The sequence below is a fragment of the Tripterygium wilfordii genome, chromosome 9, assembly GCF_013401445.1.
Source record: "Tripterygium wilfordii isolate XIE 37 chromosome 9, ASM1340144v1, whole genome shotgun sequence".
In the NCBI taxonomy this organism is placed as follows: domain Eukaryota; kingdom Viridiplantae; phylum Streptophyta; class Magnoliopsida; order Celastrales; family Celastraceae; genus Tripterygium; species Tripterygium wilfordii.
Window position 1 is genome coordinate 10,205,760 of NC_052240.1, and position 144,179 is coordinate 10,349,938.

The 144,179-nt window shown below is 36.9% G+C and overlaps 8 protein-coding genes and 2 long non-coding RNA genes across 16 annotated transcripts; 5 read left to right on the top strand and 5 right to left on the bottom strand.

The window, feature by feature from the left end:
* The first annotated feature begins 4,335 nt into the window (after positions 1-4,335).
* On the top strand, positions 4,336-14,461 carry LOC120006451. 2 transcript variants are annotated; one of them, XR_005469987.1, is made up of 4 exons: positions 4,336-4,350; positions 4,407-4,411; positions 13,484-13,540; positions 14,116-14,461. It is a non-coding gene; the product is annotated as an uncharacterized LOC120006451 (long non-coding RNA). The 2 variants fall into 2 exon arrangements; XR_005469988.1 differs by lacking the exons at positions 4,336-4,350; positions 4,407-4,411 and adding an exon at positions 13,040-13,381.
* Positions 14,462-15,178: 717 nt separating this feature from the next.
* Positions 15,179-17,085, bottom strand: LOC120006010. Its single transcript, XM_038855887.1, has 4 exons — positions 16,834-17,085; positions 16,026-16,728; positions 15,364-15,854; positions 15,179-15,274 (listed from the first exon to the last, which is right to left on the bottom strand). Exons 1-4 carry the CDS (start codon positions 17,083-17,085, stop codon positions 15,179-15,181), a joined length of 1,542 nt encoding a protein of 513 aa, XP_038711815.1.
* Positions 17,086-31,974: 14,889 nt separating this feature from the next.
* On the top strand, positions 31,975-35,531 carry LOC120006011. Its single transcript, XM_038855889.1, has 5 exons — positions 31,975-32,983; positions 33,239-34,128; positions 34,222-34,416; positions 34,465-34,614; positions 34,770-35,531. The coding sequence occupies exons 1-5, from the start codon at positions 31,975-31,977 to the stop codon at positions 35,529-35,531; spliced, it is 3,006 nt and encodes a 1,001-aa protein (XP_038711817.1).
* A 21,310-nt stretch (positions 35,532-56,841) lies between these two features.
* On the bottom strand, positions 56,842-58,029 carry LOC120006528. The gene is made up of 2 exons (XR_005470029.1): positions 57,661-58,029; positions 56,842-57,566 (listed from the first exon to the last, which is right to left on the bottom strand). It is a non-coding gene; the product is annotated as an uncharacterized LOC120006528 (long non-coding RNA).
* Positions 58,030-72,980: 14,951 nt separating this feature from the next.
* On the top strand, positions 72,981-80,012 carry LOC120004953 (protein FAM133-like). Its single transcript, XM_038854336.1, has 5 exons — positions 72,981-73,278; positions 75,508-75,609; positions 78,608-78,749; positions 78,849-78,895; positions 79,503-80,012. Exons 1-5 carry the CDS (start codon positions 73,192-73,194, stop codon positions 79,722-79,724), a joined length of 600 nt encoding a protein of 199 aa, XP_038710264.1. The 5' UTR covers positions 72,981-73,191; the 3' UTR covers positions 79,725-80,012.
* Positions 80,013-80,278: 266 nt separating this feature from the next.
* On the bottom strand, positions 80,279-86,777 carry LOC120004952 (mitogen-activated protein kinase homolog MMK1). The gene is made up of 6 exons (XM_038854335.1): positions 86,438-86,777; positions 85,960-86,089; positions 84,811-84,948; positions 82,132-82,464; positions 81,422-81,602; positions 80,279-80,734 (listed from the first exon to the last, which is right to left on the bottom strand). The coding sequence occupies exons 1-6, from the start codon at positions 86,659-86,661 to the stop codon at positions 80,559-80,561; spliced, it is 1,182 nt and encodes a 393-aa protein (XP_038710263.1). The 5' UTR covers positions 86,662-86,777; the 3' UTR covers positions 80,279-80,558.
* A 3,520-nt stretch (positions 86,778-90,297) lies between these two features.
* LOC120006012 lies at positions 90,298-92,618 on the bottom strand. Its single transcript, XM_038855890.1, has 5 exons — positions 92,382-92,618; positions 91,457-91,513; positions 91,172-91,315; positions 90,441-90,491; positions 90,298-90,324 (listed from the first exon to the last, which is right to left on the bottom strand). The coding sequence occupies exons 1-5, from the start codon at positions 92,616-92,618 to the stop codon at positions 90,298-90,300; spliced, it is 516 nt and encodes a 171-aa protein (XP_038711818.1).
* Positions 92,619-98,555: 5,937 nt separating this feature from the next.
* Positions 98,556-102,284, bottom strand: LOC120005150 (60S ribosomal protein L5). The gene is made up of 9 exons (XM_038854632.1): positions 102,151-102,284; positions 101,228-101,297; positions 101,049-101,140; positions 100,358-100,484; positions 100,095-100,174; positions 99,876-99,992; positions 99,373-99,507; positions 99,078-99,247; positions 98,556-98,910 (listed from the first exon to the last, which is right to left on the bottom strand). Exons 1-9 carry the CDS (start codon positions 102,151-102,153, stop codon positions 98,808-98,810), a joined length of 897 nt encoding a protein of 298 aa, XP_038710560.1. The 5' UTR covers positions 102,154-102,284; the 3' UTR covers positions 98,556-98,807.
* A 22,903-nt stretch (positions 102,285-125,187) lies between these two features.
* On the top strand, positions 125,188-126,929 carry LOC120004932 (E3 ubiquitin-protein ligase SINA-like 10). 6 transcript variants are annotated; one of them, XM_038854293.1, is made up of 3 exons: positions 125,188-125,447; positions 125,603-125,896; positions 126,109-126,929. In XM_038854293.1, exons 2-3 carry the CDS (start codon positions 125,603-125,605, stop codon positions 126,802-126,804), a joined length of 990 nt encoding a protein of 329 aa, XP_038710221.1. In that variant the 5' UTR covers positions 125,188-125,447; the 3' UTR covers positions 126,805-126,929. The 6 variants fall into 6 exon arrangements, with proteins under 6 accessions (XP_038710221.1, XP_038710220.1, XP_038710216.1 ...); XM_038854292.1 differs by having other exon boundaries at positions 125,188-125,443; XM_038854288.1 differs by having other exon boundaries at positions 125,190-125,447; positions 125,549-125,896.
* A 7,175-nt stretch (positions 126,930-134,104) lies between these two features.
* On the top strand, positions 134,105-135,688 carry LOC120006013 (E3 ubiquitin-protein ligase SINA-like 10). Its single transcript, XM_038855891.1, has 3 exons — positions 134,105-134,161; positions 134,251-134,628; positions 135,005-135,688. The coding sequence occupies exons 1-3, from the start codon at positions 134,105-134,107 to the stop codon at positions 135,686-135,688; spliced, it is 1,119 nt and encodes a 372-aa protein (XP_038711819.1).
* The last annotated feature ends 8,491 nt before the right edge of the window (positions 135,689-144,179 follow it).

Below are 144,179 nucleotides of genomic sequence, written 5' to 3' on the forward strand. Positions count from 1 at the left end.
TTCATGCCACTGGTGTTGGAAGAAAGCCATTTAACAGATTTGTCTGATTTTGCTTCCTTCTAATTTTTTCACATTTTTTTTGTTTTAATTTCTTTCTTTCTTTTTTATTGTTTTACTGATTGTGTATTCGGTGATATATTGGGTTAAAACAATAATACTCTAGGAAATTATGGTTTGAATGTTACAGGATTGAGTTCTTGTAAAAATTATCATGGAACCTTTTCTTCTTTTGTTTTTTCCTTTCCTTTCCTTTCCTAACCTTTGTTTATTGGCCTTTCATTATTAATCTGTTTTTTCCTATCTTGAGAGAGGTTGTATTGATACTTCAAAGAAGAATTTCTCAGATTTATGGAAGAAAGAACGTACATATACAAGACAACCTGACAAAGATTTATAGAACAAGCTTCAACATCAACTCAATCCTAGTCTCTACACCAGATCGGACATACATACATATATACATACACACATACATATATATATATATGTATGTATATATGCATGATGATCATTATATTCCAATTCGGAATACCTTTATTCAAAACAAGCATAAACATACATGGTATGTATGATAATCATATTCCAATTAGGAATACCTTTATTCAAAACAAGCAAAAACATATATGGCAGGCATATATAGATGATCAACCGCGGCATCGCTGTGATGCGCTGCAACCTCTGTTATATTCATTGGCTGCCTCAACAGAAACTTTTCCACCACTACCTGCATCTCCTGATTTTATAGATTCTACTGCAAAGGCAATGTGGCTAAGCATTGCCATGCTAACAATAAGCACCAAAACAAATATGCAGCAGCATTTGTTCAAGTTGAAAGAGCTTGCCATATCTTTAATTAGATGACAGATTACTTATGAGACTCGCTTTTCTTCTTCTTATTCCTTTTTTTGTGGTGATTGTTGATTGTGAATGTTTTCTCTTAAAAGCTACTTGTGAAATTTATAGTGAAAATTTGGTGTAAAATGTAGGGTTTTTCTCCTTTTGAGGAGTCAAATATGGATATGGTTGATTTGCTATCTCTGAGTTCCCTTGAATTGGATAAAAATTCACCTTTGCTTTTGGATGTAGTTTGACCTTTTCAAGTACATTTAGACCAAAAGAATGGCATTGTTGAAATCCTTAGCCAAGTAGTTATACCACTTCTCTCGGTCCCAATGTCAAAAAGAATCCTTAGCCAAACAGTCGACTACCAAAAAGAATGTTGGAAATGAGAAGTGGCATGTGTTGGACCAAAGGTCCTACATTTTGATTTTGATGATTTGTATCATGTCATGCTATTTGATTCAATGCATTATGTGATGAATTTGATTGCAAAATGATTGAACTTGAAACTTGCACAAAATCGGTTTTCATTGTAAGTGTCCAAAACTAGTCAAGAACTTAATGATTTTTCTTATATCAAATGAACTCTGATTAAGCTAAAATTTTGTAGAGACATTATTAACATCATAATGAACATTTTTCACGCAGATATGATTAAGAAATTTTGACGTTTGTCTGCTCAAAATTGTTGCCCAAATATCTGTCCAAAATTACTGCGCAATGTTATTATCCGATTGATTTATGTGACTCATTATGTGATGATATAACATTTGTTTGAACTGAAACTTTACATATCTATTCATACATATGTGATATTATGTTTCATGACAAAGTATTAATTATTTGACCATGACTAACCTATGTTTCAAGCATGAAGCTCAAACAAGCTTATAAGTATTTTTTAGAATATTTCAGGTTAAGTCTAAGTATTCCAATGAATATGTGAGCTATCCGGCAATCCAATAATGGTATTGAAAGACCTAGGGCTTACTAAGAAATTCCTAAGTACCCTTGACAATCCACCAGAAATTGATTGAAGTAAATTTTGAAAGTGCCAAGTTGGCAAGTGAGGTGAGGTGGTCAATGAGGAAGGAGAGTTTAATGGAAATAATTATTCATCAAGGATCGAGCTCAAAGTCTGAACTTGAATAAGGAAGTCTCCTTAAGTGCATAGCCGTGAAAAACAAGAGGAGCTTATTATGATTTGAAGGGGTTGGTTCACTGGTGTTGAGGCGTGGATCAAGACCTTCAACCGTGGCCAGGGCCTCCGTGGCTCTAACCCTTACCTTGTGCGAGGGGGGTGATGAGAATCGAACCCCTTACCTCTTTAAGGGGGAGAGAGCCACTACCATTACACCCCTCGCACAAGGTAAGGGTTAGAGCCACGGAGGCCCTGGCCACGGTTGAAGGTCCTGATCCACGGATCGCCTCAACAACTAGTAAGATATTTCCATACTTATTCAATCGAGACTTTGGAGCTGATTCTTCTGCAAATATGGAAGGAATAATATTTGAAGAGTTATAGCTTGTTTCCATAAGCATCAAAGGTCGTTTCTTCAAAGAGAAATGTCACGCCCTCTCTCCTAAGGTATACCGAAGTGTACCTATTCCCATAAGAACGTGACCGACAGGGGACCCCATCCCCCAAACCAAGCCTTAATCCAATATATAAACCTAATAAAGTATATAAAATGAAAACAACTCCTGAAACATATAAGGAAACAGTCTCTCCAAAATACCATACATACACCCACCAAAACCATCGGAGTATCTATACAACAGCGGAAATAAGAAGACATATCTACCCGAGATCAAACTGAGTAAATACGTAACATATACAAAATACAATACCCAAAGTCCTCACACTCGGCTAAAGAAACAGCTTGAGACTACACACCAGCTCATGCGTCCCGCCGCTGACCATCGTCTCCTATTTCCAACTCACCTGAAAGGGAAACAAGAAGAGGGGTGAGCCAAGAACCTCAGTAGGGCATAGAAAGGGAACACTGATATCCAGAAATAAGAAATCAAGGAATATGATGCATAATATGAAGTACAATAAATATGTAACTATCAGTAATTCAACCAAGTAACATGATAGCCGATAAGGCTATACAGCACCGTAACCACAAACACCAGTCTCTGGAAATCCATAATCCACCCCTAGACCCACCCTAATATCTGTAGGGTGTCTCCCAATCCAGGTCCACACCGAAACTGGATGAGGATCGGATATCCCGATAGCATAACCTACACCAGAGAGCATCCCCTGTGATGCACCTCACCTCAGACGGTCTACAGGTACGTACCCGATTTATTTTATAATCCATAATAATCCAATATATTGGCTCCTATATGGGCCCCACAGTCTACATCAACTACCTCCAATCACCTCACTCTTTAAAGCATACTAATAATGATAATCAATAGAGAATACGTATAAAACATACAAACAGGTCGTATTTCCACTCCCGGAAACCGATAAAATCATAATATAATAAGAGTCCGTGAAACCGAAACCCTAGAACCACACACGGAAGACACGGAAACCCCTACTTGAAAATCAGGATGCAAATACCAAGCACGCATCCCTGATTAACCCCTGACTCTGAAAGTCAACCCGCTCCGAATCTAAAACACGATATACGTAAATACAGTTAAAATACGTTCTGTCAACTATGGTCAACGGTCAAAGTCAACGTTCAACAGTCAAATTGGGTCAAACCAAGTCAAACCGGGTCAAATGGGTTAAACAGGGTCAAACCGGGTCAACTCGGCCATACCCATTCAACACCACTGTCAGCAATCCAGCCACTTGCCAAATCTTACATCAAATTGAAGAGCTCGATGAGATGAACTCATAGGTACCTGAAACAAGCCAAACCGTTGTCGAAATCGGCCGGATGGACCAAAGGAAGTTCATGGTGGCCGGAACTTCAATCCCAGATTTCTCGCAAACCGGAGCTCCGTTCAACTTGATTCAAGTTGGGTTATGCTCATCTCGTCTATACGCTCCTTTTGGTACCAACCACGACCACCAACGTCGTCGGAATCACGAAATCACCGTTGAACCGTGATATAGAGAGAGAAATAGGAGAGAGAAAGTCGTGTGAGAGTGAGGGTATATTTGCAATTTTTTAATTATTTTAATTTTTCTTTTATACAATCTTTTATTTTCAAAAACACCCATCTTTCAAAAACACCCCCTAATGAAATGTTCCAATTGACTTCAAAAATTCATAATAAATCCAATTTAAATCTGATTTAAATGATTCTCACGCCAAAAGTTTTCTTTTTAAATCCCTCATTTATTAAAAATATTTTCATAGTTTTATCTTGATTTACTTTTTATTCTCCTCAAATCCCGATTCACGATTACCGAGGTTCACTCCACCTCGATCAACGTGTCAAAATACTATGAACAGTGTATAATCGGGTCAGGATATTACAAGAAAAGTCAAGTAATTTCCATGTTTACATTGATTCTTTCTTATTTGATCAAAGAGTTGAGTTTAGAATTGAAGTGAAGAATCCGATTTCCTTTTTGAGAAGATTTGAAGCTGGAGTCAAGGTGATAGGTCTAGGCCCATCACCAAGGTTTATATAAAGAAGAATAAATCAAAACAGGAAGCTGAGGCACGTGGCTGAGAAGGACTGGTCCAGCTGCTCTTGTTATTGGTGTTTTCCTTTTAGTAGTACTTTCTGTTAGTTAGGGTTTTGTGCGTAGCCAAGTTCTTGTATTTAAAGGGCAGGGTTTTGTGAGTGAGGAAAATTTTTGGTTAAAAAGGGTTTTGGGAGGTCTAGCTCTTCAAAAGCAAGTGGTTCTTGTTATCTTCTCTATATTCACTTAGATTTCTATTATTTCCATCAATATATCAGTAACTATTACCATAGTAGAACATTTGTTGGGTATCTGGGCAATATTTATGTGGTTGTTTTGTGAAAACACTTATTCTTACCCTAACAAAGGTATCGAAGCCATTACGATATGACAATGGCACGTTCCAAATTAGAAGAGCAAACAGAGGCGGTGGAGCAAGATGTGAGTTCACTCAAGGGGGTGTTACCCGATTGCAAGATGATATGGCTGAACTGAAAGCGTGCGTGTTTGCAATGTGCGAGCTCTTGCAAGGGAGGGAAGAACCTGAGAAAGGAAAAAGCAATGTCATTGTACATTGAAAGTCCGAGGGATGTTGCAGGGCAACAATGTCATTGTACTGGTGGATAGCGAGGCTTCGCACAATTTTATTTTATCAGAGGTAATCGATTTGTTATCCATTCTTGTTGATTGTAGTAAGAATTTTGCAGTACAGGTTGGTAATGGAGTTTGTGTAAAAGGGGGAGGTCTGTGCCGTGATGTGAAATTGGAGGTGCAAGGTATGTCTTTACGGGCGAATTTTCATGTCATTGATATGGGCAGTGCTAATATAATGTTGGGTATAGCATGGTTGCAGACCTTGGGTGAAATTGCTTCAAATTATCAACTCCTAACAATGAGTTTTTTTTGGAATGGAAAGACAATTAAGTGGCAAGGAGATCCAGCTTTGTCAAAGATAGTGGTTTCACTAAAATCAGTGTTGAAGTTGTTAAAACAGGAAGATATGGGGTTCATGATAGAGTTTGGCAGCTGCTAGTTGTTTGAAATGGGATCTCTGGCGCACCAAAAGTGTGTTGTTGGACAGTTTGCAAATATGCCAATAGAGCAGTCCCTACTCTTGAGTGAATTGTTGGGGGAATTCGTATCAGTTTTTACTCTGAAAGAAGGTTTACCAGTATCCAGGGTTCATGATCATGTGATTCGTTTGCGTGAAAGGGCTTCACCACCGAACATATGACCTTATCAATATCCATACTATCAAAAAACTAAGATTGAGCACCTGGTGAAGGAAATGCTTGCTGCTAGAATCATCAAAACCCAGCATAAGTCCCCATTCTAGCCCTGTTTTGCTTGTTAAAAAAAAGATGGTGGGTGGCGCATGTGTGTCGATTATCACGCTTTAAACAAGCTAATTGCCTACTTGAGCCAAACTCTTTCCCCTCGAGCCCAAGCAAAATCGGTCTACGAGTGGGAACTCATGGCTATTGTCTTGGCCACTCACAACTGGAGACATTATATACTCGGTAGAAGGTTTGTCATTCGAACGGATCAAAGTAGTTTAAAGAATCTCTTGGATCAAAGATTGGTTCATGAAGGCCAATAGAAGTGGATAACTAAGCTTATTGGTTTTAATTTTGAAATACAATATAGGCCAGGGCTAGAGAACAAGGCTGTTGATGCTCTCTCTTTGAGGGAGGAGATTCCCAAAACAATTGTTCCTGGACTAGATCAACCATTTTGTCTATTTACAGCACTGTCAGTTGTTAAGAATGATGTGTTTAATGAGTTGCAGGAGGAGGTCTTACAAGATGCATATCTTAGGGAGATAATTCAGGCTCTTTTGGTATCTCCTGATAGCCAGCCACCATATTGTTTGCGTGCGGGCTGCCTTCTATACCAGGATCATCTTGTGGTCCTATTAAAGTCCCATCGCATATCCACTTTCCTTTATGAATTTCACTCCTCTCCCCGCGGGAGGCATTCTGGTTATTTTCGAACATTAAAGAGGATTTCTCAAGTTCTGTTTTGGAAGGATATGTGTGCAGATGTGAAGAAGTTTGTAACCCAATGTGAGATATGTCAACGCCATAAATATTCTACATTGAAGCCTCAAGGTCTTCTTCAACCTCTTCCCATACCCACATCTTCATGGGAGGACATTACAATGGATTTTTTGGGTGGATTTCCTAAGGTGAAAAAAGTAGATATAGTGTTGGTGGTGGCGGACCGCTTGATGAAATATGCTCATTTTCTGTTATTGGGGCACCCATATTCAACTCATGAGATGGCTGCCCTATTTATTGCTGAAGTTGTGTGTCTCCACTGGTTTCCTTATTCTATAGTCACAAATCGTGGTTGTGTGTTTATAAGCCATTTTTGGTCAAAATTGTTTAAAGTTGCAGGAAAAAAATTAAAGATGTCCACCTCGTATCACCCACAAACGGATGGTAAATCCGAGGAGGTCAATCGATGTTTGGAAGAATATTTACGGCGCTTTGCAAGCAACCAGCCTAATCAGTGGCCAAAATGGATCCTATGAGCTGAATATTGGTACAACACCATGATCGATACTTTTTATCACAAGAAAAACTTGCAACTTAATACCGACGAGTTTATCCCACTCGCAAGTGTATGTGTCGAAAGACAGTAAAACGGTGAATGGGTCGAATCCACGAATACTGTATTAATTACTAACTAACTACTAGCAATAGTGTAAAATAAATTTCAGATGCTTCTAATATTAACTAGCAATGAAATTAGATTAAATATCAATGGATGAAAACTAGCTTGGGTTTGGCTTGTCAACGACCTCCACCTGTGCACATAGATTAATACGGAATCACACAATTTAAAAGTTTAACAATGTCAATTGAAAGGCCTTGGTCCAGCTGTAGTTAATTAGATTTCCCTAAATAACGATCTTGACTTTGGTCCAGTTGCAAGATCTTTTCTTATCAAAGGAGTCTTGGTTGGTCTATCCAAAGAATTTCCTAAGACAAGCATAAGCACTAGGAAATCGACAATTGCACAATCTAGAGTAATGGTCTATTACCCAATCAATTATGTCCTATATTCTCAAAACTTGGATCTTACGCAAGTTCTTGTTACTTTGTCAAACACCGGGTCATGTTAGCCGAATGTGTTCGTTCAACTAACAATTCCTAGGATTATGATGTTGATCAGGCATGCATAACAATAGGAAATAAATAATCAATCCAGAGAATAAATTAAACTTAGTCTGATTGTCAATCAAATCTGTGCATAAGGTTTATAGTAGAAGAATTACCAAACCCTAGCTAGAAAAGAGTTTAGTTACACATAATTATAATAAAAACCATAAAAATACTCATTAACAATGTTCAAATCAACGGAGGACGTGAGATTTGTCAAAGGATTTGGATTGCCAAGCTTGATGTGCCTCCTTCTTCTTGTCGTCTCTCTCTGTTCAGTTTTCAATCTTCAGCCGTGCAACAAAAAGTCTCCCTTTTTCTCCAGCATAACATTGCTTATATATTTTTTTAACAAACCCTAAGATGGCCCAGCTGTATTTGCCACATCAGCAACTTAAAACGTGAAAGATTGATTCCTGTGTTCTGCGGCTGCAACAGGTTGCAAAATAGGTTACAAATTATGTCCAGTGACAACTTTATTCTCCAGCAGTACTTGTTCATAAAAATACCAATATGGATAGTATTTTTCACTAAACAACATAGAAAAATAACAACTTTAAGCCCAGAAAAATAAGTGTATTTTACACCTATCACACCACCTTTCATAGTTTAGCAGGTATGACTCCATTCCAAGCTCTTTATGGTCGTTCTCCCCCCACTCTATTCAAGTATACTAGTGATGCTTCACTTGTCGAGGAGGTGAATGTGCTTATGAATGATCGAAATGCGATATTAGAGCAGCTTAAAGAAAATCTGCAAGTTGCACAATGTCGTATGAAACAATTTGCTGACAGGAAGCTCCGTGAAGTGATTTTTCTGCCTGGTGATGAAGTTTTTCTCAAACTCCAGCCTTACAAGTCTAAATCTCTGGCTAAGCGACCCAACCAAAAGTCCACGGTTCTATGGCCCTTTTCGTGTAACTCACAAGGTAGGGGAGGTGGCATACAAACTAGTTTTGCCACCTGGAGCAGCTATCCGCCCTGTTTTTCATGTCTCCCAACTTATGAAATCTCAAACCCCTGGTGTAACGCCCCGACCCGGAATACGTTACTTTCGGTATTATACAAATTGAACTACCAGAGGTTCAATCATCAAATCACCAAAAAAAACACAATTCGACCGCCCGCACCTCCCCATAATACGGAGGATGCAACCTGGAGTAACACGCAACAATTTCACAAACATATTCACAACCTAGGCAGGGCCTCTGGCCATCTAACAAGGACATCCCAATTTAAATTCTCAATTCTAAGCAGGGCCTCAAGCCACCTAGCAATCATAGCATCAAGAAAATTCTCACATCTAAGTAGGGCCTCAGGCCACCTAACAGTCACACATAATTTCTCCACACAACAACATATATAGTCAATATCTAGCACAAATAGCAATTCTGAAACATAAGAATCGTCAGGACTCGAAGTCCACAAACCCGGTTCGGGAGTCCCGATCACACGGAGTACCCTCCCTACCGTCCATCCCGTCATCGAACAGGGACATCACACAATGTCTCGACAAGGTAACATAATTACGAAATTAATAACATATATCAAGTTTAGAACTATTTAATCCTATCACCCTCTAGGGGTCCATCCATGTCACGCACCCTCCTCCTGATCCGCGACCCTGGTACCGGCACTAGACTCACCTGCGAGGAGGGAATAGGAGAAAGAAAAAAAAATGAGCGAAAGGCCTAGTAGGGAATAATAAGGAGTAATTGAATAATTAAGGCTGAAATATTAAATAAAGGCACAAATGCAACAATATGATAGGTAACATCATGTACATCAACCACAAGTAGATAACTACACCATATGAGATCCTAACTTGGCCCACCGGCATCCCTACACATATTGGGACCCTGAACAGCCCAACGGCATCATCACACGGTGTTCAAGCACATATGAAATCCTGATCCGGCCCACCGGCATTCCCGTAGTCATAGGAACCCTGAACGGCCCAACGGCATTCCACATTCACATGAATCACAACTAGGAGATGTACGGTCCATACCCGACATCTTCCATGCAATTACAATGCATGTCCAACATGGTTATGCAATAGATAACCTACAACCTATACATACACATATACTACTACATGATGCATGTTCAAGAGTAATTCATGCTCAATGGAAGATTGAACAAGCGGGGTATGCAATATAATTCAAATCATATAATAAATAAATCACAAAGTGGGGTTATTCTCCCTTAGGCACAATTAAGGCGAGAATGCATCATAATGAGCAATGGAGAAAAATAAATGTTCCCAATAGGAATACATATTTCAAGAGAATAACAAAGGATGAAATTTCCTTACCTCGCACTCCAAAAATTAGCTATGTAAATCAATACTCAACCTTGACCTTTCCTGGCCTCAACCAACCTATTATTCGGTAAACCCATCCTCCAATCAATATAAAAACAACTTCAATTGCACATATCCAATACAAATTAATTCAATAAATCAAGAACTCCTTACCATTTCTTACCCAAAACTTCCCAAATTCTTGAACTTCACCTACTCAAGCTTACTACTCCAATCGACAATAGGATCTAGCAATACAACCATAAACAAGTCTAAATCAACCTATTATATCACTAATTTCATCTAGTTTAGAGAATTTCCCCCAAATCCACAAAACCCATAAACCCTAGAATCCCAAATCCCCCAAATCTTTAGATACTAACCTTTAGGTTTAAGAAACTTACCAAGGTTGTAGAAACAGGTAGAGAGAAGGGATTTAAGCTTCCTTTAGGCCTCAAATGATGTAGGAACCCATGGGTTTGAGTTTGGGTTCAAACCTTGAAAGATTAGAACAAAGAGAGAAATTTAAGAATGTGTAAGCTAGAGAGAGAAGTTAGGAATCCAACTTGAAACAACTTGAAAGAGAGTAATCTTACCTTGATTGATGATCTTAGATTGATGGGAGGGAGGAAATTTGAGAGAAAATGGGGTTTAGGGTTTGTTTAGGTCGGGTATTTTGAAAGAAATCACGAAATGGGTGTTTTTAAACGAATCTCGGGTTGCAGATTTTAGGAAGTGTCCGGACACCTATAGAGGTGTCCGGACACTTATGCCCAAAAACCTCTCTGTTCAGTTTTCTTCTGCATCTGTCCGGACGGTTTTTAAAACTGTCCGAACGGTTACCCCTGTAATCCAAAAATTTCAGTTTTAAACCCCTCGTACACTCCCCAAATCACTCGGTATTAATTTCTAATGATTTTATACATATCTTTATACTCAACACATGATGATTCTACTTATTTTCTAAAGAAAAAGAAGTTTGGGGTATTACATCCTCTCCCCCTTAAATAAATTTCGTCCTCAAAATTTAAAACGTACCTAGGCTTGTGAATAAATGTGGATATTTCTCCTTCATCTTCGACTCAAGCTCCCAAGTCGCCTCTTCTGTGTCGTGATGTATCCACAAGACCTTTACCAACGGTATGGTACTTGATCGTGTGACCTTGTCCTTTCGATCTAAAATCCTCATCGGTTGAAGAGTGTAGCTTCTATCTTCCTCCACTTCTAATGTAGTCCAATCTAAAACATGGGATGAATCTGGCTCATATTTTCGTAACATGGAAACATGGAACACATTATGAACTTTAGCCAATTTTGGTGGAAGCGCTAAACGATAAGCTACCGGTCCAACTAGCTCAAGAATTTCAAAAGGACCCACAAAACGTGGTGCCAACTTTCCTTGCTTGCTATACCTTTGAATGCCACGTCGTGGACTAACCTTCAAAAATACCTTGTCCCCAACCGCAAATTCCGATGGCCTTCTCCTCTTATCCGCATAGGAATTTTGCCTACTTTGAGCCGTGATCAACCTTTTCCTAATCTTTTCAATTCCTTCTCTCACCTCCTTCACCATTTCGGGTCCCGATACTACTTTCTCTCCAACCTCTGCCCAACACAATGGTGACCTACAAGGCCTTCCATAAAGTGCTTCAAATGGTGCCATCTCGATGCTACTCTGGAATGAGTTGTTGTACACAAACTCTGCCAAATGTAGGTACTTCTCCCAATTACCACCAAAATCTACCACACAAGCACGCAACATATCCTCTAAAATCTGGATTGTCCTCTCACTTTGTCCATCACTCTGCGGGTGATATGGCGTAGTGAAATCCAGCTGTGTCCCTGAGGCCTCCTGTAAACTACCCCAAAATCTCCCCGTGAATCGCGGGTCTCGATCAGACACAATGGATAGTGGCACTCCGTGGAGTCGCACTATCTCCTGCACGTACAATGTACTCAATGAATCCAAAGTGTCCGTCTTGTTCACCGGTAAGAAGTGAGCTGATTTGGTCAATTTATCAACTATCACCCAAACGGTATCCTTTTGCTTAGGTGTCATCGACAACGCCGTCACAAAGTCCATAGTGATCATCTCCCATTTCCATTGTGCCACCGGTAGAGGTTGTAACAAACCTGCCGGCCTTTGGTGTTCCGCCTTCACTTGTTGACATGTCTAACATCTTGCCATAAATCTAGCTACATCAGCCTTCATGCCTCTCCACCAAAAGTTTCTGCTCAAGTCTTGGTACATCTTCGTGCCTCTGGGATGCATAGCGAATTGAGAATGGTGTGCTTCTTTCAAGATCTCCTCTTGTAACTCCTTGTCATCGGGTACTATCAATCTCCCCGTAAACCTCACACCTCCATCATCACCCCGAACCCATCCGGAGTCCTCCTCAAATGTATCAAAAATCGGGTCCCCATTTTGTGCATCCATCACCGTTTTAATCAACATTGGTCTAGAAGTCATACTACCCAAATACACCCTTTCCTCTACAGTTTGCAACTCCAAACCAAATTGACTTATTGTCTCTACAATTCCCCACTCATGTATAAACAAACTAGCAACTCTATGCTTTCTACTCAATGCATCCGCAACCACATTTGCCTTACCCGGGTGATAATGTAAACTAAAGTCATAGTCCTCTAAATACTCCATCCACCTCCTTTGTCGCAAATTCAACTCTCTTTGGGTGAATAGATACTTAAGACTCTTATGATCCGAAAATACCTCAAATTTTTCCCCATAAAGATAATACCTCCATTGCTTCAGGGCAAATACAATTGCTGCCAACTTCAAATCATGGACCGGATAGTTTTTCTCATGTATCTTCAACAATCTAGAACCATACTCCACTACCCTATCTCTTTGCATCAACACACAACCCACCCCACTCCGGAAGCATCACAATACACTTGGTAACCTACACTCCTCTTGTGAAAACCAAAAAAAAAAAAAAAAAAAAAGTGAAGTGTCCGGACACCCAAACAAGTGTCCGGACACCTCGAGCAGTTTTTGAGCAGATATGCAATCTGTCTCATTTTCTTCACAAAGTGTCCGGACACTTTATGAGCCGTCCGGACACTCGACGATAAATTTCAGTTTAAAACACATTGGGACAGTTCTAGGTTTAATTCTTTCACTGGTTTTGACAGAGAACGCCGAGAGAGAGAGAGAACTAGAGAGAAGAAGGATTTTGGTGTGAATCAAGGAGAAAGAAGCTTGACTTGAAGATTTTGGACTTTCTAAAGCTTGGTTTTCAAGATTTCTTCAAGATTGAGGTAAGATTTCCATGGATTTCAAGCTAGGGTTTATGGGTTTTGTGGGATTTCGTGAAATTAGAAGTTTTGGGGTAAAGGATTGTTGAGTAATCAAAGTTTATGTATATTAATGCTAGATTTGAGCTTGGATTGAAGTGTGGAGATAGGAGGAGAGGTGGTTGTCCTATGGTTTGAAGATTTGGGCAAGGTGAGTAGTTTACCTTCAAATTTTGAGATAAATGTGAGTAGTTGGTTTGGAAAATAATAAATTTGGGATGTCAATTGAATTGCAAATGCGTGTATGGTGTAGGTTATTGAACTTGGAAGATTGGTGACTAGAGTTGTGGTGAGATTTTACTCAAACGAGGTAGGGATTTTCTTAACCCTTAATCTCAAACACTATTGGTTACCCGAATTATGTATTAAAATCGTTAGTTTCCGCCTTTTGGTCAAGGGGAAACAAGCCTTGGATTGGGTGCGATTGTGAACTCAAATTTATGTGTTGTGTGTTTAATATTGAATGCATTACCCGTGGACACTCGGTCATCTATCGAGTAGTCGATATTCTTGATTACATGGTTGAATGACATTGCGCGCAATGAATTTAGTTGCATGACATTCATGTGTGATGCTGCATTTGTGCATGGTGAAAGTGGTGGGTTGGATTTTGGTATGTACGTCAACGTGCACTAGTGGTTCCGGTAATTGGCTCTAGTGGCATGATATGGAATATTTGTGCGAGCATGTGCTAGTGGTTCCGGTTAATTGGCTCTAGCAACATGGCTCGGTTGGATGTACGGAATTGCATTTGTTTGACAACATGGCATATTGTTGCATTGCGTTATTTCCTTATAATATTCTGGACCATTTTTTTTATTTATACTCCTATTCGGTATCCCTACTGAGCCTCCTGCTCACCGTTTCATTTTTTCCCCTCCTCAGGTGATATAGGTACTAGCGCTAGTGCTCCGACTACGGATCAGCAGGGAGGAGCGTGACGCGGACGGCCTAGACTTGTGGTGATTGTTGTTTATTTTGTGTGGTCTTTGATTAGTCTTAGGCTTAATGGTATATTGGGATATATACGAAATGTGTGGGATGAATGATGATTTTGGATGGTTAGGCTTGATACCTGGGTATGTATGTGTGTATGATGAGTTATGTTTGAGATGATATGGCCGGAGGCCCTGGATATTTAGTTTGGTGTTATGGGAATTGTGTGTTTTAAATTGTTGTGTTTTATGCAGGAGGCATTCTCCGATATACGGGGAGGTGCTGCCGAATTTTTGTTTAAAATTTGTGTTGGTATAATGGTGAGTTAAATGTATTGAGTCTTGGCCTTGAGTGGCGGCACGTGGGTGCACACACGTGTTGCCAATAAGTCACGTTCCTGGGACGGGGCGTGACACCTCTCCGGAACCACTAATACCGGTGGGGATGTCAACCTACCCTTTAACTCCTTAAAGGCTTTCTCACACTCATCCGACCACACAAATGGTGTACCTTTCCGCGTAAGTTGCATCATAGGTGCGGCAACACGCGAAAAGTCTTGGATAAACCTCCTATAATACCCCGCTAATCCCAAGAAGCTCCTAATCTCCGAAACATTCTTAGGTCTCTCCCAATTCAATACAGATTCAACCTTAGAGTCATCTACCGCAATGCCTTCTTGCTTAATTACATGGCCTAAGAATTTCACCTCCGTAGCCCAAATCTCACATTTACTCAACTTAGCATATAATTGATTTTCCCTCAACATTTGCAACACTAACCTCAAGTGTTCCTCATGCTCCTCTACCGTCGGAGAATAAATCAAAATATCATCAATAAACACAACCACAAATCTATCCAAAAATGGACGAAGGACCCTTTGCATCAAATCCATAAACACCGCCGGAGCATTTGTCAACCCAAAGGGCATCACTAAAAACTCATAGTGCCCATATCGTGTCCTAAATGCCGTCTTTGAAATATACTCATTTCTAATCCTCAATTGGTGGTACCCCTAATGTAAATCAATCTTAGAGAAATGCTTAGCACTTCTCAATTGATCAAACAAATCATTTATCTGTGGCCGCGGATACTTGTTCTTTACCGTAACCTTATTCAATTACCGATAATCTATACACATCCTCAACGAGCCATCTTTCTTCTTTACAAACAATACTGGTGCTCCCCATGGAGACACACTTGGTCTAATAAACCCAAGTCTTGCAACTCTTCCAACTGAGTCATTAACTCCTTCAATTCGGCCGGAGCCATTCGATATGGTGGAATCGAAATTGGCTTAACATTTGGATGCAATTCAATAGTAAAATCAATCTCCCTCTTCGGTGATAATCCGGGTAATTCATCTGGAAATACATCCATGTACTCCTCTACCACACGGGTCGGAGTAGCTACATCGCTCCTAGGTGCCGACGTAATCAAACTCGTGATCCTACAATTTTGATATGAAGGGTTGTCCATGAAGTGAGGACATGGAACACCCTTCGACCCGTGTAACTGTATCACCCTTCCTTCTGGTACATTAAGAGTGACTTTCCTTTCCCAAAAGTCCATCAATGCATGATGCTTGGTTAACCAATCTACTCCAAGGATTACATCAAAATCCTTGAAGTCTAGGACATACAAATCAGCCTTTAGAGCTACACTACCAAACCGGCACACACAATCAATAACTACAACCTCCAATGAGGTGAAATGCCCAAAAGGAGTGTCTACCGTAAACATTCACCTCATTGGAGAGATTTTCAAACTCAGTACATGAGCAAGGGATGTAGAAATGAATAATGTCGTAGCTCCTGAATCAAATAACACCTTTGCCCAACAATTTGAAATGAGAAAGGTACCTCCAATGAAGTTAGGATGCTTAGATGCTTCATGGTGTCCTAATGCATATGTTCTTCCATGAGTCAATGCTGTCTGCCGCTTAGCCCCACCCCGCCCCCTTCCTCCTGACGGAACAGTAGAAGGAAGAGCTGGAGTAGGAGCTGGTGGTGGCAAACCTGGTGCCTGTGACTGCTCTGAAGCTCTGCCACCTCGTGGGCACTCATATTTCCTATGCGCAACCATACCACACCCATAACACCTGACTCCCATGATAGGGCACTGACTCTTCTTATGGCCCTCTTTGCCGCACTTGAAACACACAATCTTACCATCCCTTGGCCCCGAACCTTTGCCTTGATCAACCTTCTGGCCCCTTAAGCCCTGAAACTCAGTCCTTGGTTTCTTCTGACTACCTCTTCCACTACCACTAATTGTTGAAGCTTTGCGACCCTTCTGCACATCCCAATATTGGCGGAAGTTGCGCTTTCCTCGCTCTAACTCTAGTGCCATATCCACCGTCTCATCATAAGTTCGCACCCTAGAAGCAATCACCATTCTGCCAATGCTCGGAAGTAGACCATCTCGGTATTTCTTAACTTTACTCTCATCATTTGGAGCATACTTCTTCCCATACTTGTACAACTCCTCATACTTCTTGGTATATTGTGACACTGTCATCTCGGGTGTCTGCACTAAATCAAGATACTGTTTGGCCTTATCCGCCTGGAAAGACCGTGGCATGAACCGTTGCGTGAATAGTAACTCAAAGGACACCCAAGTCAAATCATTCTTCCTTTGATCCAAGGAATCCCACCACTCAAAAGCTGCCCCCCCCAAATAATATGAGATCAACATCATCCTCCTATTGCCCGGTATAGCTAAAGTCTCCAATCGCCTGCTCATCTGACGCAACCACTCCCCAGCTTCAAATCCCTCCCCCTCTCCAGAAAACTCTAGGGGATTTGTCTTACGCAGCTGCTCCATCTCATATAACTCTCGTCCGGGTCTCGATACATCTCTATCCCCAATATCAACTCCTGAAATCTGCCCCTCAATGCGGTCCACCGGTGCCCTAACCATCTGAGTCTGTACTACCTAAGCTAGTGACCTCACTGTCTCCACAATGTCCCTCATGGATGCTGGTGGCTCCTCAACAGTAGGAAGGGTCACCTGCACTCCTGGGGTCTCCCGCACCTGCCCTGGTGGAACAACCATGGTCCTCGCATGTTGACCACTCCCTGTATGTGGCTCATCCTGTACAATCCCCTCCTCCCGTGCCCCTATATCCGAATCATGTACTGACTCCTGTGTACTGGAAGTACGCCTAGTAATACGTGATGTCCTACCACCCCGGCCCTTAACTCGGCCTCTCGGTCTCCCTCGCCTGCCCTCGACACTAGGGGCCTCCGCAGTACGAGAAGATTGAGTCATCCTGCGGGTATCCATCTGCACACCATAGATAATGCAATTCAACAACAAACTCCAATAAGAGTTTATGGAGAAGAATACATACCGAATCAGTGGAGGTCGTGACATGGCCTGGAGACTCACTAACATACTATTTACACTTCTCTAGACCCATACACAAATCCTATATTTCGTAACCTGGCTCCGATACCAAAATGTAACGCCCCGACCCAGAATACGTTACTTTTGGTACTATATAAATTGAACTACCAGAGGTTCAATCATCAAATCACCAAAAAAAACACAATTTGACCGCCCGCACCTCCCCATAATACAGAGGATGCCAACCTGGAGTAACACGCAACAATTTCACAAACATATTCACAACCTAGGCAGGGCCTCTGGCCATCTAACAAGGACATCCCAATTTAAATTTTCAATTCTAAGCAGGGCCTCAGGCCACCTAGCAATCATAGCATCAAGAAAATTCTCACATCTAAGCAGGGCCTCAGGCCACCTAACAGTCACACATAATTTCTCCACACAACAACATATATAGTCAATATCTAGCACAAATAGCAATTCTGAAAACATAAGAATCGTCAGGACTCGAAGTCCACAAACCCGGTTCGGGAGTCCCGATCACACGGAGTACCCTCCTACCGTCCATCCCGTCATCGAACAGGGACATCACATAATGTCTCGACAAGGTAACATAATTACGACAAATTAATAACATATATCAAGTTTAGAACTATTTAATCCTATCACCCTCCAGGGGTCCATCCATGTCACGCACCCTCCTCCTGATCCGCGACCCTGGTACCGGCACTAGACTCACCTGCGAGGAGGGAATAGGAGAAAGAAAAAAAAATGAGCGAAAGGCCCAGTAGGAAATAATAAGGAGTAATTGAATAATTAAGGCTGAAATATTAAATAAGGGCACAAATGCAACAATATGATAGCTAACATCATGTACATCAACCACAAGTAGATAACTACACCATATGAGATCCTAACTTGGCCCACCGGCATCCCTACACATATTGGGACCCCGAACAGCCCAACGGCATCATCACATGGTGTTCAAGCACATATGAAATCCTGATCCGGCCCACCGACATTCTCGTAGTCATAGGAACCCTGAACGGCATTCCACATTCACATCAATCACAACTAGGAGATGTACGGGTCCATACCCGACATCTTCCATGCAATTACAATGCATGTCCAACATGGTTATGCAATAGATAACCTACAACCTATACTTACACATATACTACTACATGATGCATGTCAAGAGTAATTCATGCTCAATGGAAGATTGAACAAGCGGGGTATGCAATATAATTCAAATCATATAATAAATAAATCACAAAGTGGGGTTATTCTCCCTTAGGCACAATTAAGGCGAGAATGCATCATAATGAGCAATGGAGAAAAATAAATGTTCCCAATAGGAATACATATTTCAAGAGAATAACAAAGGATGGAATTTCCCTACCTCGCACTCCAACAATTAGCTATGTAAATCAATACTCAACCTTGACCTTTTCCGGCCTCAACCAACCTATTATTCGGTAAACCCATCCTCCAATCAATATAAATACAACTTCAATTGCACATATCCAATACAAATTAATTCAATAAATCAAGAACTCCTTACCTTTTCTTACCCAAAACTTCCCAAAGTCTTGAACTTCACCTACTCAAGCTTACTACTCCAATCGACAATAGGATCTAGCAATACAACCATAAACAAGTCTAAATCAACCTATTATATCACTAATTTCATCTAGTTTAGAGAATTTCCCCCAAATCCACAAAACCCATAAACCCTAGAATCCCAAATCCCCCAAATCTTTAGATACTAACCTTTAGGTTTAAGAAACTTACCAAGGTTGTAGAAACAAGTAGAGAGAAGAGATTTAAGCTTCCTTTAGGCCTCAAATGATGTAGGAACCCATGGGTTTGAGTTTGGGTTCAAACCTTGAAAGATTAGAACAAAGAGAGAAATTTAAGAATGTGTAAGCTAGAGAGAGAAGTTAGGAATCCAACTTGAAACAACTTGAAAGAGAGTAATCTTACCTTGATTGGTGATCTTAGATTGATGGGAGGGAGGAAAAACCTCTCTGTTCAGTTTTCTTCTGCATCTCTCCGGACGGTTTTTAAAACTGTCCGGACGGTTACCCCTGTAATCCAAAAATTTCAGTTTTAAACCCCTCGTACACTCCCCAAATCACTCGGTATTAATTTCTAGTGATTTTATACATATCTCTATACTCAACACATGATGATTCTACTTATTTTCTAAAGAAAAAGAAGTTTGGGGTATTACACCTGGCATTCAAAGTCATCCATTGCCTCCAACCTTAAATGCTGAGTTGGAAATGTTATATGAACCATAACTTATTGTTCAGCATAGGAGGTTGGTATCTGGTCAGATTGAGGTGTTGGTCAAATGGAAGGGTCTACCAGATTGTGATAATTCCTAGGAGTTTGCTGATGATATTAGGAGAACTTTTGGTTAAGAAGGGTTTTGGGAGGTCTAGCTCCTCGAGAGCTAGTGGTTCTTGTTATCTTCTATGTATTCACTCAGATTTCTCTTATTTCCATCAATATATCAGTAACTATTAACATAGTAGAACATTTGTTTGGTATTTGGGCAATATTTCTATGGTTGTTTTGAGAAAACACTTATTCTTACCCTAACACAAGGTCGTTAAGAGGAAAATCTCATAGTGCTGAATCCACACATTGATGAAAAGAATATCAAAAGGTGTTTTCATACAAATCAAGAGGAGCTGACTTTATGTTACAAAGAAAGACACTAGGAGCTAGCTAGTTATTCTTCAAAATAAAGTGGAGCTTATTTGTTTCCTTTTGCATGGAGATCCTATAAATCAAGATTGCCGAATTTTTGGAGAAACAAAATCAAGACAAAGGAGAAGAAAAATGTGTGACTTGAAGGAGATGATTTCCTATAATAAAAAAGGCAAGTTTGTGGAGTTGATTACCAAAAATCAAGAGGAGAAATTTAAGGAATTTTTCAAACTCAAATTGCCTAATTGATGTTAGGCTTGATAAATTAAGTCATAATATGCTATTTTTCATTAGGTTGCCTCATTGGATAGTACTTTACGCTTATTGCTTAAACTTGTCACGTTTATGTCTACAAGAGGTAGGGAAAATTCTACCCTCTTTGATATATATATTTTTTAATGTCTTGTATTGAATCATTATAGAAACCTCCTAAATTCTTAAACTTCCTTGTTCCTACAATTGTGTCGAATTGTTTTCCATGGATATTTATTGAGAACCCGTGGAGACGTACCTAATTTAATTAGATTAATGCTTCTCCAAATATAGTTGGCGGATGAATCAATTATAAATCATTTGTCACTGCAAATATGATTGGCTGATGAAAAATTTAGAAATCATTAGTTACTAGTACTCCTCCCCTTTTACTTTCACAAATTGATGGCCTAGTGTGAATATAAAGAATCCTTGGCTTTGGTAGCTCAAGGGTTTTGTTGTTTGGAGTCCTGAATGGTACTAACTTTTCTATTTTTTGGCTACCTGTTACTTTAATAATCTGTTGTCTGTTATTTGGGTAAGGATTGCAATGACAAAGCAGGCCATTTTATAGTGATGAATATCAATGCATGGCATATTCTAATGTCACCGAATAGTTATTCAGGTCGAGACAGCCATGAAGGAAGTTGATGTTGTGTCGCATGTAATTTTAAAGATCCTTCATGGAAACAATGCTGTTCTGTGAAGTCCTTTTGGGACTTGGTCCATTATCATGCTGCCATTTTTTTTTTCCAACTACTTTGTTTCATTCATTGTTCTTTCCATTTTGGAAAGTTTTATAGTGTCAAGGCAAACATTGGCCTTTATTTTTTGCCTCTATGTGATCAGGGCTTATCCCACTGTTCTATATTCTTGAATAATATGAAGGGAAACCTTGCCTACTCCCTTTGATTTAGAAAATTTTGAAACATTTATTATGATTATTTATGAAATGAAACATAGATCGAACTGGGATTGACGGGGTTTGGCATTCTATTCACCTTCCTTGTAGTTATATTTTTCTTTGACAAGGGATTGCTTGCGATGGGGAATGTAAGCTTCTTATTCTTATCACTTATACTATAAACAGAAGGAACTGTTGGTATCTTGTAAAATATAATCTTTTTCTTGCTCATATCCGCCTTTTTAGTTATGTTTTTAGCTTTTGGAAAAAAGAATTCTATTTTGCCTATTGCTGATTTCACCTATTATTAATGCTTGCTTATTTTCTGTGTTATTTATCATATCCTTTTCTTCTCGGGTGTGACTCTAACTATTGGATCGAAGTCTACCATGCAATTTTTCATGAAACGTCAAAACTACGAGGTCTTTTTTGTTTCATAGCTGTGTCATTGTTCTCTGCAGCTATCTCTGCATTTTTAAATTCATCATTTTACTTGCTCTATGCTTCTTTTTGGTGTGCTATAGGGAACTATATCTTTTGGTGTCGGTTTCTTCCTTGTTGTTGTTATAGGATGACCAATTATGGGCATGATTTTTGGAATCATATGAATTTATTGTTCTCTTCAGGTTGTTTGGAATTTTAAGTTCTTGATTTCATTGTTATGTTGTAAGGTTTACTTTTGAGATTGCTGATTGAATTTTTTTGTGTAGTGGCTTCAGGCCAACACTGCTGTTTTTTTTGCAAAGAATTCCAATTCTAGGTTGGGTGTTTCAACAGCCATATATCAGATCGGTATGTTCATACTTTGCTTTATAAAACTTAAATGATCCTTATAGGTTCTATGAGCTATTGTTATGAGAAAGTCATCACTATCAGTGACTGAAATGGAGTTGTACAAGTCTGTATGGTACATTTGTGTTTAGCTCAGATAAATTGGACAATGCCATACAATATACATTAAATCTAGTGATGAATTAGTTGAGTCAAATGAATTTTGCGTGTGAATATTTGTGGATCAGTAAGAGAAATTTGGGAAGTAATGCATTTATATGTAAGTATTACTTTCCTACCAAAACAAGGAAGGGTTATACAATGATTGTGTGAGAATTTAGTTACAGCCCGAAGAAAGTTGTTCAACAGGAAAAATGTTTTATAGCACTAGAAAGTTTGATGTTGTAACGGGAGCCACAATAACAGGAAAATAATGAGGGCAGTCTTGCTTTTTGAAAAATCAAAGAATAGTTCCCATTTATCTGGGAAAAAGTGGTGAGTGCTGCCTGCGTTTATGGTATGGTTAGTGCCTTCATATCAGGCAAATCATTACTGGTTGATAGGATGAACAAACTTGTCTTGGAGTTTTCTAGTTTGATTTTCCTTGACCACTTTCACTGATTTACTATGTGTGAGTAAGTTTTGGTCATGTACTTCTGAAAGGAAATAATGACAAAATGTAGGCTAAACGGCATCCAATTGTGGACAAGTGAACTAGGGTTAAATGTTTACCTGTGAAACTTGATTGTTTTACACAATGTATATAAAGAAAGAAAGAAAGAAATGCTTGAGACCCCGATTCTACCTCCAATCCATGTTAAGTGTTGGATGTTAAGGGGGATCTACATGTGTGTTTATAATCAATGACTATCTCAAAAGCCCTATGAATTGGGGGTAAAATGGAAGTTATAAATTTGGAGCATTGGAAATTGGATACTAAAGGTAGGATACGTAATGTTATAATTAGTAGTTTCGGCCTTCTGCAAGGTGCGGATATGGAACATATATGTTGAGTTTATCATTGATCTTGTTGTCCACCTTGAATTTTATGAAAGCCATGTGTGTTTCGGTTTGCTTGAAAATATTTGTAGCTAGTGCTAGTTAACAATGAGGAGTGGCCGCCTCAGCCTCGGAAATAATGAGAACAATTAATTGTGGCATTTTGAGTTTGGAACTATGAAGTTCGGGTTTAAATCGGATTGGAAACAAAATGAGGAGTGGTCGCCTAAACCTTTCTACTTCGAGGAGCCTCGATGACGATCTCTTCGAAGAAAGTACTAGAAAAAGAAGAACTAGAACCCGAGGAAGAACTTCCTTGGGAAGAAGACTAAAAAGACATATCGGGACATATAAATAATCATCACCTCAGAAAAAAAAGTTCACTGATCCAAAATAGAAAGATTTTTGCTTCTCAGAAATCTTGCTTGGAGAGAAGTAAACTTTGCTCAGAAGTTGAGAGAAAACTCGATAAAAGGTAAGAAATGATTGTTTCCTTGAATTTATAGTAGAGCCGATCGAGTCGCGGATCAACAACGAGCAGAGATTTTGAACCGAGCCTTCGACTTTGAAATCACCTCGATCAAAACATGTATTAACTCACACCGTCACCCACCCAAAGGTGGTGGTGGGGGGTTATGATGATACCAAAAATACACTCTAATGGTATATCGATATGTGGAACAAAGATTCCGAGATCATGTGTTCTGAGTCGCCAAACAAGCTCCCACCGAACTGCCAACCAAGACATAACAGATGTGCTGAGCAGTGCACACGGCACCCAAGGGGCATCATCAGACAACCATCAATCCATAGAAAATCAAAGACACCGATCGTAGTAAACATAATGGGATCATTCCAGTAAAAATATTTATTAGGTACACGACCATTAATTCAAAACCTTCATCTTGAAAATTATTAGGAAAAGGAAAAAAAAAAAGCAAAAGCAGTAAAAACAAAACCTTAATCTTGAAAATTATGAGGAAAAGGAAAACAAAAGTAAAACCAAAACCAAAGCATGACCAATATTTATTAACGTCACTAATGCAACTACCATCATCATCGATGAGAGCTGCCCATTATGGTCAGGCTTGAGATTCCTCAGATGCCTAATAATTAAGGCTTTTAACTGCCTATTGGTGTTGGTGCCATGCCCGTGTATGGACCTTCATGCATCTTATTCTTCACATATATGGCAAGCTTCTGACCAGCCATACAATTCCCCCCCTCCTCCTGGCCTCCATCAGAAATATACCACCTTTTTCCTGGTGTTGTGAATGTTATTATGTCATTTCCAGAATACAAACCCCCGCTTATTGGTAGCGGTTTGCATTCATCGAACCCAGTCTCGTTCACTTTGTACACAACGTCAAAACTATCTCCTCCAACCGGATATTGAAAAACTACACAAAAAAAAAAAAAAAAAAAGGAAAACACAAGATTTCAGTCAAGTTTTTTAGTGAGTTAGTTTCATTTAAATCACTAAAACAACTTCTTCTTGTCTTTTTTTTTGTCAAATTGGTCATAGAATTTCACAAAACCATGAAATCATTTAATTCCATCACTTGGAATCAATATAGGGTTTCAACGGAATTTTTGAATGACCAATTTGACACAAAACTTCTTTTTGTGATTCTATTAAGAATTAATTTTTATTTTTTTGTGATATAATTTACCTAGTTTATCTCCAACCCTGAAGTCCTTGTCCTTCGCCCAAGCAAAGTAATCAACCCCTCGTTTCCACCCAGCTTCATCCCCGACAATGAATTCCTTAGCCAAGACGCTTGTTGAAACAATGGCAGCGACGAACCAAAAGACAACAGCAAAAACACGAGATGAAGCCATTAATCTGTTCTCAAAACAGAAAGCTCTTTAATTAATTGGAGTTATTGTTGGTTGATGATTCACCGCAAGGATATCTCATATTCATTTATAGGAATTGGAGTGGCAAATAGTGATAAATATAGAATACAAGGACGGCTTTCGCCAAACAAGGGATTCGACCTCTATATAATTTAAATCTGTCTCTTGGGAGAACATGTTCACAAAGCTTGGAATACATAGTAATTAAAGGTAAACTTACTATGTAATCCAAGCTTTGCGCAACATACAAAGCTATTATTAAATCGGCATTTTGAAAATGTCACTACATGATTATAAAGTATTGACAAAACAGAAACGACATTTAAGAAAGTGCTATAAAAATGCCACTAAATAAACAGTTGGTAATTAATAACGGCAATTATCGAAATTGCCGGTACGAGATCCATGGAACAGCTTTTTTATGTGTCTTTGTATACTAAAATGCCGCTATATATTATTTAAAACCAATATTCATCGATTGCCGAAATTCCACTCCTTTTTTTTTGGGTGGAAGATTCTTCCGTCATTAACTCCCAAATCCCTACAGGTGGGATTTTCAAGGTCCAGACCTCCATCACAGCTGGGGCGGTGTTATCGATGAATTATGCAATGAAGTCTGCCAGCACATGTGCCTTGATTGCCGTTCTAGGGATAAAATGAATATCATACTGTCCCAATTCTATCTCCCTTTTGGCAATTCGTCCTAACAAATATGCCTTTGTCAAAACTGTTTTAAGTGGATGTGCGGTGACGACTTGGATGGAACAAGTTTCGAAATAATGGTTCAGTTTTCGTGGGGCGATCACTGGGGCGTACAACAACTTCTCCAAGGGAGTGTATCCAAGGGAGTGTCTCTTGGAATGAGTTTGAACTCACCACAAAAGCACATTTGTCTACGTTCCACCCAACTTTGTATTCTTTCAATATATCAAACACCTCCTGCAAGTTAGAGAGATGGTATTATTCATTGTGATTTTGCGCCACCATATCTCAATATACACATCTACCATTTTTTCGATCAGGTTATTGAACATCTTCGTCATCAAACACTAGTAGGTTACTAATGTTTTTCAATCCAAATGGCATTACCTTGTAGCAATAAGTACCTCTAGGCATTATAAACAATGTCTTCTCGTGATTCCATTATTCTTTGTCTTCCTCCAAGGACATGTTGTTGTGGCCTTAGACCGTCTTGCATCCATCATGTTTTACTATGAATTTTCATAACAAAGTTATTGCATAAATACTTTTATTTGCATCAAATTCTTTTAATGCATTAAAGAGGAAAATTCTAAATTTATTCAAACCCAATATCTTACATATTTTACACCCTCGTGAAGTTCAATGGATGAGGGGTTCAGGAGTGATGTCGGGGCTTCGGCCTGGACATTGTGCGACTCCTAAGAGGATCCCGAGTCTATTGGACCGCAAGATGGTATTTTAGAAAAATTGTATTGTAAATTGTTTTGGGTACAACCTAGTTGTACTATTGTTGTTAAAGTAAATTCTTGTAATGATATAAAAATTATATCATTGGTAAATGTTTTGAACTATATTGTAAATGTGGCATATATTGAGCCAAGCTTTGTGGGCAATTGTTGGTTGTGTTGTTGTATCACATTGTTCGGGGTGGGGTGTACAACCCACCACCAGTTTAGGTGTCTGGATATCCTTGTTGTTTGGGAGTACACTTTCTTTAAATGGATCCTCCCTTGTGTGTGATTGTGACCTAACGTGTACATGTATGCACTTGGTCAATGAGTGCTTCGACTTTCGGTGTGCCTCAATTGTTGCACTTGTTGTTTTAAATATATACAAGATTCTAAATGTATATATATATGTTGTCCCCCGCATTCATTGATGCATATTGGATATTGTACCTTGTAACCATTCATCCATATGTCTTGTTGTTGTGTGTCATGTTTATATTATCTTGGCACTTTGAGCGCTGTAAATCTTTATAGGGGCCTGAATCTAGTACGATTTTTTCTGGTATTGTATTTCTATACCTCGTTGCTTATCGTTCTATTTTTATTTCCCTACTGGGCCTTTCGCTCTTGCCTTTCCTTTCTTTCTTTTCCTTTCCCCCCTCAAGTTAGGAAAATGTTCAGGATCGGCTGTCGGAGGCGTGACAGTGCGGAGCCCATGTTTACTAGATTTCTTTTCCTTAACTTTATTTAGGATTGTTAGATGTTTTAAATTGTTGAACTTTATGTATGACTCAGTCACCTTTGACTTGAATTGTTGTTTTGTTTCCGCTGCAATATTGACTATTGAGGTCTAGCATTATGATTAAGTGGGTTATTTTGTTGCTTCTACTTGATGTGGACCGTTGAGGTCTTAATTGCTATGGTAGTATTGAATTATGTTTCTGGAGGCTTAATGTCATTGGAGTCCTCTTTAGGACAATTGTTATTGTTGTGCAGGTTGGCGTCATTGTTCTATAATGTTGCGCCATGTCTGTTGAATTTGTATGTGTGTTTTTCCTATCTCATGACCCCACCGAAACAGGGCGTGACATTCTCATACTATATTCTCTGCCTGTTTGGCAGAGTGGAAGTGGAAGCGGATCCGCTTCCCACTTTCGCTATGCCAAACAGCACAGCGGAACCAGCGGATCCTATGGTTCCTGACCAGCGGCCGCTGGCGCAAAAGGAGCTTCTTTTGCCATCGAGAATTCCGCTACAACTTTTTGTTTTGTTTTATTTTTTAAAGTGTGGGTCCCACACTTTTATATAAGATATTATCATTTAATGATTTAAATATAATTATATTTTAATAAAAAAATATAAATTAATTATAATTATGTATTTATAATTATTATAAGAATAAATTTAATATTGAAATAAAATAATTAAAATTTAAAAATACAAATAAAATATTTATACTTTAAGACTTTTAATTTTAATACATAATGATAAATTAAAAAATACAATAAATATAAGTTTAATTAATTTGATTAATTAAAAAAATACTTAAAATTAATTTTAATAAGAATTATATTTATTAGATTAATTTTAATATAAAAATAAAATTAATATTATAATACTTTATTTCAACGGTTTTTCCGCTAGCGTCAGTTTTTAGTTCACCAAACACCTCGCAGCATATTTTTCACAGTATTTCCGTTAGCATTAAAATCCAGCTTTCCGTTCTGCCAAATAAAGCCTCTGATTTGTAAAAGCTCTTATATTTACCATCTCTCATCCATACCCATGAGCCATATACTATACTTGAGAGTTCCTATCTCCTAAACACTCTTTCTAAATTTGTTTGAGAGGAACCTTGTACTTAAACGTGTAACCTTTATAAGTTTGTGACAGTTTTGTGGTTTGTCTTTAAAACCGCGTGTGTAAAAGTTCGAAGGGTGAACTTGTGAAAACCTCTGAGTTTCGATGGTGAACTCCGAAACATCACCGTTTTCATAGTAGATTGAACTCCTAAGCAAAGGTGCTTAGGGAGTGGATGTAGGAGGACTTGGTGAAGTCGTCGGACCACTATAAATCACTGTTTGCATCTTTCTTCCCATTACTTTTATAGCTTTCCTTATTGCTTTGATTATTTGATTTTTAATCTGCTCTAATCTATCTAGACTATACATGATTGATATTATTGTTCAACATCTTGATCTCTGTTCATATATATTGATTGCATGTTATGTACTGACTTCGAATATTATACTCTTCATTCACTACCAGAATATTATGTACATAGTGTTTGATTCTTTATATTGTCGAGCTTTGAACTTGTATATTATTTACTTTGTGGTCTATGTAGTTTAGTATATTTGCACTACTAGTGTCTCCGTAAACTTACTAGAATTCATATTTGAAATTTTTTTAAGGTATATCATTAGAGACCAAACTGCGTTTGTGTTGTGTTCATGTGACGATTTTGTTAAAGAGGATTCCAAGTAGCAGGGCCGTCTCTAGCATTTTGGAGACCCTAGATAAGTTAAGAAAATGAGGCCTCCATCCCCGAAAATAATTTTTTTATAAATCTGAAATCCAGCATATCTAATAAATCCAAAATGCAATATAATTAGTTCTTGAATACACATAAATTATCACCAATATCCAATAAATTAAGCAACTCAAACTTATAAATTTATTACATCAAATAAAACCAAATAATGCTAAACCAAATAACTTATGGGGAGGGGCCTCACTTGTACGGTTCGGATTTGATTTGTTACACGGCAATCAAAGTTCTAGGTTAATGAATTACACTTTTTAATTTTTATATATGTGATAGCGAGTGATTTTGTGTTTGGGCTAATGAGTTTGTTTTCTTAAATAGCAATATATTAAGATATTTTTTCTTATATCAATTGATAAGTACACTGTACTGTCTGTACACACCTAAAAAACTATACAACTTAATAAAACTTGAGGCCCCTCCCCATGAGAGGCCCTAGGCAACTGTCTGTCTGGCCTCCCCAAGGAGCCGACTATGCCAAGTAGGATTTTGGGGACACAATTCACCCCTCTTTTATGTGGCCTAGGTCCTTCAGTATGTAGACAATAAAAAATTCAAGGATGGTTGTCGATGTATGTCCCTAAAAATTAGTGGAAAGATAACTTTTGGTTACTGAAATATATGATCAGGTTTAACTCGGTCACTCATTTTTCAAATGTTTCAATTTGGGTATCCAAATTTCTAAATTGTTTCAAACAGGTCACACGGGCAATCTTTAGCTATTTCAATAAGTTAAACTTGTGATATGGAATACAAAAGTCAAATTCAACTTATTTTTACTTATGTGGGTTGACAAATTGATGACTTGGATATTAAGAAAATAAACATAAAAAAATAATATTCAAAAAACCCAAATTGCTCTCTAGCAGCCGGACGCAACCCCACGGCCAAACTGTTGGGATTAAAAATTCTACACTGATATGACACTTGTATGATAAATTAAACTTCACTTGAAATAGTCTTGAGGTAAGCTTCTGGTAAGCTTTAGAGGTTACCAGATCTGGATCTACAGTTTTTGTTTTGCTTGAACTCTATTTCTGTATTGATTTGCAATACGTTTTTATTCAGATAAAATTGATCTGGATATTATCTAATACAGAAGATGTGATATGAGCAAAGTATTGAAGTTGATATGGACTCTTTGTGGATTAGTTGAAGTTGATATGAACTCCTTGTTTGTTAGTTGTTAGATAAGAACTAATGTCTATTGATTGGATATATATGTGTTGGTTTTTATCTTAATCATGTGTAGCAATTATCTTCAAGATAAACACCTGATCAACATATGAGATTATCAGAAGTGGTTCATGGTGTCTATATAAAGCACATCAACATGGAATGAAGATCATCGAAGCTTTGAGAGAGAAAAACCTTGAGAGAGATAATTTGTGCTTCGAGTGTGTTTTGTTTTTTTTGTTTTTCCACTCTCCTAGATGTTCTGATGAGTGATTCATGTTTGTATTCATTGTGAGAGAGTGTGAGTTTCGTGTTTGAGTGCTGCTCTGTTGATTTCTCTGACTGATCCATAAGAGGAAGAAGAAGAGAAAGACTGCATTGTTTCGAAGTAACCTACACAGGCAACCTCAGAAGTTACCTGGATCGTTCTTGAGTACAAAGCCTCTTGGAGGCGCCAAGAGCAATTGCAAATCATCATTGGTGTGTTGATTTGGGGTTAAAGCATACGCTGAGTCAAGTTGTATGATCGAGTTGTAGGTAATGATAGATTGTAAGCTTTTCTTCACATAGTGGATTGCTTTGACAGGATGGTCGCTCATAGACCCGAGGTTTTTTCCCAGTCACGGTTTCCTCATTAAAATTGTGGTGTTCTTATATATTTATTTTCCGCATTGATTTCATATTACGTTGACTAACAATCTTGGGAAAAGAATATTGTATTCTCAATTGGTATCGAAGCAGGATCAACGATGGAATCTAGATCAACAAATCAGGTACCACAGTTTGATGGATCAAACTACTCATATTGGAAAGCCCGCATGAGGGCATATTTGAAGTCCATTGATGAACGAGTTTGGATGTCAGTTGTGACCGGGTACAATGTACCTGAGTCCATTGATGATGATGGTAAGAAAATTCTTAAACCTTCTGAGAATTGGACTAAGACTGACCTTGAAAATGTAGGTTAGAACAGTAAGGCAATTAATGCTTTATTTTTTGGGTTGAGTATTTTTGAGTTTCGTAGAATCTCACACTGTGAGAATGCAAAAGAAGCTTGGAATATGTTGGAGGTGACACACGAAGGAACCAATACAGTTAAAAGGTCAAAGCTCAACTTACCGCTATGTTCGAAAATTTAAGGATGGATGAGAATGAGGCATTTGACGACTTCTATGCAAAGTTGAGCGATATTGTCAATACATCATTTACTCTAGGAGAACCTATTGAATCAAGCAAAGTGGTAAGGAAGATTCTCAGATCTCTACCTGAAAGATTCACAATGAAGGTGGCAACATTTGAAGAAAGCAAAGACATTGATAAAATAAAGGTAGAAGAATTAGTTGGCTCACTATAAACTTTTGAGGCAAGTTTTCTAAAACCTAAAAAATCAAAAGGTGTTGCTTATCTCTCTACTAATGATTCTAATGATACTGGTAATGAATTATTGCTATTAACAAAGAGTTTTAAGAAAGTCATGAAGAACAGGAACTCCAAGGATTTCAAGAAGGAAGAATCTTCATCGTCCAAAGCTGAAAAGAAAAGTAAAGATCCAAAGTCTTCGCAATGCTTTGAGTGTAAAGGATTTGAACATTTTGCTCAAGAGTATGCAAATCGGAAAAAGAAGCCGAAGGCTTATCAAACCACTTGGAGCGATGATACAGAAGAAGAATCTGACGCTGAATCAGAGGATGAAAAGGATACTTCAGTAGCCTTTCCAATAACCTTGAGCAACCAAAGATCCGAAACAAGCTCAGAAGAAGATGATTCGGTTGTTGATATATGTGAGCTTTAGAGTGCCTATGAAGACATGGTTGAGGAAGGTATCAAGGCTAAAAAGGAAAGACATAGCTATTAAAGACAAGGAACTTCTAGTGCAAGAACTAACGGAAGCCAGAAAGGAAATCAAAGAGTTGAAAGAAGAAATAGCTGAGCTGGAAGCTTTGAAGAAACTTGATGTAACCTCTGATATAGCCTACTTTACAGAGGCCAAAGTAAAAAGAAAAAACATGCTGAAAAAGGTTTGTTCTAATGTTAATAAATTTGAATCTGGTTCTAATCATTTGCATAACATACTTGATATGCAAAGGACGAGTAAGGAGACGTTTGGACTTGGATACGAAATAGGTGAAAGTTCACAAATGGGTGCACAAAACAAAACCCCAAAATTTGTGAAGTTTGTTTCTTCCACCTTTAGGACTTTGGAGCAGGAAAATCACAAGTGCAATATGCCAAACGTGGTGAATGCTAAAAATGGGAGAGCACCTCCTCCGTTAAGGTATGAAAATTCTTATTGGTTTGGCCACACGGCTCAACCATTCCATCCTCAATCTTTCTACAGGAGGCAAATTTCACAAAGGTTTGACCAAGGTAGGTTTATTCCCATTTGTCATTATTGTGGAATCAAGGGACACATTCATCCACACTGTCATAAATTGTATGAAATACCTATGTCATACACGTCTAGAAGGACTAATGATGTGCAAATGCAGAAGGAAAATTTCTTTAACAGGTTTCAACCGTTGGCTGAAGATGTAACTCAAGACAGGTTACCTGAAAGGTTACCCAGAAAGCTACCTGGAGCAAAACAGCCTACACAAGCATCTCAAGCTAATAAACAATGGGTCAAGAGTTCAGAATCAAGGTGCATGTTTGTCCAGACAGCGTTAGCTGCATTCAAAACTAATTCCTGGTACCTGGACAGTGGCTGTTCACAACACATGAGCAGTAACAAATCATTTTTCACATCTTTTGAATCTTTCGATAGTGGAAAGGTAACTTTTGGTGATGGCAGTCAAGCTGAAATAAAAGGTAAGGGCATGATAAGAGCTTCTAATGAATGCATCTTAAAAAATGTTCTGTATGTTGAATGTCTCAAAGCCAACTTAATCAGTATTAGTCATTTGTGTAATTCAAAATACTCTGCCTTGGTCACAAAGCATTTTTGCAGGATCTACAATGACAAACATATGTGAATCTTAGAGGCTAAGAGATCTTCGGACAACTGCTATACTATTCCAACTGACGCTGATTTTTCATAGAATTCTTCTATTGTTTCTACCACAGATAGGTTATGGCATGAAAGACTTGGGCACTTCAACTATCAAGACTTGAAGAAACTGTCAAATAAGGAAGTGGTACGAGGACTACCAAGGATTCGCTCAATAAAAGGTGTGTGTGGTCCATGCCAACAAGGTAAGCAAACCAAGGTACCACACAAGAAGGTAAGTAGTGTAAACTCTTCAAGACCTTTTAAAATACTTCATATGGACCTTATGGGACTTACCCAAGTTGAAAGTCTTGGAGGTAAGAAGTATATTCTTGTTGTGGTAGATGACTTTTCAAGATATTCATGGGTAAGGTTCTTGCGTGACAAAACTGAAACATTTGAAGCCTTCTATGATCTGTATCTACTATTGGAAAATGAAAAGAAATATGATGGTTTTAATTTGACTAAAATTAGGACAGATCATGGAACTAAGTTTGAAAATGCTAAATTTGATGCTTTTTACAGAAGTTTTGGAATCAAACACGAGTTCTCTGGCCCAAAGACTCCTCAGCAAAATGGTGTTGTGGAGAGGAAGAATCGGGTGCTTCAAGAAATGGAAAGAACTATGATGCACGCAAAGAATGTTGCACAAAGGTTTTGGGCTGAAGCAGTAAACACTTCATGCTATATGTCAAATCGAGTTCATATGAGATCTGGAACAAAACTCACGTGTTATGAACTCTGGGTAGGAAAGAAGCCCACGGTGAAACACTTCAAAGTATATGGAAGTAAGTGTTTTATCCTTCGAGATAGGGAAAGCATTGGTAAGTTTGACATTAGAAGTGACGAAGGTATTTTCATGGGATATTTCTTAAATAGTCGAGCTTATCGTGTTCTCAATACCAAAACCAAAACGATGATGGAATCTACAAATGTTATTATACATGATGATGTGTTTGAAAGTGATGTTGGATAGGAAAATGTATTTCAGCCGTCATATGATGAGCTAGGTACAAGTGCTGAAGAGGATTCTGAAGGTATTGATGTAACTTTATAGCAGGCTACCTCTCCACAAGCAGAACCTGTTGTAACCACTGAAGTAACCTTAGAAAAACCTACATCAATACAAGCAGTGAAGCAGTCTACCTCAAATGTTCTTGAGACTTCTAAAAGAGTAAAGAAGAACCATCCACAAGATCTTATTCTTGGAGAAATAACCGCCCCCATGAAGACAAGAAGGCAACTTCAAAATGAGGTAAGTTACTGTTGCTATGTGTCTCAATGTGAGTCCAAAAATGTTAAGGATGCCTTAAATGATGAGTCATGGGTGGATGCAATGCATGAAGAGCTAAATCAATTTACACGCAATGATGTTTGGACTTTAGTTCCTAAACCTGAAAATTCCATAATCACTGGGACAAATGGATTTTCAAGAATAAAACTGATGAACATGGTTTGATTACGAGGAATAAAGCCAGATTAGTTGCACAGGGATATACACAAGTTGAAGGGGTTGATTTTGATGAAACATTTACACCTATTGCTCGTTTAGAATCCATTCGCATTCTTTTATCTATAGCAAGCTTACTTTGTTTTAAGTTGTTTCAGATGGACGTAAAAAGTGCATTCTTGAATGGATTATTAAACGAAGAAGTATATGTTAAGCAACCTCAAGGTTTTGAGGATCCAATTCATCCATCACATGTGTATAAGCTTAATCGTGCCTTGTATCGTTTGAAACAAGTCCCTAGGGCTTGGTATGAAAGACTCACAAATTTTCTCTTGAGTACAGGATTTTCAAGAGGAACAGCTGACAAGACACTCTTTGTAAAGAAAGATCACAAACATATTTTGGTTGCTCAAATATATGTCGATGATATTGTGTTTGGATCCACTTCTGTTTCTTTGTCACAAGAGTTTGGTGAGTTAATGAAATCCGAATTTGAGATGAGTATGATGGGTGAATTAACCTATTTTCTAGGTTTTCAGGTGAAGCAATCCCAAGAAGGGATATTCATTTCTCAAACCAAGTATGCAAGTAACTTGGTGAAGAAATTCAATGTAGCTTTGAGCAAACCAGCTCAAACTCCTACGAGCCCAAGCACTAAGTTAAGCAAGGATACAATAGGAAAGTCTGTGGACCAGACTTTGTATAGAAGTATCATAGGAAGCTTACTTTACTTGACTGCAAGTAGGCCTGGCATTGCATTTAGTGTTTGTGTGTGTGCTAGGTACCAAGCCGATCCCAAGGAATCTCACCTTTCAACAGTGAAAGGGATCTTGCAGTACATCAATGGTACACTAGACTTCGGAATTTTCTATTCAAAGGATACTAATGCGTCATTGGCAGGTTACTCGGATGCTGACTAGGCAGGTTGCAATGATGATAGAAAGAGCACTTCAGGTGGATGTTTCTACTTAGGTACAAACTTGGTAGCTTGGCATAGCAAAAAGCATAATGATATCTCCTTCTCCACAGCTGAAGCAGAATACATAGCTGCTGGAAGTTGCTGTACTCAATTGCTTTAGATGAAATAAATGCTCGTTGACTACGGATTGGAACAGGAAAGTATGACCATATTTTGTGATAATATGAGTGCTATTAACATCTCTAAAAATCCTGTTCAACATTCTAGGACTAAGATATTGACATTCGTCATCATTTCATTCGAGACCTTGTTGAAAGCAATTGTGTGAAACTTGAGTACATTGCTACTGAAAATCAATTGGCCGACATTTTTACAAAACCTCTAGACACACAAAGGTTTTTGTTCCTAAGAAAAGCACTAGGGGTGATCAACATAGAATAGATTTTCCAAGTATGCTTGAGGTAACAAGTATGTGGGATATGTGATTTAATTCTTAATTGATGATTATAGCATTGATTGTTTGATGTTACCTCCGCATATGTTTATTGTTAAATGGCTAATCCGTCCATGGAATTGAAAGGATCAAGTTATTAGTCATATATTGTGTTTCATAAATCTCTTCTGGTGAAGTCTGATTAACATAATGTGTGAGAATTGACTTGATAGGTCTATTGAACAGTTCCTTGGGAAACTTGATGCAAGCAACACAAATGGAAAGGGCTAGTCAAAGGTACAAAAAAGGGGTATTTATCTTTTGAAATAAAAAGAGCTACCTAAGTGTGACTGTGAAAGCCGACATATAATCCAAGGTTTCACCTCTTGAAATAAAGGGGGTAATCTTGTAAGTTGCTTGTATGTACATAAAAGTACCAACGGATCTAGATTTGACAACCTATGAAAAGTCTATCTCTAATATTATGTATATCTTGATCTAACCATTATTGTTGAGATTCACACACAGATGCACAAGAACGAATAACATGCATCAGATTTCAAGGAAATGATGAGGGAATAGTAAGTCCATTTCATGAACATATCTTATGGTAAGGCTTTCTAATCATTGTTTATTTCATTTGATTATCAAAATCTAAAAGTTTCATTCTTGAAACCAATTTCTCTTGATTATCTATTTTATTTGAATACTTTTTATGTGTTTTTAATTCTCCGGGATAGCCTAGTTGTTGTCTAGGTGTTAAAAATTTCAAGTTGATTGGCCAACTGAGGAGTAAGCTACTGTGTAACCTCAAATGTCTACACAATTCTGGCCCAAGGACATTTCTGGAATTTTGCCAAACTGACAAGGCAGTTAAAGAGGCACTTTTTCAAAAAGGCAGGTTGCTTGGGAATGGGTGAGTTTCATTGAATAGATACATCTTTCACGGTTTCCTACAATGAGGAGTTGCGTGGGAATGGGTTTCATTGAAGAGATACAATTTTCAGTTTCCTACTCTCTCTCAAATAGCAAGTTACCGATTTGGTTTCTCTCTCCCACTCATATTTCATCTCTATCTCTCTTCCGTTCAAGTGCTAAATCCCTATTTTCTGTCGAGTTCCATGGCTAAATGAAAATGGGAGATTCTAGAGTCTTCTTCATCAGCAAAATCGAAGAGACCTCTGAAGAAGTCGAAGAAGTCAAAGAAGCCACGAGAACCACCGATGGAAAGGTTTTCCACCATTGATGCCAAAGCCTTCTTTGATGCTCACTTCGAGTCCCGTGCTTTCAGCACAGAGAGAAAATTTCTTTTCTTTGATCTGTTTCATGTCTTCGAATCTCGTTCATGGTCCCCCATTGCTAACTTAACAGGTATGGCCAGTCCTCTGTTAGTTAGGGAGTTTTACACAAATATGTCAGATAGGGAACTTGATGATGAGGAACTTGGTATAATTTCTGGTTTTGTTTAGGGTGTTACTTTCAATTTTTCAAAAGCTCAAATTTCTGAAATTTTGAACATTCCTTTTGTCCCTGATGTTGAGTTTGATGTTTTTGATCCTTCTACTGAACCATCTTTGACTGACATTCATCAATATCTATGTGAAGGAGTTTTTGAAGTAGTTCATGATAAGTTACCTCATAGGTTTCTTAGACCAAATCATAGGATTCTGAATATGTTTGTTTGTTCTACATTGTTGCCTACTGAACATCATGGTGAGTTGATCGAGAGGTATTGCCATTTGCTTCATGCCATTCTCACTGGAAAAACCATTTGTTTGCCTACCCTGATTTTCAATCAAATCATGTTTGTGAAGTCAAATAGGAATCGATCCTATAAACTGCCGTATGGGGTCATTTTGACCAAGATCTTTGAGTCTGAAGGTGTGATTATGCCACCTAATTTTCTGCCACCTAGGCCTCTAATCACTGCTAAGACCATTGTGAGAAGTCAATCTCAAATGTCTAGAGTATTTGACTCTCTTGCTACTTCAGTACCTACATCAGTTGCTCAAGAATCTGCAAAGGTTTCTACAGAGATTTTGACTCTGACAATGCAGGTTACTTCCCTAACAACACAGGTTACCTCACTCACAGAGCAGGTTACCAAGCTAAACTCTCTATTTGAGAATCTCTATGCTCAGGTTACCTCCAAGGCCGAATCTGCTATGAAAGTTGTGAATGCTACTGTTTCCTCCAGCTTACTGCACTTTCAGAATCCAAACATGTTCTTGATTCTAATTTGAACTATGTAATGGAGCGAGTGGATTTTGGAATTGAGCGTGAAGGGATTCACCATGTTGACACACGTCACAAGTTGGAATCTTTACAAAGGGAAGTTGTTGAATGTGCTGATATTCTTCATGCTTTTCAAAATAGGGGGAGACGTTGACCCTTGTGTAACCAAAAAAGGGGGAGATTTTGGGTTATTTTGCTTGAAACATTGAATTTGGTTCTTTGATTGATACATTGATGGTAGGGTTATGATTGATTGGTACTTTGTTGGTGGTTGATTGTTTTTGTTTGGAATATTGTTTACTCTGGTCTGGCATGTGGTTTCTTGCATATATGTGTCTGCAGGTTGCTTGGTTGATTGTAGACTGCAGGTTGTTCCATTAAAGGGGAGTTCACATGTTAAGGGGGAGTTTCATTCAAGTGTTTTTGGTCTGGTACGTTGTTTGTTTATGCAGGTGTTTTGGTTACTGGTGTTTTGATCACACAAGTGTCAAGGGGGAGATTGTTGGGATTAAAAATTCTACACTGATATGACACTTGTATGATAAGTTAAACTTCACTTGAAATAGTCTTGAGGTAAGCTTCTGGTAAGCTTTCGAGGTTACCAAATCTGGATCTACAATTTTTGTTTTACTTGAACTCTATCTCTGTATTGATTTGCAACACGTTTTTATTCAGATAAAATTGATCTGGATATTATCTAATACAGAAGATGTAATATGAGCAAAGTATTGAAGTTGATATGGACTCTTTGTGGATTAGTTGAAGTTGATATGAACTCCTTGTTTGTTAGTTGTTAGATAAGAACTAATGTCTATTAATTGGATATATATGTGTTGGTTTTTATCTTAATCATGTGCAGCAATTATCTTCAAGATAAACACTTGATCAACATCTGAGATTATCAGAAGTGGTTCGTGGTGTCTATATAAAGCACATCAACATGGAATGAAGATCTCCGAAGCTTTGAGAGAGAAAAACCTTGAGAGAGATAATTTGTGTTTCGAGTCTGTTTTGTTTGTTTTGTTTTTCCACTCTCCTAGATGTTCTGATGAGTGATTCATGTCTGTATTCATTGTGAGAGAGTGTGAGTTTCGTGTTTGAGTGCTGCTCTATTGATTTCTCTGACTGATCCATAAGAGGAAGAAGACGAGCAAGACTGCACTGTTTCGAAGTAACCTACACAAGCTACCTCAGAAGTTACCTGGATCATTCTTGAGTACAAAGTCTCTTAGAGGCGCCAGGAGCAATTACAAATCATCATTGGTGTGTTGATTTGGGGTTAAAGCATGCGCTGAGTCAAGTTGTATGATCGAGTCGTAGGTAACGACAGATTGAAAGCTTTTCTTCGCATAGTGGATTGCTTTGACGAGATGGTCGCTCATAGACCCGAGGTTTTTTCCCAGTCAGGGTTTCCTCGTTAAAATTGTGGTGTTCTTATTTGTTTATTTTCCGCATTGATTTCATATTACGTTGACTAAAAATCTTAGAAAAAGAATATTGTATTCTCACAAGCTTCTATTCGTATTTCTGCCGCCTGTTCGTGCCGCATTGGAGAGCACGGGTTGGAGAGACTCAGGGATTTCGAGCATCAAGTGAGGTCAATTGCTAAGTTGCGACACCAAAACTTGGCATAAAAAATAAAAAAATTACTTACATGGCACAAAAAAATAAAAAGGAGCTTATCTGGCGTTAAAAATTAAAACAAACATAAAATGTATCTGATATTCCCAAAATACCCCCATTAATGGGAGAAGGCCACGTGGCAGAGTAAGTTCCAGTGAGGACAATGTGGGTGACGTACCGAAGGGTAAACTTTGGTTCTTGATCGAAGTGTATACCTCTGCACTATCAGACCGAAGACCACACTTCGATAACCGTACTACAGAAGCATGTACGCACGAAGCTTCAACTAATGAAGAGTCCTCATAGGACGCCAATTCTAGATAGAGTCCTACTCCCCTTTGGAGAGTGATACAGATAGAATTTACCATCCGAGAAACCCTCTGGAAAACCAATGAGAGAAAGTTTGACTCCTACTACAACTCGAACACTTCAAACTCATATACAAGGGGAACCTCTGCCCTCAGGTAAGGGATCTAACTCCTGCATTCTAAAATACTTACTGAGCAAGAGGCAACGCTCGAAGCAACGAGCCATCCTCCCAAGTTTAGTACTGTACTGACTTGAGCGTCGGAGAGGTCCCCCCGAGTACACCCTCGGGGCCCTACCGAAGCTTACGTTCGCTTCTTGTGCAGGAAGGAAAGAAGAGATCACGTACCAGCAAAGGAGAAATTAGTTATTCCAGCTCAGTCTGACTTGGCTGATTTGTCTGATAGGGTAGACCTGTTTTAGACATCATCAGTTTGGCGCCGTCTGTGGGAAAGAAGTACACTTCCCTAAAGAAACTCAAAATGGTCAGATTGAGAAACAATGTCGCTTCTACTTTAGAAACAAGCCATCGAGTTGATGACCCTAATGCTCCCGACCGGAGGCAGGGTGAACACCCCCATCATGAGGAGGTAGAACACCAGGAGGATGTTGCTGACCGAACCAACCAGCATAACCAGGACGCTGGACCGCCTCAAGTACCTTGCACTCAGGAACAATTCCAACAACTTTCCCAGCAGGTGCAAATGTTGACTGAACTAATCATGAACCAACAGACACAAGTGAACCAAGAAATCCCGCACAATGAGGAGGTGCGAAGTTCACACTCAGGTAGGTCTAGAGAACCAAGCCGAAGGGTGAATCCCGATGGTACCATTGGAGAAAGTACTAGAAGGGGAACTACCTACAATGAAGATGTCGGTCGACACCTAGATGAGATGAACAAGAAGATTGCAGCACTACAAGGAGTGTCCCCAATGGAGGGAGTGTGGGACAGTACGTTGACCCCTTTAGCTCCTGAAATACTTGAAGCTGAAATGCCGCGTCACCTTATTGTTCCAAAGCTGGAGAAGTATGAAGGGTTAACTGACCCCTGTGATCATATCCAGGGTTTCAAATCAATGATGGAGTGTCGGGGGGCAAATGCCCTGATAATGTGTAAGATATTCCCATCAACCCTTTTTGGACCAGCAAGAACTTGGTTCAATCGATTACCGAGACACAATGTGACTAGTTTTGGAGATTTGTCCGCGAAACTTGCGCTTCACTTCTCCGCCGCACGAAGGACGGCAAAGACTAGTTTGGATTTGATGAATCTTGACCATGAGCATGGAGAATCACTTCGATCATTTCTTGCAAGGTTCAACAGAGCATGCTTGGAAATCCCACATGTCCAGGTAGAAGTAGCTATTTCGGCCCTGGTAAGGACAGTAAGGGATGAAGCGTATGTACGCTTATTAACGAAAAAACGCCCGAAGACTATGGGAGAACTCTACGCTAGGGGAGATAAGTTCATGCAGTCAGAGGACATGATGAAAATTTCTCAGTTCTCTTCTTCCTCGGCCCCTGCCAAAAAAGGCTCGAGCGCCCTGGGAAAGACGGAGAAAGACTTACCCCTTCCAAGCAAGAAGCAAGGAAGAGTAGAAGGAAAGAATGACAAAAAGAAGGATGATCAATCTAGTAGGAAGACTGACCAGGGTCCAGTACCTCGGTATAGTTCCTATACTCCTCTTAATAATTCATTGCATAATATCCTTCTTGAAATAAGTAACAGGGATATACTGAAGTGGCCTAAGAAAATGAGGGCCCCGGCAGAAAAGCGTACTTCAGATAAGTATTGCTTGTTCCATAGGGATCATGGTCATAACACTGAAGAATGTAGGCATCTTAAGGATGAGATTGAAGGCCTCATAAGGCGAGGCTACCTGAAGCAGTTCACTTCAGATAGAGAAGAAAAGAGAAGAAGAACCGATGGTGATGATGAGAATAACGACCGAATGAGACAAAGAAGAAGGGATAGGTCTCCTCGTCACCAAAGGGGGACTGCTGGGACAATCGGAGTTATTGTAGGAGGTCTGGCCGCAGGAGGAGAAAGCTCCTCAGCTAGAAGGGCTTATGCTCGAATAAATGAAGTAAGTAAGGAAAGAAAGAAGCCGAGAAGGGATGAAGAAAAAATTATTTTCTCAGAAAAAGATGCTGAAGGTATCCAGGATCCACATGATGATGCCCTAGTAATAGAAGCAGTCATCGCAAATTTCACAGTGAAAAAGGTTCTGGTGGATAATGGAAGTGCTGCAGATATCTTGTTCTATCACGCCTTCAAAGAGATGAAGATCTCAGAAGAAAAATTGAAGAACTTTTTGGTTCCTTTATATGGGTTCGCAGGGGAATCCATAGTTCCCAAGGGAGTCATATCCCTACCTGTTACTCTGGGAACCTATCCAAGGACGGTTATGCATATGATCGATCTTCTTGTAGTAGATGTTCAATTCCCCTACAATGCCATCATTGGCAGACCATTGCTGCACAAGGTTCGGGCGGTGGTCTCTACTTACCACCTCAAAATGAAGTTTCCAACTTCCAATGGGGTAGGAGAAGTGAGTGGGGATCAGAAGTTAGCTCGAATGATGTACTATACGGACTTGAAGGACAAGAAGAAGACCTCCATATCAGTTGGAAGCTTAGATGTTCGGGAAGAAGAGAAGATACTAAAGCCAACACCGGTTGAAGCACTTCTTCCAATAACTGTGGAGAAAGGAACTGAAAAGAAGCTATTTCTAGGGTCTCTGCTAAATAAAATGTTAGCTGAGGAGGTAACCAAGCTCCTCCTCTCTAACATAAGGAGCTTCGCATGGAGTGCGCATGAGATGCCAGGAATTAGTAGGGAAGTCATCTCCCACAGTTTGAGCATCATACCGGGGACTAAACCGGTCAAACAGAAAAAGCGTAACTTCGCCCTAGAGAGACAAGCTGCTATCAAGGAAGAAGTGGGGAAGTTACTTGAAGCCGGTTTCATCCGAGAGGTACGGTATCCAGATTGGTTGGCCAATGTGGTCATGGTAAAGAAGGCGAATTGAAAGTGGCGTATGTGCGTTGACTTCACGGATCTAAACAAAGCTTGTCCTAAGGACTGCTATCCTCTTCCTAAGATTGATCAATTAGTGGATGCAACTTCAGGCCACGAACTCCTTAGCTTCTTGGATGCTTATTCGGGGTACCACCAGATCAAGATGAACCCAAGAGATGAGGAGAGTGCCTCATTCATAACTCCAGAAGGGACATATTGCTATAAGGTTATGCCCTTCGGACTTAAGAATGCTGGTGCCACTTATCAAAGGTTGATAAACCATGTCTTTGCTGATCAGATAGGAAAATCAGTAGAAGCATACGTAGATGATATGGTAGTGAAGAGTAGAAGGGCGGAAGATCATCCTTCAGATCTTCAAAAAGTGTTTAACACTTTAGATAAGTTTCAAATGAAATTAAACCCAGACAAATGCGTTTTTGGAGTAAGCTCAGGAAAATTCCTAGGCTTCCTTGTCACTAGTAGAGGAATCGAAGCAAACCCAGAGAAGGTTGAAGCCATTCTTCAGATGGAACCTCCGAAGTCTCCGAAGGAGGTTCAGAGACTAACGGGAAGAGCTGCGGCACTTGGGAGATTCCTTGCTAGGTCGGGTGATAAGTGTAGACCCTTCTTCCAGGCCTTAAAAAAGGCCAAGGAATTTCAATGGACTGAAGAGTGTCAGAAGGCATTTGAGGGTTTAAAGGAATACCTCGGACATCCTCCCCTACTAACATGTCCAAAAGAAGGAGAGGTATTGTACTTGTACCTTGCTACGACAGATCATGCAGTAAGTGCAGTCCTTATCCGGGAAGAAGATAAAATCCAGAAGCTAGTGTATTATGTTAGTAAGGTCATGATAGATGCTGAGACTCGTTATACCGAAGCAGAGAAATTTGCTTTAGCATTGGTTACTGCGGCTCGAAAATTAAGACCCTACTTCCAAGCCCATACTGTAGTAGTTCTTACTGACCAACCATTGAAGAACATACTTCAGAAGCCAGACACATCAGGAAGATTGATAAAGTGGTCCATTGAGTTGAGTGAGTTCGACATTCAATACAAACCAAGACATGCGATTAAGGCTCAAGCCTTAGCAGATTTTGTTGTCGAATGTCATCGCCCAACCTTAGTGACACTGACCGAAGAGGACTACCCAAAATGGAACCTTTACGTTGACGGTTCTTCTAACCAAGAGGGTAGCGGAGCCGGAGTACTCCTCTTCGGTCCGGGGGGCATATGTATTGAACATGCACTTCATTTTCATTTCAAAGCGTCAAATAATGAAGCAGAATACGAAGAGGTACTAGCTGGATTGAGACTTGCTGTCGAACTTGAAGTTAAGTATTTGTTGATCAACAGTGACTCTCAGCTAGTAACTGAACAAATGAAGGGAGACTATGAGGCGAGAGGCTCAAATATGGTCAAGTACTTAGCTGCGGTCAAGAAATTACTGGCCAAGATTCCCAAGGTAGAGATCAATCGAATACCTAGGGAGGAAAATGCAAAAGCAGATGTCCTTGCTCGATTAGCTTCAGCCTGTTCAGCCAAAGGACCTACTTCGGTCAGAATTGAAGTACTTCCTCAACCAAGTATTTCGGCTAAACTAGAAGTGGCTGCGGTTGAAGCTGAACCAAGTTGGAAGGACCCAATCAGAGAATTCCTACTTGAAGGGAAACTTCCTGAAGATAGGAATGAAGCAAGGAGTCTCCGGAAAAGGGCAGCAAGATATACTCTGATTGATGGAGAATTATACAGAAGATCCTTCACACTTCCATATCTGCGATGTTTGGCGCCCAGAGAGGCCGATTACGCCTTAAGAGAAGTGCATAAAGGAATTTGTGGAAGTCACATAGGGGGAAGAACATTAAGTTATCAGGTGCTACGTTGTGGATACTACTGGCCTACAATGGTGTCAGACGCCAAAAAGCTGGTTCAAAAATGTGATAAGTGCCAAAGGCATTCCAATGTACCCCACCTTCCTCCTAGCCAGATGGTGCCTATTCAGAGTCCTTGTCCATTTGCCCAGTGGGGTATGGACATTCTTGGACCATTCCCACCAGCATCGGGTCAAAGGACATATCTGATAGTAGCCGTGGACTACTTCACTAAGTGGCTAGAAGTGGAGCCACTTGCAACTATTTCTGAGAATAAGGTAATAGACTTCATCTGGAGAACCGTTGTCTGTAGATATGAGATACCAAGAGCCCTTATTGTTGATAACGGCAGACAATTTGTCGGAGGAAAGATGAAGAAGCTATGTGAAGAGTTGGGGGTTGATCTCAGAGTCAGCTCGGTCAGTCACCCGCAAGCTAATGGGCAAGCTGAAGTGACAAACCGAGTGATCCTCCATGGTTTGAAGACAAGACTAAATAGTGCCAAAGGAAGATGGGTGGAAGAACTACCGAGTGTGTTATGGTCCTACCGAACCACAACACGGACTTCTACTGGAGAAACACCCTTCTCCCTGGCATTTGGCTCCGAAGCCGTGATACCTGTAGAAATTGGAATCCCGTCTACAAGGATCATTAACTTCAATATCCAAGAGAATAATGAAGCACTTCTGAATAATTTAGACTTGGTGGAGGAAGTTAGAGAAGAGACTCGAATCAGAACTGCAGCATACAAGCAGAGGACGGCCCGGTATTACAACCGAAGGGTCAAAGAAAGAAAGTTCAACCCAGGGGATCTTGTCTTAAGAAAGATGGAGGCCGCAGGAAAACACCCTGGGAAGCTAGGGGAGACGTGGGATGGACCTTTCAAAGTAATTGAAGCATTCAAGGAAGGAACCTACAGGATTGAAGACCCAGAAAACCCTGGGAGGAAGATGCGTCCTTGGAATGCTGATAATTTACGCAGATATTTTGTTTAGTTAAACAATAATTTTTCAATAAGTTGTTACTTGTTAATCAGCTTAATAAAACAACAGTTCAGAAGTTGTTGCATAATCTCTTCGCCTCAAAAAATAGGCCACTTCGGCCCAATCAGACCCTTCGGTCCAAATAGGCCACATCGGCCCAAAACTTAGAAGAATTTTCTAAGTCTCAAAAATAGGCCACTTCGGCCCATAGACCCTTCGGTCCAAATAGGCCACATCGGCCCAAAGCTTAGAAAAATTTTCTAAATAGGCCACTTCGGCCCAATCAGACCCTTCGGTCCAAATAGGCCACATCGGCCCAAAACTTAGAAGAATTTTCTAAGTCTCAAAAATAGGCCACTTCGGCCCAATCAGACCCTTCGGTCCAAATAGGCCACATTGGCCCAAAGCTTAGAAAAATTTTCTGAGTCTCAAAATTAGGTCGCTTCGGCCCAGATACCCTTCGGTCCAAATAGGCCACATCGGCCCAAAACTTAGAAGAATTTTCTAAGTCTCAAAAATAGGCCACTTCGGCCCATAGACCCTTCGGTCCAAATAGGCCACATTGGCCCAAAGCTTAGAAAAATTTTCTGAGTCTCAAAATTAGGTCGCTTCGGCCCAGATACCCCTCGGTCCAAACAGCCACTTTGGCCCAAAGAATAATAAAATTTTCAAAGTATTTAAATGTTATGTTTAAGTCTTGAAGTGGACTTCATCCGAAGCTAACACTTCAACTACAAAAATTACCCCACGCCTGAAAAGCACTTCGGTCATGTAAGGTTCTTCATTAAAAGAAGCCACTTCGGTCAAAGAACTAACGTTAAGCAATATAATACTCTTCAAGCATCCCAAAAAGAGAAATATTATTACAAAATGGTATTAAATTGTTCATACAAAAAATAAAATAAAATAAAATTTCTAAAGTTAAATGTCTTCGGTTGAAGGGGGCAGCTCGGTCTCTGAAGGTTCAGGTAGGGTAGCTTCTGGCAAGATCGGTTCAGGAGGATTTGGTGGAGGAATACCCTCTGGCATAAAGGGACGAACTTCACCAAGCTCGGCTGAGTGAATGGGAGAATCACCTTCGGTAGGGATGACATGTGGGGGATCTTCATCCGAAGTAACTACGGTAAGATCAACAGTGGAAGGATGTTCATCCCCATCCTCGAAATCTTCTTCAGAATTCTCGTCATCTTCAGCCTGACGACGAACTTCTTCCTCAGCCTTAGCAAGTTCAGCATATATCTCCTCTTTGGACTCCTCAAGTCCGTCCTTTCCAACCAAAACTGGGCAAAGCTTATCAAGAACACTTGGATCTTGCCCAGCCTCAATTAGAGCCTTCTTGGCCATTTTAAAGGCACCACGACCACCGAAGTAGCCTTCTTGACGAAGAGTTAACTTGAACTCCTCAGAGGCTTTGAACTCTTGAACCCCCAGGGCCTTGCCTTTGGCAATAGCCTTCAGTCGTTCAGCTTCAGCAGCTTGGGAAAGCCTAGTGACCTCAGCCTCCAGCCTGGATTTTTCCTTACGGTATTTGAGCTCCTTGGCGTTAGCGGCATTTAGAGCTTCGGTCCTCTCCGTTAGTTCGGCCCGAAATGTCTCTAGCTCAGCTTCAGCTTTCGCCTTCGCCATGGCAGCTGCTTCGGCCCTTTCAATTGCTGCCGTTTCATTGTGAGCCATGTTCGCTATGCCTCCAGGAAGTGTAGCAAGAACAGAGACAACCTACATAGGCATAATGAACTTCAGTACTTCGGGACCAATTTCATCTGTAAAAATACCAAGTCAAAAAAGGAGAACCGAAGTTAAATGAAATTATTATACCTTCATAGCTGCAACGTTCAGCTCTGACACCTTGTCTGACAAAGCAAGCGCTTCGTATCGACTGAAGTCAGCCGGAGTTGAAGCCTTCGCAACCATCCTACCCGCAATAGTTGGGTTATTGGCAGAATCACTCACCAGAACATTCCAGTTCGGTGTATGAACAGTGAGGTCTTCAATTTCCATCCTTCGGGGAGGTTGGGTCACTGGAAGAGGGATGTTGGCATAATCTGAAGTCCGAGAGGGGTTTGAGCTCAGTTGAGTCACCCTGACCGAACTGTGAACAGTTGTGGGAGCGTTGAGCACATTGGCTGCAGCAGAAGTCTCTCCCGTTGTATTCTTCCTTGAACGCTTCGGGTTCGGCTTCCTCCTGTTTCCCTTACCAATGCCGTGCTTCTTGCCCTTTGAAGCCCCAGCGCTGAACATGTTGACGTAGTCCTCCATGCTCGCCATATCTGCACAATGGATGACCGAACATGTTAATAAAGAAGTAATACAAACAAATGAATTTCTCTAAGTCTAAAAAGACCAACCGAAGCACACCTCTCTGTAGAATAACCGAAGAATAGGCATAAGCAGAATCAATTCTACTGAATGATAGAGAGACTGAAGGATTGGGAGGAAGGTAAGACTTCAATCGATCTAGTAATTCTCTATCAGTCTCAAGCCTGAGTTCGAGGGGATTATTGAACTGAAAAATGTGAGGAATACCGAAGGTTGTTCGGAACGGAAGGTTCTCTCCGGGATGAAGGGGGGCCTTCACAAAAAAGTAACCCTTCTTCCAATCTTTAATTGAAGCTTGGTAGTGAGGGGCTTCAATTGGAGACCGAAACTGAAAGTAGTACAGCCCGGCCTCCCTACCATGCCGACTCAGTCTAAAAAGGTGTTGAATGATAAAAGAATTGAAGGGTATTTTGTACTTGGCACACAGGTTGATGACGGTATTAAGGAATAACCAAGAGTTCGGGGTTAGGAGGGTCGGACAAATACCGAAGATACGAAAAAAACTGGTCAGTGCAGGGGGATAAGGAATCCTTGCACCATATTTTAGAGAGTGAAGCGAAACGGCGAATTCACCTTCCTGTGGATGAAGAGGGTGTTCGTCTGAAGGTATACGACGACATGCCCAGGGGATACCGAAGTCCCTCTTGATGTTTGACACCCCATGATCATCCAATCCTGAACCAGATAGACAGGTCGGTTCGGAATCGACCTCGTCTCCCCCCGCTTGTTGATTGGGTGGAAGCTCACTTGGATCAGCAAATTCGGGATAAGCTGACCGAAGTACTGAAGCCTCGCTAAGGCCGGGGGTAGGAGAATCGATGATGTTCACTTCAGAGTCAGACGCAGTCTGTTCACTCGAAGTAGAGGAAGAAGACGCGTCCCCCGAAGAGGAAGACGAAGTGGAGGAACTTACAGACATAATATAAAAAAAAAAGAAAGAAAGGAGTAAAGACTGACCTTGTGAAAACTGAGAGAACTAGGGATTGAAGTATGTTCGGTTTTGCAAAGGAAGGCTTCGGTCGGTCAGTCAGATTAAACGCTCTAAATAGTAAAAATGAGGCGAGTAAAAATCGAAGAGAACTGCAAGCCACCTATTTATATAGGGGGAAAGATCTGATCTAACGGTACGTAGGTTGAGACGCTCTGCATCCTTCGATCTTGTCCGCAAAAATGAACCGTCGAACAAACATTATTACACTCATACCCAGTTCATCATTAAGATACCTCGGTACGAGTGTGGGGGGCAACTGATATTCCCAAAATACCCCCATTAATGGGAGAAGGCCACGTGGCAGAGTAAGTTCCAGTGAGGACAATGTGGGTGTCGTACCGAAGGGTAAACTTCGGTTCTTGACCGAAGTGTATACCTCTGCACTATCAGACCGAAGACCACACTTCGATAACCGTACTACAGAAGCATGTACGCACGAAGCTTCAACTAATGAAGAGTCCTCATAGGACGCCAATTCTAGATAGAGTCCTACTCCCCTTTGGAGAGTGATACAGATAGAATTTACCATCCGAGAAACCCTCTGGAAAACCAATGAGAGAAAGTTTGACTCCTACTACAACTCGAACACTTCAAACTCATATAAAAGGGGAACCTCTGCCCTCAGGTAAGGGATCTAACTCCTGCATTCTAAAATACTTACTGAGCAAGAGGCAACGCTCGAAGCAACGAGCCATCCTCCCAAGTTTAGTACTGTACTGACTTGAGCGTCGGAGGGGTCCCCCCGAGTACACCCTCGGGGCCCTACCGAAGCTTACGTTCGCTTCTTGTGCAGGAAGGAAAGAAGAGATCACGTACCAGCAAAGGAGAAATTAGTTATTCCAGCTCAGTCTGACTTGGCTGATTTGTCTGATAGGGTAGACCTGTTTTAGACATCATCAGTATCAATAAAACACATTTGCCCTTCCATCTTCTCATCTTCTCATCTCAACTATTGTGGTTGTTGAAACAAAGACAATGGATGATATTGCTAGCAAAACTTCGGCATTGGTAGTAGCTGCAAGTGATGGTGGTATGATTTTAAATATATCTAAACACGTTTTCAATAGTGCATTGATAATGGATTCCGGTGCAACAAATCATTTTTCCCATTAAATTGTCCCGACAAAAATTTATTTTCATTGCCAACGGTAACTCTGCTTCTGCTATTGGGGAAGGATATTTGTCCCTTGTTGATACTTTGAATTTAGATTTCATTTCAGTTGTTCCATCTTTGGATCATAATCTTTTGTTAGTTTCTCAAATCACCACTGCCTTATTTTGTGTTGGGATATTTTTGGCATGGATTTTATGTGTTTTAAGGACATCCAAACAAGGGAGACTATTGGTTGTGGTATTTGGCTAGGGAAGCTATATTATTTGGACTTGGTGTCAAAGAACTCGTACAAGTTGCGTCAAGCATCGACGGTGGATGGTTAGAAGAAGAAAAAGAAGAAATCTAACATTTGACTTTGACATTGATGTCTGGTGTATCCTTTCATGGTCAACCATAAATTTTGGTGCCTAATTTGGCCACCATAAGCCACCCCTTTGGGAATCACCATCGTCATTGAACTTGTATCTCTGAGCTCTACAGATTTCAGCTCATTGAATGGTCATAATATTAACAGAAAAGTGAAAACTCATTTGTGACTCAGTTGTAACCCAATCTTAGACCCGTTAACCAGGTGTATTATTTATTTTGCCTTCATGTTCTGGAGGTATAGAGAAATTTATTCAAGAATCCATTGTTAATCCATATATTTTGTTGTTATTCCTTTGTTTTTAACTTCAGACAGTTGGTTATTCCATTTTTTTTAATGATTATTTCACTGTTTTAATCTTAGACGAATGATTATTCCACTGTTTGTTTAATAAATCCGTCGATTTAGAAATTAATCTCAGACATATGGTTATTTCATTGATTTTTATAGTTATTCGACTATTTTTAATCTCGTATAGATTGTTATTCTATTAATTTTGATGTCATTCTACTATTTTTAATCTCAAACAGATTATTATTCCGTTGATTTAAAACAATGATTTAGGTTAATTTTCCTTTGTTTTTAATTTCATTCCATTGATTTTGAGTGTTGATATATGATATTTTTCATGAATTTCAGTTACTATTTTTATTCAATGGAATAACCATAGGTTTGAGACGAAATTCAATGAAATTTAGTTATTCCATTATTTTAATTCAATTGAATAACCATAAGTCTGAGACGAAATTTAATGGAATTTGTTATTCCACTGTTTTAGTTAAAATGGAATAACCATACGTTTGAGATGAAATTTAATGGAATTTCGTTATTCCACTATTTTAATTCAAAGAAATAAACATAGGTCTGAGATGAAATTCAATAGAATGTTGTTATTCTACTATTTTAATTCAATGGAATAACCATAGGTTTGATATGAAATTCAATGAAATTTTGTTAAAAAACAATGGATCTCAATTTACAAAACAATACTATGAAAACTGTGTAACGCTTAGAAAACTGTTGCTTTTCAAAATTGACCTGTCATTTATGTTTTGAAAATCGTGTTTTTAAAATTTGCCTAGTCATTTGCTGTCATGGACATGCAACATAGACTTGGGATGAGTCGTGCTACTAATAGTTGGGCTTCCTAACACTACTGCATACATTCTGATGTTTGGGGTCCATCCAAAATCACTACCTTGGTTGGATCACATTGGTTTGTTACCTTTATTGATGATATTATCAGAATGACTTGGTTATACTAGATAAAGTTCAAAAGTGAAGTGAACTTGTTTTAAAATTTTCATAAAATGGTTTTTACTCAGTATAATGCACATGTTAATGTTCTTCGTAGTTGATGTGCGATTTAAGACTCATTAAAAATATAGCAATTCCAAACCCAAATTATACTCGCAAGTGCAAGAATCAATTGTAGTGTAGAAGTGGCAAATACGAGTGTCGTATCCATAAGAACTGAATATTAAATATTTACAATTTCAACTCCTCGTAATTATCAGTGAAAACAAAATGAATAATAATTAACACAAGTAAACAAACACTAAGGATCCGATTTCACCAACTCTATTGTATTTAAAGTATTTAGCTGACAATTATCATTTCATTCACGTCTGTCAAAGATCAAGTCCCCTAATTTATGCAATAGTCATGGGTATCTAACTTACCACGTCTATCCTTAATTGCAACCATCCATGAACATCTAGTTGGGTAGGACAATCAAGAATGCATTACAAAGACCCTAGCATATGACATCTATGTCTAGGTAACTCCGGTATTAATTGCAAGAAGCTGGTCTCAAATTGGACATGGGCATCTGCCTCAGTTTGCATCACAGTAATCAAACCTAGATAGTGGATTTAATTATCAATAAAGAATAACTAATTAACACTTGACATAACCTAAATAAACTAACAATTAATCAAACCAAATTTATCTAAACACAATAGAGTAGATCAATCGTCACCTTAATAAGAGGATTAGTTTCTCATGTTAGGCTTACACAACAAATAAAAATATATAATATTCATAAAACAAATAGGAAAAACCCTCTTATTTTCCTTGCTCTCCTTTGCTGCACGAGAACCCTTTTCACTTTCAATGTAACTCTCTTGTATGTGTTGTGCTCAATTGTGGTCTGTCCACCCTTTCGTTGTCTCTGCAATGCCCTCTATTTATAGAGAACAAGGATCACTTCTGGTGAAATGTAGCTGGCGATGAAGGTGTAGATCAGGTGTAGGATACATTGATGGAGGTGGACATAGGTGGAACTGGTGATGAACTGATACACATGGGTCAGTGATGGATTACAGAAGCTGAAGATAAGGATGGAAACTTCAAGTGGAGCAGAGGAGTTGGTTATGCATTCATGAGATGGAGAATGAGATGGAGATGGTGATGATGTCCTCGTCATTTCCTAGTTTGACCATGGAAATAAGATAAGGTGAAGAAGGTGACATGTTGTATGTGAAAGGAATCGAACAACGATCAAGCAGTGGAAGAATAAAAATTTTCGATTCCTAATCCGAGGATCTGTTTAAAAACAACATTCGATTATGGGTTTAGAATAGTTACCCTTGTAGCGCGCCTTTCGTACTGTCGAAGCATACAACGAACACGAACTTTCTGATCGTGCCTCTACGGTATCCACACCTCTACGGTATCCACACGAACGATGCAATCTTCGTGTACGTCTCACGTTCACGAACGAAACTCACGAGCCCTCCGGTTGCTAGACCGAAACGAACCCGACGTATTCAAATCCGATTCAACACCTTGAATCAGTACAGTGAGCAAAATAGGAGAACACCTTTCGAAAGATTCTCAGGCTTATTCTTAGAAAAACTCACGTATGACTTCTATGTTTTTCACAAAAAACCCTTTCTTTTTAATAATAAAATTATTATATATAATAATAATTAAGAATGGATGACAATTCACCCTAGAATTCTATCTCTTTATAAACATATATATATATATATACACGTTCAAAACTTTTGTGGTTTTTTTTTTCTTTCTATATATATATATATATATATATATATATATATATATATATATATACACAACGTACTATATATATATATATATGTATTATATATATCGTTATATATATTTGTAAACATATATATACGTATATATATATATACACACACGTTCAAACTTGTGTGTTTATTAATATCTATATATATATATATATGCAACGTATATATATATATATATATATATATATATATATCCAGTGGCGGAGTTGGGATGGATTGTCACTGGGGTCGCACTTTCTATAATGATAAACAATTATATACCAAAATAACCTATTAAGAGGACAAAATGATATTAGTTAAAATCACTCAAATAATCATAGTCATAAAAACAAACATATTACAATTAGACAAATAACAAATAAAATAGTATATATATTAATTTTTTTAAAAAAAACATTGAGTGGGGTCACTTGACCCCACTCCACCCGCCTATCTCCGCCACTGTATATATCTTTATATATATACATATATAAAGAAAATGAAATCAAATAATTCCAAAATGTTTGAGTCCTACTCAAATACTTCTCTTGGTTTTTAATTACTTAATATCAAAGTCAAAATATCCTAGTCCAACTAGGACCGTAAAATGCTCACATTAAATATGAAATTAATCTCATGAATTTTACGTTCCGTATTGCTTATCATTCTTAGTGTGCGACCCTGTAGGGTTCCCGTAATGTTGGCAGTAAATATAAAATCCTATTTTAGAATTACAAGCAGTGAGTGATGTCTAGCAACATATCACTGCTACCCAAATTACGAGAAAGTCAATGCTTTGACTTAACCTTTACCGTGACTAATGTTACCGTGTTGTAAATTCTCTTTATCCTCGATATCTTGATTGAACACGAGACATGGATATGTCACCCTCGTATAACTCAATCAATGTTTCCTGATTCCCGAATAAGCTAATCAAAACAAATGACATTGATATCATTATATCAACTCATTTGAGCATGGCCATGCATTTATCAGCTCTATTCAATCAAGAAGCCTTAGATATCAATCTCGTGTTATGAGAAGGATAAATTCCATCTTGATCACTCATATCCCTCTACATAATTTATTATACACCTGATCACCACCTTTATAGCCACCTTTATAAGGGCAACGTTTGACAGTGTCAAAATAAACAATTTCTTATGTCGGGAACAATGGTGATCTCAGGTCGAAGGACTACATAACACCATCATCACTATGAAATTATTTATGACATGCATAACACGATCCATGTAATGATTTCATGGTGGGTCGATCCAGTACATAAATTCTCCAATTTATGTACCTACGTGTTGACTTAATATCATATATTAATCAAGCACATATTAGCCTCTACATATTATTGTCGTCCCTGTTAACAATAATATTTGGCTAAGGACATTTAAGAATATACATTATATTCTAGGGACATTATTACAATAATTCACACTACACAGATATAAATAATTGCAATAACTAAAAATAACTTTATTAACAAAATATCCATGATAATATAATGTGCTAAAGAATCATTATATGATTGACTTTAGTGCACACTCTCCAACAGTATGTAATGATCTCAGCAACCTATATATAGACAAGTGATTTATGTATATCTATAGGTGAACAAAGATCATTATAAAGTGATGATATAAGCCACAATGAATCCGACAGGCCAAAAGAAGTCTTGCAATTGGACTTTCAAATTGTAGGCTTTCAAATTAGATCTTTAACAAATAAATGATGGCCTTTCAAATGATATTAAGAAGATGGGCTCCTCAAGAAATGGGCCAGCATATATTGAACATGGATTGGTATGAATTGAGCCTCAAAATGTAAAAACAAATATAAAGCGATTAAAAATGGTATTTGTACGTAAATGGTATTTTCTAGTAAAATTAAATATCCTATGAGTCATTAAGTGGTTAGTCATCTTTTGCCATAATCAAGTAAATCAATAATCGTTTCTATTCTTAACAGTGTGCAACAAATCTTACCCAACCCAAGGTGGAAAGTCGCGATGAATGAGGAGATGAAATTCTTGCAGAAAAATAAAACTTGGAAACTTGTTGATTGTCCACCAAGAAAAAAAACTAGTTGAATGCTACTGGGTTTATACTGTGAAGTACAAAGAAAATGGTATAATTGAACACTTTAAAGCGAGACTAGTGGCAAAATGGAGCACCTAGACCCATGGGATTGATTACACAGAGACGTTTGTGCCTATAGCTAAAATCAACACAGTTCGGGTCTTGTTGTCTCTAACTGTGAACTTAGATTAGCTATTGCAACAGTTTGATGTGAATAATATCTTTTTAAATGAAGAAAGGAAGGTTCTAAAGAGTTACTGATACTGATTGGGCTATAATGGTAGATGACCGATGATGTACTTCAAATTATCTCACCTTTGTGGTGATAAGCTCGTTAAATGGACAAACAAAAGTAGAATGTTGCTGCACATTCAAGTGCAAAGGTTAAATCAAGAGGTATGTTAGTTGGAGTACGTGAAACATTATGGTTAAGACTTCTCTGGATGGATTGTGATAGTAAAGCAACATGTGATATTTCTCATGATTCGGTTCAACATGATCGTACAAAACATGTGGACGTAGACAGACTTTTCATTAAAAAGAAGTCGGACGAGAAAATTGTGGATTTGCCTAAGATTCAATTAGAGGAGCAATTGACCGATATTCTTATCAAAGCGGTTTCAAGTCTAGTGCTCTTAATTTTTTGGGCAAGTTGGGTATGTGTGACATGTATGTACCAATTTGAGCGAAAGGTGTTAGAGCATCCACAGTGACCCATGCTAGAGAGACACTTCGTATACATGAGAACTTGTGCATTATTGTTAATATCAAGTACTAGATAAAGCCACACCTATAATGGCACAAAATATCAATCACTTGAAATTCGATCTTGGTTGTTATTTGTGCAATTAGTGGGTCCCACAATCTTGGTTGTTAATGGAAAAGTGGAAGAGAGAAAGGAAGGGAAAGAAAGAAGCAATGGAAAAATGAGTCCCACAATTTCATTATTCATGAACTAGGAAGTACTCCAAATATGGAGTGTTACAAATTTTTCAGCTTTTTTGGAGTGCCAAAATGTGTCCACTGTGAACATCTATCACTGGATTTATCAAGAAAGTACCATCTCAAGCAGACAAGCACTCGAAATGGGTACCACTATGATTCTCTCCTAAGGGTGTAATTTGCGGGTGTAAAATGCGGGTTTCTTCAACAGCTGTTGGATCAATCTTAAGACCAAAATCTAAAACCACAATATACACTCTCCTACCCCATCTCTTTCACGGTTTCCCCTCTTCTCTTCTTTCACGTTCGTTCCTCCCTTCACTTCGTGATTTCCCTTCACAGGAAAACAACTGAAACCCACGTCGCGAATCGCGATAACCGTCTCCCTCATCAGTCTCTCGCCTTCACCTCACCGGAATCCACACTAGTCACCAGAATCCACACCAGGAGACCCATCGTTATCAATGCCTCACCAACAACTCTTACCCATAAAACACCCATCCACTAACAAGCTATTGTAAAGCAAAAGAAGGAATTGAAAAGGAAAAAGATAAACATTTGACTTCACCAAATTTGTTCGACCAAGACTGAAATTCCAATCTGGTTGTGTTTGCTTATGATTTTTCAGTTTTGCCAAATCAATATATCTACGCAGGAGTGAACAGAGCTCCATTGGTACAGCAGTTAATCGGAGAAGAAGACCTGTGAAATCCAACTCTTGTCAAAATCAACCATCAGTTGCTACTTATAGAGAAAAATCACTAAGCAAAATCAACTCTGGATCCACACAGCTTACAGATCCACCACCAGTAGAGACTAACGAGCCGTGCTTGAGGAGTTATTCCGCCGCTTCTACTCTGATCGTTCCTGGTGAAAGCACTGGCGAGGAAATGAACTGAGAGGTCTCATATGTGGTCCTAAATCAAGTGAGGAAGGGTGTATGTTAGGATTTAAGATCTCAACCCTTGGATTGATCCAACGGCTGATATAGAAACCCACAAAATACACCCACAATTTACACACTTACCTGAGAAAAGCTAATATATATAATAATAATTTAGAGTTTATAAGTCATATCATGTTGCTCTAGAAAAATTAAATATTATTATTAAAAAAATCTCATTATTCAAAATTGAAATCGTCCTAATTTTGTTAGCAAAGCACGTATAATCTTATTAGTTTTAGCTCCACTTTTCTGTAGAGCCAAAAATCAACAAAATCAATAACTAATACAAATCAATTCATCTATATTTGTAATTTAATCAATTTTATTTCATTGATTATATATTTGAATGGAGAAAACAAATACGAGTGGTGGATTCTTGTTGATGTTCTCATAGACTCATGTAACCGCCCTCAAACTTTTGGGATAAAAAGCTTTGATGATGATGATTAAATATTTGTAAAATATCTTCTTTATTGATTTAGAAAATTGAAATTTCTACTATGATTAAGAGGTCTAAAAATCAATTCACTTTCTGGTGAGTTGTTGAATATAATAATATAGAGCTAAATATATGCATTATGCAACTCACTTTAATTACCAGACAAAATGAGATTCATACTCGATTAAAAAATTAAATATCATATTAATATACATGTTGATTACATCTTAGGTCAGTCGAAAGCTTACAATTCAGCAAATTTCATATGATTCATTCAGAGATCCAACTAATAGATTAATAATGATAAAGTCAGTTTCATATATATTGTACATACATAGATACAGAGAGGTGTAACGTGAGTCGGGGGCCGTGAACCAATGCGGCCACTGCTGAGCAGAAGAGCTTCAAACATTTAAAAATTAAAAAATACTAGTAAGGTTTGAAAATATTCAAGAAGGGAACACAATTATAGTCATTGTTGGCAATGGCGGAGTCAAGAATTTATGTTAGGGATTACTAAAAGTTAATAGGGGTCGGGGTAGTGTACTTGGGGAAAAAATTTTAGAACTATTTATAATATTACAAAACTATAGAATATGAATATGCTTCTATCATTATTTTATTAAGACTTTAAAGATATTTATGTTATAGAGTATGAATATGCTAGAGATGTCTTTCATCTCCTTATTGGATCTCAAGGTAAAGGACTCAGACTGAAGAAGTGAGCTTGACGTTTGACTATTAGTAATAATTATTGTTGTCGTGAGGGATTCATCCCCTTTTGCCCATCTCTTTCACGTCTATTCTCATCTCCTACTATAGCAAGGCGACTGATGTGAGATTTCGAACCACTGAAATTATAGCGAGAAAACTCAGTTATTACTCGCAAGTGCACGAATCAATGGTAGTATAGCTTGGCAAATATGAGTGTCGAATTCACGAGGATTGAATATTAATCTATCCTAATTCCAAAATTCACCACAAATATCACCGAAGAAGAAGACAAAAATTGTTGATGGTTTATTATGAGAAAGAAAGATAAAAATTATGAGAAGAATTGTAAAGAACAAATCAAAGGGTTATATGGAAGATCAAATTGGCGAAAATACTAGGGTTTGGATTTCACCATTTTATTGCACTTAAATCCTTTAGTTATCAATTATCATTCCTTCATGAATGTCAAAGACCAAGTCCCCTAATTCATGTAGTAGTCATGACGTCTAACTTACTACGTCTATTCCATGACGTCTAGACTAATTTAACAAACAAGAATGCAATTAGATCTATGACAACTTATGTAGCAATCACATGAATCCTTGCATATGGCGTCTATGTCTAGGCAGTCATGGTGTTAAATTGCAAGAAGTTATTCCCAATCCGAGTATGGCATCTACTACAAATTGTATCAGAACAATCAAACCTAGATGGTAGCTAAGCATCACAGTTCAATCATCAACTAAGCACAACAATCAACACTTGACATAACATAAAGAAATCCAAAAATTGATCAAACCAATATCATTAAGCACAATCAAAGAGGCTACATCATCCCCCTAGCAAAAGGCTTAGTTCCTCATGCTAGATTCACACAAGAAAGTAAAATTAATAGAATCCACGGAAATCTAGGAAATAAACACAAGAATGATGGAACCCGATTACCGAAATCCCTTCTTCTTCTTTCTTTGTCGTCAACCTCCAAAACATCTCCCTTTTTTGACTTGTAATGAGGTATTAATATATGTTTGAAACTCTCCCCAACCTCCTAGGGTTTCCTTCAATAATAATAAAGAACGTAAACCTCAAAGGAAACTACTAAAACAAATCAAACTTCTAATTCTCAAATTTTATTCTGTCGAGCAGCTGTTGAACGCCTGTTGAGCATCTGTTGAGCACTAGTTGCAAGCCAATATTGTGACATCTATGCTAGAGCGTGGGTTGAGCAGCTGTTGAGCTTAAGGAGCTGAAGAAGCACAAAAAAATATAATTTAAGCAAAATCCGATCTCATTTTGATAAACAAAACATCAATTCAACCTAAAAACACAAGCACAAATGTGTATAATAATATGCACATCGACGACAATTCATATCAGTCTATGTAAGTCTTCTTCTCTTTGATTCACATATGCATTCATTTTCGTTCGTCGATTGATTGCTTTTTGGGAATAACAAGATGATCCGATATTAGTCCAGGTTCATCTTCTTCTATCCACCCATACATTTATTTCACACGACGAAGAAGAGAGCCAGACCTGGTCCCTATCGTGGCTCGCTTTCTCGACCTCATTACGTTTCCATGTCTCTCTCATCACAAGGACTTCCCTCTTTGTTGCCTCCCTCAGCGGTCGACTGGATCAGGATTCTTTCGTTCTCCTGTTGCTTCAAGAGCCTCTGTTCAGATCCATGATTGTCGCCAAGTATGGTTTTCCAGATTTTCTTTTGATTATTTCTTCTATCGTGTCCAGGTATGGTTTTCCAGTTGATTAGGTTGTTGTATTCTTTCTCTTTTGTTTCCAGAGTCTATCATAATCAGACAATGAAAATCAGACAGTTGAACATATATGATGCATCAATATTTGCTTAGAATAATAATAATAAGCTCAACCATATAATCTAAAAATATTTTAAACGTACCAACTAAAATATTTCATTCCACCTCACTAAGAAACCATTCCAAATTTCAAGCTGATAATGTCAACTATTTCCCTTCAAGGACAGGTTAAAAGTCACCAATAGAAAAAATGCTATTATCGAATGGAATTTATACGTTTTTGAATGGACATGGCTCAATTAGAGGTTTTCTTTATTTGTTCCTATATTCCTCCTACAGTTATTTTGTTTTTGTTGCCGTTTTATAGGCTACTCCTTTTCATCGCATGGAGACATACGTATGGTCTTTTGCTTTTCGAAATCTTTCCTACTCTTCGTCAAATGCAAAGCAACGATGCTTCCCTGTTCATCTTTCAGATTTGTTTTCTACTATTAACGCATATATTCATTGTCCTCGATACGGTTTTTTTTTGGGTTGGGGACCCCTCTGCCGTGTTAGAGACAATCAAGAAATTTGACTCTATCACAATTTCATTGCAAGACGTTTGATCTTTGATCTTTCAGGTTCGTATCCATCCATTCAAACCTGCTTTTTCATTTTGCTTGCGTGCTTTTTTTTTTTCCTTTGGGTTGGGAAATTAAAATCCTCTCGCATAGATGAGGAAATCATTAAAAAAAAACCATTCGCAATAATTTGATTGGGCGGAAATCATAGGTGTACAATGTTTTTCAAATGTCCTTATAGAAGATACATATCAACAATCTAAAGTTTATAGGATATAGTCTGTTTACTGCACTAAAGTACTCAATAATATGGATTTAGTTTGGAAGGTCAGCCCTGCTTACATTGTATGTTATCTACTCAAATGATGCAGTAGTGCTTCTTTGGTCCATGGATACGCGAGCAGATGACCTTGCATATAAAAGCAATAACAAACTCATCAATGTTATGAGAAAACTTTTAATCAGATCTAGCTATTGTTGATATCTTTTATATCAGGTTGAAGCTAGCTTTGAAGAATATGAGTTTCTCTTCTCTCTTCCGATTTCAAATTCTATTTTGGCAAGAGATGATAGGGCCAGTGGAGTTTGAAAGAGACCTATGTTTGCCGTTCCTTTTTAAAAAAAAAAAATGATCAGAAATTGCTTTTGTTGGTATCTTTTGAATGAGGTAGAACCGTTGAAGCTAGCCCTGCAGAACATACGTTTCTCTTCACTCTTTTGAATTCAAGTTTCATTTTGGCAAAAGACAATCGGACCAGGAGCGTTTGAAAGAGACCTTTGCATAAGCTCTCCTACTAGAAGTGGAAGAGCTTTAGCTTACGTACTGCCGATAGTGCAGATGATATGGTATTTCTGGTTTGTGCTTCCTAAAGATGGGCATATTGCTATGATATGATCTTATTTGGTGATGCTGCTATTTCACTTGGTTATCCTTAAACTCTTGCTATCCTTCTTCAAGACATCGTAATTGCTAACCTCTTTAAAATATATTTTTCATATCCGTATATAATATAGACCGTCACAAAATACTCATCTGACATTCAGATGATAATGTTGAGGCACTCTCTCCATTCATAAGATACATTCATTTTAGCAACTATTACTATCTTTGTTGTGCTGATATAATTTTTTATAAAAAAAAAACCAAAATCATTGCTGTAGGACTTTGGTTTATCAAGAGGTGTTGCTGCTAAGCCTACAGTGGACAGTAATGACTGCAGTCTCATTGGAGAAAATGTGGGTAGCCAAACAATGCACAACATTGGAGAGGAGTCAAGTGATAGCCGCATGACGAGTAGCGCAAATAAATACAAGAGAAAGAAGCAAAACATTAGCTCAGATTAATATCTACATGGATGTTTCCTGTTACCTTTATTAGATGTGATATACATATTACATCCCAATGCATTTTTATTCTCCCAGAATCCTCTTTCCTTAAATTTAATGTGTCTAATGTTAAGACTTATATTTTTATTGCCAATTTAATTAGTTGGTTATTATAAAGCCTCAATCTTTATTACCTTTACAAATTTCATGAAAATTTATCACTTTCGTTACTCTGTGTTCTCTGTCTTTTTGGATATCCTTTCCAAAACCCAGAAAGTGTTCAAAACATCTGATAGACAATTTGTTAAAAACTTTATGGCATACAAATATTAATGGCTATTGTGTAGCGTTTGTCGTCCTGGATGGCAAAATAAATGAAGGAATTGGTGCATAAACTTTGAAAATATGCAAGTATGAAACTTAATTGAGTAGAAACATAGTTAGAAAAACTGTTGTTAGAATTTAGTTCCCTAACTTCAAGAAACAATGACTTTAGAGGAAAAAAAATTCTAATATGATTTTACTCTGGGTACTGGATTTGGATAATATGAATTCTACGACTCTTTATAGGAGAACTTATGCATATATTTAGCTTTCAAATCAGTAAATAATTTGCTGAGGTTTATATAAAGAAATCTATTGACAATATCCCTAAGAACATATATGGGTTGTGCGTCTAAATTTACTATCAAAACTTCCAGGCCGACATTGGTTTTAATTAGCTATTGCAACAAATGTCTCGGAAGTGTTGAACCTTTTAGATTTTTGGACTTAGAAATGACTGCATGAGTTTCCAGGCCCCGGCATCTAATTTGGTATTGTACTTGACATTTTTCGTCTTGCTAAATCAAGGATTTAAGGTAGAAGTGAATTCATAGCGGTTAATTTAACCATCCCATCGACGTTAATAAATTTCCTGTATTTTACATCTTCAAAAATTATAGTCTTGTTAATTTTATATATTCTATCATTATAGTCTTCCGCTGACAATAAGTCGTTTCGTACCTTCATATCGAATTGGGTTCACATTGTGAAACTCTCATTAATATAAAAATTATTCACAAGTAATCAAATGTCTTAGTTTCCATGTCACGCGAAGCGTAGGTTCACAATTAGTTTGAACTAAGTTGGAGCCCAGCTACAGTGCAATAGATAAAAGAGTGGGCTCACTAGAGTAAAGCCCAAAGTGAACTAATGACCTTTCCAACATGTGTGAAGATGCCAAAACTTGAACAATAGAAAGTCGGCCCAAGGTCCAGTATTCAAGAGGAAGAGATGACTTAGGGCTTGAAGAAAGATGAACTAAGAAACAACGACGCCATGGAAGAATCTTTTGCTCAGCTTAAATATTATTGTCTGTTTAACAGTCGTCTTCAATAATTGGATTAAGTGTAATTCGGGGGGACTACAGCTTAGTATAGTCCCCTGGATCCGCCCTTGATTGTTGTGGTGCAGTGATTTTGATCCAGTTTACCTACTAAGTGTCTCAAGTTCAATTTTGACCATGACACATTTTTCACATTTTTATTCAAGCTATGTCGAGCGCACTGGAATTTCTCCTAATATGGGTTTGATCCAATGTTTTTGCAATCAATACAGTGAATGAACATGTCCACATTAAACATATCCAATGTTATTGTAATGAATATAGTGATTCGATTTGCCACATTAACAATATGGGTTTGCATTTTTTGTTATTTTATTTTAACATTATTTTTTATGTGGCAGGTATACACTTAATCTCTCTCATACATGGCACAACATAAATGTGGGAGAATTTTCTCTCAGTTTTAGCTCTATAGTATTGTGTAGATTACAGAGAGGCCTTTTTTTCTTTTAAATTAGAGAAAGATGAAGATTTCGGGCTAGGCCTATAAACGGGTCGGATACGGACCGAATAAGGGTTTTTTTGAATTCAGATTCGGATACGGACCACGAATTCGGATCAGTTAAGGAAGTAACAGAATCCGAATCTGTTGGATACTAAATTTAGTAAACCATATCCGAATCTGAAAAACGATTATATAATATGCATGTGACAATTCTCTTTTGATTACCTAATCTGATTACTTGACTAGAAAATTCTCTTTTGATTTAACAAATTTATAACACCTTTTAAGAAAGAATTATCACATGCGCACCAATTTTACGCACTCGAAATCCAATGACTCAGAAAGCACAACAAAAGTGGGGACCACACATTTACTGTGGGACCCGCTGTATCAATGATTGAAAAATAAGTACTTAAAGTTGGTGCGCATATGAGAAGTCCTCACCTTTTAAGATTACTAAATTGCTAAACATAATTCATAAAATCAATAGAAACATAATTTAAATAGCTTTATAGGCAACAAGTTCTTCTTGGATTTCATACACTGAAACAAGTTAGAAGTTTTAGTAGAATGTGGATGCTTGCCCTAGATATTGGGCATTAATCTAGAAGATCAATGGTAAAGACAATATTAGATATTATATTGTAACATAAACCAATAGGTTACATTTTTATATCGATACAATATTATAAACCGGAAGCAGAGAGAAAGTATATCCAATTTTTGGTGGAGCCACCTATGCAATTTTGGTTCTTTCAAATAGAACAAGTTCTCAAGTAAGGATTCTACAAGCTCTCACAAGATATTTTACAAGAACCAGTCATTGCAATCTATAGGGAACTTGAGTATTGATTCAACAATTTTCATGCTGCTGGTGTTGGAAGAAAGCCATTTAACATATTTGTCTGATTTTGCTTCCTTCTAATTTTTTCACATTTTTTTTTGTTTTAATTTCTTTATGGTTTTTTTTTTTGTTTTTCTGATTGTGTATTCGGTGATATATTGGGTTAAAACAATAATACTAACTGAAATTATGGTTTGAATGTTACAGGATTGAGTTCTTGTAAAAAATCTCTTGGAACTTTTTCTTTTATTTTCTTTTCCTTTCCTCTCCTAACCTTTGTTTATTGGCCTTTCATTATTAATATGTTTTTTTCCCTGTCTTGAGAGAGGTTGTATTGATACTTTAAAGAAGAATTTCTCAGATTTGTGGAAGAAAAGTACATGCATGTACAAGACAACTTAACAAAGATTTATAGAACAAGCTTCAACATCAACTCAATCCTAGTCTTTACACCAGATCGGACATACATACATACATACATATATGTATATATGTATGATAATCATCATATTCCAATTCGGAATACCTTTATTCAAAACAAGCATAAACATACATGGTATGTATGATAATCATATTCCAATGAGGAATACCTTTATTCAAAACAAGCAAAAACATATATGACAGGCATCTATAGATGATCAACCGCGGCATCGCTGTGATGCACTGCAACCTCTGTTATATTCATTAGCTGCCTCAACAGAAACTTTTTCACCACTACCAGCATCTCCTGATTTCATAGATTCTACAGCAAAGGCAATGTGACTAAGCATTGCCATGCTAACAATAAGCGCCAAAACAAATATGCAGCAGCATTTGTTCAAGTTGAAAGAGCTTGCCATATCTTTAATTAGATGATAGATTAATTTTGAGACTCCCTTTTTCTTCTTCTTTCCTTTTTTTGTGGTGATTGTTGATTGTGAATGTTTTTTTCTTAAAAGCTACTTGTGAAATTTATAGGGAAAATTTAGTGTAAATTGTAGGGTTTTCCTCTTTTTGAGGAGTCAAATATGGATATGGTTGATTTGGTATTTCTGAGTTCCTTTGAATTGGATAAAAATTCACCTTTGCTTTTGCACGCAGTTTGACCTTTTCAAGTTCATTCAGACCAAAAGAATGGCATTGTCGAAATCCTTAGCCAAGTAGTTATACCTCTTCTCTTGGTCCCAATATCAAAGAAAGGATATTTGAGACCATGAAAATGAAGAAGCAACAATCAAAACAACTCTATTATCACCTCCTTAAACCTTCATCAGCAATTCAACACCAATCCAACGTTTGATCGAAAACAAACACATTGGAATCCACCAAAATTTTGAGAGAAAGCTCTCTAGAGTTTTGATATATTTGATAAAATGATACATAATGATTACTAGGTTCGGCTACTACAACCATAATATGAGCTAAAATGTAGAATGCAAAATTACAAAAAACCCTTAAAACAAAAAATGGCCCGTTTGAGACCCGAAACGATGGAATTTGGCGAAACGAGGGTGGGACCAAAGCTAAATCTCTAGTTCATTTCAAAACATTGTTTCGCTTCAGACAGTCAAATTGTATCAAAATCGGACAATGTTGTAAAATTTTCCAGTTGGGCAAAACCACACTCCAAAATGATTTTTACTAACTGGTACAAATGGTAATTAATTGCAACTTTCTGTTTTGCTTATTTTAGCCCTATATCATCAACCCAAGTCAGTTTTCTGAGCTTCACTGCCAAAGCTTCAAGTTTTTGATGATTCGGTTAACACCCACTTGTCTAATTCAAAAAAAAATCGGAATATGAATTTGGGTGCACTCAAGTCGCGAGCCAAATTCCTAACATGAGTAGTGCTATTCCGGTTGTTTCCACCGTGAGTTAACCATTTGCGGACTCTGGACCAATCGATGCGGGCTCTTAGATTCACAAAAGCCCATCAACTTGTAACCCAGAATGTACCATCCACTCTATGGGAAGCGAGATTGAGCATTAGCAGTAAGGTCAACAAAACTCTTGTTGAGATATTATTGAGGTTACGTTTGGTTGCCGTAGGGAATGAGAATGATAATGATAATAGCCTAATAGGTAAACAAATGATTGTTACAATGATAGGTTTGGTTGCATCAAGAATGGTGATAGTAATGATGGATTACAATTTTTGGTACGCAAAATATATATTTGTTGGAATGGAATGAAAATGAAGTGTTTATTGATCGAAATACACTTATATGTTTATGTCTTTATCTCTTCATAAACAAATCATAATTAAATTTTTTTGATGATCTAAAATTAAAATACAACATATTATTATATACATCTTATAGAACATATAATATTATTAAATTAAAAATATGATTTTGACATTTATATTATATGATTTGTTTAATATATTCCTAAAATTATAATATTATAATCATAATTAATGTTATTATTTATAAAATTATAATACACTAATTACTAAATTATGATCATTTTATTTCTTACAATATTGGGATTATTATAATTATATTATATTATAAGTAAATAGTTGGGACAAACATGTCATTTGACATGTGTTGACCAAAGGAATAGGAATATGAATATCCATGTTCAAGCAACCACAATGGTGAAATTTTGTTGGGGACAACAAAATGTATTGGGTGTCATGTTTTGCTAATGTGATATGGCCAACAAAATGTATTGGTACAATGGTGTAAATTTGTTGGCTTTATTTTTGGTGTAATAGAGGTGAGATATGGTATTTATTTTGGTGTAAAATGTCAGTGTGTTTTGTGAGACCCACAAATAGAGCCAACATGTGAACATGGACTTTGTCATGCCTAAATGTTTGTCCCAACAAATTTGGGACCTCAAAAGTGGACCATTGTGATGCACTTTTACTCATGCCCCATTAAAACGTGCAACAAAAGCCTCTCATGCCCCATTAAACTTGCATCATTGCAAGTGCTCTACAATGGCTCTTGTATACTGATCCTGAAACATCAAAAGTTTCAACAAAAGCAGCCACAACAGTCCCTCTATATTACAGGAGCGGACCCACTTTTTTCCCATGATGCTATAATGCTCCGCTAAAGGTAGAGGAGCACTGTAGCTCTTGTAAGTAATTTTTTAATATTAAACTCTTTGATAGGCAGTTTTTTAATATTAAATGATAGGAGTCGTTGTCGAACCGTATTCTATCCAATTTTTTTACTTTCATTTGACCTAAATTTATTTAATTATAAACAACATTTATTGTTTTATATTTGTATTTTCTATTTAACATAAACCTTAAAAAAAAATTTCTTTCTCAAAAAAAAAAAATTTATTGATAATTAAGTGTAAACAACATTGCATTTTCACAATTTTTTATATTAAAATAATAAGAGTATATGATATTGTGAAATATATATTTAATATTTTTTATCTTTATTTTATATATTATTTTGTTAAAAAATGATATTGTTAAAAATATATTTGTTATTGTATAATGTAATCGATAAAAATTAAACATAAAAGATTTTAAAATTGATTGAAGAAATGAATATTTTAAGTTATAGAGGATGGTTTAGAGGAGCTGCTGTGGAGTGCTGTTGAATTGTGATTCTGTAAAACTGTAAAATGACTCATTTTACTTTATTTTAGGAAATCTATTAAGAGGAGCTACTGTGCGCTGCTCTTATTAGCAACCATAACGGTTGAATTTTATTGGGGACAACAAAATGCATTCAGAGATGTGTTTTGTTGATGTGACTGAGAATGAGAAATTTATTGGTATAATGGTGTAAATTTGTTGGCCTGGTTTTTTAGCGTAGTTTAGATGAGACCCAATATTAGTTTTGGTGTAGTTGTGAGTATGGTAGAAATGAGACCCATCAAGTAAGCCAACATGAGGGCATGCCAAAGTCGATGCCCCAATCTTGTTCCCAAAGAAATGGAGTCATCAAAATGGCCTTATGGTAGCACACAATTCATGCATGACCCAACAAAAACACATCCATGCCCAAGTAAAATGACACCATTGTGAGTGCTCAACCAAAGGATGCCCATTACAACCAAATTTGTAATAGGCATTCCGATTCCTAAGGAAAATAGTCAATCAAACATGGGAATAGTGGGATCAAGAATGATGACTCCCATTCCATTACCGGTCAACGCCCCAACCAAACTGTTCTAATTGTTATTGAGATTTTTTTATTTTTTCTTTTAAACTATAATGGAGTTATAAATTAGGATAAACTTAGTTTGATTGTAAGAAACTATTAACATTAATTAGGAGAAACTTGATTGTAGAAAATTATTGACACTATATATATCAGTACAAATGCACTGAGTAGTAAGAATAAAAATATTTTTCTAAAAAATTCCTTTTAAACTTGATATCGGACCAAGGTTGAAACTTGGTACCATAGACAAGTCAAATTATGAAACTTCTAGGACCAAGTATACTCCCATTATTATTCAATCTGAAGGTTTATCATTCAAATCATGGAGATGAATATTGCTGAGAAGGAGAAATTCTCATTTATTAGTGATAATTCACAGCCAACTACCAAAACGAATTAATGCTGGAAATTAGAAGTGGTGTGTAGACAATAAAAAAAGAAAGTTCAAGAGATGGTTGTTGATGTATGTATGTCCCTAAAAATTATGAAGTGATACATTTGCGTACTTACCCGCCGCAAGAGATATTTGGAAAAACTCTTTCTAAGATGTTGAAAATCCCGACAACACCCAACCGATGTGGTATTCTTACACAAGATGGAGGAGATGAAAAACATATTTTTTCCATAAATTGAGGGCTTTCTCAACCAATTATAGAGTGGCAGAATTCTCTTTGTGTATTATTGAGGGCTTTCTACTATGATTTAGAGGTCTAAAAATCAGTTCACTTTCTAGTGAGTTGTTGAATATAGTAATTATAGAGCTAAATGTATGCATTATGCAACTCACTTGAATTACCAGACAAAATGAGATTCATACTCGATTGAAAAATTAAATATCATATTAATATACATGTTGATTACATCTTAGGTCAGTCCAAAGCTTACAATTCAGCCAGTTTTATATGATTCATTTAAGAGATCCAACTAATATATTAATAATGATAATGTTATTTTCATATATATTGTACATACATAGATACATAGATACATAGAGGTGTAACGTGAGTCGGGGGCCGTGAACTAACACAGCCACTACCGAGCAAAAGAGCTTCAAAGTTCAAACATTCAAAAAGTAAAAAATAATACAAAGGTTTGAAAATATTCAAGAAGGGAATACAATTATAGCCATTGTTGTAAAGGGTGGAGTCAGGAATTCATGTTAAAAGGCTACTAAAAGTTAACGGGATCCGGGGACAGCGTCTTAGGAAAATTTTTTTAGAACTATTTACAATTTTACAAAACTATAGAATATGAATATGCTTCTATCATTATTTTATTAGACTTTAAAAATATTTAAGCTGTAGAGTATGAAAATGCAAGAGATGTCTTTCATCTCCTTATTGGATCTCAAGGTAAAGGACTCTGACTGGAAAAGTGTCAAGCTTGACGTTTGACTATTAGAGCATCAGGAAACTTGAGCCAAATAAAATATTGACAGACCAACGGTTAGTAGTCATTATTGTGATATTTTAACTAACATGGAGCCTAGCAATAATACAATAGTGGGAAATTTTATCTACATACCATAAAAACACTATCTTTATATGACTTTTTGAACATAATAAGTTTATACCAAAAAATTATAAATCTACATATAAAATTATATTGAAAAGACCAATTTACCCTTGATGTGTACAATTTAGAAATTCTATTATTAAGTTTACACACACATTGTTTCTTTAACCCCAAATTCATCTTCACACTCTCTTATCGATTTAACCACTACCAAGATGATTACTGCCATCGATTCTCCACACTTGATTCGAAGTTCATTTCGACCAAGAATACGCCCAGTATCAAGGTCAAACAGTCGGAGATTGAGTAGAGAAAAGACCATTGATTTGTAAATCTTTCTAATATGTATATTACTTTTGAAAATCTTACAAATCGAACAAGATCGGTAAAGTAATTGTTGCATAACATTAGTGGGTGTGTAGTCCATGTGTTGATTTTGTGTTAAAAACTGTTGAAACGAAAATCAGCAAATCGAGTATGATTTTCTCTCCAGAAATCGGTATGATCGTGTTGTTTTTCTTCCAAAAAAAGAAAAATGACGTTCTATTTTTTTTTTTTTTCCTTTGAAAAAGTCTGGTGTAAACTTAGTATTCTCTAATTAAATATGTAAAAGTCATTTATTTTAAATTTTTAATTTAAGGGTTAATATGTCATTGTATACAAGAATATTTATGTAAACTATAAAATATTAAAAAGTGATGTAAAGATATTAAGATAGTGGTGTGTGGATCAAATTTCCCTACTATAGATAAAAGAGTAGGCACGCTAGAGTAAAGCCTAAAGTGAAGTAATGATCATTCCAGTTTGTGTGAAGATACCAAAACTTGAACAATAGAAAGTCTGGCCCAAGGCCCAGTCTTCAAGAGGAAGAGATGACTTAGGGCTTGAAGAAAGAAGAAAGACGAACTGAGAAACAGAGACGTCATGGAAGAATCTTCTGCTTAGCTTGAATACTATTCTCTGTTAACAGTCATCTTCAATAATTGTATAAGCGTATATATTTTTTTCTACAAAAAAATTTGGGAGGACTGCAGCCTAGTGTAGTCCCCTGGATCCGCCCTTGATTGTTGTGGTGCAGTGATTTTGATCTAGTTTACCTATTGTGTGTCTCAAGTTCAATTCTGACCATGACACATTTTTCACATTTTTATTCAAGGTCGAGCTTGCCTGGCCAAGCCTAGCACAACAACTGTCAAAATAAAATGGGCAGTTCAATTCTAACCGCGACATAGACTTGTGAGCAAGCCGCCGCCAAGCACACCCTCCCCGCCCTACACCGTCACACACTGAAATTGCTCATCTTCTTTTCTTCTACGTGAGAGGACTGTGCGGGCTAGCGGACCATAAGAAATGCATTGGAACGACGAACGATGGTCTGGCTTGGTCTATTTTAATGATCGGTTACTTGCTATGTCAGAGGACGATCTTCCTTATCAAGTCTGTGTAAATCAAGTGATCTTGAAACTGTTTGTCGATACAATTTTGATGATTAATTAAAATCTACAATGACCGCACACCCGTAGGTCGATCCTGTATCCAAAGAGCTCTTCGCTTTGAGCTGCACTTGAAAATTCTCCTTCCTGTTCCAATAATGACGCACGACTTCGCAATTATGGAGAATTTCGTTGTGATTCTGAACTAGCAAGTGGTGTTCAAGCTTCAAGAAAAAATCAGTGGTGGCTCTCCAGTCATATATGACAATAACAAGATGTCTCGGTTTGAGATTCCGAGAAACAATGTCACTGTGAGAGGTGCAAATATAAAAAGGTGTAATTTCAAAATGGATAATGCTTCAAACCTTTAAAAAGTGAACCAAAAAACCCTTATTTAATGTGAAGTGTTGAATGTATAATGTGGAGTGTTGAATGTAGAGTGGACCCTACATATATATTTTTAATCAATGAATATTTTAATGTCATATAGATTTAAGAATTTTAGGGTATCTAACATTTTTATTCAACATCGGGCTCACCTGGCCAAGCCTAGCAGACTAGCAGAGTATGTGAAAGTAAAATGGGCCGTGCGAGGTTCACGGCTCTTGGTCCACTTTACCCCTCTAGTAGGTTTTGGTCTCCTCTCTAATCTCTATAATACAAATCCCCATATCTTTTCTTCCTTCTCGACCGTTAATGATTCTCTAATCAAATATCTCCCAAGAGCTTCCCTCTCGTCGTTATTTCTGACATCTTAATTTCCCCTCGAGTTCTCTCGCACTTTCTCTCTATTTTTTCCCATCTGGGCATCACCTAAAATGGGCAAAAACCAGGCATACAAAGCGATGCAGAGATCGCGGCTTGGCTCCAGCTCCGCTGGTCCAGAAGAGATTGAAGATGGCATGGTTTGTACCCTTCCATACCATCACTCCAATTGCAATTCAATCGAAACTACTATCCAAATTTTGTTCCTTTTTAATTATCTGTTTATATAATTGCTGATACTTTTTTTAGGGTTAAATTTTCTTGATGTAGCCTTATGATTTGTTGAGCATGTGTTTGGATTTTTCTAATAAAAACTGTACAAGATAATGATATATAATTTGGTGTTTTATATTGCGAAGTTCAAGTTAGGTTTTGTGGCAAAATTTTTGCTTTTGTGGGGTGGGGCATTGATGGCTTTGGGGCAACTGTGACATAGCTGGTCCGCTGGCTTCATATTGTTCAGCGTTCTAATTTTGTGTGTTGCTAATTTAATTTGAATTGAGTTCTATTAATTTGCTATTTGTTATTGAAAGTTCTGTTATAACTAAACTATCAAACATTAACTGGTAAATCATTGATATCGCCACTTGAATTCGATGGCTTCCACCTTATAGGAGATATCTCTAGCTGTTGTTGCAGCAGTTTGGAACTTGGCTTTTGTTAACGTCTCGTAGAAGTTTATGCACTTGCACTTATTTTTATTTCTTAGTTTCTAAATGTAAATTGACTAAGTGTAACGTTTCGCTTGATCTTTCCTTAGCATTTCTTTTTATTTTGTTGGTCTTGAGTCATTGATCACCATTAACTGATAGGTTTAATAATATGGGTCATGGAAGCAGAAGCATTCAGCATGATTAAAGAATCCTTGCCGCTCGAATGCATTTTGGTACTGGATATGTATAAACCAAAAAACAATTCTAGAAGTAGCTGTGCCTGAAGAATCCTAAGGAGCATTTTAATTGACAAGTTTTGTATTTTTGTTTTGTTAAAGGGGCCTTATGTAAAACATTTTCCTTTACTTATGTTATTTCTGTTAGGGACTAAATAATTATTCTTTGTTAAACAACATATTTTTTATAAAGATGGTGGTAAATGTAATTTATCCATGTCAACTATATGATCTATCCAATCTTTTTGAAGATGTTATCTTCCCTATTCTGTATCTTGCTTCCTACATGTCCTTTCTTGACGCTTTAATGCCCGCTCGCCTCTACACTGCAGTAAACAGTTCATGAATTCTTGGTACAAAACACGTGTATAACAAAATTCTTATTTAGTTTCTTTTGACTTTAATGGAAACCTTCGGTGACCTTGCACGCTCTACTATATGTCTGGCTCTTGTCACTTATCTTCTAAATTTCTTGTTTTGACATGATATGGATATACATTAAACATTAAATTTTCTTGAATTCTGGAGTCTGTGTGTGCACCGCATCATTTCTATGGGAAGGCTCACATAAAACTATAAGCTTTTGCTGATTCGGCTATGATTTAATGTCTACTCACAATCACCCATCCCTTTTCCATAATGTTTCCCATTAGTTTTATAGGAAAATTACACTTGAAGCTCCTCGACTTCATTGAAAACTTAGAACGAGTTTTTTTCTACCTTTTTCATTCAGAGCAAGCTCGTCAACTTCTATTTCGCACCAAACAAGTCCTTTTGAGGCCTCATCTGGCCATAAAAATAGAAGTAGAGGGACGTATTTGGACAGCTAAAAGGGCTTCGCAAAAATAGAAGTTGAAGAGCATCTTTTGAAATTTTAACTTTTATATAAAGTAGAAGGGCTTCTAGTGTTCATATAACTAATAAAGCATTATGTTGATTGTTTTAGAGCCGCGTTGTTAATTTCTGTATTCTGGTGTATTTTAATTTTTCAAATATGTGACCGTCAGAAGATTACCACTCAAAATAGCGATTAAGGATGGAGTGGTTAGATGTGGTTTTGAATAACTAATTTTTGTACAGGTGAATATGTGGCCTAGTGGTAGAGTTGCAGGGGTGCAACCTAGAGGTCAAATTAAATTCCTGAAACAGTCTCTCCACATATTATGTGGGGGTAAGGTCTGCGTACATCTTGTCTGTCCCCGACCCCCACTCACTGCGGGAGCCTTTTGCACGAGAGTTGTTCACCTATACAGTTGTAGTTCCTTTAATTAAAGACAAAATGCTTGTTTGGTGAATCTGTCAACAAGTTAATTTTGCTGCTGCCTATTACTTGGGTGTAAATTTGCTGATGAGAAACTTGACAACTTTGTCCTGAGCAAGGCTTATTTTGATGTGGATTAGTGAATCTGGATTTATAATCCTGTGTGGTTTTGTATTTTGCAATCTTTTTCCGGGATTTTTCTGATGAGGACGATATCAGGTGGATGGTTCTTTTCATTCACCAGAGTGGCATGCTGCTCGTCTGGCCAGCCTTAAAACTACGCACACAGTTACATGGGAAGAGTTTAAAAAGAAGCAAAAGGTAAATCTTTGAGTTCTTCTTTCCTTTTATCTTTTTCCTCATCATAATTCATCACTGTCACAATCTTTCAATTTTGTTCACGAAACATGTGCAGTTTGTTTATTGATTTCTAACTAATCCACAACAAGACTCGTATAGTGTGATGAATCACTGAGAGAAGAAGGAACTGTTTCTTCTTCTTCTTCCCTTTTCTGGGTGCTGTAAAGTTGTATATGATTTCCTTTTTCTGTTTGGTCTGGATGTTGCTTCCGGACATGAGAATGTGAATATGGACCTGCTAAAGAATGCCTTTTTTCCCTTTATTTTCCGTTTGATTTGTTTTCTTTGAGGCTTGAATATGTTTTCTTTTGTGGTGGAACTTATATTCTTATCTTCTTGTTGCAGTTCATATTTTTCTTGTTAGTTGCATAAACTTGGGGTTTTTCTTGAAAAAAACTTGAAATGTTTTATCCTTCTCAAAATAGGAGTGGGGAAGGTAGAAATAGTCTTTCGATAAGGAAAGTTTAAGGGGAAAACGATGAAAGAACTGTAATTACTCCTGCTTTCAATGTGTCCTCACTTTATCCATCCAGGATTTTCGGATGTTATTTTTTGGAAAAATAAGCGAATAATTCAAAGTAGAGCTTAACATTTGATTAAAACTTGAAATCAAGCCTAACATTTTTCTAATGTATCATTGCATGCTCATGTTTGTTTTGTTGACTACTGTGACACTGTCATTCCTTATCTTCTCCGGGCTCCTCTTTTTTTGTGGCTCTTACTAAGTTTTCCTGCTTGTTGCACCAAAAATTTGAAATTTTTACATGTACATACTTATACCATCTTAGATTATTCTCTCACTGCATCTTTCATCAGAGTTACTGTTACTTTAGATATTTGAATAATAACTTCGTAGTGAACTCCACATGATGTCAGTATGGATTTATGTAGCCAGCCCCAAATAATTTGCATTAAGCCTTTGATTATGATAATCAAGAACAGCTACTTTCAAACAATAGACTATTTTCTAGATCAAGGTTGGAACGAGAGGTCGAATTTTGGTTTGAAGGATTGTATTATAGAACTTGTGGGATTTGTAATTTTGATTCAAGAAAATAGAGGAAAATCTTATCATCTTGTTTTGATGCCTCGGCGGTTTTGAATTTTCCATCTAGTTGTTAATGGTAGACTATACACATTTCAAGGGTTTTCTAGTGACTAAATCAAGTAAGAATAGAAATTTTTTAAAATGACAAACTGGATTTGAGATTTAAAAAGTCACAATAATGACTGCTATTGTTTTTGAGTTATTATGGTACTGGTCTAGTTTCCTTATGCAGGAGAGTACTAAGAATGGATGCATTTGATTCAATCAAAAGCAATTGCTTTAGGGTTTCAGAATGCTAAGGACTTTGTTAGTTTTGCATTATATATGATGGTGCTCCCCAATTTGTTTCCGATTAGTGATGACTGTTGCTTGCTATATGATTTGATTGGGTGCAAGTCTACATTGTAATCTGAAGCTTCTTTTAGCTTTGCAGGAGTAATTAGAGTCAGTTTGTGGTCTGCTTCTATGAGTAAATGATGGCGGTAAATTGGTGATGTTGGTGGCTTATGCATGGGCAGTGATTGTGGTGACAATGTGCTAGTGTAGAGGGCTGTGTCATGGTTGTGGTGGTTTCTTGGTTAAGGTGGTGTTGATGGCAGTGTTATGCAAGTATAGTGTGGTGTGGTATGGTTCTGGCTATGGTGCCTAGTGGTAATGATAACCTAAGGACTGGTGTATAATAGATGTGTTAGGAGTGTTGAAAAGAGATGTTCCTTCAAATTGCTCTCTCTTATCAGAGCACTATAGGGAAACAAATAAATTCGTCTATCTAAATGATTTCACTACCTGTATGGAGGGAGAATCGGTAAATTGATGTTCAAACATATTGCATTTTTCTAGGAATGGGTAGTTGAAGTCAATCTTTTGGTTAGCTTTGTGTAGTAAGGGGAAAGGAGTATAAACCTGAGAAATTTTGTGGAGATATGCTTCTGAAGGTATTATTGTTTACTGAGACATTTTGCATTTTGTATCTCTAGATATCAAAATTTCATAAGAAGTTGATGCTTTATGTGTAGAGCCAATGGCTAGATAATGCCTCTTGTTAATTGTGTGGTTGTGGTGGAGCTTTGACTAGTAGTTCTTTCTGTGTTTTGGGATGCATTTGATCAGATTGCAGCATATATGATGTGACAACATTTAGGTTTGCTTTGCCAATAAGATAGTTGACACTCAGAAATGTGTGACCCCTTGGTGCCTTTTAAAATATTTTATTTTTGCCCATTTCAAATAAAGCTTTGCTTGAGAAGATGGCTTCGTTTGTTTTCTTGTGGACGGAATTAATGCTCATCTATTGGGTTGAGAAGTAAAAATGGGTTACAGTCTCTGTTGTTGCGGACGTAGTTCTTCTATTTTCCACTTCTTTTTTCAAGTGTAGAGTTGTTGGAGCATATCTTCATCTTTTTAGGTATTCTAGACTTTCTAGTTTGTTTTCTGATGCTTTATTTTGATTGTTCCCTGTTATGTTTTTGTGTACCACCATGTGCCCCTCATTTTGTAGTTAACCATGCTTCTATCGCATTTTAGATTGTGAATACTGTGCTGCTTTTCATTTTCGTTTATTTTTTTTAATATTTTCATGTATATTCATTGTATGTTACAGTTTTTATGTCAATAGAAACTTCCATTAACTCAAAAAACCATTAACATGAATACATTAATAAAGATTCCAAAAGTCCAAATGGGTGGGTCTGGGCCTATTCTAACAGTTTTGGGTTGGGGCTGTACCCGAATGAATTTGCCCATCCTTTGGACCTCGGCGCGCCAGTCTAAAATATGCTTAACAGTATTGTGATATTTTGCTTAATTAGAGCTTGAGTTGATTCCATATATATTTTTTTATTATGAAGTGAATTATGTTATGCTTTAACCTTAATTACATGGGTGTTACATTTTATCTTCTGCTACGTGCAGGAAGATGAAATGAAAAAGGGGGAACTGGAAGCAGACAAAGATAGAATGATGCGGGAGTACAGGGCTCAACTCGATGCTGAAAGGGCCAAAAAACTTGCTCATGGAAGAAACCACTCTAGTAGCAAGTCTAATCACAAAAGGGGTATGTCTGCAAAAACTTCGGTTATGAAACTCTTATCCTGTGATGGTGTCATCTTTATGCTCTTAGGGCCCTTGCTAATAGCAAGATGCATCCTTGCAGATAGAAAGGACAGAGAGATAAAGAAAAGTATCAGCAAAAGGAGAAAGGTGCCTGCAAATCTCTTAACATTTTATTCTTTTTGAGTCAACTGTTCGTTCTATTCTTTTGTTTTTCCTTCTTTTCCCCCTTGTGATGGTTGCATTAATGTTTTGTGGTAGAATTTTTGTTACATAATCTGGGTAAAATTTAATTTCAGGATGAATGTGTGCCTATCTATTTTAACATTCTTACAATGTAAATCTTCAAGATATCTTACCACATTATTAGGTAAACAATTCTCGTGCACAAAATTCCCGCAGTGGATAGGGTCTGGGGCGGGCGAGATGTACGCATACCTTATTCTCACTTAATATGTTGAGAGACTGTTTCTAGGAATTGAACAAGAGGTAACATTTGGCCTCTTGGTAGCGCCCTTGCAACTCTACCACCGAGTCACATTACGAATTGAAAAGAAATATTACTTGATTTCTTGTGTTTTTTGTTTGATAGTCCTAAGACTCCTTGAGCGCATTTTAAATTGTTTAGTGTGCAAAACAATGTTTTTCTTTTTTCTATTTAATTATTTTTTATATATTCTCTTCTTGGGTTGGAGCTATGAAATATTTTTGTTTGAATACAAACTTGAAGCATCGCTGTTTAAAATGACTGTTGTAGAGTTCAAAGCGTAGATCCTCTGATTCTAGCTCTTCGAGTTCATCCTTGGAGTCTTCAAGCAGTGATGATGGAGAGAGAGAGTTAAAACGATCAAAATCAAGGTCAAAGAGAACAAAGAAGGAAAAGAAGCACCGTTCTAGAAGGAAGGACCCTAGCAGTGATGGTGAAAAGGCTGACGGGCCAGTTCCACTTTCAAGATTCTTTGGGAGTTCGAAGACTTAAAAAACTTTCCTGGTGGAAATTGTTGTGAGTACTTGTTCTCCTTTCCGAGGACAGGAAACTGAAGGTTGTCTATTTTTTCTCTGCTTTTTATTTGGTTTTAATTTTTCTGAATAATATTCTCCATAGGTGAGCTAACATTGATGTTTAGTTTGTCGTAAATTTCCCCAGACTTCCCGGTACCGGTAGTATGATGCATCGTACCTCATTGACTGTGAGGAATGCATTGAAACGAATCTAAGTAGCCATTGGATTTTAGTTGAACAGTAAATTTATGATTATGTCTTGTTATATTCCCTCCAGTTCTTAGACCAAAGGTTCTTACAGATTCTGTGTGTTAGTGTTGGTGTTTGCCGGGTTTGAATTGCAAAAAATCCCAGTTTTTATATTGAGACGTTTGTTACTCTTCTCAAAGAGCTGATGTTTCATACTATTATATTAACTTCATGATGATGTTGCACGTACCTTCAGAGATCCAGCCCAAGGTCTGATGCGTAAACCCTAATACCATAGTTGCCTAAAAAAGGCGTAAGAATAAAGCATTATGGTTATCAACACGTCTCATATTCATGTTATTTTCATGTTCACTGGTGAACACAAAATGATTTATCAGAAGTTTGCTCAATTGGCTTACAAAGGCAGCAGTTGAAATGAAACAAGCCCAGACACACACCACATGAAATTATATTGTTTCCATTCCTAAATTCTTCACATAACCAAATCAATTCAAGAATCACCCTTTTCCGGATGAATTCTATACACAGTGGAATCAGTTACAGACATCAATAGAAGAAGCCAATTGCATTAATGCCATGACGAATGAAGCAGCAAAACTCATCACAGGTGCTGATACTCGGGGTTAAATGCAAGGGCCTCCCGGTAAATCAGCTCCTTCATCTGTTCCTCGGTCAAGGCATGCTGTTCGAAGTCAAAGCTGAACGGAGTCATGCACACGGGTTCATCACTGATGTCATGCAGTGATGTTAGGTAGGGATGAGCAAGTGCGTCTTCAACTGAAACATTTCGACATCAAGAGAAGTTAATATCAGATGGGGGCTGCCAGAAACCAAGGAAACAAATGCCAAGCATGTGGGTTAATTTGGGGTGGGGGTGCTTTGAAGTTTACAAAGAACCTGAAGTGTCAGTGGAATTTAACAAAAAACGCTGAACCAAAAAGGGACAACGACATTTTGCCCAGATGATGATCTACAACAAACTAGACACCATTGCTTCAATTCTCTCATTCACAAAGCATGGAAAATTGGGAATGCACATTTATTTTGACAAGTACGCTCAACAATATATGGCCACCCTAGGGCTCCCCAAGCAAATATATGAGATAAACCTATTTGAAGAACCGTGGAATGCCTGATGTAGATACAATTTTTAAGTTCTCACACGCTTATATCAACATTGACTTGAATCACAAGCAGTTGGCAGGAAACCATTTGTTTTGTCTTGAATCAGAACATCCATCACATATAACTACGCTCAATCTCAATTGGCCGTCAGCTTGTACCTTGTTGGACATATGAAAATATTTTTCCCGACCTTTTATATCTAAATAGCCCAGGCATATAACGTAGAAGAATGGTGTACCGCAGGATGGCAAATAAATCTGAAAGTAATTGAGAGAGAAATATATGCATAGAAATAAGGGCTGCGTGAATATGCACATGATATTCAAAAAATAAACTCACCAGTAATCCGCAGTCTAGGATCAAATGTTAACATCTTTTCAACAAGATCAACAGCGGATGGGTGGACATTGGGAAACTTTTCAGTTAGCGACTGTCGACGATACAGAGGAAGTTGTCGAAAATACTTTTTCGCATTGTCATTCAAAAACCCTAACTCTGCCTCTGATGGAGTGCCAATCAGCTGCAAGTTCTAGTTCATTAATCATACTGACATATATATATATCTCAATATATTGCGAACATAACATGAAGTATGGAGGCAGAAAGAAAACTCATATGCTACATGGAAAGATGTAGAATCACACACATTTGACACAAGCATAATCACATGACAGTGTGACACTATCCAACAACTCAGAGTGATATGATACGTCTATAGCCTATAGGATTAAGAATACTTCATTGAACGAGCATTCACATGGCTTTTATATGTCAATCATAAGAACAGGACCATTTGCACCAGGGATATCCAGTAACTAAAATGCTAAAGAAGAGTTTTTGAAAGACCGCTATTTGAGAATCCTCAACCCTTGAGCTTGACATTTCTTGATGGAACATTTAATTCCATATTTAGAATAGGTAAATTTGCAACTTCAGCTCAATCAAGGTTGAAAATCAAGGTTTGTAGGAATTCTAGTTTGACATAATCCAAATCACTCATAAAATAACTCCAAAGCACTATTAAAATGAAAACTAAAAATTGAAATTACCTCCATAAGTAGACGTAACTGGTGTACATGATCTCTTCCTGGAAAGAGAGGCTTCCGATCCATCAACTCCATGAAAATACAACCCACCGACCAAACATCAATAGCTGCAGTATAATCTGAGGAGTTCAATAGCAGCTCTGGTGCCCGGTACCATCTTGTAACAACATATTCTGTCATAAAATCGCTTTCTGATGTAACACGTGCCAGTCCAAAGTCACATATCTTTAAATCACAATTGGCATTCAGGAGAAGATTGCTAGGCTTTAGGTCTCTGTGCAAAACATTTGCTGAATGGATGTATTTCAGGCCACGGAGAATCTGATACAGAAAATACTGCACATCATAAATGATAAGAAGAGTTAGATGGCAGTGCTGTGCTACGGAAATTATAGAACAGATAGCAGGATCCAAAATACAAGAACATAATAATTGGTCAAACAATTGGCACTACCATGCGTTAATATCTAAGGGAACACTAAAAACATGAACTAATATGAAAAGAAAAAAAGCAGAAAACTGCAGCAAACAAATCGAAGATAAAATGTCAGAAATTTGTCTAGGATGGTTTAAGATCCTAAAATGCAGAGAAGTCAGAGTAGCAGTGCAAAAAATTGAGAAAATTTAAAGAACAATATACTGAAAAGGGAAGGAGGCCAAAAACACTTTGATCAAGCGATAAGCAATGACATAGCTCCATAAAATTAGCAGAGAACGTAACATTAGATTAGTAGGAGAAGGAAAATCCAGTATATGTCCATGCAGAAATACGAAAGGTTTCCAAGAGTGGAAATTCCTTGATAGATAGAATTTGCTAGTCATTAATGCAATCATCATCTTGTCTTCATAAAGAGGAAAATGGCAGCAGAACTGAGTTCTGAACAGATGTTTCCTGTGGCCATCTTCTCTAAAGGATCAATTCTCCTCTATCTTTGCCTCAGCCAGAAACACAGAGGCAGAGTTTTGTAACTACATTCTTACCAACAAATATTATTATTATTATTATTTTGAATGGAAAAGAATTTTATTGAACAGGCACCAAGATGGTGCACTGAAATTACAATGAGGTCAAATAAATGGCCTCAAGTAACAAGTCAAGAATGGGAGCACCAAAGTTTTAAAGTAGCACAGGCATTGTCAAAAATTCTAAGAATTCTGACAGGCACATTTTTATATACTCTTGAATGTTAGGTTCACAAGGGGAACCATGGATACTGAGTATTGACTCTTAACATTTTTTACCAAGGTCCTAGACACTACCTAGAGGCATATCCCTCCCCAGGACCTATCATACAAGGAGTCTTCAAAATACCCCGCCATACCCATGTCGACATGACATGGGTATGGGAATGGGATCCTCCCAAAAAAATTTGGGCGTTTCGTTCGTTCTTCTTATGATTCGACTCTTTAAATGTGAAAACTCAATTAGAGAGACAATTTTATGTCTGTCCTAATTCTTCCATAAATAGCAGTTAGTATATATTCATTAATTGCATAAGAAAACTCTTTAAGTTATTAGTTGATAAGATTACTAGACTTCATTTGATAAAAAATGTATCAACAATAAGAAAATCATTACAAATTACATTGAACATAACATAATATTAATATTTTTATATAATAATCCTAACACTTATTAAGATGACGTACCCACGTACCCGCATCCTAGTTTTGGAATGAGAGAATCAGCTAGTGTGGACATGGAAGTACCTACGGGGCGTAATTATTTTTTCCCCGAATGAAAAAGAGCCAGATGAAAGATTTTTATAAAGCCATCTTCAATAACATGGGTGGAAGAAGGCTTTTCCCAGAAGCAAGTCTGGAAAACCAAGTCTCCAGTTAAGTTGTCTTCTTTGTTAGGGAAAGCGCTTGGGAGCGAATTCTTAACATTGATAATCTCCAAAAAGAGGGTTCGATTTCACAAATTAATGCATTTATATAAAACAAGTGTGGAGGTGGTCGAACATCTCCTTCTCCACTTTTCAAGGGCTAACAAGCTAAGAAAGATTGAGGCAAGGACCTTCTTGAGGATTCACAACCAAAAAGATAGGAAATTGATGTCCTCCATCCCTCATGCCAATTTCTGGATACTTTGGAAAGCAAGGTACTTGGGGAGAATTTCAAGGGAAGGAGAGTAGTTTGAATGATGTGAATGACAGATAGTTTTTTTACACCGTGCACATGTCTTAGTAATAAAAGCTCCTTTGATGTAGACATGATTTCTCATACTTGGGAGGACCCCCTAGGAACCTTTTCAATTCATTTTTTTTTCCCTTTTTCAAAACATCTGTTGTCCTCAAATCACCAAATATTATGATGTTAGAAGAAGCAGACTTGGGAAACCAGGTGATACAGTTCATTATAAGGTATACTGGTATAGTGGAGCGGTGTTGAGTTGACGTTCTTACCTTGCTTTGCCTAGGATAACCTCATTATTAGGTAAAAGTTGCAAGTTGAAAGTTCTCAAAAGTGAGGCCTGATATTAGAACCATTGACAGACTTTTAGTTTCTCCTAATTTGTTATTATTTTGTCCATTACAATACGACTGCTTTTATTAAATTGCTAGAAGAGTAAAGATCTAACATTGCTTTGAAAAAGAGTAAAGATCTAAGATGCTTTTAATCTTTGAAAGAGGGAAAGCCAACGGTACCAGAAAAGAACGCAAATCTTAAAATCTCTACCTGGCAGTGCTCCTCTGATAATCCTTGATTAGAACGAATTATCTGATGCAGATCAGTGTCCATTAGCTCATATGCAATATAAACATCATTAAATGATTCTCTCTGAGATGGTGGAATTATATCCCTGATTGCAACAACCTGCATTATGAAGGAAATTGACATTATTAAAAAGAAAACTTCAATAGTGCCACAGAATTATCTTGGTGTTCTATTTCTCATTTTTAAATTGTGATAAAGAAGGTAAAAGTGTAGTAGCATTAACAGCCATGCATGAAGCCTAGGGACAAAAAGCAAGGATGGTGCGTAACGTAGAAAGACTTAGTGGAGATCTCTCGCTAAAAAATTGAGCTCAATGACAATGTCCGTAAAATTGATTTGACAAGTAAAAAACAGAAAAACTGAATGGTTACTAATGTTTATAACCAGCATCATTTGTTATTGTGGTAAATTCAAAATAGTCACGACAACAAAATGGCAATTATCATCGTAATAGCCCAATGATATGAACAAGATTCTTATTAAATCGGTATCATTTAAAAATTCACTGGCTACTAGAAAGATGGCTGTGTAAAAACACAGTGAATATTATAGCTGTTCTTACACCTCTGGACGCAAGAGCCATAAAGAGAAATAGAGGATGTACCTGTGCCGACAAATTACAAACTTCACAGGTCTAGACAGCTCAGACAGGGCATAGAAAAGCCCTACAAAATTCTTAACTCAAACAAGCTTTCTAACAGAAACCTAAAGCTTTGCAACATGAATCTCAATATTATTTATGGCTGCTTTCACTCATGTTGGAAATAAACTTAAAAGAGTAATGTTCCACTTTCCTTCTTGGCTATTTCGGTTCCTCTCAAATCTCAATGCTACATAATACCACGTGAAACAAAAAAACTAGTTAAGTTGCATATTTCCAAACGTATAAGCAAATAAAACAGATTTTACATCAGCCAATGCCATTTTTGCATGAAAGGGTAACTTTGCTTTCTATCTAGTGCTCCTTCTAAATAATTATGGATAATTATGCAAGATTATTTAAGTTTAGCAGAACCTTACATTCCAAGACCAAAATGCATCCAGAAACAGTATTATTTCCTCAAAATCAAATGGAAAACAAAACTCATAATTAAAACATCACTCACTGACGTTTTCATGATCCATATGCCGAAGCAACTTGATTTCACGAAGAGTCCTCTTCGCATCGATTTTGTTGTCAAATGCATTTGCTATCTTCTTTATTGCCACATGCTCATTCGTCTCCGAATTCAAGGCAGAACTAGCACAATCAAAACAACCACAAAAGAGAGAAATGACTCAAAAAAACCTCCCAAATACTTCAACAGATAAAAATAAAATCCCAAGAAATATATTCAAGACAGAATCGAACTCGCTATTAAACATAAATCCTCAAAGTCCTACCAAGAAATAACATTTTCCCCGAAAACCTAGAAATAGCGCCACCAGAGATACGAAAACGAACAAAAATACTAGAAAAATCCCCCAAAATAAAGATAAAATAAAGTAAATAAAGTGAAAATCCAAGAATTTATTAGTAGGCATCATTTAATTTACGTTTACGTTTACGTTTTCGTTTTAAATGCAGAGAGAGATTGGATATAAGTACCAAACGATACCGTAAGCGCCCTTGCCGATAGGCATGATAGGGGGCTTGTATTTAGCAGTGACCTCGAATATGTTCCCGAAGATGTTATACTGTATGAACCTCCCTCCGTGGCTCAGCGTCGCCGGAATGTTTTCGATGCCTACCCCCATCGCCGGCTGCTGTTGATGTTGCTGCGGTGGCTGCGTCACCTCCGCCATCTCTGTGTCCGGCGGCTGACCCTCCATTGTTGGTTTTGGAGTTCTATTTTTGGTCAACAGATCTAAAGATGTAGTCCTCTGTGTTGCCCTGTCGTGTTGTGCAGGAGCTCTGAGGGTGTCAGATACTGACCACTTTCTCTCGGATCTCTCTACTTTAATATTTGTTTAATTAAAGCTATTCATAATATATTTATTTACAACGCCTTTTGCTTTTGGTGTGTTTAATTTAATAAAAAGAGATTAAAGGCCTAACAAAAATAATTAAAACTAGTTTTAACTTTTAACTAGATATTTTTATTATGAGAAATGATTGACACCCCCAATACGAAAAGTGATCAAAAGACCATCAATGAATGTGTAATGTTAGGTGTTAAGTGGATACATATGTATTTTTTAATCAATAATTATTTTAAAATCACATAGATTTGAAAGTATTTTAGGATCACATTTTTAAGAGTCTTTTATTATTTAGTTGTAGATTACTATTTTGATTACATTTAATAATGGGTGGCTAGTAAATTTTTTACAACAGATTCTGTTGTAATGGCTCTAAAGTCATTATAAAATTTATTTTTTTAAAAAAAACTTATTAATGTATTTTGATTGAGTTTGGGAGACTAACAATATTTTTTTTGTCCCAAACAAAAATAAAATTGAATATGAAAAAAACATAAAAATTGTGAACCGTTGAATATAAATCCGAAACATTCTATATCTATCTTGTGATGAATTTGATTTATGTTGTGGACAAAAAAAAAAATATGTCATTGAACTCGTAACACGATCAAATTTTATTTTATTTTTAAAAAAACTTTGAGTGCCTCACATTTACTAAAGCAGGGTCTGCTATAAAATAAATTATAGCAAACCACCGACACCCTTTAATAATTAATTTGAGATATATAGTAGATTTTAACTAGTAAGATTTCAAAAGTATTATTGTACCTTAAATTAGACTATTCATACATAATTGATCTTTCTATCAAAAAAAAAAAATCAATCAATGTCGAACTTAACTCATTCATTATGTCTAACTATAATTAATAGCAACTCCCAACTGTTTACAAATTTTATGGGAGTTTAATTTTGGAAATTTGGAGTGAAATTAAATTATGGGTTCAATTCAATACCCTGCTAGAAGGAAGAGCTAATCATGGGTTGAGTTTTGCCATAGCTTTACATGTTTTAATTCACCCCCAACAAAATCCTTAAACCCAACCAACCAGTTCACACCCCTTTTTCCTTGCAACAACCCCCAATTACCAGAGACACAAAATGGGAAAATAAACAAGAATTTCTGCTAAGAAGTGGTCTTTAAAATGTATAGAAACTCCTCCCCAGAAGAACAAAAGCCAACCAACCCATAGCCATGATTGCACCCATCACAGCAGTAGCAATATCATTTACATGGTTATAATAAGCCTACAACTACTTCATCCCCACAAAAACAACAAGCCAAAAGACTGTCATGGCATCAATCACAGTAATTTATTTACTCAAATCTTCCCACCAAACCCCTTCATGTTAGCTTTCTGTTTTTTTTTCTCATGAGCTTTCTTACACGGCAACGCTAAGGTGATATGAAAAGGCGGCTCATCACCGGCTTCTCCTATTTCAACATCTGCAGCATCATCAGTATTAGCAGCAAAAGCATTGTTTACCTTCTTTGATAGATCCAATGATTTCTGGGAATGAATTGGGCTTTTCGTCTTCACGGCCCTCATCTTCTTATTCTTCTTCATCATCCGAGTTTCATCGGCAGCGCCCATCACTTTGGCGGCGTCACCGGATTTTTCAGGTTCAGGATCGACGCGCGCGGCGAATTTGGGGATGATGGGCATGGTTTCGAAGGCAGACGCGTTGTTGTCGGATTCCGACTCGGAATCGACAGGGTTTTCTTCTCGCTCTGACTCTACGTCTTCTTCTCCGGACGCTGATGGGGGTTTCTTCGACAGACGCTTGGGCGCCATTGATCGCACAGTGAGTGACGGCGAAGTGAGGTCTAAAAGAGTGAAGAAGACTGAGGGTGGGTCGATACTGGAAGAAAGGCACTGGAATAAGAGTTGTCAACTAGGGTTAGTTAATTAAACTTCATGCTAGGATTTGGGCTCATTATGCTCTTCCCAAAATACTCATGGGCCAAATATTCAAATATTTGGCCCATGAGTATTTTGAAATAGTTGTTTTATTATTGTGCGTCTCCAAATATTCAAATCTTGATTCTCAATATCCTATAAAGAGTTTTGAGCTATATAATAATTTATTTTAGCTCCAATTGTTTACAGGGGAACCTACCTTCTCTAATTAAGTCAACACACGCAATTTCTTTTCCTTTGATACGCCTTGTAATTTGTACTTGAATAATAAGTAGGAGGATGTTCATGAGAATTTGTAATCCTTGTAATAGTTTGTACTTGAATAATAAGTAGGAGGATGTTCATGAGAATTTGTAATCCTTGTAATAGTAATGTCGAGTTTTCAGTTCATATAATTTTATCTTTTTTGGTAACTTCCTATGTATTTCTTCGATTCTTCGAGTCCTATTCTCAAGTACTACTTCGGAACTCCTATATATATATATATATATATATATATATATATATATAATTAACCTTGAGAGAAGATAAGTGAGCGTGTGAATTATGTTAACCCTAAGATTGATCGAACGATCGTCATTTGATATTACAAATTAGTCCCGCAAATTAAAACCGCATAAGAACAGGACTATATATATATTAGGACCTCAATCAAATCAATTCTTTTTTTTTTTGAAACTTTATACGTGAAATTTCCCTCAATACCAAAAGATATTTTTATGTGTTTGTATGATTTTGGGTTGTGCCGAGTCTAAAACCAAATGGATTTATCCACTAATTAATATACCTATCATGACACATCCTATATTTTTTGTTTGAGGATATATAGAAGGTTGAGGATTGGAGTAGTTGTTTGCACATTGAAAAAATATGTTAGAAGAGCTTCTAAAAAGATGAACTTAATCCAAGTTAAAAGTAAAAGAAAAATGTTAAAATCGCTACATTATAAATATTGTCTTGTAAAACTTAAAGAGAGGAACACCTGAGCCATTGAAGTGGTAAAAATAGTGTGCATCACTCATTAGGGCTCGAATCTCCCTCCCCCGTTTCAAGGAGAGGGTGCAGGTGGGCATGCATCAGGAGTAAGGGAGAGGGCACATACGAAGATGACGATAGCAAACCAGGCAAAAACAATCGCATAATGTTGGACAAATCTCCAATCAGGATGCTGGCTACTCTCAGCTAACAGCAAACCAAGTATCGAAGAAATTAAGGCCGCCATGCTCATTGCCAAGAACAAGAGGTACATCCAGGGATAGCCGTGCTCGAATATACTTGATGGGAAATTATCAAAGCAGAGTCCTAACAGGAATCCAAACGAGACTAGTTGTATAGCTGCCATCACCATCTTCATCACCTTTCCCTCCTTCTCCTCCTCCTCCTCCTCCTCGTTTCTTGCACTTCTTCCTCCTCTCTCAATATCCATCAATCAAACAAACACCTATATATATATATTCTATCTAAATCATCAATATAATATATTAACTGTATATCTATATATATATATATATATATATAATTAACCAACTAATAATGTAAATATTGTAAATCAATACTTAAAAAGTAACTAATAACAAGGTATCATGCATGGAATCTGATTAGCAAAAGGAAATCCAAAAATTGTTAGGAAAGAAGAAGATCTCCCAACTCTCTTGATTGACCAATTACCTGTGGGGAGATGGGGAGCTAGGTTTAACAGAAATTACTTACTTCCATGAATAATAAAAGCTTCAAGGAGAGAGATGAAGAGAGAAGACAGACCTGCACAATGCAGTCAATGCTTTAATCTTTATGGTTGTGGAAGAAATTTCAATAAAAATTCATAAAATCGAGGTTTATGTTTCTTTCTTATATTGAAGTACCGAATTTGATATCGAATTGAAGACAAACATGTTGATATATATATATATATATATATATATATATATCTTTCAATGAGACCATTAGAAACAATCAAAGTGTATCGATATAATTATGCATATATAGGAAATTCAAAACAATAAAAAGAAAAGGAAATAAGACTTTTATATAGATATAAAATAATTAGGTTAACATAAGAATTTTTTAATTAGTTTAGAACTCTAAGATAACATATCTGTGTGACTGTATATGTAGTTGTTTATCATTAGAATTCTTTTAAAATGACCTTATAATATTCTCTCTCTTTTTTTTATAAACTATAATATTCTTTATTTTTATATGATAAAAAATAATAAAAAATACCAATGAGAGGTTGCTCGCTTGACAAATGGCTGGGTTAGACATATGTGTGTCCAATGTTTGATATCCGATGAAAAGTAAATTTCTCAATGGTATTTCAAACAAACAAAAAAACAACCAATAATATCCGATTAATCTTACTTAAATTAATCTTATCAATACTATCCGATTAATCTTACTTAAATTAATCTTATAATATTTTATTATAAGAACATATATACATGTTGAGATTGCACCCACTGGGATAAGGCTAGCTGTTTGGCATGGTGAAGTACTCCAAATTGATCCAAGAACCATGCCTCCACATATCGTATCAAAGTAGGATGCATTAGATTTCTACTTATTGAAACACGCATAAACATATGCTGACATATAAATCATCATAAATCGTACACCGAAATCACTAATTGAAGTGATAAAAATGGTGTGCATTATCCTGGTGATTAGGGTTCAAATCCTCTTTCCCATTTTATTTTTTTTAAAAATCATGAGAAGTCGTTGCATACCTTCCTTCCGTCTAAAATTCCCAAAAATATGGGAGAAACCCCATCAAGCTCTTTCTTCTTTTAAGACATCATGTGAGACACTCATAAACAACAACTAACAAAATGAAGACATTAACGTTTCACACAAATCGATCCTCTACGTATTTTTATAAGGGGGAGAAAACAAGACAAAACTAAACTAAAGTAAAAGCAAAATGTAGCAGCCAGAAACAATTTTGATGTATGTAGGTAAACTTAAATGGATTAATAGCATATTTGGATACCGAAAGATGGCTCGTGTTCTAAATTACACAATAACAATCAAAATGTCTCAATTTGATAATACAAAGTTAAAATTTGTTCCAAGAAGATAACCCAAACATATTTTCAATATTTTAAGACAGGTTGACCATTAAATATAGACCCCATGTAGATGACATGGCGTGATATTGCTTAGTGCATATTTAGGGGTGGAACGGCCCTTTTATCAAGGGTGAGCGGCCGCCCCCTTAAAAATTAATACTAAAAATATATAGAAAATAAAATTTTAACTTAACTACTCCGCCCCCTAGAATATCGAGGAAAACAAATAAAAGTGTTTGATCGAATTTATAGGGTTTATGAGATTGCTAGTTTTGTAGAGAAAATGGTTGTGACAAGGTATAACTTGGAGTATTGCTTGTGTATAAACTATTAACACTAGCATTGACTTTACTTATGACAATTGCAACCACGGAGATGACATTTTCAGCTATGAAGATTATGAAGCGGTGATTGCAAGAAGACTTTGACAAGGTAAAACAACAAGCTAAAAAGGGTAGTCTAAAATTAAAGTTAGGTCATATACTGTTGTAGCTATAGCTCTATATTTGGCTTCTGCTAATGAACGTGCAACTGTATATTGTTTCTTCGATTTCTAAGAAATTAATGCTCCACCTAATTTGACACCAAATCCAGTAACTGACCTTCTCTTATCCACAAATGCAGCCCAATCAGAGTCACAGAAGGCTTCTATCTGCAAATTGTTAGTAACAGGATAGAGAAGCCCTTGGTCTAGGTTTCCCTTTAGATATTTAACAATTCGTAAAGAAGCATGCATGTGAATATGAGTGGGATGATGCATGTATTGACTTAAAGTGTTGACTGCATGTGTAATGTCTGGTCTTGTAACAGTTAAGTACATAAGTTTGCCTATGAGTCTCTATATGATAAAGGATCTGCTAAGAGATTTTCCTCAGAGCTAGATAATTTAGCATTGGTGTCTATAGGAGAAGATATTGGTTTGGCATCAGCTAGACCAATATCTTGTAATAAATCTGGAGTGTATTTCTTTTGGCTTATTCTCAACCCTTCTTTTGAAGAGCTGATTTCCAGACCTAGGAAAAACCTAGGTACCCCCAAGTCTTTTACTTTGAAACAAGAAGATATTTAATTTTTAAAATCATTGATTAGGTTTATATTATTGCCCCCAACAACCATATCATCAACATAGAGAAGTAAGAAAATTCTATTTCCCTTCTTATTAAAGTGGAAAAGAGAATAATCAGCCTTGCTTTGGACAAATCCAAAATCAAGGAGAGCTTGCTTACATTTTAGATTTCATTGCCTAGAAGCTTGTTTTAAACCATATATAGATTTATCTAATTTACATACTAGGTTATTGTTTTTATTAGGATGCCCTGGAGGAAGTCTCATATAGACTTCCTCTTCTAAATCCCCATTAAGAAAAGCATTTTGTACATCTAAATGATGTACTGTCCACTTATATGTAGCTGCCAAGGCTAAGAAAAGTCTAACTGTAGTGATTTTCACCACTGGTGTAAAAGTCTCTTGGTAATCAAAACCCTCTGTCTGACTATATCCTTGGGCTACTAATCTGACTTTGTATCTTTCAACACTGCCATTTGTATTATATTTAATTTTGTAAACCCATTTACATCCTACAGCTTTCCTATTAGGTGGTAAGGTAGTTAATTCCCAAGTATGATTACTTTCTAATGCTTGCATCTCTAATTTCATAGCATCACACCATTTGTTATCCTTGATTGCATCCTGATATCTAGTTGGTTCCTGTTCTTTTTGTATTGCAGCTAGGAAATGCATCTCAGAGAATAGAGGTGATGCATGAATGGACGCAGATGCAGTGGCATTCACAGAATTGCATACATAATTAGATAAGTAATTTGGTTTCTTCCTTTTTCTAGTTTCATGAGATTTAGAAATGTTTTCATGTGATGTGTTTTCATGTATGCTAGATTTTTTAAGAACTTGTCTGAATGTGAATTTGACTCACTGTCCATCTTAGATTTGAAAGGGAAAACTTCCTCCTAAAAAGTTACATCTCTAGAATTAAAAATGTCAAAAGTTTCTAGATTTAATAATCTATATCCTTTTGTACCTACTGGATATCCTATAACACACATGGTATGGCCCTAGGATCAAATTTACTTCTCTGTTTATTATTTTTAGCAAGACAAAAACAACCAAAAGATCTAAGTTGTTCATAATCTGGCTGTTCTTGATGAAGTATGGCATAAGGTCTTTGTTTGTCTAAAACCCTAGTTGGCAATCTATTTATTAGATAGACTGCTATCTGTAAACAGAAAGATCAAAAATTTTCATCAAGCCCACTTTGTAATCTTAAGGTCCTTGCTACATTCAATAAATGTTGATGTTTTCTCTCAACTACACCATTCTATTGTGGTGTATATGGACAAGATTTTTTTATGAATAATGCCTTTTTAGTAAAAAAATCAATCATTGAAAATTCCTTTCCATTATCACTCCTTCTTGTCTTAATTTTCTTCCCAAATTGATTTTCTGCATATGCTATAAAACCCTTGATATATGCCCTGGTTTGACCTTTATCATGCATCAAAAAAATCCATGTCATTTTAAAGTAGTTATCTACTATAGTCAAGAAATAATTATAGCCATCAATAGATGTAACTGAATTTGGTCCCCATATATCCATATGAATCAAAGCAAAATATTCATTAGTTGTAGTGGTACTAGTACAAAAGGGCTTCCTTTTCATTTTTCATATGACAATCTACACAATCTCCTACTAGACCATTTAGGGAATTAGGAAGAAACTTTGTTATAGTTTCAGAAGGATGTCTTAGCCTCATATGCCAAATCCTAGAAGTTACAGCATTGACTACTCCTCTGTGTTCCTTTTCTTCTTTGAATTGATTCCCTTGGAAAAGATATAAGCCTTTAGAAGTTTTTCCCATTGAAGTCTTCCTCAATGTGTTGAGATCCTACAATTCACACATAGCTTTTGTAAAGATCACAACTTTGTCATCTCTAATTGTTAATTTACTTACTGAAATCAGATTGAATGTAAAAGTTGGAACACAAAGGACTCCTTCTAATGCAACATTTTCTGTTAACTATACTTGTCCTATGTGTGTTATATTATGTCTTTCACCATTAGGCAAATAAACATATAAATCATGCACGCGTTGAGATGAAATAAATAATGATGCATGACATATAACATGGTCAGTAGCTCCACTGTCAATAACCCATTTTAAAATAAATTTAGTTGAGTTCAGGGTACCTACCACTAAAGCAACAGTAGTATAATGTTGTGGTTTTATACCTTCCTCTCCTCTCTTTGATTGCACTACTTTTGCTCTGAAGAAGGCTATCATCTTGTTGTACTGATCAATAGATAAATCAAACTCCTCTTGTTTATTCACTTCCATTTGAGGACTAGTTGAAACTTGATTTGCACTATAAGTTCTATCTCCATAATTCTGTCTAGACCTTTTAGCTGGATTTCCATTGAGTTTGAAGCATTTTTCTGTGGTGTGGTTGCTGATGTTATAATATGTGCACCACATTCCTTTCTTACTATAGCACCTATCAGTACTGTGGTTATCCTTCTTACAGATGGAACACCAAACCCCTTCCCTTTGTTTTTCTGATTAAAATTCCCTTTGTTGACAGCCATTGCCATGGCATTCTCAGTAGTTGCCATTTCTGTTTGAGTGATGTTTTGTTTATCTTCCTCTTCCAAAATGATATTAAAAGCAGTCTCCACATCAACCCTTGCCTTCATCATCATAATTTGACTTGATACATGACTATAAATTTCAAAAAGAAACTGAAAAAGTTTCTCTCTGTCTCTCTTTACCATCATGGACTTTGCTTTGACACAGCTGCAATTGTCATCCTCATAGTCTACTACTCCTTCATACTCTTCAATCTCATCCCAACATGCTTTCATTTTGGAGTAATAATCTGTGACAGACATTCCAGCTTGCTTCATTGTAATGATTTTCTTGTATATCTTAAAGACTTTAGTGTCATTTATTGCTGAAAACCTTTTCTTAAGATCCAACCAAAGATCCTTGGCTGGTTTCCACCCAGAAACACAGTTGTGAATCTTTGATGAAATTGAGTTTGCTATCCATGCACTAATAACATCATTGGCCTGTAACCATTGTCCATAAAGAGGATCTGAGACCTTTGGAGCTGTGATAATTCCATCTAGGAAAATTATTTTATTTCTTGCTCTGAGAGCATGTATCATGCTCCTACTCCATGTGTAATAATTAGGCCATGTGAGCTCATACTGAACCACTTTTGAAGTAGAAAAATCATTAGGTAGGAAAGAATAAGGATTAGAATAAGGATTACTTGATGATTGTTGTACTCTTGTGCTGATCAAAGGGGTAGGCAGTATGGGTCCATTAGGTAGACTCACAAATTGACTATCAGTATCTTTGTTGGTGACTGCTGCTAGCATGTTCTTCAGCATAACTTCTATTCCAGAGTTACTTGTTGCAGCTCCATTTGGATTGTTAGCTATTGGGGCTGAGTCTTGCGCAGCCTTTAGCAACTGAATAAGGATTTCAACAACATCAAATGTTGTTGCTATAGTAGTTTGAGGATTCTGTTGTATATTTTTCATACTCTATGTTTGCCTTTGTTTCTTACGATAATAGCAAATTCCAAAGTAAGGATTTAGTTGCTCCGATACCATAAAATACTTTGTAAATCATTGCTTTATGTTGCAGATGAAGACATAGATTCAAACTTGGAGAAGAGGAGGAGAAGAAGAAGAGGGAGGAAGAATAAGAGAGCCAATGTAGTAATTCTCATTAGCTTAGATTCAATTTATAGCAAATACAAGTATATGTATGTAAGGCTACAGAGAGGCAACGGTCCTGAGATGTGACTTGTCCTCTATAGTTGTTACTGGCATATCAGATTTGAAACACAAACAATTTGGTTGAGATGATAATGGGCTAAGATGACTATTATGAGTCCATATTAAAATAGACCCAAATAGAACATTAATACCCAAACAAGGTAAGCCCAAACCAAACCAATAACAAGGCCCAAATGAGAACTTTGGTAATATTGACTTCTTCACAAACCCCTTGATCAGAGACGCGATCCCCTTTGGTCAAGAATGTGCGAGATGACTCATCAGTTCTGGATAATTTCTTGGCAAGTTTGAAAGGTAGTGGACAAGGCGCTGGTGTAGACAGTGACAAGGTGTAGGGATGGGCAGTGGTGATGTTGATAGGGTAAGTATCATTGATGATGCTGGTGAGGGTGGTATTAATGCACAGGATGGGGGTGCTAATTTAGGTGAGGGTTCTAATGGTGAGGGTGTTGATGATGGAGAGGGTTTCAAGGATATATGCTTACAGAGTAAAGAAGAAAGCCTTAGAAATCATTGATGAGAATCATCAAGAACAATACGGCAAGTTAAGAAGTTACTTGACCGAGGTATTGAGGGTTTATATCATCTTGTGCGCCATTGCAAATTATTTCCACACAAAGTTGGATTTGTCTGGATAGATCAACTCTGAGTATCCAGACATATGTCGTAAGTTGGGTATATATTCGACTTTCGTGAGACAAGAAAAAGAAGAGTTTTTTTTTTCTTACCTAAAGACTAAAACTAGCTACATCCAAAAATGACTCAAACAAAATAATTGATATGAAAGTAATTATGTTTTTAGATTTTTTTTGAGTTAATACAATTTTTGGTCACTGAAAGATTTTGGATTGTCCATTTTGGTCACTGGATGTTTAAATGTTTTAACATGGTCATCAAAAATTGTAATATGTTTCAATATCATATTATTGCAGTGTTTAACTTGTTTCAACATGGTCACCAAAAGTGACTAGAATGAAATATATTACTATTTTTGGTGATCATGTTGAAACATATGAACATTCAGTGACAAAAATGAAAAATCTAAAATCTTTCAGTGGCCAAAAGTTGTATTAGCTCGATTTTTTTATATAATTGAAATATGAAATAATGAAAGATTGGGAAATTTGTATCATGAAACCCATGAACAGTGAAACAAAAAACAATGTTGATGAAATAAGTGAAGTCATCTTGGTTTCTGTGTAAATTTGTCTCGCACACACAAAAACCAAGGTGATTTATCACGTAACTCAAAAAAGAATATGATGCACTTACTAAAAGTTGTGATGTCAATACTCCCACTCTTCATGTATAACCTTGGAACCCAATTTTCCATTCACTCTGATCGACATCATCTTCGTGTGAGACCTATTTGCCTCGTCATCTTTAGGCAAATAGTGACTGCACTGAAAGAGCACCCAATAATGGCTTTAGACCAATAAATAAACCATAATAAACAAATAAATAAAAAGAGAAAAACCCAATTCATAGGAGGAATTACAGAACGAATGCAGACGAAAGGAAATGAAAACAAAGATTTTTTTAGTCAACAACTAAAGCCAATTTCAATGAAACAAAGAAACACATGTGACCTCATCAAAACCATCATCATCACAGCATCAAAGCGGTAGATATAAAAGAATGAAGGAAAAGATCGGTCATTTTGGTGAGATCTTGATGTGCACTTATTAAAACGTGAGGTGCATATAATGCTCATTTTATAGGGAATATGCCTACAAATTCTGACCAACAATTTTCTTGAGTGGGAAATAACATAAAAATCCCTCTCTTTTTTTCTGATAGTATAAATATAAAAGACTTTATCAGGCAATCAGTGGGAAAATCATTTTTGAGATTTTAAAAAGTAGACCAACAAAAGCTCGAAAGAACAAGAGACTGTAAACCATAGAATAGTGAAGAGTAGCTCTAGACCAGAAGTAACTTTGAAAGAAAATTCATAAAATAAATTCCAAATAATTCCAGGTAACCCATCATTAGATGAAACATCAACATGAATTGCAGTCAAAACTGAAACTTCATTTGATATCAAGTGAAACTCCAAAACCTTCTTACAATCTAAAGAATAACTCTCTCAATTGCAAAAATGTCAACATAAAACGAAACTGCAGATGCCTAAGTGGTTTCCAGCTAGACAGCAAACGAGGTTATCTTAGTCACGGCCAACCAGTTTCACTCGTCATCATCATCAGCTTCAGCCGCTGAGTTTAGGGCTTGCAATCGTTCAATCAACTTGGTCTTCCTTTCCTCATATGTAAGCTTCTTCAAGTTGTATCTATGACAAAAAAAAGGTACAAGTTTTCAGCTGCTGTAAAGGCCATAAAAAAGGTTCTAGATCAACTCGACAATAAGTGAGACCACAAGAGCCAATAAAAAGAGGGAGGGGGCATCGCAAAGACATAAGAGTAACAAAAATTAAACAATGCCCTTGTGGCATTTTACCTCTTGTGCTCCTTAGGCTGCTGCTTCTCAGTCTTCTTCGCGGTGGGGTCAGCACGAATAGCTGCATGGACCTTCTTGTACATCTCCTCCACATTGTCAGCCTCAACTCCCTTCTTGATATACTCACTGAAATGAGATTGATACTTCTCTGGCTCATCCTCCATCAAAGTCTGGCGACGCCAATACAAGAATTGTAACATACCTCACAACACAAACGACTTGAAAAGGCTCCAAGATCCTAAGATAAAATATTGTAAGAATAGAGGTCTAATTTAAGACAATTGTCAACCCCTACCCTCATGTATGCAGCAACATGGCCACCATAGATATACTTGCGGTGAACCTCGGCATCAAGCTGCTTATCGTCCTTTGAAAACCCAGCAAACCTCTTGTCACTGTGAGGAATATCCAACCCACCATCAAGTGCTCCCTGAAACCAGTGAGGCAGTGGCAACAATACAATGCATGTCAGACTACCACAACTACAAGCAAGAGTAAGCGATGAGTTCAAACCAGTCAACATGCAATAAGCAGCGAAATTCCAAAATAACATGGTCACATAACATCACATTAGCAAGGATTTAATTACAAAAAAGCATGTAGCTGGTGCATATTTGAAAAATAAGTATCAAAAAATTATTTAACCATCACTTGCCAGTTGCCACAATCAACCACAATTTTTTCCCAAGTGGAGAAAGTACAGTTGTGGAACCTATAAAACTATGCACCAAGTCAATAGCTAAGTTAATTATGAGTTTACAAATATTTCAAAGATGAAAGTAGAAATAAAAGCTACACCTTAAGAGCACCAAAGACACGGTTTCCAGTGGTGGTCCTTAAAAGCCCACAATCAAGAAGAGCACGGAAAGGTCTCCTGGTCTCAGCTGGCTCAACAGAGAAATCCTCCCCGGTAGCCTGACAATGTCAGTTATTAATTAGAGATATCAGCTCAAGCAACATAGCACTTGCTTCCTATTTCTGGTAGGTGGATTATATTTTCTTGGCTGCTAGGTATACCTCAACATTGCCCTCATATTCTTCATCCATCTCAAGCATTTTCAAGACACGACGAGCAAGGAGCAGCCCAGTGCAATAAGCTGACCACATTTCCAATAATGAAACAGAGAGAAAAGTGTGACGGAGAAAAAAATAAATAGTTACACATAGATTGTATGCAAAATAATTCAGATGTAGAAGTGTTGAGAGAGGGATTGGGGGGGGGGGGGGGGGGGGTTGGGAGAGGGAGAGAGAGAGACACTACACGCAGAATCAAAACATACCTGCGGCATAGTTTGTGAGGCCCACTTCAAGCCCATAGCGAGGCAGCTCGTGAGAATAAGCAGCAGCAAGAACCATATCACCAGCAATACTAGCTGATATTATTTGTGCAGTAACGTCCTTGTTTGTCTAATAACAAGATTAAGGTGCAAGAGATATGTACCATATAGTCAACAATTTTCACCAATAAAGATAAACAACTTACAAGACATGTGGATCACTTAAACCACCAAAACCACAATAATGGTGAAAACATAGAAATCTTTGGATCTATTGTCAAGCCAGAAAAGTTTTAAAACAATATTATAAGTTCATGATTAAAATCAATAACGGCAAACAATAAGATTCACCACATCCATTCTAATAAAACTATTCCATGCACAGCACAACAAACAAAAGAAAAGAAAAGATTATGAGGGATAGATTCTATAAAATTAACAATGTACACTATGATGCCAGTCAGCATGGAATTAAATAGCACTTTCGATATAGCTAACTTCACAAGCATTGTAATCAGTTGCTAAGTTAACAAAGTTTAACAAAAATAAATTTACTACAGATCACATTGACAAAAACTCAATCACCCTAAGAAATACAATAACTTCCACAGTTTCTAGTAAATTTCTCAAATTAATAGGATAAATGAGCAGAACAATAAAATAGCATCATAATAATAAGCTGATCAAAGGATACAAATCGAACAACGAAGCGATATTTTGGAGTGTTATACTTGTTCTTGTCCTGATTAATGAGGCGAATTCTGGCCCGGTAGTCCGTCTTTCCCTCTACAAAATTCAAGAGAGATAGAATCAGAAAGACACCAACTATTATTATCGAAGAGCATTTCATGTCAAAGGGAAAAAAAAATATACCTCTCCTTCTCTTATACTTGACTTGATAACGCTTAAAGTATGCTTTTGATTTCTGAGCCTTTACAAAAACCTGGGGTGACAAAATGGAAAGTAGGGCTATGTAAGTACTCATTAAAAGAAAGATTACGTCACTACAGTTTATACTAAGCATCACAGAAGCAAAACAAATAAAAAAAAACTAATAATACACTAGAGTCAATGAACACAGTTTCAGATAACATAAAGGCAGCCAGTTAGATATCATTCTAATACAACAAAATCACAAGCATAATGTAAGTAATAACACCCAAATAATCCTTCAACAAACCAAAACAAACTTCACAACACTCAGAATTATCGCCAGCAATACGTAAATCACAAGGGCAATAATTCAGCATGAGGGTTTCAGCAGCTATAAATATCCTTCGGAATCTAGAATCCTACTGTGAGTAAGCAATTTTCAGTAGCTACTGTTCTGAAAAGGCATGTAAGACACCAAGTTCATCTAAATGCCTTTCTCAAAGCGTGATTATTTTGAGGACTAAAACACGTCTACACAGGCAAAGTAACTAAAATACACGTTTAATTAGAAACACTAAGTACATAATTGGAATCCATCTAAAACGCATCGACAATAGAAGTTAGAGACTTCAATCAGAAGATTGAAAACCCAAAATCACAGCTGAAAACATGTCACCTCCAGTGATCGATAACATTTGATTCAGTTGACCAGAAAAAAACATAAGATAGCGTTTTCAAATCCCCTTACATTCTTCTCGTACTAGTATGAAAGATTGAATAACAAAAGAAAGAAAGCCCGTAAACACATTTTCCCGGTTACACAACAGGAATGAAAAATCACTAAATTCTTCCAGAGTACGTGTATGTTGCCATTGTTGAATATACACAAATCCTGAAACAATAGAAGGGATTTCGAGTCTTACCATTGTTGAAAGCCCGGTCACATAAACAGAGAGGATGAATGAGGGCGGAACAGAGGGATACAACGGAGCTGCAGATATAAACCCTCGATAGCGAAACTAAATGGAGACAAAGATCGACGGCTGTGATTGATCCTAAGCGAACACTAGGGCTTTCGTCGATTATAAATATAATTGGGGGCAAAAGAATATTTTGGGCAACACAATAATTTTTTTTTTCACACACACAATTAATTACTTTTTGAATACAAAAAGTTTAAATATGTAAAGTCTAAATGTTACTAGCAAACATTCAACCAAACACTACAAAATATTCATGCAGCATATCTACTACTAAAATTGTCCAACATTTCTATTACAATCATTTCTACTAACATATCTGTTATTTTCAATATGTTTTACCAAACTAGGCCCAAATATGATTCTTAAAATGCTGGTAGGTGTATGGTTATATTTTTATTGGTAGCATATACGCTGTTAAAATTATTGTATAGATTACGTATAGGAGTATTATGCATTTAAGTTGTAACATATGTAAATAAATAGTAAAATTAATAATAATAATTAATAAAATTAATAAAAAATTAAAATAAATATACTACCAACAATTACTTTTCAAATCAATTTTAATTGAAAAATAATTAAATTATTAACTAATCCAAACAAAAGGTGACGTAAAAAATGTGGAGAGAGAATGAGGATATTATAGTCACTCCAATGTAAAGTAAGAATTAAAAAAGGAAAATGATTGCAAAAAAGAATCAAATTGTCCAAAATGGGACTATTTTAGAATGAGCAATGTATTGCTCCAAAATTGTCTCGGTGTTTGGGACAAAATATTATTGTTTGGTTGATGTTAACCATATATGGTCCACTAACAATATATTATTGTTAAAAAATGTGAACGAAACGGGGTCTTAGAGTGTGTTAAGATTGAGGGATAAAAGTTTAAATATTAGGTTTGTTTATATTGAAAAATGAAGAGTTAATTAGATTTGAGAGGGTGAAGTTAAGTGAGGGGAATGTAGAGTTAATCAAAGTTAAGATATCTAAGTTACAAAATTACCCATATTAAAGTTGAAATGGGTGAAAAACTTTTACGGATGATTTAGGAAATAATAAACAAAATTTTCTCTCAGCTCACAAATCCCCCAAAATTGGGAGTTGTAAAATATTGAGTTAGAGAGTTAATGACTCGTTTTGGTTCAGGTATTTGGAGATGATTTCTTGCCAATGTTTAGATCACACTTTATACTACTTTCATGAAATCGTTGATTTCTTAAGTCATGTTTGGTTAGAGTTCACATTGTATGACAGGTTTAAATTAAAAAATAATATCCAAACTAGAAAATAAAAAATATTTTTTTGTGTGATCAAATTTATTCAATTAGAAATGAAATAATATAAAAATAAACATATTTAAAATACATAATTATTGTTGGATATTGTCAAAATTATGTGTTTTCAAAATGACATTATAGATATTTAATTAAAAGTAAGTGAGAATTTCAAGAATTTCTCCTTTGAAGGAATCCAACTTGTCTTGGAATCAGATTCCAAAGAGTCCACCAACCAAACATAAGAATCATTGGCAAAAGTAAAACTCTTGTCCCTAGAAAGTTGGATTCATGAACCAAATAACACCTTAAAAGGCTTTGCTCGGAATGAAAAATTAGGCTTTGCTTGAATTGAAAAATAGAAAGTTAATTAGAGTTAAAGAAAAGGATAGTTAAGTGACGGAGAGTTATGAAAGTGGACTATCTTTACTACCCTTACTTAGATAGTAGGTAGAGTTAATAAGAGTTAAGAGATGTGAGTTATAAAAATACCCTTATTAAGTTGAAATGAGTGAAAAAAATTTGTGGATGATTTAGAAAATGATAAACAAATTTTTCTCTCACATCACAAACCCCCCCAAATTAGGGGTTATAAAATATGGAGTTAGAGAGTTAAGTGAGGAGGGTTAAGGAGGAAGGAGTAACTTCACTTTATTTGGATTGGAGAAAAGAGAGTTAAGCGAGGTGAAAGAGAGGAGAAGTTCCCCCCCACTTAACTCTCCAATTCAACATTTTGTAACCCCTTAATTTGGGTGGTTGATGAGATGAGAGAAAAATTTGTTCATTATTTCATAAATCATCCAATTTTTTTTTACTCATTTCAACTTTGATAAGAGTATTTTTGTATTCACATCTCTTAACTCTCACTAACTATACACTCCATCCAAGTAAGGGTAATGTTGAATCGATTGATTATTGATTTCTCTAGCCGATAGGGATAGCTGCTTGCATTTGAAAGGTATTACCTCCAAACTCGAGTTCAATACTGTTCTTTTGTTTGATCAATTCCAATCACAACGTCTTCACTAGTATTCTCCCAAGCCACAATTAGAATGAGATCTTCCGTTACAGTATAATTTTTTGCCTTTCTTACCTTTGGCTTTTCCATGCTTTCGTCATGCATTTGAGTATCCATATTGATGTAACTTGCAAACAAAAAGAAACAAATATAGACACATGAACATAAAACACCACATTGATATAGTCAGACAGTCTACACCAAAGTTCATAAGGAAAGTTTTCTACAATTCATTAATGACAAACAAAACTGTCACTCCCAAACTCTTCAAGAAACTGCAATCATAACATTTTTGTAGCTCCAAAGTTGAATACACAACATTAAATAATGAAGACTATAATGAAAACTTCAGGCTCAAGTCCTCTATAGAACTACAATTCATACACTTTGTTCATGCTTGTTCATAAGTCTACTTTGTTCAAATGTTATTGATGAAGCTTGTGTCAGGTTTGACACAAACACATCACTGCAATGTGTTAAATATTGTTGAACATCCGTTTAATAATCATGTCAAATAGACAATAGCTTCATGACTACTTAAATGAAAATGTAATATTTAAAAGATGCATATTGGTGAACATCCACTTGCTCATCAAGTGAATGAGACAAGAGCTTCCTGAACATGACACCCTGACTTAAACAAACATGTCTATTTGAAAATTGCATGGAGTTGTAATTGTTTATAAAATTATTGAAAATAGACATATGTCTTGTTAAAGTCAAGGTACTTCTAACAATTAACTCAAAAAAATGAACACTTATACAGATAAAGCCATACCTATTTGTAAACGGTAAAAGGGTACTTTTTCATCTCTCAACTATTGGTTGGGTTTCATTTTTGTCCCTTTGTTTTTTTTCATCCCTTTTTTGTCCCCCGACTATGGGAAAGTACCTTGTTTGTCCCTTGAATAAATCGGTACTAGAAAAATCCAACGTGGCATCCTATTATTCGTCAGATCGGATTTTTCTGACGTGCCATATAGCTACCACACAAGTATTTTTCGACCATAATCTCACTTGAAGGACGAAAAATGGTATTTTTCAATAGTTGAATGACGAAAATGGGAGAAAAAATGCGTAGGGCTGAAAATCAAACTCATCCCATAATTGGGGGATGAAAAGTACCTTTTTGCCATTCACAAACTAGTTCATGGTAGTGATGAACAAATGCATAAAGAAAAAAAATTAAATTCAAAAAACATTTCGCAAGTCAAGTGATCAAAAATTTTAGGACCCAAAAACAACCTAAAGAGAATGAGACAACATGCCAGTAAAGGTCTATGTTTCACCCAATAATGTACCCATAAATTGCCATTAATAAATCGAAAGGCAAAGTTAGAATGTGCAGAAGGCAAAGATTGAACATTTGTCAAAATCAAAAAATTATCTTTGTAAAATCAAAAAACATTCATCCAAAATCAAAACCAAATCAAGAACATTGAACCCTGGATTTTATGTTTCGACAAAATACCTTCAAATCAGATGATTTCAAGAGTGTTAGATATGAGACGAAGGCAAAAAACTAGTGGAGGAGAGCTATAGGTGTTGACTTCTTCGGTTCGGCACCCATGGAGAGTATACTAAAGCTCTAAAAAAGAAGAGTTCTTGTATCTCGCAATTGATTTCACATGTTCTCTACCCCTGCTAAGGGCTGACGTGTCAATTTTAGTGAGGTGTAAAATGTAATTTGACACACATAGGGAGCGCTTTTTTCACTCTCACCATGAGGAAGGAAATCATATATAAGGAATACATTAGAGAGTTAAATAAGGATAGGGAAGCGATTCATCATTATTTTTTGATATGTTTTTCAAATATGAGGATTGAAAATATAATAAGGAGACCCTTGGAAATGCTCTTACCATAAAGCACAAATTTGATGGGTCAATGATGAGTAGTGGATAAAGTATAGTACCACCATTGAGCAAAATCCAAAAATGTCGCCACATAGAAACGAGAGGCAAGGAGGAGCCAAAAGGAAGAAGCTAATCCAGAAAAAGAGAAGAAAAAAGATGAAGCTAACGGCCTCAACAAGCCACACGATCTTCGTCGTATTTCTACATTCTTTCGTCTCATTGGTCACTCTTATTCGAAACCCAACACCCTTTTTGGCATTTTGTATGTCATTGAAGAACTAAGTCAACGAACAAAGCTTCCTACGGCTCATTGTGTTCAATAGATAAAGTTGCCCTGACTTTTTGCAAGTTTTGTGCTTTATAGTGACACTGGTGGTGCAATTTTGACGAAACCCACCAGGAAGAATCTATCCCATTGTAAGGAATTGACAAGGTTTTTCCTTTTTGGTATTTTTTGATCCAAATTAGTGTTTTCTTTAATTTGGGATTCATTATTTTACTAGAACATTGTAGTGGAAGGAATGTTTTTTGGTACCATTGTTTCACTTGAATCTCTCTATCGATTGATCTGCCCCTAGAAATTTTTATCTTTCTATCCCATACTCAAATGGATATTAGGGAAATGTATGCATGTAACTTGTCATGCTTCTTCACATATTTGTTTTGTTAATGTAATGGCAAAAAATCGTCATGGACTAATTTCCCAATCAATGCATGACCCAGTCAACCAAATTGGACGAGAGGTCAATCGACATCCAAAAGCGCATAAGCAGCCCATATTCAGGTGTCCAAGCTAAGCAGCCCATACTCGGGCATCCAAGCCCAAGTCGATCAACGCCCAACTCAATCAAAGACCAAGTTGATCAACGACCAAGTCTATCAACTACCAAGTCGGTCAATGACCAAGTCGGTCAACGACCCACTTGATCAACGACCAAGTCGATCAACGCCCAAGTCGGTCAATGACCAACTTGATCAACGCCCAAGTCGATCAACGCCATACAGGATAGTTGGCGAGCATTGGTCATGCTTGCCTCATGCATGTCGTATTCATGCATACATACAATTCATGCCATATTAGTCGTATGACCGAACCATACGAAGTCAGAATAAGCCTAAGGCGGCCCAGCCCATGGGTACCCAATGTCTTCGTTCAGCCATCAACGGGCAACCAAACCAAAGACATTGAACGCCATCAACTGTTGGTGGATGACGATCACATTCACCTTAGGCAACAATCGTCTCAGACCATTGTTGGACCCAGCCTCAATAAGACAAATATGACCTCTAACCCAAGCACGCCGAGTCAGTCGACCTGACATGGAGCCACCTGACCTTTGTATGATCCCATCTATGACCAATCAAAACAAGCCACGTGTCCATGCACTCGACACCACCTTTCCACCATTATCCATATTGTGTATCCATGTCAGTCTTGGTTGCCATGCAACTCTACTATAAAATCCCCTTTCCTCCTTCATAAGAGAGGGGGAGGACTTTTGGACCTGAGAGCTTGAGACATTCACTCTCTCGTTCACTCACCCAGGGAAAGCTCAGAGCTTCTTCAACCTTTCACCTTCGACCTCCAACCTTCAATCTTCAACCTCCAACCTTCAACCTTCGATCCTCTATCGTCGACCAACATCCGGTTTGTATCTTGCATTTCTACGGCCGCCTCATATGATCTCCCACCTTGCATCTCATGTTGGCATTTCATACTTTACACCTTCAACGATTTACTTGACTCCGACATACTTGCATTACTTGACATCTACATACTCACACTCATACTTCACATCTTCTTTATACTTACTTTACTTGACTTTCTCCGATTACTGACTTGATCGTCGGAGGCTCTTTGGCAGGTACCCCACCGGTGCCCAAGTCTTTCATCCTCAATCTCGCTTTGTTCCATAGGACCCTACTGTAGAGGCTCAAGATAAATGACGTTGACTATTCAATAATTGTAGATTCTGGCATCTACAGTTAAGTTGGAGTTTTTAGTTGACCCCCTTTATCTTTAATAAGGAAACTGTTTATGTTCATCTATTCCAACGAGGCTTGTCACTAGAATTCAGAATTTCAAAATGCCCACTAGAGAAAAGTTGATATTAATTTCATGAATTTGTATTAGGGATGGCAATTTGTCCCCGACCTTGCCCGCCCCGCGTGGATTTTCCCTGACCCGAGGCTTGTGCGGGGCGGGGACAGGGCAAAAAATCTCAACCCACTGTGGGGTGGGGCGGGTATGCCTCCCAACCCGCCCCGATCCCCTGCCCCGCTATAGATATTCATATATATATATATAACATAATATAGAAAAATATTTATTTGTCTAAACATATTTTAATTTGATATTATTATTAAAATCAAAGTAACACCTAAACCCTAAGTCCCTAAACAAAATGTATGAGTTTGGCAGTGTGTTGCAACTGTGTTCAATTGCAACACACCTCACAGCACCACAGTTTTTTGTGATACGTCAAACAGCTTTTGCGTTCCAACTCACCTCACAACACCACAGCTTTTTACCTCACAGCACCTCACCACACCTCACATCACTCCCAAACGCTTACAATATATGTTGAATTGTCCTACGTAATCAAATTAGATCAATTATTTTATTTTAGATTAATGTACAATGTAAACCTTAAGTGATTTTATATTAATATTATTAGTCATCTAATATAACCGTAATTTAGATACGCCAAACGCACCTCACCGTACCGCACCACAATTTTAAAAGTGATGTACCAAAAAGCTTTTTGCGTTCCAAGTCACCTCACAGCACCATAGTTTTATAATTCACAGCACCACACCACACCTCACAGCACCTCACAGCATTCCCAAACAAGCCCAATATTATCATACTCTTAATTAGATTGAATAATGGTCCGTTTGGTGCACAATTTTGTCATTAGCATATATTGTGGATAATAAATGGTTGTAATAAATGGTAACATAAATGGTTATTGAAATGTTGTTAGGTGTTTGGTTACACTTTTGCTGAAACAATATAAAGTCCTAATATTGTCTTGTAAATTACATGGAGGGGCATAACTATCTAAAGCTATATGATAGTAATAAAAAAATCATAACACTTCAACATTGCACACTCATTTTCATAAAAGCATGATTACTAAAGAAAATTGCGCATTACATTCAAAACCACCCAGAATGTTAGAAACTCCTCAAAAAATTGCAGAGAAGGAACAAAAGCCCCACAATATAATGGAAAGAAGTTAAGAGACATAAGGGAGCTCAACTTGTCTAAATTTCAATCGAAAAAAACATTTTAGTATTTCAACTGGGGGAAGCAGTAGCAAGTTAAAACCCAATTTATACCAAGCTAAATGAACGTCCAAGACAATCATAAATACCAAAACCTCCTAATACTTGGGAAGTTGTATGTCCATAAAATATTTATTGGAATGAAAACAAATCCAGCATAAACAAATCCATCATAAACAAATCATATAAATCCAATCATAATAATTGAAGACATCGCCCCAATCATCAAACACTAAGATCAAGTTCTCCAGCATCCAGATTTTACACAAACGAAATATTGACTCAAAAATAAACCCAAAAATTCTATCTACCAATGGTTCTTGGAACAAACCCAAAAAAGAGAACAAAACCCAGAAGCTCTAAAAGAAGAAAACAAAGAGAGACCGAAATAACCTAGGGTTGAGGAGAAGATGAGGGGATTACCGATGTGTGAAGCTTCATCACAAAACTCGATTGATTCGCCTATGCCGTTGCCGGTCGACCGTAGCTTGATATCGGAAAAGAAATCACAGTCGAGATCGGAGAAGAAAATCGAAGAAACGAAGGGCTGTACAAAAGCAGAGAAAAGATATCGTGTGAATTGACGAGTACTGATGGCATATTGTGTAATTTTATGAGTTCATTAAGGGTAATTACATTAGCAAGGGAGAAAATTGTCTCGAAATTGTAGAAAATATCACAATTCCAAAAGAACAATTTATTGTGTTGAAATTGCATTGAAATTTGTACCCCAAAAATGTTGTTTGTCTGTGCAATACAATATATGGTTGAAATGCAATATATTGTGCACCAAACGCAGCCTAAATATTGATAAAAGCTTACACTAAACCCTAAGTTAAATATGATTCTCTAATCTCTATTCCTAAGTCAATTGAATTGATATTGATAAAAATATAGGACCCTAAATCTTAAGTTAAATATGACCCTATACTCCTAAATCCTAAACTCCAAAACCCTAAAGGTCCTAAACCTTAAACCCCTAAACCCTAAAGGTCTTAAACCCTAAACCCCAAAACCATAAAGACCCTAAAGGCCCTAAACCCTGAAGGCCTTAAACCCTAAACCTAAGCACTAAACCCTAAAGCCATAATGTTGATAAAATCTTAAAACCCTAAGATTTTATAATATAAAGTATAAAATTAAACAATTTAAAACTATAGATGTGTATAATATAAAATTTAAAATCAATACCATTAAGTAAAACTAAAATTATTTAATGGTGTTAAAAATATAATAGGTGGTATGTAAAGATAATAATTTAATTAGTTGGCAAGTGTAACATGAAGTAGCTTTGGTTTGTTGGTTAGTTCATTACTCTCCCACCTAGAAGTCCCAGGTTTGAATCCTACGATGTGCAATTTAATTTTGTAATTTTCAAAGATGTTGAATAAGGGCGGGGCGGGGCACGGAGATCCGTTGGGTAGGGCTAGGCGGGGACGGGGCGCCACCTGGAGGTGCGGGGCGGGGGAGGGGCGACCAGGATCCGCCACCGCCTCGCCCCGCCCCATTGCCATCCCTAATTTGTATGGATGACTCTTTTGGTTACGTCATCTAAATCAATATACATTGTTCGCTATTTTTAATTTTTGTTTTCAATTCAAATTATTCTGCTTCATGTATGGGCCAAAAGCTGTTGACCTGAAATATTGGAATGTATGTTGAAAAGTGCCTGGCGAAGACCTTGGTTAGATAAGCCCAAACACGCATCCAAAGGCTCATCTGGCCCAAGTCCAAGAGATGCCCAAGGCCCACGTTTGGATTGGGTGCAAGGTAAGGCATCTCAAGGCCCAAGATATTAGATGAGTACAAGACTGGGTCACAGGCCCAATCACGGCCCAACGAAGAAGCTCGTCCGTACGGTCAACAAGTGTTGACCATGTGATTTGGAACACTATAAATAAAGGAGGACCCCTACTCATTTACTCTCTCAACTACATGATATCTCTCCCTCTCTCTCTAAAAGTCTTTCTCTTCTCTCACCTAAATATCTCTCACCGTTGTTTGACTTGATAGTCGGAGCTTATTCGGCCGACACCACATCGGTGTTCAAGTTTGATGGTCAACTTTCCATTGATCTTACAGGATTATCATAGGCCTCGATCTATGATAACAAGTTGATTGCAGATTTTAGGATATACAATGTTATGATTTATTATAACTGAATTTGTTATGATTTATTATAACAAGTTGATTGCAGATTTTAGGATATACAATTCCTTATTTATAAATTATATGAACCAAGTCCACCCTTAACCACTAACAAGACCTTTTCCTAGGCTTGAGTGAGTTGGGCATAAAGAGATACAAAGCCGTGTAGACCTAATATATTCACGGGAAGTAAACAATCTAGAGTGGATGATATTATTGGTGTGTACGGAAGTGTGAATTTTTAACAATATGCAACGCTTACGATAATAATTTAGAGTGACAAAATTTCCCCCATGACCAAAAGTGAAGTAGCATTCATTGCGTATTGTCCAACTGCAGTCCACCTATTATAGCTTACCTAAATCGTTTGGGATATTTGATTCTCACATGCTTCAAGGGTGCTTGAGTTATATATTTCCTGATTTAAACGTTCTTCTTCTAAGTTAATCAGTGATTATGTTAGGTCGTCCCTGAGATGATTCAATGTTTCTAGACTTTGTGTGAAAAATTAGAATGGCAACGGAACTGGGATTAGCTTCTACCATGATAGCAAGTCTGTTGTATAAATTGTTATACAACCAGCATTAATAGCAAGTCTGTTGAGTTTGGGTGTTGAAGACTTGTAAGAGGTAAAGATGCAGAGGGGAGAGAGAAAATGAAATAAATTATTATTTTAATTGGAGAAATACTACAACTGGATGAATGGGGGGTGTAAGAGTCAAAAAAGCGGGTGCGATACGTCATGGTGGTAATGTGGAGTGTTAGATGTGAAGTGGGTTTACGTGTGTGTTTTTAATCAATAATTATTTTAAAGATAAATAGTTTAGAAAACTTTTGAGGGTCAAATTTTGGGGATCACTTTCATTGTGTTATCAAAAATTATAACGGTGATGAGACATAAGAGAGAGGATACAAGGGTTGCATTAACGTTGAAATTCAAAATCTATAGTTGTTAACTTAGGAACGTTGAAAAGAGTATCGATTAAATGATAGGTGCATTGGTTTATCGGTTCTCGCTCAATCTTTGTGCAAGCAGCCTTATTTTCAATCATAAATGTGATGGATCCCATAATAAATGTGTGGCACCCATTTATATTATGTTTTATTACAATCATTGGATTTTGATCAGCAAAGTTGATCCACACAAGAGAATTTTTGATATATATCATATATGATATATTATATTATATAAATATATATTAGATTAGATTATATATATATACATATATATATATGTATATATATATATATATATAAGTTGTATATTGTAATATGAGACTATGGAAAGCCAAGTAATATTTGTTATTTGTAAAGCTCTGATTATATCTGCATAAGAAATTATAAATATATATTAAGATTGATTAGTTGAAACAAATAGTGGCTTTATCATTTTAAAATTCATATAAATTAAGATTGATTATTACTAAAGCGAAAGTAGAGAGACATCTTCATGTATGTTTTTTTTTTCTTAATCATATTATTTTTCTCGATCTTATAAATTTATTTTTCTTTAATTGTGATGAGATAATATATTTATTATCATTATCATGAATTTTTTTCAAACTTTGTTAGATGAAGTTGGAGTCGATCATGAGTTATTTTCTCAATCTATTTTTAATTTATTCATATTTTTTTCCATTTCTTCAAAAATCGAAAACCGATCCATTCCGATTCGAAAAATATGATTATTTCGGTTTAGTTAATATCCGAACATATATGGTTCGGTTATGAATTTTAAAATATCATAACCGTATCGATTCGAACGTTTCGGTTATGATTAAAAGCTGAACCGAAAACTGAATCAACATTTCTTTCTATCTAATTAATTTTTATTTTAAAAATGGATGGAGCTACGCTAATGAAGGCTTTGCGTATATCTGCTTCTTTCTAGGTGTAGCTTCCCTTCATGTATATGATTGTACAAATCTAAACGTTTATCTGGTTGTCTTTTTACTGATAATACGGCTGTACATCATACAACATTTACATGAAAAGACATATATAGGTTTTTTTTTCTGCATGGAAAAGACACGTATAGGGAAGGGACCACTGACCAGGCTTTTGCCGCTTGGGCCAGACTAGGAATGTCCACAACCTATCAGAAATGGTTATTCAATTTTCGGATATGATTTTTCTGTTATGATTTCTGATATGGTTATGATTTTAGTAAATGTTTGAATATTTTTACGGTTATGATTTTTTCGGTTACGGTTATGATTATAACCAAAAAAAACCGAATAATATTAATATATATTATATATATACATAAATTCTCATATGTTGACCAACTTTGTGGACTTATTTTTCAACAATAGATGTGATGGGTCCCATCATAAATGTGTGACACCCACTTATGTTATGCTTTATTACAATCATTGGATTTTTGTCCACAAAGTTGATCCACATAAGAGAATTTCTGATATATATATGGTATATGATATATTATATTATATATATTATATAAATATATATTAGATTGAATTATATATATATATATATATATATATATATGAGACTATAGGCATTTGTAAAACTTTGATTATTTGTTCATAAGAAATTATAAATATATATTAAGATTGATTATTGTTAAACCGAAAGTGGGGAGACATCTTCATGTATGCTTTCTTTTCTTTTCTATTTTTTCTTGATCATATTATTTCTCTCGGTCTTATAAATTTATTTTTCTTTAATTGTGATGAGATAATATATTTATTATCATTATCATGAATTTTTATCAAACTTTGTTAGATGGAGTTGGAGTCGATCATGGGTTATTTTCTTACTCTATTTGAAATTTATTCATACTTTTTCCATTTCTTCAAAAACCGAAAATCGATCTGATATGAAAAATATGATTATTTCGGTTTGGCTAATATCCGAACATATATGGTTCGGTTATGGATTCTAAAATATCATAACCGTATCGATTAAGACATTTTGGTTATGGTTAAAAACCGAACCAAAGATCGAATGACACCTCTCTCTATCTAATTAATTTTTTATTCTAAAAATGGATGGAGCTAGGCTAATGAAGGCTGGGCGTAGATCTGCTTCTTTCTAGGTGTAGATTCCCTTCATGTATATGATTGTACAAATCTAAACATTTATCTGGTTGTCTTTTTACTGATAATACGGCTGTACATCATACAACATTTACATGAAAAGACATATATAGGGTTTTTTTTCATGGAAAAGGCACGTATAGGGAGCCGCTTGGGCTGGAGGTGGGTCTTTAAATTGGTCTTTTTTTTAAGGGTTTATATAAAGGCAGGAGAAACTAAGTAGTTCCTCATTGTATGATCTCCTAGATGGCGAAGGCAGCTGCTTCTAGCAGAAAGAGAAAGTGCGCAACATTTTTTGAAGAAGAAGAACAAGAACAACAAGAAGAGTTGTTTTTTGAAAATCAAAGCGAAGAAGAACAAGAAGAATCATCTAGGGCAGCCGAAGACGATGAAGGAGGAAGCCAAGATGGTGAACAACCTGAATGCCAAAGCAATAACAAGGGTTCTATTAATGTCTCCCTAACCGTACCAGATGTGCTTGATTGTGATATCTGCTTTGAGCACTTGACTGCTCCTGTCTTTCAGGTCTTTATTTCACTTTTCTTCATTTTGTTTCATTGAAAAACTTTCATCCCCTTTGTTTTGTTTCTATGATTTACTATTGAGTTCTGATAATTGCCTAATATACATGCTCTGATCCAAATTGTAGTGTAAGAATGGGCATATAGCTTGCTCCCAATGCTGCCAGCTACTTAAAAACAGATGCCCCTCATGCAGATTGAGGATCGGCTCTATCCGTTGCCGGGCACTCGAAACGATTCTGGAGTCAATCAGAGTATCATGTCAATATACTTCCTATGGATGCCAAGAAACATCATTGCTGTATAGCCAGAAGCAACACCATGAGACAACTTGCCTCTACGCTCCATGTTCATGCCCCTTTGCCAACTGCGACTGCCAGAGTTCGGCGAATCAGTTACCTCTACACTTCAACGAGAAACATCCCGATCGATCGGGATATTCGTTCAAGTACGACTCCACATTCTCAATCAAATTAGACCGGAATGTCGAATGCATTGTCATTAAAGAAAAAGAAGGTGGTGATCTATTCGCAATCACAAAGTACCCGAATGATTTGTTTGGGAATGATGCAGTTGTTGTTAGTCGCATTATTGGGGCATCGGTGCAACGACGACATCCTTATAAACTCACCGCAAGAATCAATGAAGCTGATGGAATCAGCACTCTCAAAATTCAGTCTTTCACTAGAAATCATGTGTCATTTAATAGTAGCAAGGGTACAACTCCTCCTCCTGCAGGGACATTCCTTATGATTCCAAAAGATTACCAGGATGGAGGTTGTTCGGACTTGCGGCAGGTCAGACTGGCTCTATGCATACACCCCTCCATCTGAAGAAGACTCTATGCATGGCTACATTTGTTTTGGAAGCACAAGGAAAATGACATGATCTCTCGGCTGATTTGTGTTGTGGGTGAATGATACTTTGAGTGACCCATTTTGAAGAATCTGGAGACTTGTTTTTGTATGTATCATGATACCAATGGAGAATCTTGTGCATTTTGTTATATTAATGACTAGATTTGCTTATTAGAGCAGAGAAGCATCGGTGCTATATGTTTTTTGAAAGTGTCCTGCCTTGTATGCAACTCGTTACCCAGATGAAAAAAACCAAAAACAGTACTTGTTATCTTAATTGGAACGTGTATCATTAATTTCAAACAGAAAACAGTTGGGAAATTAAAATAGTAGATGGCTTGATTCAGAACCAGATAATACCAGAAATTGAGGCACTTTGAAAGATAAAGGAATACGACCATATAAAATGATATCGGAACCAACACTGTGGCTCCAAGCCCATGCATTGAATCATTAGACTGGATGAGAATATATACATCATTTATCTGTCTATCCTCCGCAACCATCGCCAAAGCAATGCTGACAAACTCATTTGACAACACATAACCACTAATCCGTGACATGGACAATAGATTTTTGGTCCTTGGGTCAAGAATTTCCCTGATTATTAATGATTTATGTGAATCCTGCTGCATCTCTCCAATGCAAGAGCCCTATGACAACATCCTTCTCGGAGTGGTAGACTCTTAGCCTACATGTAGGGCTCACCATTTGGCCCGCTGGCCAAAGCTCTGCCCGGCCCGAAAGTAGACCCGGCTTGGGCAGCAGGCCTGGGCTCCATTTTTGGGGCCGGGCCGGCACAGAAGCCCGACACCTAGGGCCAATTTTGGCCCGGCCCCAGCCCGAATCCGACCCAAGCCCGACATTATTAATTTATATATATTTATATAATATGTATATATTTACATATATATATACATACACACATACATATATATATACATACACACACATACACTATATACATACACACACATACACAGACAGTGCACACTGTCTGTGCATTTGTCAATATATATACATATATATATATATATATATATATATATGTAATATATATATACATACATACATACATATATATGTATATATAATATATAATATATGTGTATATATATATATATATATATATATATTATTGCAATGTATGTGTATATATATATACACATAATATGTATATATTTCACCCTCTGTAAAATATTGTTCAATTGTATAAAAATTAAAATACAATTATGGTATTAATCAATTGTAAGCAGGGATGACAATTTGTCCCCGACCCGCCCCGATCCGACCCGACCACCCTGCAAGGATTTAATCTCCAAAGCCCTAAAGGCCCTAAACTCTAAACCTCAAAACCCTAAAGACCCTAAACCCCTAAACCCTAAAGGCCCTAAACCCTAAACCCTAAAACCCTAAACCCTAAAGGCCCTAAACCCTAAAGATCTTAAATCCTAAACCCTAAACCTAAGTACTAACCCTAAAGCCATAATATGACCATTTATTCATAAATATTGATAAAATCTTAAGACCCTAAGATTTTATAAAATAAGTATAAAATTAAACTATTTAAAACTATAGATGTGTATAATATAAAATTTAAACTCATTAAGTAAAACTAAAATTATTTAATTGTGTTAAAAATATAACAGGTGGTATGTAAAGATGATAATTTAATTAGTTGGCAAGTATAACATGAAAATAGCTTTGGCTTGTTGGTCAGTTTATTACTCTCCTATCTAAAAGTCCCAAGCTTGAATTCTATGATGAACAATTTAATTTTATAATTTTCAGAGAGGATGAATAGTGGTAGGGCGTTGGAGCACGACCCGAGTCAGAAGCCCGAGTTTTATGGGCCTGGGCCTCATATTCTCAATTTGGCCCGGCCTGAGGCCCGAAGAACTAAACCGGCCCCGGGCCTGGGCCCAAAAAAATCGAGCCGGTCTGGCCCGATGCCGAGCCTTACCTGTGTTGGGAGTTTTAACCCTCTCCCATATTAAATTCAGCCGGAATAATAGAGATGATAATTAAAATCAATGTCAAATAATCTCAGAAACTCAAATCACAATCACACAATCAGGCAAGAACAAAGATAAAAGAGACATAGAGATTTATAATGGTTCACCCGATCAATTTGATCTAATAAGCTACGTTCAATTTGTTGCTAGGCTTTACTAAATCACGAATCAAGAGTATAATCACCAAGAACTCCCTCTCACAAGGTATGGCCACACTCTCTCTAACTCTTTTGAGAAATAAAACAATTGGAATTTTTTACAAACCCTAAAAGAAACATCTATTTATATGTTTATAAATAGAACTTTAGGCTTCCTTGAGGAAGGTTGTCCAGTAAGGGTAATATGCCTCAACCTTCTTTGAGGATAATTGTCTAGTAAGGAGATCCAGTAAGGTCAATCTGCCAAGCCGTGTGCTTTGAGCACTTGAGCCGTCCAAACACCTCAAACATCCATCCGGACAGCAACGTCAGAGTTGCACGATTTCGACGTCAAACAACAGAAATTCGCTCCACACTCAACAACATGTAGAGAAACATACTAATTACTTTATGTTTAAGATGATAAATCCATTTGAATGGCAATCAATGTTCTATAATAATTTGTGAAAACCTATGTAATTAGAAATTTCAATCATTTCATGAACTTTATTAATGCACATTTTTTCTCCTTTTTTAAAAAAAAATTAAACGAAAACCACGCAATTTTTTAATATCTATAATAAATTCAAATAGAGTTTCATGTTTTATTTCTTTATTTTTGCATGGAAAAGACACATATGGAAGGTGACTAGGTGATTGAAGCTCTAAATTGAGATCTCAATGTCTTTTTAATAAGGATGTTCTATACTCTTACCAAGGCTATATCAGGAGACAAATTTTGCTTCCTGAGTCTAGAAATGAGAATAGAATAAAAGGTGCTGCAACTCATCCCTCAAAATGAGGAAAGTGTCATTTTGAGGGACCCCTTTTTGAAAACAAGCCCTCCAAACGGTTCCCCAAATCAACTCTCATTTGAGGAAACCCTCGCTCTCTCCCTCATAAATAGAGAGCATCCTTCGTCCCCCAAACAAATAAAATCAATATTTTGTTTTCTTCTCTCTTCTCAGCTTCATGTGAAGCTTCCTCTCCCAAACCTCATTCACGTAGGTAACGGATTATGTCATGTTATTTGACATATTATGTGCATTATATTTGATAGACTATGATATTTTATTTGACAGACTATGGCAGCTCAACAAATGTTCAATAGCCTAGAAGGTCATGCATTCCATTTCTTACATTGTTGGCAAGAATTGAGACATCACCCCAAATGGATAATGGATCATTATACAAAAAAGGCAAGTCCACAATCTTCTCCTCTAGTTAGTCCTAACGTTGTCAATCTAGATGAAAAGAATAGCGCACCAAGCATGTTTGTTGGATTAGAGCGACAAGCCGATAGAAAAGTAGAGAAAGAACGCATTCGGAAAGGCAAAGCTTGTGCTCATGATAATAGGGATCATCACTCGCTTCAGTGACCATGCTGCTAAAATTTGATGAAGAGAGCACAAAAAGAGAAACTCGTTTTGAGCGACGTGCACACAACAACTAGAGTTGATTGATATTGAGAAGCAAAAGCGAGAAATGATTGATATTGAGAAGCATAAGGAAGAGGAAAGAATCATGACTATTAACACTACTGACATGTCTTCAAGTCTTGCAAAATATTACGAGTCGCAAGGCAGAGATATTAGCTAAACGAGGTTTTTGAGAATTTTTGTTGATTTGGTGCTCAATTTCATTTTGGCTTGTGATATGTAGTCATCTTCTTTTCAGGTCTTTTGTTGGCAGGAACTTTTAAGATAGTGTATTTTGAGACATTTAGGTGTATTTAAGGATATGTTCCTTCGGAAGGAAATGTACCAGTTAGTATCTATATAATTTTTATGTTTATTGTAAAGTTGAATGAATAATTGTTATTTTAACTTATTTTTTTAACAAAATTTAATAAAATATTCATTTTATTACATATATGTAATTTTGAAATTAATGTAAACTGACTACATTATTAGTATTACTCTCAAAATTAATTGTATTTGTAATAATGGATGTGTTTGGCAAGCATTTTTTGATAGTATTTAGGGTTTCTGGTAGTATAAATGCTATCTGCTTGCAAAACAACCATTTAGCTAGTAGCATTTCATGGACAATTTTAAGACATTTTTATAACCATTTTGCAATTGTGGTCAATTGGACCATTTTAGCACAATTCAACATTTCTTTCCAATAGTATCCTTACCTTTTTGTTGTCATGACCATATTACCCTTTCAAATTTAAGGCTCGACTATTTTACCCATTTGTAAAATAACGCAACACAGGTTTGTCTTCCTCCATCACGACGCTCCATCGCGGCTTGCATTTGCGTCTTTCTCCATCGAGGCTCTCCAGTTGAGTTGCGAGTCTGACCCAGGTAAGATCATCTTTGTCGAATGTCTTGTGTTCTTTTTGTTGATTGATTGATTTATGAATTTTTTGAATAAAAGTTTGGATTAAATGTTCGATTCCCGTGCATTTGAACTGCTCAAAATGGGAGATAGGTCATTTCTTACATTTCTCCATTGTTCTATTTGTGGGTAGTGAAGTTCTTGTTGACATATTAATATTATTAGGACCAATCGGATATCTGATGTATCTTTTAGCATAGAAGTAATTTTTTTGTTTCTTGTGTTTCATACTTGGAGTCTTATGTTTTACATTGTCATTGCCTCTTTCTGATGTTGTTATTAGTTGTCCACAACATGACTAGGAAAGGGAAAGGAATTGTAGTGGATGTTGATTTTGATTTGATGAAATGGGACATTGTGAATACAAAATTTGTGATCAAAAATCAAGAACTATCGGATTTTGTTGATCAAAATTTGGTAAATGAAGATGAAGACCATTTGATGATTGATGATGCAAACATAACTCAATTTCGGGATTATGTTGCCGAACAACTATTTATCGCTTCATGATAATTTGTTTTATAATTTTAATATATGTAAAAAAATATGCATGTATTTAATTGTATAATATTATAAGTACTTATATTTATATGTACAAATTATATGAAACTGTTAATTATAATTATTTATATTAGTTTAAATTATTTATTATTTACTTCAATATTTATTTACATATCTTATAACTTAAATACATAATTTGTCACTATAATTTCAACAGCTTTATGCTATCACCATAATTGCATCCAAACACTACCAGCATTTCAGACAGCATATAATTTACCACATATATATCACTATCACAATATATGCTACTCCCAAAATTGTTTACCAAACGAATCCAATTAATTAAAGTTGAAGGTAGCTAAATTTAGTTATGTTGGAAAATAATAAATATTTAATGTAATGTTGAAAGGGGATATGATTAGAGTGGTATTAAAATAGAAACCCCTAAAATAGATTTTTAGTTAAAATGGGGCAGAGGATGTCCCCAAAATGGAGTTGTGGGTTAGAAATGCTCTAAAAAATGCAATTTAGGGGAACATTCGTTAAATTGCATTTCTTATGATGTGAACCTCAATTAGGCTATTATAGTCATTTTGGGGTCCTGGGTTTATAACTGTAATTCTCTTCTGTTGGTTGATACTAGTTTGTTGTTAAGCAGTTTTGTATTAGCCACGTGGCCATGTATGATAGGTTTGACGTGTATAGATAAGAGTGTTAGCTTGGAAAAAATAAAAGAGAGTAGAAATGATACTGAGTTGAAGAGTTTCTTCACGAATGTTTCTCTCTGTTTTCTATGTTTTCCTTCAATTTTCTTTCGCCACCATTCTCGCTTGAGTTAAGGTTTGAAAGGGATTCGTATCATCTGGTTCTTATCTTTGCCTTTATTGTATAGTATATTACTTGGTTGGGTCTGTCCTGTTAAGTCTTTTTCTTTAGGGTCTGTTGTGTCTTTTGCTAGTCTTGACTCTTTACTAGGTTAATCGGGCGTTCCCCTTCTTGTCAAATGTAGAGGCTTGTAAAGAACGAGTGCAGCCGCAGCTCTCTCTGTATGTATCTTTGCCCTGAACAATTTCTTGTTAAGATTTGATGTTTTCTTGTGTATTCTTCTTGTTCTTATACTTAAGATCAAATATAAATTGTTCTTTTTTTAAAGATTTATAAAGGCAGGAGAAACAAACTAGTTTCTTATTGTATGATCTCCTAGATGGAAAGGGCAAAATATTTCTCGAAATCAGCTCCTTCTAGCAGCCGAAACAGAGAGCGGCCGAGATTCTTTGAAAACCAAAGCGAAGACGAAGAACAAGAAGAAGAATCATGCTGTGAAAACCAAAGCGAAGATGGAGAAGAAGAAGGAGAAGAAGAAGAATCAAGCGCAAGCGAAAGAGAACGCGAAGATGGTGAAGAACCTGAATCGTCAAAAGGTTCCATGATTGTTTCCATAACCGAACCTAGTGTGCTTGATTGTGATATCTGCTATGAGCCCTTGGCTGCTCCTATCTTTCAGGTCTCTATCTAACTTTTCTGGCGTTTAATAAATTTATTTCTCTTTGATTCTTGTTTTGTTTTATTAATCTTGTTTTTCTTCAGAAAAAAAAATGCATATATTCTGATTGATTTTAATAATGTTTTGGTTTATATGATTTTGCATAATTAATTTTTCTTTCAAAATTAAATTTATAATTGCCTAATATACATGTTCTGATTCATATTGTAGTGTAAGAATGGGCATATAGCTTGCTCCAAGTGCTGCCAGCGACTTCAAAACATATGCCCTTCATGCAGATTGCGTATCAGCTCTATCCGTTGCCGGGCAATCGAAAAAATTATGGAGTCGATCAGAGTATCATGTCAAAACAATGCCTATGGATGCAATGAAACATCAATGTTGTATAAACTGAAACACCACCACGAGACGACTTGCGTCTACGCTCCATGTTCATGCCCCTTTGCCAACTGCGACTATCAGAGTTCGGTGAAGCAGTTGCCTCTACACTTCGACGAGAAACATCCGAATGACTTGAGATATTCGTTCGAGTACTACGACAAATTCTCAATCAATTTAACCCAGAATGTCCAATGCATTGTCCTTGAAGAAGGTGAAGAAGGTGATCTATTCATCATCGCAAAGGAAACGAGTCAATGCTTTGGGAATGCAGTTGTTATTAGTCGTATTATTGGGACAACAGTGCAACAACGACATCCCTATGAACTCGAGGCGAGCATCGATGAACCTGAAGGAATCAGCACTCTCAAAATTCAGTCTTTCACAAGAAATCATGTGCCATGTAAGAATAGCAAGGGTAGAACTCCTCCTTCTGCAGGGACATCCGTTGTGATTCCAAAAGATTCCTTGTATGGAGGTTGTTCGTCCTCGCGGCAGGTCGAATTGTCTGTATGCATACAGCCCTCTATCTGAAGAAGGTTATATATATATATATATATATATGATCCGTCTGGTCATTAACGAAGGATATGTATACATGGTTTTTCTATTTATTATGTACAACTTTACTGCTCATTTCTATGCATACAACCCTCTATCTGAAGAAGGTTATATATATATGATCCATCTGGTCATCAAGGAAGGATATGTATACATGGTTTTTCTATTTATTATGTACAACTTTACTGCTCATTTCTATGATATCAAATGCTCCTCTATTCGTAAATTTTATTTGTGTTCCTTGTGATTTCTCAAGTTTATTTTGTTTGCTTAATTTGAGTGAACAGTAGCGGGACGGAAAATTTGAGGAGAAAGGTTGAGACAGGTGCTAACGCAAGGACACCAAACCAAGGAGGCAGGTGCAATCTTTGCAGCAAGACTAATTCAAAGAGTCTATTGGGTAGTTTGAAAAAATGCAGGTTTTCTAGTCCAAATTGAGAATGCAGGGGCTGTGTCGAGTTTAAGCCGAAAACAAACAAAAAGGGTGATTGTTGAGTTGATTTCCGTCTCAAATGAGAATGGATTGGGACATTAGTTCAATCCAACTGCAAGCAATGTGCCGGTCGCGGTTCTATCAGTGTAGATTTCAGAACGTAAGACCTTGTTTTCATGATTGATTCCTGATCATTGTTTAGCCCTGCCAAGTAGATTACGTATTCTTCTACCCACGGAAACAGAAAGGCCTCACTCCTTCTCTGCGATCGCTACTAAAACATCCTTCACTGACCACCTCTTCCTCTCACTTTTGGCAGGTGTATTAATGATTGCTCTCTTAGAGTATCTCTAGTGACAAACATCAAAATCTGCCCGAGTGACGTATGTGACACATTTTTGATTTTTGAACTTTGAGTTATCAAATTGAAACATTTTGATTTTCCGTGTGTAAGTTGAAACACGAGCTATCTTTTGATTTTGATGAACAAATGTGAGATTAACCCTATCTAAAAATTATTGAACAAATGTTAGGCCATGCGAACACCGAGGGAGCACACTAGCACAGAGTTATCTGGTGGCACTGAAAAAGAAGCAAGTCGTAAAAAAATACCAAAACCTTTTCTTGGTTGTTCTTTTTAGTAATATTTTGAAGAGTAAGGGCAAATGCAATGGTGAAGTGGTATTGGGCCAACAAAGATATTGTCTTTTGCTGATGTGGCTGTATTGTAAAATGTGTTTTGCTTATGTGGCTGTATTGGGATAAATGTTTTGCTGATGTGGATGTATTGATATTTGATGTTTTGATGTAGTTTTGTTGTGGATAATATGGAGGAATGGAATGTTGTTGGGTTGGGTGGAAAGAGAAAGTGTGTGGGAAGAAAAAATTTATAGAAATTTGTGTTTTGCTGATGTGGCTGTATTAGAATTCGTGTTTGACTTGACTTTTTATGTAATAGAGGTGGGACCGGGCCAACAAAAATGTTGGCCCAGCAAATTAATTCTCATTGCATTTGCCCTAAGAGCATCATGAACACATAGCAACTTAAAGGGAAAGTTTCTAGGAGGGCACTTCTACAATTTTGTTCCTTTCGGTCAAGAATTTCACTGATTACTACTGATTTATCTTAAGACTGGTGCATCTCTGCAATCCAAGAGCCCTGTGGAAAACGTCCCTCTACGAAATTTCTTGGTTGGGTCTGTCCTGTTAAGTCTTTTCCTTTAAGGGTCTGTCCTGTCTTTTACTAGTCTTGACTAGGTTAACCGTGTGTTTCCCCTTGTTGTAATTTAGAGGTTTGTAAGGAGAAATGCAGCCGCAGCTCTCTCTCTGTAGGTATCTTTGCCTAAACAATTTTTAGTAAAGATTTTTGATATTTTCTTGCCGTTCTTCTTGTTCTTATACCTAAGATCAAATTTAAATTGTTATTTTTTTAGAAGATTTATAAAGGCAGGAGAAACAAACTAGTTTCTTATTGTATGATCTCCTAGATGGGAAGAGCAAAATATTGGTCAAAATCAGCTCCTTCTAGCTGCCAAAACAGAAAGCGGGCAAGAATCTTTGAAAACCAAAGAGAAGACCAAGAACAAGAACAAGAATCATGCTTTTACGAAGAAGAAGATGATGAAGAAGAAGAAGAAGAAGAATCAAGCGAAAGCGAAAGAGAATGCGAAGATGGTGAAGAACCTGAATCGTCCAAAGGTTCCATGATTGTTTTCATAACCGAACCTAATGTGCTTGATTGTGATATCTACTATGAGCCCTTGACTACTCCTGTCTTTCAGGTCTCTCTATTTCACTTTTCTTCATTTTAATAAATTTATTTTTCTTTTACTGAAAAACTTTAATCTTGTTTTTCTTCATAAATAATCATGTATATATGCCGATTGATTTTATTCTTGTTTTGTTCATATGATTTTGCATATTTAATTTCTCTCCTTAATTAGCTTTTAATAATTGCCTAATATACAATGCTCTGATCCATATTGTAGTGTAAGAATGGCATATAGCTTGCTCCAAGTGCTGCCAGCGACTTAAAAACAAATGTCCCTCATGCAGATTGCGTATCAGCTCTATCCGTTGCCGGGCAATCGAAAAAATTCTTGAGTCGATCAGAGTATCATGTCAAAACACTGCCTATGGATGCAATGAAACATCAATGTTGTATAAACTGAAACACCACCACGAGAAGACTTGTGTCTACGCTCCATGTTCATGTCCCTTTGCCAACTGCGACTACCAGAGTTCGCTGAAGCAGTTGCCTCTCCACTTCGACGAGAGGCATCCAAATGACTTGAGTTATTCGTTCAAGTACGACTCACCATTCTCAATCAATTTAGATGAGAATGTCCAATGCATTGTCCTTGAAGAAGATAAAGAAGGTGATCTATTTGCCATCACAAAGGACACGAGTCAATTCTTTGGGAATGCAGTTGTTATTAGTCATATTATTGGGACAGCGGTGCAAAGACGACATCCCTATGAACTCGACGCAAGTATAAATGAACCTGAAGGAACCAGCACTCTCAAAATTCAGTCTTTCACAAGAAATTATGTGCCATGTAAGAGCAGCAAGGGTAAAACTCCTCCTTCTGCAGGGACATCCGTTGTGATTCCAAAAGATTCCTTGTATGGAGGTTGTTCGTACTTGCGGCAGGTCAGACTGTCTGTATGCATACATCCCTCTATCTGAAGAACGTTCTATATTTATGATCCATCTGTTCATTAAGGAAGGATATGTATGCATGGTTTTTCTATTTATTATGTACAAGTTTACTGCTCATTTCTAAATTCTCAAATGCTCCTCTATTTGTAAAATTTACTTGTGTTCCTTGTGATTTCTCAAGTTTATTCTGTCTGCTTAATTTGCGTGAACAGTAGCGGGACAGAAAATTTGAGGAGAGAGGTTGAGACAGTTGCTAATGCAAGGACACCAAACCAAGGAGGCTGGTGCAATCTTTGCAGCAAGACTAATTTAAGGGGTCTATTGGGTAGTTTGAAAAAATGCAGGGTTTTCCAGTCCAAATTGAGAATGCAGGGGCTGTGTCGAGTTTAAGCCGAAAACAAACAAAAAATGATGATTGTTGAGATTGATTTCTGTCACAAATTAGAATAGATTGGGACATTAGTTCAATTCAATTGCAAGCAATATGCTGGTCGCGGTTCTATCAATGTACATTTTAGAACGTAAGACCTTGTTTTCTTGATTGATTCCTGATCATTGTCCGGCTTTCCAAGTAGATTACGTATTCTACCCACAGAAAACAGAAAGGCCTCACTCCTCTGCGATCACTACAAAAATATCCTTCACTGACCACCTCCTCCTCTCAGTTTTGGCTGGTGGATTGATGATTGCTCTCTTAGAGTTAGCTAAACGAAAACCAACGATTTCTCGTCTTTGTCTTGTGCGCAACCAAGTCCCGTCTTTGTCTTGCGCGCAACCAAGGGTGGAGCCAGAGATTTTAGACAAAGGACGGCAAAAATATTATGCCTGGGTTGGGGGAAATAGCAAGCCCGGATTTTTTTTTTCAAGACTATTTATAGAATTTTTTTTGCAAAGTGCTCTTTTAACATGATTCATATCTAGAGATGTTTTTTTTTTCCTTCTATTGTTGTCGTGGAAACAGGAAGAGTTAACACTATATCTCTCAGTTAGATAATACTTCTTAACTTTTTTGATGTAATAATTTTAGACATAATTCAGAAAGTGTGATCTAAATCCGCATGATTATGAGCCGGATTAATTGCACAATGTTGTCCACTAAATGTGTAGGCTGAATTGTAAATTTCAAGAAACATTAACTTGTCATATATTTATATGCATGAGTATGTACCATGAAAATGTAGAGTGTGTTAAAGTTGGGAAAAATATTTTCTCAAATGGGACATAATTGAAAATTTGGATAGTATATAAGGTTTTTTTTTTTTAAAAATGAGTGGACAATTGCTCCCCCTACTATAAGTCAACATCGTAATATGTTGTTCCAAGGCCTTGCATCGAATCATTAGACTGAATGATAATATATATATTGATTTATTTATTCAAAAAATTCTATTGATTTTCTCTTATTTTCTTTTCTCTTGTGAATCCTTTAATTAATTGGATGCTACTGAAACAAGTGAAATGACCATACGTAGAATATTGATGCTCACCTGAAATATATATTTATAAGTTACTGAAGATGCAACCAAAATTTTTCCATCCACGAATCATATGTTAGGCCAAGTGAACACCAAGAGTGGACAGAGAGTTTATCTGGTGGCACTGTATAACTATTTAAGCTAGTAAGGTTTTCTCTGTTTAGGTGCATATGGAAGTTGTAATAGTGTATTTGCTTTGCATGTTTTTATTGTTTTTATTATGTTGTGGAATATTAGGGCAGTAAGCTTACTGACACTCAAAAGAGAGTTTGAGTTGCAAAAAATAAGAGAAGGAGATTCTATGAAGCATTATTCAGACAAGCTGGAAGGTCTGATCAACTAGATAAGACTATACGGTGATACTATTTCAGATCAGAAAATTGTTGAGAAAATGTTGATTAGTTTGCCAGAAAGATTTGAGGTTAAAGTGTCTATAATTGAGGAATCATGTGATCGAAAGAAGCTTACTGTCTCATAGCTTTGCAGTAACCACAAGAGCAGAGAGCTTCAATGTGAAGTAATGAAGTAAGTAAAGGGGCTTTTCAAGCTATGTATAAAGGGTGGAGACAGGTTTCCTCATCCAAGGGTGGAAAGAAGTCAGTTCAGGACAAGGCTAGTAAAGACAAGTCTGAACATAAATTAAAAAGGGCAATTTCCCTTCTTGTGGTGTCTGTAATAGGACAAATCATCTAGAGAAAGACTGTAGGTACAAGGGCAAGCCTAAAGTGCAATGTTGGCATTGTAAAAAGGTGGGCCGTATAGAAAAATTTGTAAGCTGAAGTAGCAATCTGCCATGCAGCCTGTCCAGCAAGGAAATTATTCTAATGAGCAATAACAGCATGAAGACCATCTATTCATGGCACAACATGGTACACAGTCAGCAGCTACAAATGTCCGACTCATAGATGGTGGGTGCCTGTCATATGACCAAAGATATTGATATGTTCAACTCACTAGATAGATCACTCAGGACCAAAGTGATGCTTGGCAATGGTGAAGTGGTAAAGGCTGAAGGTTGAGGTACATTAGCGGTCAACACAAAGAAAGGTATGAAATTCATCCATGAGGTCTCGTATATTCTTAGCTTAAACAAAAAATTGTCGAGTGTGGCCCAGATGATAAGAAAGGGATATACTCTTGCATTTAATGATTACTAGTGCACTCTATTGAATTCTGGTGGTGTGGAAGTTGCAAAGGTACAGATGTCTAGGAATAGCTTTCTCTTACATTGTGGACGAGCAATTCCATCCTCTTATGCAGCAAAGGTAGATGACACCTAGTTATGGAACAAGATGTATGGTCACTTTAATCTCAGAGAGGGTTGAAGTTGGCAAAAGAGCAGAAATTTGTTAGGAGTTTGACTGTTGTGGGTGAGTGTGAGGTGGTGTGCAAAGCATGTCAACTGGGCAAGCTACACATAAAAAGAGGGACTTTTTGTGTCTAATTCAAAGGGATTGGCAATCTAATGTAGTAAGTGTAATTTATTGTTACTTGTTAAGCTTACGCACATGATTAACACCTTTTTTGTTTAAATGAAACTGTCTCAAATCCCTTTTATTGATAAAAGAAAAGGAAAACAAATACAAGCACTAACCAGGGGAAAGTCTTTTCCTACAAATTCTTCGTAGAGGACAACTGAGAAGTTAGAATTAATACACTAAGTTAAAATAGGTACTTTATATTGTCTATTGATGATTTTACAAGAATACCATATTTTATTTCTTTAGCAGCAAAGGTCAAATTTTCAATGTATTCAAGATATTCAAAACTATGGAGGAGACTCAAAGTGGAAAGAAGATCAAGACTATTAGGTCTGATAATGACAAGGAATACACCTCCTCAAATTTCAATAAATTTGTGAGGAAATTGGCATTGCACATCAACTGACTGTAAGCTATTGGAAAGATGTTTTCGAAAGGAATAATAGAACAATGATGGAGAATGTGGCAAGGTGTATGACGATGATGGAGAAGGCGCTTCCGAAGAACTTTTGGACTGAAGCAATCTACACGCATAGAAGCTTGGTTTGGTACAAAGCCATCAACACAACATTTGAGGGTCCTTGGTTCACCGTGTTACACACTCATGTCCCAGTTGTGAAAAGGAGTAAGCTTGATGAGAAGGTTGATATGAGGATCTTTTTGGGCTACTATGCATAAGCAAAAAAGTATAGAGTATACAATCTACAAATCAAGAAAATCATGATGAGTAGGGGTATGGTGGTTGATGAAAATGCTTACTAGGATTGAGACAAGAATCTGGTTGTAATTTCTGTAAACTCTCGTCAAGCAACAAGTAATTCACAAAGTAGTTCAGCTAATGATGGTGATGTGGGTGCAGTGGACACTATTGATGAAACCTCTGTTAGGACAGCAAAGTCCTTGACAGAAGTATATGAAAGCTGTAACATGGCATTGACTGAACCTACTAGTTATGCAAAAGCTTGTGCGGTTAAGGAGTGGCAACAGACTATGAATGAGGAAATTGATGCTATTAACAAGAACTCAACATGGCAGCTCACTTCTAAACCAGAAAACCAGAATATGATTGGAGGTGAGTGGGTATACATAACAAAGTTAAATCCTGGTGGATCTGTAAATAGGTACAAGACTAGGCTAGTTGTGAAGGGCTATGGTAAGTTACTTAGAAAAACTATGGAGACACTTTCTCCATAGTTGCAAGGCATGACACTGTCAGATTGTGAATTGCCTTGGCAGCTAAAGAAAGTTGAAAAATACGTCATCTAGATGTTAAATTAGCTTTCCTAAATATATTCCTTAAGGAAGATATTTATGCGGAGCAGCCTCAAGGATTCATTGTTGATGGCAAGAAGGAGCTGATATACAAACTCAAAAGGCACTATGGGTTGAAACCGGCTCCCAAAGCCTGGTACAATAGGATTGATAGTTATCTTCTCATGCCTGGCTTCGGGAGGAAGTAGCAATGAACCTACTTTATACACTAAGGATGGTGATCAGAAGTTGGTGGTCTCCTTGTATGTTGATGACTTCTTTATCACTGGTAGTTTTCCAAGAATCGTTCAAGACTTTAAGGTTCAGATGAAGAAAGAGTTTGAGATGTTTGATTTAGGAGAGATTTCATACTCCCTAGGAATGGAGATATGTCACCATAATGCAGGGATCTTTCTCTCTTAGAGAAAGTATAGTACCCTACATGTTCTTAAATGACTCATAATAGATAGATAGTTGTAAAGGTCCAGCTATTCCTTTGGCAGTGAAAGTTATCTCTGGAAGATGATGGAGAACCAACAGATGCTACAGTCTACTGAAGTTTGATTGGCAGCCTGCAATATTTGACAGCTTTTAGACCTGATCTAATGTATTCTGCAAGTTTGCTTTCCAGGTTCATGCAATATCCAAGCAAGAATCGTCTTGGGGCAGCCAAGAGAGTACTTAGGTACTTAAAGGGCACCTTGAGTCATGGAGTGTTGTATAAAAAAGTGAATGAACTGTTTAGCAGGGCTATGCAGACAGTGATTGGACTGAAAGTGTAGATGATTCAAAGAGCACTTATAGGTATATATATGTTTTCTTTTGGCTCATGTGTGTTCTCCTGGAACTCTAAAAAGCATGATGTAGTTGCTCAATCTAGAACTGAAGCTGAGTATGTATCAGCAGCTGTAGGTTCAAATCAAGCCATTTGGCTGAGGAAGTTGATGGGTGATTTGGGATAGAAATATGAGGAGCCTACACGATTGCATTATGACAATAAATCCGCAATTACCATTGCTGAAAATCCTGTTCAGCATGGCAAGACAAAACATATGAGTGTCATGAAATCATGACATAAGGAAGGCAGAGAAAAATGGTGAAGTGAAGATGACTTACTGCAGATCATAAGATCAAGTAGGAGAGAGACAAAGTATCTCAGCTTCCAATTCACAAGCTTCTGTCAAACAGAGAGGGTATTGATAACGTCTGCCTTAAGGGCACTTGTTTAAGATTAACTACAACAAAACACAATATGACATGTGTGATAAAACTATCCCATCTAGTTTTTTAAACTTAAAATATATGTATCTTTTTCAAATTTCAATGCACATTTTTCATCCTTATCTAGTATCTAAGGCACACATTATCATTTTCCTATAAAAATTTGTGAAATCCTATGAACATGATTCCCCAAAGTGCACTTTTATTCAAACCCTTGTTTCTTAACTTTTAAAAACGAACATAATGGATGAGTTTTTTGCAAAATATTTGTCAAAATATTGTGCCTTAATATTCCATAAGAGTTTGGATATTTAACCTCATTTGATATTGCATATACCTCAACTCTATTTAATTGGTATTTGCATGATAGTAGGATGAAGTAGAAATAATCAAATGCACATTTTTTCTTTTTCTTTTTTTTTCAAAATGAAAATGATAAAGATCCCAAAAGTTGGGGATCTCACTTAGACGTGTCCATTCGGATTTCGGTTCGGTTTTTAATCGAAACCGAAATGTCTGAATTGGTTCGGCTATGATATTGTAAAATCTGTAATTGGAAAATATATGTATTATATCCAAATAAAAAAAATCATATTCTTTTTTGGATCGGATCGGTTTTTTGATTTTACAACTGAAGATACAATTTAAATAAACATTTTGATTCATTAAGATACAATTTAAATAAAAATAAAGTAGATGGACCAAGGAGAGTTGGGAAATGCCGCAAAAGCTGAGAAATGCACATACGAAGGAGGTGGCACCAAGCTGAGAAATGCCGCAAAAGGGTCCTGGTTAACAACAGGTTGGAGAGACCCATCGGAAGCAGGCAATGCTAGGACTTGGGTAGAACCACTCTTGCCTAGTTCAGGCAATGCCCCACTACTAGAGTTGAGTATTGCTTACGTGTTGCCTCACTGCCCCTGGATCATACATTCCGTTGGGCAACAATGTCTCCAAGACCCCTAACAAGAATTGGGGCATGGACCTTTGTTATTTGGGTCTAAACCTTAAGTTTTTCGCCTTAAATTATCTGAATAACTAAAATTATAAAACATAAAATCTTATTTGGTTTTTTCGGTTAAATCTGAAATCAAATCTGAAAAAATATCCAAAAAGAATATAAATTAATAATCGAATCTGAAACCATTAATTGAAAAACCGAATAACCACTGTTCGGATCAATTCCTCAATTTTGAATCGGATATGGAAACCCCTAATCGCAGTTATCCCAACTGCTAAGTAAGACGCACATAATTTAAGTGAATTCGTGGGCTCTACATAAAATTCTGTACGTACAACTCATCAACTGAGATAACAAGAATACCTGCTGAGATCCCTATCATAATTGAACAATGAAAATCACACAATTTCTTAATATCTATAACAAATTCAACTTTAATTTATTGTTTCTTTATTTTGTATGGAAAATACACATATAGGGAAGGTGACCTGGCTTTTGTCGCTTGGGCTCCTAGATTTAGGTAGGTCAAATTTAAAGTGAACTTATGTTAAAGGGTTTATATAATAAAGGCAGGAGAAACCCTAACTAGTTTATCATTGTATGATCTCCTAGATGGAAAATTTCTCAGAAACAATTGCTTCTAGCAGTCAAAAGCGGGCAAGATTCTTTGGAATCCAAAGTGAAGATGAAGAACAAGAAGAAGAACTATTAACAGCCCAAAACAGTTAAAGACAGAACGAACTCCCGCTTACTCTAAGTATTACTGCGGTCAAGTTCATCATTTTAGTCAATGACCCGTTGTTTAGATCATAAATCCTAAACTTTCTTTTTTGGTAGCAAAAATTTTGAAATGCACTTTTTTTTTTCTCTTTTTTTTTTTTGCGAAAATTAAACAAATCTAGTAATTTCTTAATATTACTATTCTTTCCTTATTTTTTATGGAAAATACACATATAAGGAAGGTGGCCAGGCTTTTGCTGATTAGGTTATTGGAGGTAGGTCAAATTTCAAGTGAATTTTTTTTGTTATAAAGGCAGGAGAAACCCTAATTAGTTTCTCATTGTGTCATTGTGTGATCTCTTAGATGAAAAATTTCTCAGAAACAGCTGCTTCTAGCAGCCGAAAGCGGGCAAGATTATTTGGAAACCAAAGCGAAGATGAAGAACAAGAAGAAGAACTGTTAACTGCACAAAACAGTGAAAGACAAAGCGAATATGCTGAAGATCTTGAACCGTACTCAAGCACCCAAAATAGTGAAAGAGAGAGCGAATATAGTGAAGAACTTGAATCGTACTCAAGTGCCCCAAGCAGTGAAAGAGAAAGCGAGTATGGTGAAGAACTTGAATCGTCAAATGCTCGTCACAAAAGCAATACCAATGGTTCCATGATTGTTTCCTTGACCGAACCTAATGTGCTTGATTGTGATATCTGCTATGAGCCCTTGACTACTCCTGTATTTCAGGTCTCTATTTCACTTTTCCTGATTTTAATAAATTTATTTTTTGTTGATTCTTGTTTTCTTCCATTGAAAAGCTTTAATCTTTAACCTTGTTTTTCTTCAGAAAAAAACATGTATATATGCCGATTGATTTTAATCTTGTTTTGTTTCTTTTATTTCAATCTTGTTTTGTTTTTTCTTCATAAACATCAAAACATGTGTATTTGCCAACTGATTTTAAGTTTGCCATAAATACATATGCATACATATATATGTATATGTATATGTATCTTTGAATCAGGGATTCAGATGGAATTTGGCTTTTTATTTGAAAATTTGGTGGTCCAAGATTTTTCATATTTAATAATAATTAATATATATGTTTTGATTGATACTGTAGTGTGAGAATGGGCATATAGCTTGCTCCCAGTGCTGCGAGCAACTCAAAAACAAATGCCCCTCATGCGCATTGCATATCGGCTCTATCCGTTGCCGGGCAATCGAAAGAATTCTGGAGTCGATCAGAGTATCATGTCAAAACACTTCCTATGGATGCAATGAAACATCAATGCTGTATAACCAGAAACAACACCACGAGACGACTTGCCTCTACGCTCCATGTCCGTGCCCCTTTGCCAATTGCGACTACCAGAGTCTGGCGAAGCAGTTATCTATACACTTGAACGAGAGACATCCGAATCACTTGAGGTATTTGTTCAAGTATGACTCCACATTCTCAATCAAATTAGACCGGAATGTCGAATGTGTTGTCCCTGAAGAAGATCAAGAAGGTGATCTATTCGCCATCACAAGGTACACGGATAATTTGTTTAGGGTTGATGCAGTTGTTGTTAGTCACATTATTGGGACAACAATGCAACGAGGACATCCCTATGAACTCACCGCAAGTATTGATGGACCTGATGGAATTAGAACTCTCAAAATTCAGTCTTTCACAAGAAATCATGTTCCATGTAATAGTATTAGTGATGGAGCTCGTCCTGCAGGCAGGGACGTAGCCAGGATTTGTGATGAGGGGGGGCATTGTGGGGGTTCGGGGGCAACGCCCCCGAAATTTTTTTGAACTATTTATATATTGTTTTTTTATTATTCAATTTAGTAACATAACTTCTCTACAATACTGAACTATTCTAATTGAATTATATACATTGTTTTTTATTACTATAAATTGACATATAACAAGCAAAATAAAAAATATTAGAGTAAGTAGTTATAATTTAACTATAATTTCCCCAGCTGAATCTATGCCTAATAACTTTTGAAACATGAATAAAATACTACGAATAGCTTAAATTGAATGAAATAAATTTTTTTTAATTTTTTTAGATAAATAAATTGGATAGTAAACAACCTTTGTTAAGTATTGAATAAAGAACAACACAATTCTTAATACTTCAGAGGAATAGTTAATCTAAAGCTAAAAGGCTAAAATAGGCAAAATAAAATAAATGAAGGAACAAAAATAGCCAATAGGAACAACACCAATTATTGATACCGTAAACAAAGAGACAAAATAAAAAAATAATAATAAATGCAATTAAAAAAAAGCACAAAATAAATGAAATAGAAAAGCACAAAGTAAATATGGGCATGTGCTGGTGAGGATCGAACTGGGGCGGCTGGGTCTTGAACTCAACAAAAATGGAAAAAGCCACTAGAACAATCATCATTTCATCATCTATTATGTAAACTTATTATATATATATAGTAATTTTTTTTGTCAAAATCCAGCCCTCTGTGGCTCCGTCCGTGCCTGCAGGGACATTCCTTATGATTCCAAAAGATTCCTTCGATGGAGGTTGTTCGGACTTGCGACAGGTCAGACTATCTCTTTGCATGCATCCGTCTATCTAAAGAAGGTTATATATACATGATCTATCTGGCCATTAAGGAAGGGTATGCATACATGGTTTTTCTATTCATGACTATGTACTATTTTACTGCCCATTCATCGAAGTATCTATCTTCTCTCTAACTTTCTCTCTTCCTTCTCTCTACAACCACCCACCGTCTCTTCTTTCAAGTTTGGAAAGGAAGAGATGATGCTTTCTTTCACCGACTCCTCCTCTCCCCCCGCACTTTTCATGTTTTTTTTGCTTGTTTATTTCAATAATATAGGCAGGTGGGATTCTCCCCTAGATTTTCGTTTGGGAGATAGCTTGGTTTAAAGAACAATATATGATCGGAGAACCATTAACATGTTCTGAATTTCAAGTTTCAAGTTCAAGTATCGATAAGCATGCTTTTGATGGATCCGGATCTAGATGTACTTTCAGATCTATCTGGCGGAATGCTCAAATGGCTAGATCTGCTTTGCTCAAGTTGTTTTTTTTTTTTTGTTTAATCTAGCATAGTCCGGTGTGCTCTAGTTGTTTTTTTTTTGTCTACTCGGGTAAATCCCGGTGTGTTTGTAATCCATTATTTTGCCCATGTAATCGGATCTTTATTTGAAGTTTTCTTATATAATCCATTTTTATGATGGCTCGAGTGCCTATGAGTCTCAAATTCTCTTACCTAAGTTATTGGGTAAATGAATATAATTCGGTATGAGACCTTCCTAAAAAAATACTCCTCTATTTGTAAATTTAATTTGTGTTCCTTGTGATTTTGCAAGTTTATTTTAATTAGTCTCCTTAATTCACTTTGACCTATTAATTATGATTTTGTTTCTACAGCAGTATCTTTTCTATCAAATTAGTTTAGGGCTAAACACAACTTTGGTGCTTATGGTTTGCCATGAAACAATATTTTTAATTAGTCCATGTCTATGTAGTTTTTTTTTAATAAATTGATCTACATCTCCAATGAAACTTAGTTTTACATTGATATCTAAACACCTAGAAACCCTCAGTCTGGTTCAATTTAAATCATGAGTCTTATACATGAATAATATATTCATCCAATAGTGTTATCTCCCTTTGGTTGCTCATTACTAACATATGAGAACCAATTTGAAAAACAAAGAGTTGTTGGTTAAATGATGGTTTACTCCTTAAAACTTGATCTCATATTCGACTATTTTATTCACGCTAATAAATAATAGTAATAAAGATCCACTGGCAGTACTCTTGAATGTTCTCTCCATCTCTTATAATTAACCCTAAACCTAGATGGCTAAAAACCCTACCAATATTAATTATACATGGATGCATATACGTGTGTTAATTTTATATAAATTTAATTGTCATTAATTAGGAGAAAAAAAAATAAAGATATGCATGAATATCTGGATTAGTTCATGTATCCAACGAAGAGTCATTGAGAAAAGATACATAAATTAGAAAGGGATTTTTTTTTGCGTCGTTACATACTTGTTGAGAACTCTATGGAAGGTGACCACGCTTTTGCCGCTTGGCCTACCAGAGGGTTTATAAGGCAGGAGAAACTAACTAGTTTCTTCTTGTATGATAATCTCCTGGATGGCAGAGGCAAATTTCTCAAAAGAAGCTGCTTCTAGCAGCCGAAAGAGAAAGTTTGAAAGATTGTTCGGAAGCCAAAGCAAAGACGATGAAGAAGAAGAAACGTCGTCAAGCCCTGAAAATAGTGAAAGCGAAGAAAAATCGTCAAACTCCCAAAACAGTGAAAGCAAAAGAGAAAGCGAAGATGGTGAAGAACCTAAATCGTCAATAAGAAACACCAAAGGTTCTATGGTTGTTTCCTTGACCGAACCTAATGTGTTTGATTGTGATATCTGCTTTGAGCCCTTGGCTGCTCCTGTCTTTCAGGTCTCTATTTCACTTTTTTTTTTTTTTCTTTCTTGTTTTGTTTTATTCAAAAACTTTTATCTTGTTTTTTCTTCAGAAAAAAACATTGCCGAGTCATTTTAATCTTGTTTTGTTTCTATGATTTTGCATGTTTAATTTCTTTCTCCTTTAATTAGTTTTTTTCTTCTAAATTGTTATAATAATTGCCTAATATATATGCTTTGATCCATCCATATTGTAGTGTGAGAATGGGCATATAGCTTGCTCCCAGTGCTGCAAACAACTCAAAAACAAATGCCCCTCATGCACATTGTTCATCGGTTCTATCCGTTGCTTGGCAATCGAAAGGATTCTGGAGTCGATCAGAGTTGTTGACTATATTTTGATATTTGCAAACATAAAGCATAAGAGAATGGAGAATGCTTTTTCTTATCTTATTGAAAAAGAACAACTACGGGCCTTAAATATAGCCTTTACAATGACGAGGAAATCAAATCAAAAACAAATAACAGAACCCTGAGTAATAGGGATTATTTAACAACCCACTAACCAACTAAGTCCTAAAGACTTGGTCAAGCAAAGACTGAATCAAGTAAAACTGGTTCTAACATCCTCCCTTAAACTGAATACTATCTCAGTTTACACCAGGATTCATGCAGACCCCCATCAGACTTCTCAACTTCACGAATACATCCAACTTCAGTGGCTTGGTCATTATGTCTGCTACCTGCTCTTGAGTATGACAGTGAACCAGTTTAACAACTCCATCCTTAGTAAGCTCTCGAAGGAAATGAAACCTAATATCTATGTGCTTGCTTTGGCCATGTAGAACAGGGTTCTTGGAGAGCTCAATAGTTGAACTATTGTCACAGTAAACTGTTGTACCGTCACCTTGAACCAGATTGAAACTCTTCAGAATTCTTTGTAGCCAAACCACTTGACAAGCACATGAAGCAGCAGCCACGAACTCTGCTTCAGTGGTAGACAATGTGACTATTGGTTGCTTCTTAGACGACCAAGAAACCGCTCCTGAATTGAACATAAAAACATAGCCGGAAGTACTCTTTCTATCATCCAAATCACCGGCATAATCACTGTCAGTGTAACCAATTAATTCCTCATCTCCTCCCTTCTTATAAAATAATCCAAAATCACAAGTTCCATTTAAATACCTTAACACTCTCTTGGCTGCTTGGAAATGAAGCTCCGTGGGATGCTCCATGTATCTGCTCAGTAGACTTACCACAAACATGATGTCGGGCCGAGTGGTAGTCAAGTACATTAGGCTACCCACAAGCTGTTTGTAGTGGCCACTATCTGATTTTGCACCATCTGCATTTCTTGTGAGTTTAAAACCTGGAACAATCGGATTTAGTACAGGATTGCACTTGTCCATACCAAAACGCTTCAACACCTCATTTGTGTACTTCTTTTGACAAACAAAAATACCTTCAGCTTTTTGCACCACTTCGATACCCAGAAAATACCTCATTTTTCCCAAGTCAGTCATATCAAACTCAAGCATCATGGAGTTCTTAAAATCATCAAACATACACATATCATTGCCTGTGAAAATTAAATCATCTACGTATAGACAGACAATTAAGATTTTACCTCCTTCTCTCACTTTGATGAATAAACTATGCTCATATGGACACTTCTCAAAGCCTTCCTTTGCAAAATAAGATTCAATGCGGCTGTACCATGCACGTGGAGCTTGTTTCAAGCCATATAGGGCCCTCTTCAACTTATAGACTTTATGTTCATCACCTTTCTTCACATATCCTGGAGGTTGTTCGACGTAGACCTCTTCAGAAAGGTCTCCATTCAAGAACGCAGACTTGACGTCGAGCTGAAAGATTGTCCACTCTCTTTGAGCTGCTAGTGAGATTACTAAGCGAACTGTATCCATTCGTGCTACAGGTGCAAACACTTCAGTGTAATCAACTCCATGTTCTTGGGTGTAGCCTTTTGCTACTAACCGGGCTTTGTGCTTATCTATCTCACCATTTTCATTAAACTTTGTCTTGTACACCCACTTTACTCCAACAGTCTTGGCACCAGCAGACAGGTACGTCAACTCCCAAGTATTATTGCGTTCAATGGCATCAATTTCGGCATCCATGGCATGTCTCCATTTCGAATCCTTCACAGCTTCTTCAAAAAACAAAGGATCATTAGCAGCAGCGAACATGGCCATGTAGGACTCTTCTTCAGAGAATTCCTCCCCACTAACATAGTCCTCCATCCAAGAAGGTTTTCTACGTTCCCTTTCTTCACGAATTGATGGAGAGATAGTTCCTCTTACACTTGATGGGTTCTGTTCGGTTTCATTCACCTCTGGATTAGCATGTTGAGTAAGAATTTCATGACCTGTAGTTACTTCTGGATCGCCTTGTTGATCAATGCTTTCACTAGCAGCTTCCTCATTATCTGCCCATTGTAAATCAACAGTATTGGTTGTCTTTGGACTTTCATTCCAATCCCAACTATTATTTTCTTCAAACACCACGTCTCTACTCACGATAATCTTCCTGGAAACAGGATCATACAGTCGGTATGCCTTTGATTCGGTGCTAATGCCAAGCAAAACACACTTCGTACTCTTGTCATCGAGTTTGGTTCTCTTGCAATCAGGTACATGAGCATGTGCGATACACCCAAAAACCCTAAAATGAGCAACTGAGGGTTTAACTCCATTCCAGGCTTCTTCTGGAGTCTTGTTCTTGACTGTAACTGTTGGGCTTCTATTCAAAACGTGAATAGTCCAGTTGACAGCTTCGGGCCAGAACATCTTTGGGATCTTCTTCTCCGACAACATGCTGCGCACCATGTTCATAATGGTTCGATTTTTCCTTTCCGCGACTCCGTTTTGTTGAGGAGAATAGGCAGCTGTAAGTTGACGTCGTATGCCATGCTCATCACAAAATTCTGTAAAATCTCGTGAAGTAAACTCACCTCCACGGTCAGTACGAAGCCCTTTAATGCACAAGTCCACCTCATTTTCAACATGATTTTTATAAAGCTTAAAAGCAGCGAAAGCTTCAGATTTTTCAACAAGGAAATAAACCCAAGTTTTGCGACTATAATCATCAATAAATGTGATTATGTACCTCTTTTTGCTGTTTGAGGCAGGAGTAATGGGTCCACATATGTCAGCATGTACAAGTTGAAGAACTTGAGTAGCTCTCCATGTGGTTTCCTTTGGAAAAGAATTTCTCTGTTGCTTCCCAATCAAACAATTTCCACATACCATTGATGGAGTGTCAAATTTTGGTAGTCCCGTGACCATCTCCTTTTGTTGAAGAAGATTAAGACCACTGAAGCTAAGATGACCATATCGATTGTGCCAAAGCATGGCGTTAGCTTCAGACAGAGAATTAAAACATACCTGCTCCTTCAATTGGATTTGAGCAAACAATTTGAACATTCTATTGGAAGACATTGTACTATCCAAAATCAGCCCTCTTTCAGGATGATATATCTTGCATGATCCCCGTTGAATGAGAATAGCAAGACCCTTTTCAGCAAGCTGTCCAATGCTCAATAAACTATTCTTCAAGCTTGGGATATAAAATACTCCAGTAATGATATGCACAAAACCATTTACAAGCATCCTGATATTGCCCTTTCCCATCACATTCATAATCGAATCATCTCCTAGCTTCACTTGTTCTCTAAAATTGTCATCAAACTCAGAAAATAACTCCATCTTTCCACACATGTGGTTGCTGCAACCCGAGTCGAGAAACCACAATTCCTCCTTCCTTGCTGCCTTTTCATCTACATAGGCCATTAATAACATTTCTTCACCTTCTTCTGCATAGTTTGCCTTTCCCTGGAACTCCTTCTTTGGACACTCATATGCAAAGTGTCCTAGCTTGTGACAGTTGTAACATTCAATGGTGGATTTGTCGAAGCTGCGTCTTCCGCCTCCACCTCCTCGTCCCTTTCCTCGGGCATGTCCACGCCCTCTTCCTAATGATGATTCTCCTGTCATAACCTTCAAGGCTTGCTCCTCGATGATATGAGTGTTCATACGCTGCTCATGAACTAAGAGGCTGCTTTGTAACTCATCTATGGACAGTTCATCAAGATCCTTTGATTCTTCGATGGAGCAGACGACGTAATCAAATTTGGGAGTCATGGACCGCAAAATCTTCTCAATGATTGCTACATCGGTCAGATTTTTCGCGCCATTTGACCTTAACTTGTTAACCACAGCCATTGTCCGGGCAATGTACTCATTTACCGATTCTCCCATCTTCATGTTGAGCATCTCGAACTCCTTTTGAAGAGCCTGCCGTTGTGCACGTTGCACTCGTGCTGTGCCTTGATATTTCTGCTTCAAAGAATCCCAAATGCTTTTGGCAGATTCCTTGTTCAAAATCGTTTCCAAAATGGAACGATCAATACTCTGGAATAAGTAATTTTTCGCCTTCAAATCCTTCAATTTGGCGTCCTCAATTGCCTTCGTCTGAGCTGGGGTAAGCTGAACTCCTCTTTCCACTGTGGGAACGCCATCTTCAATGAGACTCCAGTACTCCTTTGAACGAAGGAAATTTTCCATAAGCATGCACCAGTGATCATAGTGTCCATCGAACTTAGGAATTGACGGTTGCACAAACCCTCCCTCACTTGCCATATTGTTGCTTGTCTTAGTTTTGAAAAACTACAGTAGGGCTCCGATACCAGAATGTTGACTATATTTTGATATTTGCAAACATAAAGCATAAGAGAATGGAGAATGCTTTTTCTTATCTTATTGAAAAAGAACAACTACAGGCCTTAAATATAGCCTTTACAATGACGAGGAAATCAAATCAAAAACAAATAACAGAACCCTGAGTAATAGGGATTATTTAACAACCCACTAACCAACTAAGTCCTAAAGACTTGGTCAAGCAAAGACTGAATCAAGTAAAACTGGTTCTAACAAGAGTATCATGTCAAAACACTTCCTATGGATGCAATGAAACATCAATGTTATATAACCTGAAACAACACCACGAGTCGACTTGCCCCTACTCTCCATGTCCATGCCCCTTTGCCAACTGCGACTTCCAGAGTTCGGTGAAGCAGTTACCTCTGCACTTTAAGGAGAAACATCCGAATCACTGGATACGTTTGTTCATGTACGACTTCACTTTCTCAATCAATCTAGGCCAGAATGTCGAATGCATTGTTCTTCAAGAAGGTAAAGAAGGTGATCTATTCGCCATCACAAATCACAGGAATTTTCTATTAGGCAATGCAGTTTTTATTAGTCGTATTATTGGGACAACGGTGAAGCTTCGACATCCCTATGAACTTCACGCAAGGATCAATGAACCTGATCAAGGAATTAGCAATCTCAGACTTCACTCTTTCACTCGAAATCATGTGCCATGTAAGAGTATCAGTGGTACGACTCCTGCAGGGACATTCCTTGTGATTCCACAAGATACGTTTGATAGAGCATGTTCGGCCTTGCGGCAGGTCAAACTGTCTCTATGCATACATAGTGATACATGCCTCTATCTGAAGAAGGTTCTCTCTCTCTCTATATATATGTACTAGTTTAGTATGCATGGTATTCTATGTTATTATAAATGTACTAGTTTACTGCTCATTCACCATTTATAAATAATCTCCAATGCTTCTCTATTTATAAATTCAATCTCTCGTGGATGTAGACTTATTTGGGTTCCTTATGATTTCTCAAGTTTATTTTGTCTCCATAATTTAACCAACTTTAATTCATTCTGAACTATATATTAATTATGATTTTGATTCTACAGTATCTTTTTTTTTATCAAATTTAGCTTAGGGCTAAATACAAAATTGGTACTTATGGTTTGCCATGAAACA

Coding starts and splice junctions, on each gene's coding strand:
- LOC120006013 (XM_038855891.1), top strand. CDS start 134,105: ATGGAAAATACACATATAAGGAAGGTGGCCAGGCTTTTGCTGATTAGG. Junction 134,162..134,250: donor TGCTGATTAGGTTATTGGAG/GTAGGTCAAATT, acceptor GTGATCTCTTAG/ATGAAAAATTTCTCAGAAAC. Junction 134,629..135,004: donor TGACTACTCCTGTATTTCAG/GTCTCTATTTCA, acceptor TTGATACTGTAG/TGTGAGAATGGGCATATAGC.
- LOC120006011 (XM_038855889.1), top strand. CDS start 31,975: ATGAAGACATGGTTGAGGAAGGTATCAAGGCTAAAAAGGAAAGACATA. Junction 34,129..34,221: donor ATGATGTGTTTGAAAGTGAT/GTTGGATAGGAA, acceptor ACTTTATAGCAG/GCTACCTCTCCACAAGCAGA. Junction 34,417..34,464: donor GAAGGCAACTTCAAAATGAG/GTAAGTTACTGT, acceptor AAAAATGTTAAG/GATGCCTTAAATGATGAGTC.
- LOC120006010 (XM_038855887.1), bottom strand. CDS start 17,085: ATGGTTAGGGCACCGGTGGACCGCATTGAGGGGCAGATTTCAGGAGTT. Junction 16,729..16,833: donor TCTCATATTATTTGGGGGGG/GCAGCTTTTGAG, acceptor CGGTCTTTCCAG/GCGGATAAGGCCAAACAGTA. Junction 15,855..16,025: donor GCATCCTAACTTCATTGGAG/GTACCTTTCTCA, acceptor TGGAGGTTGTAG/TTATTGATTGTGTGTGCCGG.
- LOC120006012 (XM_038855890.1), bottom strand. CDS start 92,618: ATGTACTTAACTGTTACAAGACCAGACATTACACATGCAGTCAACACT. Junction 91,316..91,456: donor GAATTTTAGACGGAAGGAAG/GTATGCAACGAC, acceptor TTTATATGTCAG/CATATGTTTATGCGTGTTTC. Junction 90,325..90,440: donor AGCTTTTATTATTCATGGAA/GTAAGTAATTTC, acceptor TTTGCTAATCAG/ATTCCATGCATGATACCTTG.
- LOC120005150 (XM_038854632.1), bottom strand. Junction 100,485..101,048: donor ATCGCTTCGTTGTTCGATTT/GTATCCTTTGAT, acceptor TCTTGTTATTAG/ACAAACAAGGACGTTACTGC. Junction 100,175..100,357: donor CCTCACAAACTATGCCGCAG/GTATGTTTTGAT, acceptor AAATGTGGTCAG/CTTATTGCACTGGGCTGCTC.
- LOC120004952 (XM_038854335.1), bottom strand. CDS start 86,661: ATGGAGGGTCAGCCGCCGGACACAGAGATGGCGGAGGTGACGCAGCCA. Junction 86,090..86,437: donor GGCGCTTACGGTATCGTTTG/GTACTTATATCC, acceptor TGATTGTGCTAG/TTCTGCCTTGAATTCGGAGA. Junction 81,603..82,131: donor AGTTACGTCTACTTATGGAG/GTAATTTCAATT, acceptor TAGAACTTGCAG/CTGATTGGCACTCCATCAGA.
- LOC120004953 (XM_038854336.1), top strand. CDS start 73,192: ATGGGCAAAAACCAGGCATACAAAGCGATGCAGAGATCGCGGCTTGGC. Junction 75,610..78,607: donor AGTTTAAAAAGAAGCAAAAG/GTAAATCTTTGA, acceptor TGCTACGTGCAG/GAAGATGAAATGAAAAAGGG. Junction 78,750..78,848: donor CAAGTCTAATCACAAAAGGG/GTATGTCTGCAA, acceptor GCATCCTTGCAG/ATAGAAAGGACAGAGAGATA.
- LOC120004932 (XM_038854293.1), top strand. CDS start 125,603: ATGGGAAGAGCAAAATATTGGTCAAAATCAGCTCCTTCTAGCTGCCAA. Junction 125,897..126,108: donor TGACTACTCCTGTCTTTCAG/GTCTCTCTATTT, acceptor ATTGTAGTGTAA/GAATGGCATATAGCTTGCTC.